This window comes from Eubalaena glacialis, chromosome 2, assembly GCF_028564815.1.
Source record: "Eubalaena glacialis isolate mEubGla1 chromosome 2, mEubGla1.1.hap2.+ XY, whole genome shotgun sequence".
Lineage (NCBI taxonomy): Eukaryota > Metazoa > Chordata > Mammalia > Artiodactyla > Balaenidae > Eubalaena > Eubalaena glacialis.
The window spans coordinates 154,674,669-154,818,847 of record NC_083717.1 but is presented as its reverse complement, the minus strand read 5'-3'; the positions used below and the strand labels follow the sequence as shown (position 1 = coordinate 154,818,847).

At 38.0% G+C, this 144,179-nt stretch overlaps 2 protein-coding genes across 2 annotated transcripts; one reads left to right on the top strand and one right to left on the bottom strand.

Moving 5' to 3' along the window:
- Positions 1-65,033: 65,033 nt before the first annotated feature.
- Positions 65,034-66,928, bottom strand: SIX6 (SIX homeobox 6). Its single transcript, XM_061182642.1, has 2 exons — positions 66,279-66,928; positions 65,034-65,202 (listed from the first exon to the last, which is right to left on the bottom strand). The coding sequence occupies exons 1-2, from the start codon at positions 66,848-66,850 to the stop codon at positions 65,034-65,036; spliced, it is 741 nt and encodes a 246-aa protein (XP_061038625.1). The 5' UTR covers positions 66,851-66,928.
- A 23,945-nt stretch (positions 66,929-90,873) lies between these two features.
- Positions 90,874-140,694, top strand: C2H14orf39 (chromosome 2 C14orf39 homolog). Its single transcript, XM_061182641.1, has 18 exons — positions 90,874-90,922; positions 91,020-91,076; positions 92,084-92,210; positions 95,936-96,025; positions 113,301-113,488; positions 113,584-113,626; positions 115,329-115,449; positions 116,395-116,486; positions 117,925-118,058; positions 118,839-118,915; positions 122,635-122,720; positions 122,811-122,869; positions 125,583-125,644; positions 126,700-126,872; positions 128,269-128,274; positions 128,566-128,704; positions 132,564-132,621; positions 140,495-140,694. Exons 1-18 carry the CDS (start codon positions 90,874-90,876, stop codon positions 140,692-140,694), a joined length of 1,761 nt encoding a protein of 586 aa, XP_061038624.1.
- Positions 140,695-144,179: the final 3,485 nt, after the last annotated feature.

Sequence of the window (144,179 nt, the reverse complement as noted above, 5' to 3'; positions counted from 1 at the left end):
AGATATTGGTAAAAGAACAACAGAATATATCCAACACAAATAGAAGGAAAATACAATAAAAATAAAATAGACAACAAAGATTCAATATAGATCAATAAAGCCAAAATTGATTTCTTTTTTTTTAAAGATTTATTTATTATTTATTTATTTTATTTATTTATTTTTGGCTGTGTCGGGTCTTAGTTGCGGCACATGGGATCTTCATTGAGACATGAGGGATCTTTTGTTGCGGCATGTGGGTTTTCTCTTCTCTAGTTGTGGTGTGCAGGCTCCAGGGAGTGTGGGCTCTGTAGTTGTGGCGTGCGGGTTCCAGAGCACGTGTGCTCTGTAGTTTGCGGCATACAGGCTCTCTAGATGAGGTGTGTGAGCTCAGTAGTTGTGGCATGTGGACTTAGTTGCCCCGTGGCATGTGGGATCTTAGTTCCCTGACCAGGGGTCGAACCCACGTCCCTTGCATTGTAAGGTGGATTCTTTACCACTGGACCACCAGGGAAGTCCACAAAATTGATTTTTCAAAACAACTAACAATATAAACAAGGCACTGACAGAATTTATCTAAAACAGAAGGAAGAAGACACAATTCTGTGAATGAAAAGGGGAACATAACTAAGAGAGATTAAAAAATAAGAGAACACTGCCAACAATTTTGCAAATTTAGGTAAGAAGGACAAAACTCTAGGGGAAAAATTTACTAGAAGAAATAAAAGCCTTGAACAGTGTTATACTATTACAGTAATTGAAAAAATAGTTAAGATCTTCCAACGGAGAAAACATTGATAGTTTTATAAGAAAATTCTGAAATTTTTGAAGAACAGAAAAAATATGCAGATTATTTGGGATGATAGAAAAAGAGAAAATACTACCCAATTTGTTTTTCAAGGCCATATAGCCTTCAAAATAAAACCGAACACATTATGAGAAAGAAAAATTGCAGGCCCATTTCTCTAATGAATATAAATGCAATAATCCTAAGTAAAATATTAGCAAATTGAAAAAACTGTATAAAAAAGATAATGCACCATAATCAAGTTGGATTTATCCCATATATGCAAGGATGGTTTAATAAAAGTGGGAACATTCACCATGCTTATGCCTTAAAAGAAAAAAATCTATATGATCATCTCAAAGTTGCAGGAAAAGCATTTACCATTAAACACAAATACTTAGTAAACAGGAAAGGAAGGGAGCTTCTTTATCCTGATAAAAATATTTATTAAATACCTAGTCCTAATGCAAACATCATCCTAAATAGGGAAACATTAGAAGTAGTTCCTTTAAAAATCAGAAATGAGATATCATTTCTCATCATTAGCTGAGACTCCAGATGTGTGAGTGAAGATTCCACTTTGGACATTCCAGCCCCAGCAGACGTCAGCCAGAGAAGAGATAGCTGTCTCTGTTGTTGCCCATCCAAGTACTGACCCATAGTCTCCTGAGAAGGAGAAAACGTTTATTGTTTTAAGCTACTAAGTTATGAGGTAGTTATGTAGCAATCAATATTGGAGTTACCAGGAGTCTAACTTTGTACACTGTTCTCTTCAGCTCCATGATATACGTGATGTGTGTGGTACGTATATGAGGGAGAAATGCCTGAGGCCTTTTATCTGAACTCTTGCTGTAGAAAAGTTTTCATTTGGTTGGCAATTTGTATGATATGATATGGATTGTGTGGCACCTAGATGCCAAGGTGACCCCCAGTGATCCCTGCCTCCTGGTGTTCGTGCCTTTGTGTAACCCCCTTGAGTGTTGGCAGGACTTGTGACTTGCTTCTATATATATCATGGAATGTCACTTGCTTTTAACGTATATATGTTGGGAGATAGATATAGATATAGATATAGATATAGACATAGATATAGATGTATATGATGGGATGTCGCTCCTATGATTATGTTACATTATATGACTCCATCTTAGCAGACTGGAGCCAGAGATTCTCCTTGTTGGATGAATAAACAGCCATACTGAGAAAGCGCATGTGTCAAAGAACTATTGGTAGCCTCCAGGACCTGAGGGAGGCCTCCAGTTAACTGCCAGCAAAAAGCCAGGGCTCTGAGTCATACATAATCACAAGGAAATGAGGTCAGCCAACAACCCAAAGATCTTGACAGTGGATTCTTGCCCAGTCGAGCCTCTAGATGAGAATGCAGCCTAGCCAATGCCTTGATTGCAGCCTCGTGAGAATTTGAGCAGAGAATTCAGTCAAGCTAAGCCTGGATTTCTGATCCATGGAAAATGTGAGGTAATAAATGTATCATGTTTTAAGGCACTAACTTAATGGTAGTTTGTCACGTAGCAATAGAACACAACAGGAAAGTTTGTGTTGGAGTGAGTATTGATGGAGTAACCCTATGTGTCCAGCAAAGAAGACCATTGCTAGACAAGTAAAAGATTATAATAAATTCCACACTTTACTTCATTCACAGGATGTAGCTAGTGGTCATCAGTATGCCTCCTGATTTTGATTTGGAATTGAAGAAAATAAATGATTCATTGCAGCAGGTTTGCAATTTTGGAATCGAGTTGTGGTGAGAGATAGTATAATTTTTAAAAATTAATTAATTAATTTTTGGCTATGTTGGGTCTTCATTGCTGCGCACAGGCTTTCTCTAGTTGCGGCAAGCAGGGACTACTCTTCGTTGCGGTGTGCGGGCTTCTCATTGCGGTGGCTTCTCTTGTTGCGGAGCATGGGCTCTAGGCGTGCAGGCTTCAGTAGTTGCGGTACACGGGCTCAGTAGTTGTGGCTCGCGGGCTCAGTAGTTGTGGCTCGCTGGTTCTAGAGCATAGGCTCAGTAGTTGTGGCGCACAGGCTTAGTTGCTCCATGGCATGTGGGATCTTCCCGGACGAGGGATCGAACCCATGTCCCCTGCATTGGCAGGCGGATTCTTAACCACTGCACCACCAGGGAAGTCCCGAGATGGTATAATGTTAATGTAAGGTTTTGCTTGTTTATTTGTTTGGTATTTTTGGTGCTTGGTGTGTGTGGTTGAGTAAGGCTCTGCCATGGACTGTTCCTAGAATTTCTGATAGCTTACTTCTTTCTGATTTTCCCCATCTTCATGTTCCCCAGACCAAGAAGGCTTTTAATATTCCAGCTTACAACATATTGGGTGCAGAATTTCATACATTCCTGGTATCCATATGAAAGCCAGTGACATCAAATGTTTTGTGATATTTTGGAAAACTGAGAGGGGTAGTACCCTTTTAATGAAGGTTTGGAGAGATTCAAAGTGGGGAGTCATAATGGGCAGTGCCCTGTGTAATATCATCTTGATGGGTCTTCCCCACTTTTCCTCTCAGTCTCTTCTTGTCTGCTTTGGGAGCATTTAAGTATCTCCTCTCCTCTTCTCATGCAGGGCAGCTCTACCCTTTTTCAGGTCCCCTCAACGTCTTAGCTTCTATCTGAATTGACTAATCAAGAGATTTCTTCCAAATAAATATTTTGTATGTGACAGGTTCTGCCACTTGCCTACCCAATATCCAATATCCATTTTTCTTACCAACAGAACCCAGAAACAGTGTTAATTTTCCCAGGCTTTTCCTAGAGCCGGTGAGAGGTATGTTGCCTTTATGGTGCTTTAGGGAGAACTATGCTTTCCTGATATAAAGGGACAGACTCAGCTGGCAGGATCCTCTTGCCCTTTCCCCTTCTTCCTGCCTCAGCAGATGCAGTGATTCACAGAACTGCAGCCGTCTTGTAATCTTGGGGGTGATGGCAGAGCAGGAAAATAGCAGGACTACCTTGAGACTTCACTGAGCTGCTTTACTTGCCCTGGATATCAACCTCTGGATCTATTGTCATGGGAGAGAGAAGAATCTCATTTGAATTACATCACTTTTTATTGGGTTTCTGTTATGTCATCCTGGTCAATACAGTGCTCTTCCTGAAAACAGTTCTGGTGAATAGTTTGTTTCCTTTCCTACTTGTAGTTTTGTCTTTTCTGAAGGGCTTATTTTGAACAAATCAAGTAAAATTGGACCTGTTTGCTCCCTCCTTAAGGGCTCCCTCCGCATGGTGATTTATCTCAAAGAAACACAAATCTGACTTCAAGAAGCAGTGCTGGTATTCACTGGAGCCTCCTGAGCACAGGGGGAATTGCCATTTATAGCTCATAGCAAAACTTCCTCAAATTCTTTTTGTGCAGCTTTCTCTCTAAAGTCACTAACTAAGCTACATCCCCCCATCTCTCTTTGCTAACTCTTCCTCAAAATTCTGTCCACCTCTCTTTCATCCTGTTCCTCTGCCTTTGAGCCACTGCTGTGGTAAATCAATCTGCCACCCTGTTTTTTCCTTAATTTTGCAGCTTTACCTGTTAGCCCTGGCAACACATCAAGGAATCATGTGCAGTCACAGACTTGTCCTCAGAAAGCAGCTAAGGGAGAGAGATGTGAACAGGGACACTTGGATAATTTTCCTCGTGTATTAGTCGGGGTTCTCCAGAGAAACAGAATCAATGGGATTTATTTATGCATTTATTTTATTTATTATAAGAAATTGGCTCATGCAATTATGGAGGCTGAGAAGTCCCAAGATCTACAGTCGGCAAGCTGGAGAGCCAAGATGGCTGATGGTGTAGTTCCCGTCTGAGTCCGTGGGGCTGAGACCCAGGGGAGCTGGAGGTGTTGTTCCAATCTGAAAGCTGGTGGCTTGAGACCCAAGAAGAGCCAATGTTTCAGTTCAAGTCTGAAGGCAGAAAAAATCTGATGTTCCATCTCTCAGGCAGCCAGGCAGTAGGAATTCCACCTTACTGGAGAGAGGGTCAGCCTTTTTGTTTTGTTATTTGGGCCTTCAACTGATTGGGTGAGGCCCACCCACATTAAGGAGAGCAATCTGCTTTATCCAGAATACCAATTCAAATGCCAATCTCATCCAGGAATACCCTTACAGACACACTCAAAATAATGTTTGACCAAATGTCTGGGCAACCTATGGCCTGGTCAAGTTGACACATAAAGTTAACCATCATGCCCCATTACACTTGTATCTCTCATACAACTCTCCAACAGCATGGGCCAACTCTCTGGGCTCATTTCTCATCACTTCCCTTCCCTCCTCCCTTGCTCCTTTTACACCAGGCTGTTGGTTCCATGTCCTGCAGTAGTCTCTTTCCTCCATACCCGTCTCCCTGTCGAACCTCAGTTCATCCTTTAAGAATTAGCTCATACATCACTTCCTGTATACAGTGTTCCTTGATTTCCCCCAGAAAGACATAATTGCTCCTTTTCTGCATGCCCAGCACTTTGTGTGACTCTCAGCCATGTACTTATCCCAAATGACTTGTGTTCTGTTCATATCTGTTTCTGACATGTCTGCATCCTGGAAGTGCTCCCCAGAGAACTGAGGGTGTGGTTGAAGTGGTGGAAAAGGTTTGGTGATGTCATATTTGCATAGATATGGTAGCAATAATTATAATTTGGCATGCGAGTAACTATATTCACTCTGTTAAAAAACAGATTTGTTGGAAGTGCTATTTTTTTTTTAATTTTTTAATTTAATTTTATTTTTTTACACAGCAGGTTCTTATTAGTCATCAATTTTATACACATCAGTGTATACATGTCAACCCCAATCGCCCAATTCATCACACCACCCTGCGGCTTTCCCCCCTTGGTGTCCATACGTTTGTTCTCTACATCTGTGTCTCAACTTCTGCCCTGCAAACTGGTTCATCTGTACCATTTTTCTAGGTTCCACATACATGCGTTAATATACAATATTTGTTTTTCTCTTTCTGACTTACTTCACTCTGTATGACAGTCTCTAGATCCATCCACGTCTCAACAAATGACCCAATTTCATTCCTTTTTATGGCTGAGTAATATTCCATTGTATATATGTACCACATCTTCTTTATCCATTCGTCTGTCGATGGGCATTTAGGTTGCTTCCATGACCTGGTTATTGTAAATAGTGCTGCAATGAACATTGGGGTGCATGTGTCTTTTTGAATTATGGTTTTCTCTGGGTATATGCCCAGTAGTGGGATTGCTGGATCATATGGTAATTCTATTTTTAGTTTTTTAAGGAACCTCCATACTGTTCTCCATAGTGGCTGTATCAATTTACATTCCCACCAACAGTGCAAGAGGGTTCCCTTTCCTCCACACCCTCTCCAGGATTTGTTTGTAGATTTTCTGATGATGCCCATTCTAACTGGTGTGAGGTGATACCTCATTGTAGTTTTGACTTGCATTTCTCTAATAATTAGTGATTTTGAGCAGCTTTTCACGTGCTTCTTGGCCATCTGTATGTCTTCTTTGGAGAAATGTCTATTTCGGTCTTCTGCCCATTTTTGGATTGGGTTGTTTGTTTCTTTAATATTGAGCTGCATGAGCTGTTTATATATTTTGGATATTAATCCTTTGTCCGTTGATTCATTTGCAAATATTTTCTCCCATTCTGAGGGTTGTCTTTTCGTCTTGTTTATAGTTTCCTTTGCTGTGCAAAAGCTTTTAAGTTTCATTAGGTCCCATTTGTTTATTTCTGTTTTTATTTCCATTACTCTAGGCCATGGATCAAAAAAGATCTTGCTGTGATTTATGTCAAAGAGTGTTCCTCCTATGTTTTCCTCTAAGAGTTTTATAGTGTCCGGTCTTACATTTAGGTCTCGAATCCATTTTGAGTTTATTTTTGTGTATGGTGTTAGGGAGTGTTCTAATTTCAATCTTTTACATGTAGCTGTCCAGTTTTCCCAGCACCACTTATTGAAGAGACTGTCTTTTCTCCATTGTATATCCTTGCCTCCTTTGTCATAGATTAGTCGACCATAGGTGCATGGGTTTATCTCTGGGCTTTCTATCTTGTTCCATTGATCTATGTTTCTGTTTTTGTGCCAGTACCATATTGTCTTGATTACTGTAGCTTTGTAGTATAGTCTGAAGTCAGGGAGTCTGATTCCTCCTGCTCCATTTTTTTCCCTCAAGACTGCTTTGGCTATTCAGGGTCTTTTGTGTCTCCATACAAATTTTAAGATTTTTTGTTCTAGTTCTGTAAAAAATGCCATGGGTAATTTGATAGGGATTGCATTGAATCTGTAGATTGCTTTGGGTAGTATAGTCATTTTCACAATATTGATTCTTCCAATCCAAGAACATGGTATATTTCTCCATCTGTTGGTATCATCTTTAATTTCTTTCATCAGTATCTTATAGTTTTCTGCATACAGGTCTTTTGTCTCCCTAGGTAGGTTTATTCCTAGGTATTTTATTCTTTTTGTTGCAATGGTAAATGGGAGTGTTTCCTTAATTTCTCTTTCAGATTTTTCATCATTAGTGTACAGGAATGCAAGAGATTTCTGTGCATTAATTTTGTATCCTGCAACTTTACCAAATTCATTGATTAGCTCTAGTAGTTTTCTGGTGGCATTTTTAGGATTCTCAATGTATAGTATCATGTCATCTGCAAACAGTGACAGTTTTACTTCTTCTTTTCCAATTTGTATTCCTTTTATTTCTTTTTCTTCTCTGATTGCTGTGGCTAGGACTTCCAAAACTATGTTGAATAATAGTGGTGAGAGTGGACATCCTTGTCTCGTTCCTGATCTTAGAGGAAATGGTTTCAGTTTTTCACCATTGAGAATGATGTTGTCTGTGGGTTTGTCGTATGTGGCCTTTATTATGTTGACATAGGTTCCCTCTATGCCCACTTCCTGGAGAGTTTTTATCATAAATGGGTGTTGAATTTTGTCAAAAGCTTTTTCTGCATCTATTGAGATGATCATATGGTTTTTATTCTTCAATTTGTTAATATGGTGTATCCCATTGATTGATTTGCGTATATTGAAGAATCCTTGCATCCCTGGGATAAATCCCACTTGGTCGTGGTGTATGATCCTTTTAATGTGTTGTTGGATCTGTTTGCTAGTATTTTGTTGAGGATTTTTGCATCTATATTCATCAGTGATATTGGTCTGTAATTTTCTTTTTTTTGTAGTATCTTTGTCTGGTTTTGGTATCAGGGTGATGGTGGCCTCATAGAATGAGTTTGGGAGTGTTCCTTCCTCTGCAATTTTTTGGAAGAGTTTGAGAAGGATGGGTGTTAGCTCTTCTCTAAATGTCTGATAGAATTCACCTGTGAAGCCATGTGGTCCTGGACTTTTGTTTTGTTGGAAGATTTTTCATCACAGTTTCAATTTCATTACTTGTGATTGGTCTGTTCATATTTTCTGTTTCTTCCTGGTTCAGTCTTGGAAGGTTATACCTTTCTAAGAATTTGTCCATTTCTTCCAGGTTGTCCATTTTATTGGCATAGAGTTGCTTGTAGTAGTCTCTTAGGATGCTTTGTATTTCTGCAGTGTCTGTTGTAACTTCTTTTTCATTTCAAATTTTATTGATTTGAATCCTCTCCCTCTTTTTCTTGATGAGTCTGGCTAATGGTTTATCAATTTTGTTAATCTTCTCAAAGAACCAGCTTTTAGTTTTATTGATCTTTGCTATTGTTTTCTTTGTTTCTATTTCATTTATTTCTGCTCTGATCTTTTTGATTTCTTTCCTTGTGCTAACTTTGGGTTTTGTTGTTCTTCTTTCTCTAGTTCCTTTAGGTGTAAGGTTAGATTGTTTCTTTGAGATTTTTCTTGTTTCTTGAGGTAGGCTTGTATAGCTATAAACTTCCCTCTTAGAACTGCTTTTGCTGCATCCCATAGGTTTTGGATCATTGTGTTTTTGTTGTCGTTTGTCTCTAGGTATTTTTTGATTTCCTCTTTGATTTCTTCAGTGATCTCTTGCTTATTTAGTAATGTATTGTTTAGCCTCCATGTGTTTGTGTTTTTTACATTTTTTCCCCTGTAATTCATTTCTAATCTCATAGCATTGTGGTCAGAAAAGATGCTTGATATGACTTCAATTTTCTTAAGTTTACTGAGGCTTGATTTGTGACCCAAGATGTGATCTATCCTGGAGAATGTTCTATGCGCACTTGAGAAGAAAGTGTAATCTGCTGTTTTTGGATGGAATGTCCTATAAATATCAATTAAATCTATCTGGTCTATTGTGTCATTTAAAGCTTCTGTTTCCTTATTTATTTTCATTTTGGATGATATGTCCATTGGTGTAAGTGAGGTGTTAAAGTCTCCCACTATTATTGTGTTATTGTCGATTTTCTCTTTTATAGCTGTTAGCAGTTGCCTTATGTATTGAGGTGCTACTATGTTGGGTGCATATATACTTATAATTGTTATATCTTCTTCTTGGTTTGATCCCTTGAACATTATGTAGTGTCCTTCCTTGTCTCTTGTAACATTCTTTATTTTAAAGTTGATTTTATCTGATATGAGTATTGCTACTCCAGCTTTCTTTTGATTTCCATTTGCATTGAATATCTTTTTCCATCCCCTCACTTTCAGTCTGTATGTGTCCTTAGGTCTGAAGTGGGTCTCTTGTAGACAGCATATATATGGGTCTTGTTTTCGTATCCATTCAGCGAGCCTGTGTCTTTTGGTTGGAGCATTTAATCCATTCACATTTAAGGTAATTATCGACATGTATGTTCCTATGACCATTTCCTTAATTGTTTTGGGTTTGTTTTTGTAGGTCCTTTTCTTCTCTTGTGTTTCCCACTTAGAGAAGTTCCTTTAGCATTTGTTGTAGAGCTGGTTTGGTGGTGCTGAATTCTCTTAGCTTTTGCTTGTCTGTAAAGCTTTTGATTTCTCCATCAAATCTGAATGAGATCCTTGCCGGGTAGAGTAATCTTGGTTGTAGGTTCTTCCCTTTCATCCCTTTAAGTATATCATGCCACTCCCTTCTGGCTTGTAGAGTTTCTGCTGAGAAATCAGCTGTTAACCTTATGGGAGTTCCCTTGTATGTTATTTGTCGTTTTTCCCTTGCTGCTTTCAATAATTTGTCTTTGTCTTTAATTTTTGCCAATTTGATTACTATGTGTCTCGGCGTGTTTCTCCTTGGATTTATCCTGTATGGGACTCACTGTGCTTCCTGGACTTGGGTGGCTATTTCCTTTCCCATGTTAGGGAAGTTTTCGAGTATAATCTCTTCAAATATTTTCTCTGGTCCTTTCTCTCTCTCTTCTCCTTCTGGGACCACTATAATGCGGATGTTGTTGCATTTAATGTTGTCCCAGAGGTCTCTTAGGCTGTCTTCATTTCTTTTCATTCTTTTTTCTTTATTCTGTTCCGCAGCAGTGAATTCCACCATTCTGTCTTCCAGGTCACTTATCCATTCTTCTGCCTCAGTTATTCTGCTATTGATTCCTTCTAGTGTAGTTTTCATTTCAGTTATTGTATTGTTCATCTCTGTTTGTTTGTTCTTTAATTCTTCTAGGTCTTTGTTAAACATTTCTTGCATCTTCTTTTTTTTTTTTTTAATTAATTAATTTTATTTTTGGCTGCATTGGGTCCTTGTTGCTGCGCATGGGCTTTTTCCAGTTGCGGTGCATGGGCCTCTCACTGGGGTGGCTTCTCGCTGGGGTGGCTTCTCCTGTTGCGGACCATGGGCTCCAGGCCCACAGGGGGCTTCAGTAGTTGTGGTGCACAGGCCCAGCTGCTCCGCGGCATGTGGGATCCTCCCAGACCAGGGATTGAACCCGTGTCCCCCGCATTGGCAGGCAGACTCCCAACCACTGTGCCACCAGGGAAGCCCCTCTTACATCTTCTTGATCTTTGCCTCCATTCTTTTTCTGAGGTCCTGGATCATCTTCACTATCATTATTCTGAATTTTCTGGAAGGTTGCCTATCTCCACTACATTTAGTTGTTTTTCTGGGGTTTTATCTTGTTCCTTCATCTGGTACATAGCCCTCTGACTTTTCATCTTGTGTATCTTCCTGTGAATGTGGTTTTTGTTCCACAGGCTGCAGGATTGTAGTTCTTGCTTCTGCTGTCTGCCCTCTGGTGGATGAGGCTATCTAAGAGGCTTGTGTAAGTTTCCTGATGGGAGGGACTGGTGGTGGGTAGAGCTGACTGTTGCTCTGGTGGCCAGAGCTCAGTAAAACTTTAATCTGCTTGACTGCTGATGGGTGGGGCTGGGTTCCCTCCCTGTTGGTTGTTTGGCCTGAGGCAACCCAACACTGGAGCCTAGCTGTGCTCTTTGGTGGGGCTAATGACAGACTCTGGGAGGGCTCACACCAAGGAGTACTTCCCAGAACTTCTGCTGCCAGTGTCCTTGTCCCCACGGTGAGCCACAGCCACCCCCCGCCTCTGCAGGAGACCCTCCAACACTAGCAGGTAGGTCTGGTTCAGTCTCCCCTGGGGTCACTGCTCCTTCCCCTGGGTCCCGATGCACACACTACTTTTTGTGTGCCCTCCAAGAGTGGAGTCTCTGTTTCCCCCAGTCCTGTCGAAGTCCTGCAATCAAATCCCACTAGCCTTCAAAGTCTGATTCTCTAGGAATTCCTCCTCCCGTTGCCGGACCCCCAGGTTGGGAAGCCTGACGTGGGGCTCAGAACCTTCACTCCAGTGGGTGGACTTCTGTGGTATCAGTGTTCTCCAGTCTGTGAGTCACCCACCCAGCCATTATGGGATTTGATTTTACTGTGATTGCGCCCCTCCTACCGTCTCATTGTGGCTTTTCCTTTGTCTTTGGATGTGGGGTATCTTTTTGGGTGAGTTCCAGTGTCTTCCTGTCGATGATTGTACAGCAGCTAACTGTGATTCTGGTGTTCTCACAAGAGAGAGTGAGAGCACGTCCTTCTACTCCGCCATCTTGGTTCCTCCCCCTTGTTGGAAGTTTTAAAATAGAAATGTTGATGGTAATAATACAGAATATCTATAAAAGCCCTTATTGTGTCCTGGGCAGTACTCTAAATGCTTTACATAAATCACTTTATTTAATCATCACATCAAAACTATGATCTAAGTCTTAATAGCCCTATTTTCCAAATGAGGAGGGAGATAGAGACGGGAAAAGTAACTTAGCAGGGTCACAAAGCTAGTAGGTATGGAGCTGGAGTTTGAACCCAAGTATAAATGTGTAGTATCCACCTACTCAGAGGGGCAGGGCAGAGGTGTGTGAAGTCCCAGAAGGAAAGCTGAACACTTATGTAATCTATCACGCACGGTCTTGGTTCCCCCACCCACACACCGGATAGCATTCTTGTATTCTTGCCCAACAGCAAAGGTGTTTTTTGGTTCCTTTTTCCCTCTGTTTTCACTCCTTAAAAAGTACCATTAATCATTATAATAAAAACCTTTCTGTAAAAGTAACACCAGGTACCACATGCATTCCAAGCCTGGTTTTTGTTAACAAATTTGTTTTCCACATATGACTCTCACCATGAGCGTGAAGTTAATGGTGCCCTTCTTGTGACATGATGTAGTTGGCTCTGCTTTGTGGTTGGTGCTGCCAACCTCTGAATTAAATAATAAAGAGCCAGTTGTATATTTTCAGGGCCATTATACCATTTAATGAGAATTTTCAAAAAATTGTATAGAGTAATGGAATCTGTAAATGTATTTATAATTAATGCTATTTCCATTTCTCTAAAGTAAAAACACATTATATGGATTATCAAGGGAGGAATATTCTAATTTTTCTTCTCTAGAAATTTCCATCTAGCGTCTTCTTCCTGAATACCAAAAAATGTACGTTATTATAATTTCCTATTGGAAAAAATAGGGTTGGTCAATTCTAATATATTTTTATATTAAAAACTAAATTAAATCATAGGATGTTGCCCACATTACCATACAGAAATCAGTGTAGTGCCTTTTATTTAATTTTCATGCACTGTAATATATTAAAAGTTACTGAAATGAGGTAAATATTCTTACAATTTAATTCTCTCCTCAGGAATTTTCTTGCAGGAATCTTGTAAATGTGCTAGTGTAGGGATGGACCTTTACCTTGGAGGAAAATGAATCATCAGCATCTAAGCAGCCACTGTATAAATCACGGTGTTTTCAGAGCAGAGTCACAGTTCTTTCACAATTTTTTCAGTAAGTAAATGAGATTAAAGAAAATAGCTATTTCTCAAAAGCTTGTTTTGATGAAAGAGCACATAAATTGGGCCTTTAAATGTAACAATGTAGAATTTTTCAAGATGACTCCTTAGTACTAGACCTGTCCATGTGCTGTGGTCTTTGGTGTCAAGAAGCTGAACTTATGAGAGTTTGCTTTGAGGGAGGAGAATGGCTTTAGTAGCAAGCCACCTATTATGAAACAGCTTGGGGAAGGCTTCCAAGGAAAATAGGAGAAATCTGCTATGTATTTAGAAATGCTCTTTCCCAGATATGGAAGGGACATTACTTGCAAAACTAAAATATTTTGGAAGAGAACTCATTGGCCCGTATTCACTTAATTAGGACATTCCAGGAGTCCTTACCCTGGTTGGCATACAAAATAACTTCTATTTCAGAAAAGTCTAATGGTCCAACCAGAAAAAAAGCTATCCTTTCTGCCTTTTAAATTCTGTTTGGTGACTTGATTCATCAATTCAGACTATTTTGAGGGAGAAGAATTAGAGCTATAGAATTGGAATAAAAGTTTCTGGGGCCAAATTTGTATTGACCTTGGGCAAGTCATTTACCACTTTCTATCCTGATATTCCCCCCCTCCCCACTGCATTGAAGTAAGCTGGAGTGGATCCCAGATTTGCTGGTCTGGTGGAAGAGGAGAATGTGTCCTTGGCTGGAGAAGTAGGAGATGATGTGGTAATTTTTTGTGTGTTATTTTTAGCTGTTAAAGACTTGCTTTCTTAATGAGAAAGTTAGGATGGTGACATGTATTTGTCAAGAACTTGGTCAATGAACAAGAAACAATGATAGACATGCAAATTATTGCTTCCATGTGGCTTTCTTCTCTCAAGGATCATGGAGACAAACCTGCCTCTAATTATACATCACTTAGATATGGCACTTTTCATTAAAGGATGTCAGAGTGTTTTGCAAACATTAAGACTTGCATCCTCCCTGTGAAGTGAATATAATTGTTTTGCTGGTGCACAGAGCAGTGAACTGAGACACAGAACACTTTAGAAGTTGCCCAAGATTACCCTGCTGAACAGTGCCATCAAGAACCAAAGGGATGGTGGGAGGGAGACACAAGAGGGAGGAGATATGGGGATATACGTATATGTATAGCTGATTCACTTTTTTATACAGCAGAAACTAACACAACATTGTAAAGCAATTATATTCCAATAAAGATGTTAAAAAAATAAAAATAAAAATAAAAAATAAAATACATGGGACTTCCCTGGTGGTGCAGTGGTTAGGAATCTGCCTGCCAGTGCAGCGGATACTGGTTCGATCCCTGGCCTGGGAAGATCTCACATGCCGTGGAGCAACTAAGCCCGTGCACCACAGCTACTGAGCCTGCGCTTTAGAGCCTGTGAGCCATAACTACTGAGCCTGCACACCACAACTACTGAAGCCTGCGTGCTGCAACTACTGAGGCCACACGCCGCAACTACTGAAGCCCGTGCACCTAGAGCCCGTGCTCCGCAACAAGAGAAGCCACCACAATGAGAAGCTGGTGCACCGCAATGAAGAGTAGACCCCATTTGCCACAACTAGAGAAAGCCCACACGCAGCAACGAAGACCCAATGCAGCCAAAAAAAAAAAAAAAAAAAAAAAAGAACCAAAGGCACTGTTTATATAAGCTACTTGTTCTAACCTGCAACACAGTAACAATATAATTATTTGGTGGAGGTCGAGTAATTAAGAAACTTTTGAAAGAAGGCCAGTCAGCCTTGGTGCCACCAGCTGAAGTTCTCAGATACTTTGGAATGGTTGTGTTCTACACAGAAGTGGAGACAACCCTAACTAAGTGAGGGAGGGAAAGTCACCATGGGAAGGACTAGGTCTGTCTTCTCTTCAGAAGTTGCAGGCTTCATTACCACCTGGTGTGTGGGTAGATCCATGGCATTAGGTGGAGTTTGTAAAAACAGGGTTTCTGAGGAATCGGAATACTCCCCAAGTGTGGGTAGCACTGGGGGTTTCAGGGTCTAAGCGGAGCAGGCTAAGGGTTGGATAAATGGTTCCTCTGCTGCCTCATCTCATTTTTCACAGAAGCACAAAAAAATCTGAATCACCCCAGAGACTGCTGGAATAATCCCTGAATGCCTTAATAGGATTATTGAACCCTATTTTTACAGGTTCTTAACATGGGAAGTTTTGCTTTTATGAGTGTACACTTTGTGGCTGTGTGGAGAAGTGGCTGACAGAAAAAAAAAATAGTAGTTAGGTGGAACTTATTTTTTTCCTTCCTCTTGAATCATTGCCTTACTCCTGTACCATTGCCTCCTCATTATTTTTGTAATATTTACTTGGCCCTTCTTCAGTCTATCCTGTGCACACCTGCCAGATTAGTTCAAAGCTTTCATGGTACATCACTTCTAAAAATCTCCCACAGTTCTTTTTTTTTTTTTTAAACTAGCCAAGGTTTTTTTTTTTTTAATTTATTTTTATTTTTTTTATTTTTGGCTGTGTTGGGTCTTCGTTTCTGTGCGAGGGCTTTCTCCAGTTGCGGCAAGCGGGGGCCACTCTTCGTCGCAGAGCACGGGCCTCTCACTATCGTGGCCTCTCTTGTTGCGGAGCACAGGCTCCAGACGCGCAGGCTCAGTAGTTGTGGCTCACGGGCCTAGTTGCTCCGCGGCATGTGGGATCCTCCCAGACCAGGGCTCGAACCCGTGTCCCCTGCATTAGCAGGCAGACTCTCAACCACTGCGCCACCAGGGAAGCCCTCCCACAGTTCTTTATTGCACGTTGACATCAATAATAACAGCAACAAATATAAGCCACATCCTTACTTATGAGTAGACATTGTGCTAAGGGCTTTACATACCTTATTTTTATTTAATTTCATATATTTCATGTATAATTTTGAAAACCTATCCAAAATTGGATCCTACCCTCCTTTTCCAGTTGTGTTTTCTCCTATTCTAACATGAACTCTCTGCTCTGGTGAGATGATGTCTCATTTCTGGGCCCACCACACCCTTCTTCCCCAGATGCCATTCTTACTACCCTTAGCTCTTTCTGTTTCCCACTCACTAAATGGGCCCAATTTCTTCTGTCCATTCAATTCATCTTCCAAGGAGCAGCTTGAATCCCCCTTCAGGGCTTCTATCAACAATTTTACGTTCCTTCTTTATACTTTTCTTCACTGTAGTTACATTATATAATTAGCTCCCAATTACCTGCCAATATATTTTCTGATAGACTCTCAGGATGTACTGAGTACTTATGTGCAAGATGTTCCTTGATCCCTCCATTTTCTCTTGGATTACCATCTCCTTCTAGACTTGACTTCTATATCAGACAAGATAGGCTAAGTTAGGCTGCAGTAATAAACAAGCCTCAAATCTTAATGGTTTATAACAACAAAGCTTTATTTGTTACCTGTATTACACATCTATTGTGAGTTGGCTGGATGCTCTGATCCATGTCTCCTTATTCTGAAATTTGGGCTGATGGAGGAGCAACATCTGGAACACTGCCTAAAGCAGTGACAGGGAAAAAAAGGTGGCGAATAGTGTACCAACTCTTGAAGCCAGATTCATGTCTTTTCTGCTCACTTTTCATTGTTCAAAACAAGTTACATGGCCATGCCTAACTTCAAGGAGTACAAGGAAGTACAACTCTATCATGTACCAGATAGAAAGGAAACCAAAATATTTTCCAGAAACTGTGATGACTAATATAACTTCCTTTTTCTGTATAGCCTAGACCAGCAGTTTTCAAACTTTCTGACTATATTCCATTATGAAAACTACCTTTTATATCACAACTCAGTATACAGTACATACATGGATATACTTAACTGAAACAAAAGTTACTAAAAGTGAAATTTACTCTGTTACTTTTTGTTCCATTCCATTTAACTGCAATCTTTTAAAGTGCTGGACATCACCCACTAAATTGATTTTATGATCCACTGATAAATTGTGACCCAAGCTTTGAAAAACCTAGAAGATGTGGGCCCAACACACTCAATCCTTTCTCACTGCAGATCCCTGGTTTTTTCTCACTGAAAATGCCAATCCATACATCTGTCTGCCTTCTCTGTATCTATACCCTTGCTGCTAAGTACTGCTGACGAAAAATCATACTGATGAAGACTCAGTGGAGGTTGGAGATACATTTGTAGAGGTTTGATCCCCGTAATTGCATGATTTCATCCAGCAGCTCTTTGTGTGTCCTATTCCATCACCCTCTCCTCTCTGCAAATGCATCAACACGCCCCCGCATAATTGAGGCCATTGAGGGGCATGCTCCTTCAACTTCTCACCTCGTGTATATAACTCATCAATATCTGCCTTCTCTCTCACTTCCCTTCGTCTGGTCTCAGAGGAGGAGGTGCTGCATTATGACATCTTAAGTGCCCTTATTATTTATTCAGGTGTTCCTTTGCTTTCTCTGGAGCAGTTCCATGTCATTGGGCTTGCATTCTAATCATACTACCTGTTCCACCTCTTCCTGGCTGCTAGACTGCCTTAGGTAAGGTATTATTTTTCTTTTGGGCTCATTTGGGGCTCAAGCCTGGTTGCTGGTATATTCTTAAATGGTAGGGATCCTTCAGGACGTGCAAGGCAAATGGATTTTTGACCCAGTCACCAGCCCCTCCCGAGACACTTGGAGGAGGCCTTCTGCTCTCTGCCTTCCTAACTTGGCGGTCAGGGGAGATTAGCCTTACCGTTGGCTCTCTCCTGGCTTTTGGGGATCAGGAAGACCAGCATACTCACGTGTGGCGTCAAGATAGACTATACCAGGAGCCATGGTTTGATGAATGCCAAGATCTTCCCAGTATCCATTGCCTCTGTTCCTCACCCCTGAGTACAGTTCACAGGGAAGAAAGCCCCGCACCAGACTACTCCACTGGGAGCCTGCATGGCTACGGCCCCACCTATACCCAGTTGCCTGAAGGTCCTAGTAGCCCCATGAATCAGGAGAGGCAGATAGCTTGTGGGAATAGACAGGAAGGAGCTACCTTCAGGATGCCCGTATCTGGGATCCAGACAGCTAATTGTCTCTCTACTTACCTATCGATCTCTTCCACTATTGCCAACCTTCTCAAAGTAAACTATACCTGTTTTTTCCCTTTCCTATTTCACATTGCTTTCAAATCCAGTGCAATGAAACATTAGTCACAGTGCCACTTCCCTGAAACTGCTTTGGCAAATGCAACCATTGACTTCCTAATTGCTTCATGCCTCAGAATCTTCATGGTTCTCAGGCCTCGCTTGACCTCTCAGCTGCATTTACTCTTTTTTTAAAATTAATTTTTATTGGAGTATAGTTGCTTTACAATGTTGTGTTAGTTTCTGCTGTGCAGCAAAGTGAATCAGTTATATGTATACATATATCCACTCTTTTTTAGATTTCCTTCCCATTTAGGTCACCACAGGGCACTGAGTAGAGTTCCCTGTGCTATACAGTAGGTTCTCATTAGTTATCTATTTTATACATAGTAGTGTATATATGTCAATCCCATTCTTCCAATTCATCCCATCCCCTCTTCCTCCCTTGGTAACTGTAAGTTTGTCCTCTACACCTGTGACTCTATTCCTGCTTTGCAAATAAGTTCATCTATACCATTTTTCTAGATTCCACATATAAGCAATATTATACGATATTTGTTTTTCTCTTTTTGACTTTCTTCACTCTGTATGACAATCTGAAGGTCCATCCATGTCTCTGCAAATGACACTATTTCATTCCTTTTTATGGCTGAGTAATATTCCATTGTATGTACCACATCTTCTTTATCCGTTCATCTGTTGATGGACATTTAGGTTGCTTCCATGTCCTGGCTATTGTAAATAGTGCTACAGTGAACATCGGGGTGCAGGCGTCCTTTCGAATTCTGGTTTTCTCCAGATATATGCCTAGGAGTGGAATTGCTGGGTCATATGGTAGCTCTATTTTTTGTTTTTCAAGGAACCTCCATACTGTTCTCCATAGTGGCTGTACCAATTTGTATTCCCACAAACAGTAGAGGAGGGTGCCTTTACTCTTGCTGATCACTCCCACTCCCCTTTTGACTTTGGCTTCCATGACAGTACTCTCTTCTAGTCCTTCTCTTATTTCTCTTGTTCTTCTTAGTCTCTTTTTCTGGCTTTTCCATTTCTCCTATGCTCTTAGTTTTGGTATCACCCATAGTTCAGTTCTCCTCTTTTCTCACTCTACTTGCTGTCCTCTGGGGAATCTCATCTAATCCTTAAAATTTTATATTTAGCCGCCTGTATGTGAATGATTCCCAAATTCACATCTCTAGCCCAGTTCTGTCTTCAGAACTCTAGATCCATTTATGCCACTGCCAACAGGACATTTCCTGGACATTCCATAGGCACTCTGAACACAGCATTCCAAAGTGGAAAGGAATCTTTCTCAGAAGTAGTCCTCTATAGCTCAGGGCTTGGCAAACTGAGGTCCATAGGCCAAATCTGGGCTATTGCCTGTTTTTTGTATGACCTGAGAACTAAAAATGATCTTTAAATTTTAAGTAGTTGGAAAAAATCAAAAGAATAGTATTTCATAACACATGAAAATTATATGAAGTTCAAATTTCAGTGTTTATACGGAAAGTTTTATTGTAACACAGCCTCATCCACTTTTTTTGTTATTGCTCATGTTCGGCTGTAGCTTTCCCCTACAATGGCAGAGATGAGTAGTTGCAACAGAGATCAAATGGTCCACAAAGCCTTCAGTATTTACTACCTGGCCCTTTATAGGAAGTTTGCTGACACCTGGTGTAGCTAAATGGACCAGCTCTACCACTTGATTCTCAGCTCTACCACTTATTCTCCATATAACCTGGGCAAATTACTTTTCTTCTTTCAATCATAGTTTCCTCAGCTATAAAATGAGAATAATTGTGTTTATTGCTCCAGGTTTTTGTAGATTAAATGAGATAAAGCATGTAAGACACTTGGCAAAATGCTTGATATATATTACCTTATAAATGTTAACTGTTGTTATTTCTCCCCAAACTCACCCTTCATCTTGTTTTTTTCTATCTTTGTGACAGCTGCATAGTCTACCAGTAACCCAAGCCAGAAACTTGGGAGTCATTCTAGGCCTTACATCCTATTTGTTGCTGATTTTGCTTCCACAAAATCTAAGATGTCCACCTTTTTTTCTTCATATCCACTGCTATTGCTTTAGTACACACCCTGATCTCCTCTTGCCTAGACTGTCTCTCTGACTCAGATCTTGTCCACATTTCTCTGTTTTTTTGTGCTGCAACTTGAGTATTTTAAAGTGAAAATCTTATTGTGTTACTCTCCATCTTAAAACCATGTAAGGACTCCCCATTGTCTGCATGATAAAACCTAAGCTCCTTTCACCATCCTCCATGGTCAGTTCTCTGCTCAGAGTTAGTTCTCACCATGCCTACCTTAGACACCATGCACCAGCCTTATAATGGCTTCAATTTCCAAGGTAACCTGGAATGCCCTTCACCACCCTGTCAATCTAGGCAGCGTGTAGTACTTCACTGTTAACATTCAACATTCAAGCATCACTGTGGCCATGAAGTAAGCTTTTCTTTCATTCTAACCTCTCCTCGTTTTTATGCAGAATTGAGCACTTCCTTCTTTTGGTTCTTATGGATTCTATGTTCTTTAGTCACAGTAGGTAATTGTGATTCTAGGTTATAAGTTCCTGAGAGCAGGATACATATTCAAATCCCAGAGTCTAGTACAGTGTTTGACACACTGTGGAAACGTACGAGTATTTATCAAAAGATAGAAAGAAGAAATTCCTACAAAAATTAGACACATATGGAGATACCCAAATGACTGTTTGTCTACCTCTCTTTTTTTCTCTGTGATTTTTTCTTTTAATTGAAGTATAGTTGATATCCTCTGTGATTTTTCAAAAGAGCAAAGTGATTCTCAAAGTGTGGTCTCCCTGGAACCATACCATCTGGCCATTTGTTAGAAATGCACATTCTTAGGCCCCATCCCACACTTCCTGAATCAGAAACTCTGAAGGTTCATTCAGCACAAATGAACCTGTATACAAATAGAAACAGACTCACAGATATAGAGATCAGAATTGTGGATACCAAGGGGGAGAGGGAGAGGGAAAGGGATGAACTGGGAGTTTGGGGTTGGTAGATGCAAACTATTACATTTAGAATGGATAAACAACAAGGTTCTATATATAGCACAGGGAACTATATCCAATCTCCTGGGATAAACCATAATAGAAAAGAACATTTAAAAAAAGAATATATATACGTGTATAACTGAGTCACTGCTGCACAGCAGAGATGGCCACAACACTGTGAATCTACTAGACTTAAATAAAAATAAAAATGAATGTGGGGCCCAGTAAGCTGTTGCCATAAGCTCTCCAGGCGATTTGGATGTGTGCTAAAGTTGGAGAACCATTGCCCTAGACTAGTTTTTCTTAAGTTGTGACTGTGGACCAGCTCTATTAGAATCACCTGGGCTGATTGTTGAAGCTAAAGATGCCAGGCCTCATCCCAGACTCTCAGGGGCATGAAATAGCTATGCTTTCAACCCTGACTGCATATTGGCAGTACCTGGGCAAGACTTTTTAAAAAAATAACTAGTGCTCAACGCTGTTTCAGTCTCTTGTCTGTTTTGAGGATTAAATGAGGTAATACGTGTGATGTATTAAACACAGGGTCTGTCCCACAGCAATCTCTTAATAGATGTTAATTAGATTTTCATTAATGAATATAAGCCCCTATGGTTCTTCATGTACACTAACATTTAGGAACCATGGAGCCAGAGAATCTCCTATTCCCTGATACTGATTGAGTGCTGGTGGAATTACTTTGCTCTTCCTATAGTTTGATCAGGAACCATGTAAATCCCTCAACTTCCCAGTGTGCTGTTTCATCCAGATAAACAGTCCAGTCCTATCTTGATGGTGATGACAAAGTGCAGGTGAATCTGCAGAGACATGCAGCATTGGAAATACTTTAAAAGTGTATTATCATGATCTCTGGCTCAGAAGTGTTTCATAGGTATATCTTTTCCTCCTAATTAGACTCTAATTCTTGCAGGCAGGGATTGAATCTTGTATTTTGTTTTCATATCATGGTGCCTAGCAGAGAGCTAGATATACAAGAGACCTTCAACTTGACTGGAACAAAGACTCCTCACATGCCAGTCTCAGTTCTGCCTAATGCAATCCTGATTAGGTTTTCTGGATTCCTTGTGTTAAGGAAGGGAGTTAGTTATTTCAATTCACTTCCTAGGGCTGCTATAAAAAAAAGTCCACATAGCACCTCAGCATTTCTAGTGTGCCTTCGATTTGCAAAAATTCAAATAAAACAGACACAAAGTTTCCCCACAGCTGGTGGGGAATACTTGTTGGAGCTCTAAGTATTTATTTTAGGTTGACATTACTGGCATCACCAAGTAACTTAGTACAGTCTTCCCTCACTGTGGTATCTCATTGTGAATGGTCATCTTACTGTGAATTATATAAAAATATCCAATTACAAAAAGAATTAAGTTTTCAGGCACAACTGCTTTTTAAAAAATTTTTACTGAAGTATAGTTGATTTACAATGTTGTGTTAATTTCTGCTGTACAGCAAAGTGATTCAATTATACATATGTATTCTTTTTCATATTCTTTCCATTATGGTTTATCACAGGATACTGAATATAGTTCCCTGTGCTATACAGTAGGAATTTGTTGTTTATCCATCCTATATATAATCATTTGCATCTGCTAATCCCAAGTTCCCAATCCTTCCCTCCCATACCTCCCTCCCCCTTGGCAACCACAAGTCTGTTCTCTATGTCTGTGAGTCTGTTTCTATTTTGTAGATAAGTTCATTTGTGTCATATTTTAGATACCACATATAAGTGATATCATATGGCATTTGTCTTCCTCTTTCTGACTTACTTTGCTTAGTACGATAATTAGGTCCATCCATATTGCTGCAAATGGTATTATTTCATTCTTATTTATGGCTGAGTAATATTCCATTGTGTATATACCCCATCTTCTTTATCCAGTCATCTGTTGATGGACATTTAGGTTCCCTGTCTTGGCTATTGTAAATAGTGCTGCTATGAACACAGGGGTACGTGCACCTTTTCGAATTATATTTTTGTGTGGGTATATGCCCAGGAGTGGGATTGCTGGATCATATGGCAACTCTATTTGTAGTTTTTTGAGGAACTTCCATACTGTTTTCCATAGTGGCTGCACCAATACATTCCCATCAACAGTGTAGGAGGGTTCCCCTTTTTTCTACACTCTCTCTAGCATTTATTATTTGTAGACTTTTTAATGATAGCCATTCTGACTGGTGTGAGGTGGCACCTCACTGTAGTTTTTTTTTTTTTTTTTCTCACTGTAGTTTTGATTTGCATTTCTCTAATAGTTAGTGATGATGAGCATCTTTTCATATAGGCACAGCTGCTTTTTAAGCCTCGCTATTGCCCTTTTATTTTCCTTCTCCTAAAGTCCTAAAAGGCATCTATTCTCTAAGATTTAATTGACACCTTTAATAAGGAAAATAATAATTAATTATAGAAGCACAGAAGGCCACTATGTATCTCATATACTTTATGGATGAAGAGTATGTTAAACAGATGGCTATTCTGATTTTTATCTGTGATGAAATGCATAAATCTTGTTTCCAGGACATTGATGTGGTTATTTCAGTAATCAGGGCTTTGTAACAATGCCATCTATGTGATTTTTATCATTGAGTCCCATTAGGAATGATTGTCACTGTTGAAGGTTTTGGGTCAGAAATCAGTACATCAGAGAGTAGTTCCTTCGAACTGTTGTTAAAGCAGAACTTTGAAAGTCAGAAGCAGGCTGGAGTTATTCTCAAACTCACCTCTTCTCGCTACAATTATGTTCTGTACCTTTCTCTATCTTTCCTTAAATCACAGAGCATTGTTCTTAAATTTTTATATATGGTTACTATAGTGCTTTAGGCAGCTGGTTTTTATTTTAGTTAGAATTAGTTACACTGTTCTCTTTGCCTTGGAATTTGTAAGAGTTTTGGATGGAGAGACTGTTCTTGGAAGCTGAGGCCTGTGTAATTTTGTTAAAGTTTTTTTGGCTTGCTGAATTCATTGTTATGGTTCTCCACAGATAAAGGGTGTATGTGAATGGCTGTAATTTCTTTGTTGTATCAGGCAAAACTCTCCACTGAGTGACTCCTTTTTTTTTTTTTTTAAACATCTTTATTGGAGTATAATTGCTTTACAATGTTGTGTTAGTTTCTGCTTTATAACAAAGTGAATCAGCTATACATATACATATATCCCCATATCCCCTCCCTCTTGCGTCTCCCTTCCATCCTCCCTATCCCACCCCTCTAGGTGGTCGCAAAGCACTGAGCTGATCTCCCTGTGCTATGCAGCTGCTTCCCACTAGCTATCTATTTTACATTTGGTTCCACTGAGTGACTCTAATAAATCAGATTTATTTACTTTCTGAATGTTAGAGCATTACATAGGACTCCTAGAAAGAAGTTGGGTAGTTATGAGTACCCCTAGATTGTCTTATCACTATAAGATTCTCCAAAATACCTCTAATTGTGTAATGATATACTATAGGAGGTGTAATTTAGGTTTGTGAGCATTTGTAGGGTGATTCTGGTGTCTTTGTTTGAGTGTTAGGGCTTGGATGATCTATTTAAGACCTTCTCATTTATATCATAATTTATCCTTCAGATAATCCAATTAGGAATTACTTGATTTTCCACCATTGAAATTTCCAGTCACATCAGTGTACCTTTGTGTTTCAAAGTTGGTTTAATTTCTTATATTTGATCAAATTCTAATGGTGAAATTTTGCAATTCACCCTGCAGAGCTAATTGGTAGAAAACATTTAGTATTGATGTTACGGCTAATTTGTTTTCCGATCTAAAAATTCCACTGAGTTCTTTCATTTGTCAGACATTTTTTGAGTCTCTGCTATGTGCCAAAGGCTGGGATACCCTGGGAATGCAGAGATGGACGACAGCCTCTTCCCTCAGGAGCTCACAGTCAAGAGGGTGTCAGGTGGATAGTAAAAAAAATAGTCCAATACAACACGCTAAGGGCTGTGCTGGAGACCCTGTTTACAGTGCATTCCTGCTATTTCCTTCTTCTTGCCAGGGGAAGTCAGGGATGGTCTTTCTGTACCTCAGTCTCTTCTGAAAACTAGTGAAGACTCCATGATTCACAGCACAGAGGCATATATGCCTCCAGTTGGTTCTTGAGGAAACAGAACAAAACAAAGAGCTTTTGCACACGAGGTGGTGCTACAGCGCTGCAGCAAGAGCTAGCCATCGCTCTCAGAGGCGGGTGGGAGTCTCCTAGTATCTTTTGGCTTGTGCTGAAAGGCTGAATTCTTAGACTCTATCCTCCTCGGCCTTCTAGAGCTTTTAATTCCTAGGTACATTTACTTTCAGAATGAAAAGACCTACTTCATCTCTGAAGTGCTATTCATCTCTCATCTTACAAGGGAATGCTTTTGCTTTCACTAAAAGTTATCGAGGCTTTCCTGGGAGTGTTCTTGAGAAATATGGTATTTACTACCTAAATGCCCTGGGGTTTTTTGTTTTGTTTTGTGATTTTGGTTGGCTTGATGAACTTTTGGAATGGTCTTAGCTGTTGAAGGACTTTTTTGAAAGGGTGGAATGGAGGCTGGAGAGGGAGGTCCCAAGGCGCTGAATTGCATTTGAGTTTTTACAATGGCTACAGTATTTCTGGTAAGAAAAGTTATTAGGTGTTTATGGATGCTTCAAAAGGCCAAGGGAAAAAAAGCAGATTCCATGTTAAAATATCCACTTGGGGACCCTTAACACTCAGAACAGAACCTAAGCTGGGAATGCTAAGGGGTGTGATCAGCGTAAAGCAGCAGTCGTTTCTAGTGGGGGAGGGGTGTTAGCTGGATGCAGTCCAAGAGGAAAGGGGTTGCCAGAGCATTCGCAGGGGAGGATGGGTTGGCCTGGCCAGGTGGATCAGGAATACAGGTTTTCTTCCTACTGAGTCACACCCAGCTTCCTCCCACACAGGGAAAGCCCAGTTCGGTTAATGGAAGGCTCCCTCCTTGTCTGCCTCCTCTGGGAGCTGTGGTGGAAGCAGGCTTATGGGAAGAGATTTAAAAAATCAGAATTCCGCAAGGGACACAAAGAGGAAGTATTTTTGGCTAATAATTCTGGGTTGCTGTTTTAGAATAAAATGATTTGTCCTCTTGTTGGAGATGAGGTTGCTTTGAATTGGTCTTTGCAGGGCAGATGAGGAAGTGACCTTGACCTGGTCCACTTGGAAACCACAAACCACATTTGCTGTTCAGAATCTAGCATTTGACCATGGGTTCCTTTAGAATTCAAGTTTTGGAATATTCTGGGAAAAATCTGTAAGATATGTTTAAAAGGTTATAAAAATTATGTCAGATATTCTTTTCAAAATATTGTTTTGAATAAATGGTATGAATAATGGGACCCAATGTTTATATCCTTCTAATCTCTTTAGTGCTAAGGTGGTAAAAACAGAGTGTACTGCCACATAACATCTCATGGTAGTGTTTGTACCCAAACTGATTTAACATATATGCATTACACTATATTATATAAAGTACCTGTAATATATGCATATTATATAAGATGATTATATAAAACATTGTGCATTGGGATGTATGCAACATTTATAGAGGTATACAATGCATGTTTTAGTTATACGTTAATGTATGTGGCTGCTTTTTATTGTATATTGTGGGATACGGCAGCAATAAAAAAACTACTACTTAGTAAGATTTAGGGCTAGATAAACAGTATTTATACATTCTAAAGTTCAAATCAAATTAAATATTAATTTGGCACCTACTCTCTGTAAAACTCTTTCCTAATCACTATTTGACATACCTATAAGTTCAGTACACAGTTATGAAAAATTAACTGAATTAGGCAAAACCCAACTTATAAATGGGTTGTATTCCAAAAATTTCTTTTACATCTTTGTAAATCAGGACACATTCCTATGAAAAGGGTCATATATGAGGATTAGTTTTTCTGGGTAGGCAGCAAAAGCTCGATTAAACCATAATGACATTTATAATAACTCCAGCCTGATTTCTGGGGCTTGGAAGCAAGGAGTCATGAGTATAGAGATGAGAGGGAAGTAGAGTTTTTCTGCTTTTCTGAGGCAGAGCCAACCCTCGGCAAAATATTTTAAACAAGAAAAATTTATATTTCGCTAGTGCCAACTTCCCTTTCTATACCCTTCTCCTGAGGATCCAGGACTCTCATACTATCCTAAATGTTTCCCACCTTGTGGCTCCCCACTCAAGTCTAACATCCTCCTAATGTGCTCCATGTTCTAGAATTACCCATCCCACCCATTATGCCAGTGATTTGGGAAATATGGTCTTTGCACCACCTGCATCAGAATCACCTGGGTTGCTTGTTAAAAACATTTCTGGATCCCACCCTAGACCCACTGAATCAGAACATCCAAGGATGGGTTCTGGGAATCTATCTGGATTTATGGCAAGCTCCTTGAATCACATTTACTTTGGGCACCTCAGAAATGAAATTCATTTCACCAGAAGAGCCAATAGTGTAGAATATTATTCAGCCTTAAAAAAGAAGGAGATTCTGCCATTTGTGGCAACACAAATGAATCTGGGGCTGGGAGATGGGGGAAATGGGGAGATGTTGGTTAAAGGGTACAAAATTGCAGCTATGTAGGATGAATAAATCTAGAGATCTAATGTACAGCATGATGAATGTAGTTAATATTCAATAATACTGTATTGGAACTGGAAATTTGCTCAGAGTAAATCTCAGGTACTCTCACCATATGCACACAAAAATGGTAACTATATGAGGAGATGGATATGTTAATTAACTTGACTGTAGTAAGCATTTCACTCTATATATGTATTTCATAATATCATGCTATATACCTTAAATATATACCATTTTTATTAAAAAATAAAAATATATAAAAATCATGAGAAAATTAAATAAGAAAGAAGAGCCTATAGTGCAAACGAGTGTTTCTTGAACTTCGGCATACATCAGAATCCTCTGGTTGGCTTGTGAAAACACAGACTACTGGACCCTCACCCCCAGTTTCTGATTTAGTGTGTCTGGGGTGGGCCCCTGAATTTTCATTTCTAAGAAGTCCCCAAGTAATCTTCATGCTGCTGGTTTGAGGACCACAGTTTGAGAACCATTGATCTATTTATTATGTAGACTCAGTGGAATCCAGAGATATTTGCATTTTAAAAAGAAGATGCTTACTAACCCAAATGGATCTCAAGCAGTGGAAAACTGCAAAAATGAAAATGGGAAGGACATAGAGGGTTAGGACTGTTGGGTAGAGGCTGAGGTGTGTGTGTGTGTGTGTGTGTGTGTGTGCGTGGAGGAGGTTAGGGTGAGGCGAGTGAGCATCTTGAGAACTAATTAGGAATCTGACTGGAATCCTCTGCCCCCCCAGATCAGGCCTTGTTTTTCACAGCTGCTTCTCTCTAATATAATCCCACATCTTCCCCTAGTAGTTCCAATAGCAATAAGAGGATAAGTTGGGTGAGGAGAGGTATGGAAGATATGCCTCTTTTGGAATTGTTCATTTCGGGAAATTTTCTAGTGTGCTCCATTTCTTTAAATTTGCTGATGTTAGAATTTTACTTTGGCCACCAGAGGGCTCTCCTAACATTGTATAAAGGATAGTGTGGCCTTGAAAGAGAGAAATGGAAGTGATCCTTTAATCTAAAAGACTGGAGTGTTTGACTAAATTTGCAATTAGGGAGTTTCTACACTGTTTTGATTACTACGTTTGCCCAGAAATTATAATAAGACTTAAAAATCACTAATTGATAAATAGAAAAGGACAATAATATATAAGAACGATAAGTAAACAGAGGCTTGGAAGTTTGAGTCTTTACTGTAGGTGTTGGTTAATAAAAGTTGTGTGATAATTGCCAGGTGTGTGGGGGAAGGATGTGAGAATTAGTCTTTTAAAAGAGACTAACAATTCCAGACTCAGAGGGTTTTTGTTTGTTTGTTTGTTTGGTTTTGTTTTGCTTTGCTTTCTAGACCAAGAAGCCTGCATTCACAGTTCATATTTCGTAGGTAAGATGTTTTTCCTATTGTGGATGGGATATGAAGTGTAAGTCCCAAGTGTCTCTACGTATCGATTCTGTGGTTCAGCCTTTTATTAGTCTTGACAAAGTGAGGGAGCTTTCAAGGCAAATCGAGTTGTTTAAATAGACAATAATATTGTGCAGAGTTCAGTTATTTGTGGGATCTTAGAGACAAAATGAATACCACATTGAGAAAGATGACATATTTCCTAGCCATTCCAAAGAGACTTGTTCCTAGAAAATAAAGTAAAATAAAAGAATGGAAGCAAGGCTTGTTTCACAGGTTTGTGTCCTGTGCAGTCACATAGGGCCCTAAGCTTAGAAGAACCCCATGCTTGGTTTAATGTTCTTCTTGTGTTCTTAATAATTTTTGAATAAATGGCCTCACATTTTCATTTTGCACTGGCCCGTGAAAATTCTGCATGTAGCTGGTTCTGAAGGCAGTAGATTGTTTTCCATCCTTCTGTTTTTTTGTTTGTTTTTTTTTTAACATCTTTATTGGAGTATAATTGCTTTACAGTGGTGTGTTAGTTTCTGCCTTAAAACAAAGTGAATCAGCTATACATATACATATATCCCCATATTTCCTCCCTGTTGCATCTCCCTCCCACCCTCCCTATCCCACCCCTCTCGGTGGTCACAAAGCACTGAGCTGATCTCCCTGTGCTATGCGGCTGCTTCCCACTAGCTATCAGTTTTATATTTGGTAGTGTATATATGTCCATGCCACTCTCTCGCTTCGTCCCAGCTTACCCTTCCCCCTCCCTGTGTCCTCAAGTCCATTTGTTTTTGAAAAGCAGTTCTTGTCTTTGGTTGCACTTTAGAATCACCTGGGGAGTTTTTGAAAATCCCAATTCCCAGGCTGTCCTCAGACCCATTACACCACAATCTTCATAGGTGGGTTCCAGGCATTGGTACTTAAAAAAATTCCTCAGATGATTACAGTGTGCAGCCCAGGCTGAGAACCAGTGTAAGTCTGGAGCCTTATTTCCAGAACCTTACTTCCATACCAATCTCCCTTGCTTGGATTGCTCTTGCAGTTTAATGGGCTTATAAGGTTTAATTTATTTATTTATTTATTTATTTATAATTGAGGTATAGTTGATTTCCAATATTATGTAAGTTTCAGGTGGTAAGTTTCAGGTGTACAACATAGTGATTCACAATTTTTAAAAGTTATACTCCATTTATAGTTATTATAAAATATTGGCTATATTGCCTGTGTTGTACGATATATCCTTGTAGCTTATTTATTTTATACACAATAGTTTGTACCTCATAATCCCCTACCCATATCTTGCCCCTACCCCCTTCCCTCTCCCTACTGGTAACCACTAGTTTATTCTCTATATCTGTGAGTCTGTTTATTTTTTGTTGTATTTACTAGTTTGTTTTATTTTTCAGAAACCACATGTAAGTCGTATCATATGCTTGGAAGATTTTAGATGCTTTACACAGGTTTTGTGTGTTAGAGGAACAAAAGTCTATGAAATCTGAGTTCTTTATATGATTTTTTTTTTTATTACTCTTAAAGATTGTGGAGTTAAAAAGAAAACCATCTTTCCTAAATATAGGTCTAATCACTCTTGTATTCCCTTTAAAGTAGCAAATTAATGTACTTTGAAAGAAAAACCTCAGATATTTAGTGAGATTAAAACTGAAGAGAGAAATACATAGACTTTCCTCTTTTTTGCTAATGACTGAATATTCACTAAGCACCTTGCCTGGGCTGGGCTTGTATCAGGTTTCATTAAATGCCTCTTTTCTATCTATCTGAAGGTGATTTTTTTTTTTTTTTTTTGGATACTAATTGTTTTTTCCTTACGAGTCACCTGTGGGCTTTGGCAATAATCTAGAAGCGTCTGGTCTCAATCCTTCTGGATTACAGGAATTGAAGTTCCCAATTAGAGACCTGGGGTCCTGCAAGGGCAAATCCTTTTAACCTTAATTCACTGGGGGCCTCCTCCGAACAGAGCTGTTTTGCGCCTCCAACCTTCTTTGTTCCCTAACAAAACGGCACACAAGGAATTGTTTTCTCCTTAGTGTGTCTCCCTAAAGTTATGTCTATTTTCAGATAATTTAGGGATTAATTCCAACCCTAGATATTTTACTGTAAGAGTTATATTAAATCTTTCCACTTGTTTAGCTTTGAATTGAGCATGGAACAGAGAATCACTTAATGGCAAAGTAATTAAATGTTTAATGAAAATATTAGTAAGCTGAAACCCAAAGGGAGATGAAAAACAGAATAATCCTTTGGCTCTCAGAGCTCAGAAATTCAGACCCACAGGGAGGCAGCGTTTTACTGCTAAGACTTAACGGCCAAATTAGAAATCAGAGATGATGGTGAAGCTAAAGTTTGGAATAAGTTATTTTGATATTAAACAGTTTTTCTTTAGCAAATCTAAGAGTAATCTAAATAATTTATGTATATAACTTCAAATTTTGGAAAGTCAGTTTGTTTTTTGCATATATCATCCTCTGAATTGGGATGTGTATTTTTTTTCAGGTTCATAAACATACCATTTAATGAGCACTCATGCAATATCAGATATGTTGCCAGGTGCTTTACATATATTATCTCTAAACCTCAGGACAACCATGCAAGGTAGAGATTATTGTCCATTTTAGAGATGAGAAAACTGAGTCTTAGGCTAAATGACTTTCCCCAGGTCACACAGCCTGTAAATGTCAGAACTGGAACTGCAACTACGTTTTATCTCCAAACTCTGCCTCTTTCCAATTAAAATAAATTGTGATAAAATATACATAACATAAAATTTACCACTTGAACCATTTTAAGTGTACAATTCAGTGGCATTAAGTATACTCACATTTTTGTGCAACCATCACCATTATCCATCTTAAACTGATAATCTTAAACTGATAATGTTTATCTTAAACTGATAATGTTTATCAGTACTGATAATGTTTATCTTAAACTGATAATGTTTCTAAGGTTCATCCATATTGTAGCATGTATCAGGATTTGATCCCTTTTTGAGGCTGCGTAGTATTACACTGTAACTGTATACCAGTTATCTTTATCTTAAACTGATAATGTTTCCAAGGTTCATCCATATTGTAGCATGTATCAGGATTTGATCCCTTTTTGAGGCTGCGTAGTATTACACTGTAACTGTATACCACATTTTATTTATCTGTTTATCCATTGGTGGAGACTTGGATTGTTTCTACCTTTTGGCTATTGTGAATAATGTTGCTTTGAACATTGGTGTTCAATTATCTGTTCAAGATCCTACTTTCAATTCTTTTGGCTGTATACCCAGAAGTGGAATTTCTGGGTCATATGGTAATTCCATGCTTAATTTTTCTGTGGAATCACATACTGTCTTGAAGGCATAGATTTACATTGGGGCATTTGATTTAAAAAATAAAACCTCTACATGGAAGGCTGAGATGACATTCAACTACTGAATGGACCAATAAGACCAGGTCTGTCTCCTTGGTTTGTGGGCTCTGATCCAAACATAGAGTTAAGGAGACATGAAAGTCATTGAACCGGGATATGATGAGAAAGAGATCCTCCTCCCCTCACTGTGGGCTCTTTACCAACAAGTGGCCAAGCATATTTGTCTGGCTCTTGCCCCGGGTATTCCAGCAAGAAGGAAGTTCTCTTGAAAGTATGCACTTGTAGGGTAGGGTTATCTTTCTCAATACAACTAAACCCAAGCATCTCTCTTTTGGGACTCTGGAGGGAGCAAGGTCTAATCTCTGATCATTTTATTGCTCAAAATGCAGACACACAGAACCACCTTGTAACTGCAGATATTGAATAATCCCATTTATGAACCACTTGTCATGTTTTCATAATAATAATGCTGATGATACTGGGCTTCTTTTTCTGTGGGGTCAGGCCAAGTAAGAACCACTGGAGAAAAAATAAAAATAGTTTGGCAGGGTGGATGTCAGTCAACTAATGATGACTTAATAATAGGTTTCAGCTACACCTCTAATGCCTTGTGTATTAATGGATATTTAATGGGATTCTATGGATTTGCTTTGGCAATAATCATTGTATGTCCATGTTCAATTCAGCAAACATTTATTGCATGTCTGCTCTGTCCTGCTATTAGGAGTAGAGGAACAAATAACTAAAGGGCTCACCAATGATTACCCATATACTCCATTCCAGACTTTCGTCCTCATTTATACAACTATAGAGCTGGAACTTATAGAATTCATAGAATTTAGCCCAATCTCTCTCTCTCTTGATTCTACTTCCTCAACATATTTTGGATGAGGAAACTGAGGCCCACAAGCACAGAGTTCTGAGTCTGAATCCCTACTTGTGTGTGTATATCTTTCAGTGGCTTACTTAAGCTTTCTTAATCTCAGTTTCTTCATCTGTAAAGGTGAGCTTCAGGCCCTCCCTTTGTTCTGAAATATTGTCTCCACACAGCTTGTGTGACACTATACCTTTCAGATTTTCTTTTTCTCTGGTTGTTTATTCTCTTCTTTCAAAGTCCCTCCTCCTTTACTTGTCTCTTAAATATTGGAATTCTTAGAACTCTGCCTTGGGCCTTCTTCTCTTCTTCCTCTATACTGTTTCCTTGAGCAATCTCATCTATCCCCATCTATGGAAACCTCTAAATACGTATCCCCTGCCCTGATATTTCTCCTGAGCTCCACACCAATATACCCATTTATGTGCTTGATCTCTCTGCAGGGGTGCCTCAGGCAGTTCAACTCCACATGACCAAAATGGGGCTCAGGATTTCCCCCATGCCTGCTCCTCCTCCTATATTTTCTATCTTAAGAAAAGGCACCACAGTTCCCTGAGGTTTCCAAGTCAGAAACTGAGGGAACTTTTATATCCAATCGAATTGCCAAGTTGTTTCTACCTACTGACTATGTCCATCTTGTATCCATCTCCATCTCCATCTGTACCAGCACTTTATTGCCACGATCCTTATTCAGATTCCCATCATTTCTAGACAACTACCACTGTCTCCTAAATGATCTTTCTGCTTCAAATCTCACTCCCCTCCAATCCATTCTCCACACTATACTCAGGGTGATCTGTCACTCAAACACATCTGGTCTATCACTCAAACACATTAAATAGAGAAGAACCTCTATTTAAAACCATCCAATGGGCTCCAGTTGCCCTTAGACAAAACCCAAACCTCTAAACCTATGTAGCATAGTAGAACATTTATTATCCTAACAACAGGAACTAGAATTTTTCTTATTAGGGAGAAAATGGTCTTTGTTAAGAAAAATACTTTAATGTGTTACTGGGGATGGGCTGAGAAAAGTTCTAATGACATGAGATGCCAAAAACTAAGGTAACAAAATAATTGTCAGTCAAAATAAATAGAAATATGAAGTTGGTGAAAGTCCTGATGGTGAAGAGGCTAAGGACTTGGGAGAACCAGAATTCTAGTATTCACTTTAATTTCTATGTTGCAATGTTATAACCCTCTCATACACTCTGTAAAATCTGCTACTTACACAAATTACCTGGGTGTGTTGGTGATAGTGTGTGTGCATATGTGGGTGAGTGAGTGTTTGTGTGTAAAAGAGAAGAAAGGGCTGGTTCCATGTCCTGGTCAACATTGTATAGGGATAGGACTAGTCCTCATTCATGACAGTGATAATCCTTTAACTGAATTAAGCAGTAATTCACAGTCAGTAATATAAACCTATTAGAAATTTGATGGAAGGCTTTGGACCTTCTGAATTCCTGTGGAATGAGGTTTTAGATCTGGCTTATCTAGGTCTTTATGTAGCTGACAGTGTGTTGCACTTGATTACGTTATCTTGCATTATTTCTCCATTGCCTTTCTTTTCAGATTCATCTCTCATTTCTCTTCCTCCTGGACTTTATACTCCAGGCATGCTCAACTTCTTCCATTTACTCAAACTTGACATAAATCATCTCTAACCTCCTTGCCTTTGCAAATGAAGCACTGCTCTTCCCATTTTTAACTGGCCTACCTCTATTTTTCTTTCACATTGCAGCTTACGTGTCATTTTGTCAGGAAACTTTGCCTCATCTTTATCTAACTCTGTTTATAAGGTAGGCTGCAGATTGATTTAGTACATAACCTGAATGGGAAAGGTAAAACTATAAAGTTAATAGAAATAATGTTAAAAAAATGTCTTTAATGACCTAGGTTGGGGAAGCAAAAATCATAAGGAGAAACACTGATGACCTTGATTCTATCAAGATTGTTTCATTCAACGAATGAAAATATGGAAAAAGGAAACAGATGTGATAAATTTGGAGAAAATACTTAAAAGGACCTAATATAAGGTATTCCTACAAACCAACAAGGAAAGAGCAGAAACTACAACAGAAAAATGGGCAAAGGTCATGAATAACTAATCCACAGAAAAAAAAATCAAAATGTTAACAAGCATGTGACAAGAGCTCAAACATTAGTTAATTAGAAAAGTGGGCATGAAAATAACAAGGAGAGAGCACTTTACATGCATCGAAAAGGCAACAATTAGCCAGTTAGTTGAGGTCAAGTGCTGTCAGAGAGTGAGGATAGAGGAAGCTTCATGCCCTGCTTAGCACCTTTTTTAGAGAGCAGTTTGGTGCTCTACGGTCAAATTAAGTGCATCTATTCCCTATGAGCCACCAGGTCCTTCCTAAGTATGTAACAGGGAAGAGCCAAATCTGACTACATGTTGGATCTGTTTCTTTTACTTTAACCTTTGCTTCCCGTTGCTTTTGTTCACTAAAAGGATACTGTCTATACATACTGGCCTGCCCTGGGGAACCCTGCTCCTCTGCCTGAATGTTAAACCAAAGTGCCTTTGTTCAGGGAAGCATCCAGACCCTGTCCACCTGTGGATGGCTGCAAGAAAGAAGAAATTAACACATCCCCTCCCCCAGGCTGGCCATTCCAAGAGATATTTTGCAAAACTTATGGCCTTTTCACTTTACTTCCTCATCTCCTCCCCTTCTCTGTGCTATAAAAGAAACTGGCATCCAAACCCTGATAAGATGGTTTTTTGGAGACACTAGTCCGCCATCTTCTCGGTATGCCAGCTTTCCGAATAAAGTCGTATTCCTTGCCTCAACACCTTGTCTCCAATTCATTGGCCTGTTGTGTGGCGAGCAGGGTGAGCTTGGACTCGGTAACAGGTACATATTCCAGGGAAATTCCTCCACAGGTCCATAAGGAAACATATTTGCAGATGTTAATTCTTGAGTTGTTTGTGTACTAGGAAACTGAGGGCAAATTAGGTGTCCCTTACTGGGAGAGTAGAGATGAAAGAAGTGTGGTAGATACACACTGTGGAATACCGTACTAAGGTGGTTAAGAAGTGATGAACTAGATGTTCACCCAGCAACATGGAAAGTTGTTATAAATATGATGCTGAATGAAAAAGTAAGAAATAGGATGAAGTCTAGCACAGGATGACTTAAGAAAATAAAAATATAAACTAAACACCACATGCTTTATAAAAACACATATGAAAGGACTTCTGGTTTCCAGCCCTACATATAGATAAAGAGCTTGGAGATTGTCACTCCCATCCTCACAATAAGAAAAAAGCTGAACAAACTGAAAATCAACAACTCTTAGATTCGTCAGAGAATTGAGGCCACAGGGTAGACTGCTGCCCCCAAACCACAGAGACAGATGGGTGGACAAAGGGAATCACAGCTTAACAGGGGCAGAAGCCCGAAGCTGAAGCTAGTATCAGTAGGAGCACTTTAAGTTTTATGTGACCAATTGCTGAGGTTTCGATGTAGACTAACTTGAGAGTTAAAAACTCTGAGGGGTCCCAGTCTTAGGAGGCTACACTTTCACGAGTTTTACTTCCAGAAGCCCCCACCAGGTTCTCAAAGTATAGACTGGAGAAAAAAATCCCCTAGTGCTTCTGGCAGGGGGAGGGGAAGAGTAACCATTTTGAAATATGGTTACTCTCAGAGCTCTCTGTTCTTCTTAACAAGGGCTGCCCTAAAGGGAAACTATTTTACCAGAACCTAACCAACTGGCACTTTACCGAAGCCTAACCAATCAGGGAAAGGGAAATACCCAACTCCAGCCTACACTAGCCTTTGACTTAGAAGAAGAAAAATACCCAGCTCAAGTTCACTAAAAGACTGAGGCCTAATCACAGGACTGTAGAACACTTCCCTTCCTCGACACCTCAACAGGGCTTCTGTGTAACAGGGGATTACAACTAAAAGAACTGAAAGCCTCAGACCCTATTTAAGGAGTCCTTAGGGAAACTCAAAGACAACAGAGGAGACAAAAACAAGGATACTGGAGGAAATTTTAACCCCTGAAACAATAGCCACAGCCAAGAGTAATTATAACCTAACTCTTAGTGAGATAGGCTAGGGGATACAAAATGGTACAGCCCCTTTGGAAGACAGCTTGGTGATTTCTCACAAAGTCAGGCATAGTCTTACCATACACTCCAGCAATTGTACTGCTAGATATTTACCCAAGTGAGTTAAAAATGTACACCCACATAAAAACCTGCACACAGATATTTAGAGCAGCTTTATTCAAAATTATTAAAACTCGGAAGCATCCAAGATGTCCTTCAATAGGTAAATGGATAAACAAACTATAGTATATACATGCTGTAGAATATTATTCAGTAATAAAAAGAAATAAGCTATCAAATCGTGAAAAGACATAGAAGAAACATATTACCAAGTGAAAGAAGCCAGTCTGAAAAACTGCATACTGTATAACTCCAAGTATATGACATTCTGAAAAAAGTCAAATGTATGGAGGCAGTAAAAAGATCAGTGGTTGCCAGAGGTTTGGGGTCAAGGAGGAATGAATAGGTGGAGAGCACAGAGAATTTTTAGGGCAGTGAAACTATTCTGAATGATACTGTAATGGTGGATATATGTCATAGTGCATTTGTTAAAACTCAATATACAACACAGTGTCATGTAAAATATGGACTTTAATTAATAACGTATCACTATAGGTTCATCAGTTGTAACAGTTGTACCATGCCAATGTAAGATGTTAATAATAGAAGAAACTGAAACTGACGGTGGTAGTGGGGGCAGAGAGAATATATAGAATATACGGGAACTCTGTACTTTTTATTCACTTTTTCTGCAAACCTAAAACAGCTCTAAGAAATGAAATATATTAATTTTTTAAATGTCTTTTTTTTAAAAAAGCATGTGCAAGACCCAGCGCAGGGAAATAGAAAAACCAATATGCTTAGGAGCTTTTATTTTAAGCTCTTTCCACTTGGAGGTCCCGAGGTTGATCGTGATAACATAGAAGATACTAAAGAGGCAGGTGGTGCCAAAAGACACTTCCTTGCCCACTCTGGGTAGATAAGTAACAATTTTGTATCCAAAATCTCTGGGGGAAGTGTTCCAAACCAAAAGCTGCCAGTGTCTGGGAGATTCCCAAGGGAGGGCCAAGTAGGTGGCTGAAGTCAGGTGGCTGGATGAGAATCAAATCTGTGGATTTGAACCTGAATCCACTGAAGTATATGAAGATATAATGATAAAAAAGAAAGTTCCCAAGATTCCAACTGTAGTCTGTGATAAGGAGACGATGAGATGATAAGAGATGTTTAAATCCCTGGAGGCCATTCTGCCCCTTCCCAGTTATTGATACTCATCTTCAGAGCCAGAGGATTCTGCAAAGGAGCATGAGGTTTGTGGCAACTAAAATCCACTCTTCTCCTCTTAGAATTTGTTCTCATTTTGAAATACTTTTAAAATATGTTTTGCTGGACTTCCTGGTGGTCCAGTGGTTAAGACTCTGCGCTCCCAAGGCAGGGGGCATGGGTTCGATCCCTGGTTGGGGTAGATCCCCAATGCCGTGTGGTTCGGCCAAAAGAAATGGTTTTGCTTTAATAATTGATTTTATGAGTTTGCAATATATATTATCCTTCATGTGGCACCTAGAGAAAAATTGTTTTTAATGCTTTATTAATAATAACTGATAAAATCTTCAACTAAAAAAACTTCCCACCCACCTGTGATTATAACATATCAACACATTAAAATGATTACCTATTGGCAGAGAGGGGAATGGAAGTAAGGAATGGGAATAAAAGGTCTAAATAAATAAAACTAGAGATGACCTTACACAGACCAATAACAGTGGTGTGTCCTGAACAGAGGATGATTCCGTTAACCCTCTACAATGGCTTTTAAAAATTATCAGTAATTCTCATTTGGGGTGGAGAGTGGCATATCAAAATCTCTCAGGTATGTTAGAGTGGATCAAAGGCTAAAAAGAAATGAGTTAGATGGTCTTTCCAAGCTTGTTGAAAGTGGTTTGATGTAGTGAAAAGAATGCTAGATAAGGAGTCAGAAATGAGTTCTGCTTAGGCTACTTCAATGGCACAGGCAAGAGATGAAAGCCTGGATTACACAGGCAATATCAGAGGTGGGTCAAAGATGGTTTGGAGGTCAAGCCATTAAAATAGGAGGTATTTTGGGGTGTGAGGATGAAGAAGAGGAAGAAATCAAGGATGATTATATAACTTCTGCTTTGGATGACTAGGAAGGTAGGGAACACAGGTGGAAAGGGAGGTTTGGCAGCTGGGTAAGATGAATTCAGTTTGGATGTATTGAGGTTGAAGTGTGCAGAGGTGAGGAAAATGCACCTTGCAGAAGCGGCTGACTAGGGGTAGCGTGTTTGATTAAGGGCCCCAGGTGCTGCTGTGTACTGACACCAGTTATACCAATCAGGCCAGGCCAAGCCTCCAATGGGCAGCTCCCAGCCAGTGACTGGGTATGGCAGGAATACTGAACAGGTCCTCCAGGTAGATTTAGAATTTCTTTCTTTAATCAGCAATATTGGCTGAGGGCTCTCCATCAGCCTTGCTGAAATTTCTTAGAACTGTTACCGACCAGAGTTCTTGGGCTTTCCCAAGCAATAGAAATTGACTAGAGGCCAGACCAGAAATTCAGGCAAGGCTTTATTGGGGCCCCTGCTGTGGCAGGGGGGACCAAGAGCAAACAACGGGTTCCCTTGCTTGCTTGCTCACCCTGTGGGGGGTGGGTGCGAGCTGGTTCCTCATATAGGGTGAGGGTAGGAGCGTGTCCAGGGGTTGGGCCAGAGGGGTGGCTTAGGTGGTTTGCGCATCCCTTAGGTGATGTTGTGTGCAGGGGGCATGCTCAGTACCCTGCTTTTGCTCCTGATACCCCGTTTTTGCTCCAGGCTCTTCAAAAGTGGCAGTTGGGTTTTTTGGTCTCTTTGTATCTTTTGAGTCCAGAATTTGCCCCAACTGCAGCATGCACACAGTTATTTTTAGTCCCATATAGTTTCTTTGTATTTTGTTGCTGGAGGAGAGGTGTGTCCAGGTGCAAGCATTGCAGCAAAGGGTCCCAGGTCCCAGCCTGTCTCAGAACTGCATAGCAGAGTAAGGCTCTTCCACTCAACCCCCCTTCCTTCTTTCCTTCCTTCTACCCTCACAAAGGGGCAGACAAGTCTGCCAGCTTTCACAGCCTCATGGACATCCTCCCCATTTTTCCCTTGCCAGTATTGCCCCCAATTCATCTCTTCCATGTCTAGTCCCATTTTGACACCTGCTTCTCAGACAACCCATGCTAACACAAGTTGTTATTGGGACATCCATTTAGAGATGCCTAGCTGACAGTAACAAATATAGGTCAAGAGCTTTAGAGGGGTTATATCAATTAGAGTGCAAGTAATAGAAAACCCAGCTCAAACTGGCTTAAATGATAAGAAAATTCATAATCTTGTAATCTCACTCGAAAGGGAGTCCATAGGGAGGGTAATTTCTAGGAATGGTATGGACAGGGTTCTCCATTTCTCCCAGACTCTTTTGGTTCTTCTCAATTTTGCATATGGACTTTGTCCTCAGGTGATGGTATTAATCAAAAGATGGCTCTTCTTCCAGCCTCAGCTCAAATGTCTCATATTCTGTGGAGGCTTACTCAGTCAAGCTGGTTGGACGCCATTTCTCTTCCTTTCAGACTTCAGTGTCTTGGTTCAGGCTGATATGACAAAAATACTGTAGACTGAGTGGTTTAAGCAACAAACATTTATTTCTCACAATTCTGAAGACTGGGAAGTCCAAGATCAAGGCACTGGAAGATCCACTGTCTGATGAGAGCTTGCTTCCTGGCTTACATACAGCCACCTTCTCACTATACCCTCACTTGGCCTAGAGAGAGATCAACTCTCTCGTGTCCATTCTTATAAGGTCACTAATCCCATTCATGAGGGCTCCACCCTGATGACCTAATTGCCTCCCAAAGACCCCAAATACAATCACATAGGGGTGATTCAACATATGAATTTTGGGAGACACAAATATTCAGTCCAACACTTGAATCTATTTGGTACTATTTCAAGGTTAATTGTTTCCATGGCTGCCTCCTTCTAGACTGGAAGGGAAAGTAGAGATCATATTATGTTTAACTTTTATCCCTATTTAATGCTTTGCCCTATAGTTGGTATTTAGCAAATATTTATCCTACTAAATTTACTGTTGTTTCTTTGGATAGAGAAATGGAATTTGTGCTTGAATTCATTTAACATTTCAAAATAATCTAGAAAAGGAGGTACGTGAGAAAGCTTGACTTTCATTCATTGCATTTAGTCTCATTAGATAGTTGAACAATGTGCTGATGTGGATAAACTGCAAGAAGCTCGAATGAGGATGTGGACAGATGGGTGAAATATAAGAGTTGAAATTTGGGAATGATGCATATGACTAATGAGTTCCAAGCTATGATTTCCAACATAGGGAAAGGATTTAGGAGTCCATCTGGATTATTTCTTGAAGGTTTTGACCCAATGCCTCAGCCAAAAAAACCAAACAAACAAAAGTAGAAAGAGAAATACAATCATAAATATATAGAGATGAAAGGTAAGAACAAATCCTCATACTCAAAATCAGAAATAAAATAGAAAACATTATCCTACCAGTGAACAAACTCCTGTTTGAATTTTGAATGATGAATCTCAAATAAAGGACTAGAAAAGACTGTAAATGCTGCTGTGAGATAATCAAGAGAATAAAAGAATTGCTTAGTGAAGATAGATTGACAACCCAGATCTTGGGTGCAGAAAAACAGTCTGAGAGAAAATATAATCAAACAAGAGGCACAGCTTAAGATAAAAACAGGGGACTTCCCTGGTGGCGCAGTGGTTAAGACTCTGCCTACCAATGCAGGGGACACAGGTTCGAGCCCCTGGTCCAGGGAGATCCCACATGCCACGGAGCTACTAAGCCCGTGCGCCTAGAGCCTGTGCTCTGCAACAAGAGAAGCCACTGCAAAGAGAAGCCTGCACACTGCAATGAAGAGTAGCCGCTGCTCGCGGCAACTAGAGAAAGCCCGTGTGCAGCAATGAAGACCCAACGCAGCCAAAAATAAATAAATAAAATAAATAAGTTTATATATATTTTTTAAAAAGATGAAAACAGAGTCTTTCTATCAAATTCCAAAATTCAAAAATTTGGGGGCACACTTTAGTATTGACAAAGCAATTTTAAAAGAAGAAGAAACAACTTTTTTTAACAGGCAGTTTTTAAATTCAATACTCCCAAGAGGTGATATGAATTAAGAGTTGTATTAAATTCAGTGCTATTCAGTTCATACCAAGTTATAAAAATTGGGCTGGTTTAAAAACACGCAGAAGTATTTTGAGGTTGATGTTGGGGGGAAATCATCATGCCCTTCTGCTAACTACCTTTAATGCCATGGATGGACCTGTTGCTTAAAATGAGAATTTTTCAGTGATCAGTAGCCACCTGCTCTTCTTGTTGGACTGTGAATGGATCCAAAATTATGAGTCCACTGGCTTTCAGTTTTACATGTGTCTAAGAAACTATTTACACATAACCCACTATTATAAATGAATTGTTTCCCCACCCCCAAATTCATATGTTAAAACCCTAACCCCCAATGTGACTGCATTTGAAGATAGGGCCTTTAAGGGGATAATTAAGGTTAAATGAGGTCATAAGGATATGGCCCTAATCGGATAGCACTGGTGTTCTTATAAGAAGAGGGAGAGACACCAGACTACCATGTGAGGACACATCAAGAAAGCACTGTCTGCAAGCTGAGGAGAGAGACCTCACCAGGCACCAACCCTGCTGGAACCTTGATCTTGGACTTCCAGCCTCCAGAACTGTGAGAAAATAAAGTTCTGTTGTTTAAGGCACCCAATCTGTGGTATTTTGTTATGGCAGCCTGAACAGACTGATATACCCACTAAGTGAGACACTAAAATTAAGTGAAATAATAAAATTTGGAGTCCAAAACCAAAAAGTAGTATATTATCCAGGATATATATATGTAGTCTATATATATATATATACAGACTTAGTATGCTCTAGGCACTGTTCTATGTACTTTACATATAAACACCCTTTTAATCTTTACAATTACATAAGGCTGGTGCTATTATTAACTCCATTTTACAGATGATGAGATTGAGACCGCCCCCCCTGCAATTAGTAATTTGCCTAATGACACAGACTGGGTTTCAGACTGACTCCAGACTATGCTCCTAATCACTGAATATAGTATAGAACAGTGCTGTTCAATAGAAATATGATGTGAACCATGTATGTAATTAAAATTTTTGTAGGAGCCACATTCTAAAAAGTAATGAGAAACAGGTAAAATTAATTTTAATGATATCTTTCATTTAACACAATATATCCAAAATATCATTTCAATGTGTATTTAATATAAATAATTATTAATGATATATTTTAATTCTTTCTTTAGTACTTAAGTCTTCAAAATCCAATGTGTATTTTAAACTTACAGCACATCTCAAAATTTATATTATATTTTAAGTACTCAATAGCCACTGTATTGGACAGCACATGAAAAAAGGTATTATAGCTTAGAAAGAACCCCGAACAAGGTCCTTGAAAGCTCCTACTTTATATATGCACACATATTTGGAATTCTTCCAGTTTTTTGGAAGGAAGTTTTCTTATCACAGTATACCATTAGTGTTGTCTTGAGTTGGTTGTGGTTTTAAATTGCTCCTATTGGAGTATGAATGAAAATATAGAATTGCTGTTATTTTTTCTTGTAAATTTATGTGTGGTTGAAATTTTGTTATTATCAAGTTCTTTTTTCCCTAGAAAGTGGGAACTGTAGAGTAGGACTTCCTGGCCTTTTTCCCTACCTAAATAGGTTATATAGTTAGAAAAAAAGAAAAAGAAAACTACTGGGGTAGATGGATTATTGGCCTGACCTGGACCAGCACTGTTTTCTTTTCTTTTCTTTTCTTTTCTTTTTTTATAACAAGTAAGACACAATTGTGAGATATGGTTAAAGGAGCTTCTATGACGGTGAAATAGAGTGATGCTAACCAGTTTACATAAATCCTTTATGTCGAACGCAGTAGAACTGTAGGCCTTCTAGTTACCTTACCATACAGGTATGGTTTAGAAGTGTTTCTGAAGGGGTCTTTTCTCTAACATTAGCCTAACTCCAGTGTTATAGAGAAGTGGTTATTTTTAAACCAAGTAAAAAAAGAGCTTCACCATGTTATAACGGCCACATCCCTTCAAGACTTTTAAAAAAATGATTTTAGATTATCTCCTTCTGTTTCCCTATATACACATTTATTGTCTCTAGATTCCAAGGATAAGTGGATAAATGTGATGGTTCACATTTGCCCTGTAACTAGTTAGAATTGGTTCTCTAAGGCAAATATTTCTCCTCCTTTGCTTTAGCTTTACCAAATGATCTGAGCTGAAGCAATCTTTTAAAATGGCCACGATGCACTCAGTGTTTTCAAAAGCAAAGCACTGTAACCATTTAGATCTATCGTCATTATTACAATGCATCCAGTGGCTCTTCTTGTAGAATTAATGCATGGAGCTTCCATTAAGTGTTCTCAGAATCTGCTCGTAAATAGGCCAATCTATTGTCCTCTTGACTTAGTATTCATATATGAGTTGAAAAATATTCAGAGACATCGCCAAGCAGGGAGGAAAAAAACCACAAATGTCAGTTTTGATAAGAAAGAGTTTCTCTCTAAAGGGTTCTTAGGAGGTTCAGGGGGGTTCCCAAGGGACGGTAGAATAAATAAGCTATCAGGAAAACAGCTAGGAGTCTGGAGATCTGATGGTAGCCCTCAAAAACCCCCAAATGGTTGTCAACTTAGAAAATCCATGGAGAAAAAAAGATTAAGAAAAATAAGCTGATTAGACTAATAAAAAATAACGGGAAATATTATAGCAATCTTCAAATATATGAGCTGTGCCTTAGTCAAGAAGCCTGGGTGCAAGTGAAAGAAGCCTAATTCAAACTAGTTTAAGTGAAAAAGAGGTTTTTAATCTGTTTACATAACTGAGGAATATCTGAGGAACATCTGCCTGTGGGTATACCTGGATCTGGGGTCTCAAACAATGCTTTCTTGATTCTGTTTCCTTAACTGTCTCTCTTTTCTGCTCCTTTCTGCTTAGTTTCTTGCTTTTCCATTGTATGTGGCATTCCCCCCAAGGCAGAAAGATGGCCCCTGGCAATGCAGGTGTCATTGCTCTACAGCTTGGGCTCCAAAGGGAGAGAGAAAACTGTCCCTTGGCCTCCAATTTGGAAAATTTCATGAATATTGATTGCTCTGGGTTGATTACTTGCCAGACTGGCCGCCTGGACAAATCACTGTTTCCAGGGGGCTGTAGTCCTGCGATCAGCTCAGCCTGGCTTATAGGCCTGCGCCTCCGTGGTGTGATGGGGAGGAAAGACACTGATTAGCAGCTCCACCAAATCCACTTGGAGATTTTATTAAAGTAGCTTCCAATTCAGTAGCTTTGAGTTGGGGGACTGAGATTCTGTACTTCTAGCAAGCTTCAGGGGCCACCCTTGAGTAGCACTATTCTAGAAGACATTTGTCAACTGGGTATAATTCTATAGCATCTGGTCAGAAGAAAACTGGAGAAGGTTATGTGTGTGAGATTGAGTTTTGAACGTTTTAGATTTAATTATTTGAATTATTCCTTAATGGGAGCACTATTATCCAAATTTTGATGTCATAGAGTTTCGTTATTTGCTAAATGCTCTTGATTCGTAGGAGAGCAATGACTAGAGCACTTACTTTGAACGTAGTTTTGAGAAATACAGAAGTAAGATACATATGGAATATGTTGTTCTCCTTAAGACATGAAATAATTGGAGAAAGAGAAGGCTATGGGGCTAGGGCTGGGACTGTGGTGTACAGTTGGGATGACACACTCACAGGGCAAGTCTGGAGCTAAGAGGATACTTTGCTGTGGGCAGTGTGAAGAAGTCCAGGTAGGCAAAGAATGGCTTATAGGTACTTAGCATCAGAGAGAATTGGTGACCAGTAACAGCGCTCCATCTCCAGGACTGGGGTTCAAGGGACAGTATTCAAATAATGTGGGTGGGGATGGGGAATGAGAATAAAGGCTGCCATGGGGAGGTAAAGATCAAGGTAAAGTATAGAAACTGGGAGATTGGGCAAATTATCGAGATAAGCATTTAAGATACTAGAAAGGGAAAGGCAAGGGCTTAATTTTAGAAGCACAATCAAACTCCAGGTACCAAATCTGAGCTATGAGATGGAAAACAGGCTGGCTTGATGTCTATTCCATTAGTGCTGAACTAGAGCTCTTTAGAGCCTATGGTGGAGAGAGTAAAAGTCTTGGAGCTGAAGGGAGTGGAGGCAATAGGGCCATGAGTCCCGATAAAACTTTCAGGTGTGAAGTCCCACAGGTATCAGGAGTCGCAGGTGTGAAGGAGGGATGTATGGATAGGAAATCACACAAGTTATCACAACTGGAAAGTGTTCTATGGCTTATATGGATAGCTCTTTATCGTGATTTTATAGTTATTGAGTCTAGTCATTGTTGATTACTTCACTAGTTGAGAAAGAACTGTGTCTGTTCACTGGAGTGGTAGTGACAGTAGGTAGATAAACAGATTTGTAACCCAAAGCCTGTATAATTGCCCAGAGGTCCTGAAAAGAGGAGGAGTCAGTTCCATCAGACAGTCTTTTGAATCTGAGATACTTTAAAGTGTAATATTTCCTCTTGGCCCTTTGGTTAGCTGCGAAGGAAACTACCTAAGTTACTTTACCTAGTTTACCTAAGTAAAGCCTTACTACTTTTTACTTCTTTGGATTTATTTCTTAAAAGAATAAGGTGTTGGATCAAAAGGAGAAATCTGGTTGGTTATCTACCCAAAGTATGATGCACATAACCAGAGATGAAATATATTTGTCTTCAAAATTCAGAAATTTCTATACCAAAAATATACAGAGCAAGGAAATTCTCCAACAATATAAAGGAAAGTGTGAGGAATTTAGACTCCATAGGGATACTTGTTTTCTTCTCTAATTCCACCTTCAAAAGGTCTGCCATTGCTTTCACTCTGCACATATTCACCCCTTCTCTCTAGTCATACTATGTGTAGAAGTGAGCTCCCTTGGGAAGCCTTTGGAACTTGCTTGGAGATGGGGAGGGTCCCCAGAACTTCCCTCAAAGTCTGACTCTACATAATGAGGGGAAAAAAAAATCAAGAATAGTCTTTATTGCTCTATTTTACTCTCCATATAAAATAGTCATGGGTCTTTGATTTCCTTAGGATAACTGCTAAACACCTTTTGTAGAAGGAAGAGAACAAAAGAATCTTTGCAGAAGACGATAGCAGTCATGCAAGTTTTAGAAGTATTTCAGAGATTCAAAGGCAACAATATGTTATGTTTTGTGGCAGAGATTCAAGAGTAAGAAACGGATTTTTTAAAACGTTGATTAGGGAATGTCACGTTAATGAGTAGATGCAAATTAAAAACAGTAAGCCCGTGGTGATTCATGGTGAGTCAGCTAAGATAATTTGGTAATCCTAACACAGGATGTTCTTTGATGTCTCTTTCAGTTTGGGGTTTTTCGTTTGTTTGTTTTGACTTCTTCTTTTTCTTTTTTTTCATCAGGGGAGGAGGAGGGAGAGAGGAAATTCATTTAGGTAAGTTAAAATTATGCAAAATCACTTTTCTTGGCTTTTGCAGTTTGATTTAACAAATAAATAAGCACATGTCTATTTGACACCCTTACCTGGAAGCACAAATGTGCTGGAGCCTCTCTATCATGAAGAATGTACTGACTCCAGAAAAGGTGATGATATTTTTTTACTTTTTATTTTGTAGTAATTTTAGACATAGAAAATTTGAAAAAATAGTACAAAGACGTAGCATATATGCTTCACTGAGCTTCCCCTAATGTTAATTATTTACATAACTATTAATTAACAGTTAAATATGATGTTAACTATTTCCATCATATGATGGAAGAACCAGGAAATTTCTGTTATCTAACTTATGGACCTTATTGAAAGTTTACCAGTTTTCCCCCAATGCCCTAATTTTCTGTTTCAGTATCCAGTCTAGGATCCCACATTGCATTTGGTCTCTGACAATCTGTGGCATTCTTTAGTCTTTCATAACCTTGGCACTTTTTTTTTTTTTAATTTATTTTTGGCTGTGTTGGGTCTTCGTTGCTGCGCAAGGGCTTTCTCTAGCTGTGGCGCATGGGCTTCTCATTGTGGTGGTTTCTCTTGTTGTGGAGCATGGGCTCTAGGCGCACGGGCTTCAGTAGTTGTGGCACGTGGGCTCAGTAGTTGTGGCTCACGGGCCCTAGAGCGCAGGTTCACTGGTTTTGGTGCACGGGCTTAGTTGCTCCGCGACATGTGGTATCTTCCCGGACCAGGGCTCGAACCTGTGTCTCCTGCATTGGCAGGCAGATTCTTAACCACTCCGTCACCAGGGAAGCCCAACCTTCGCACTTTTGAAGAATACTGTTTAGTTTGTAGAGTATCTCTCAATTCGGGTTTGTCTAGTGTTTTCTCATGATGGGGTTATGCATTTTTGGCAAGGATAATATACAAGTCATCTTATGTCCTTCTCAGGGCATCATGACAGAGGTGCATGATGTTGATTTGTCTCATTATTGGTGACGTTAACTTTGATCACTTGGTTAAGTTGGTCATGTTGGGTTTCTTCACTGAAAAGTTCCCATTTTCCCTTTTGTAATTGATAACTATCTTGGTTATTTTGAGAGTAGGCTAATACCCTGTTTCTCCTCAAAGTTTTGCCCACTGATATTTGCCTCCATAGGTGGATCTTGTCTGCAATAAATATGCAGTATAAATAATAAATACTGGGGACTTCCCTGGTGGTGCAGTGGTTAAGAATCCTCCTGCCAATGCAGGGGACACGGTTCGATCCCTGGTCCGGGAGGATCCCACATGCCCTGGAGCAACTAAGCCTGTGCGCCACAACTACTGAGCCTGCGCACTAGAGCCTGCGAGCCACAACTACTGAAGCCCACGTGCTGCAACTACTGAAGCTCGCGCACCTAGACCCCATGCTCCACAACAAGAGAAGCCACCACAATGAGAAGCCCGCGCACCACAACGAAGAGTAGCCCCCCTCACCACAACTAGAGAAAGCCCGCGCGCAGCAACGAAGACCCAACGCAGCCAAAAAATAATAAAATAATAATAATAATAATAAATACTGCAGTATTTGCCTAATAAGGACTTTGTATCTCTTATTATCTCTACATTTGTTAATTAGAATTCTTCTATAAGGAAGAGCTGCCCTCTCTTCTCCATTTATTTATTTACTCAGTTATTTATATTGGTATGGACTCATGGATATTTATTTTATGGTTTATAATCTAATACTATCATTATTTTATTTAGTTGCTCAAATTGTTCCACATTTGGCCATTGTAGGGTGCCTTTGGGTTGGCTCCTGCATCCTTTGACTTGCCCCATCCTTTTTTGAAAACTTCCTTGTTTTCGGGTACCACAAGATTACCCAGGTTCATCCTGCCCCAGCCCTGGAATCAACCACTTCGCTAGGGAGTCCTGATTCCTTCTATTGGCTTTGTCCTGAGGTCTTGCACTGCTCTGCCTGGGTGGGTAGCCTTTTGGATATGATGTTCTCCTATACTCAGTTTCTTTCTCTGACTTTGGACTTGGAAGACCAATCCCTAGACATAAACTGTCCTGAGAAAGAGCTAATGAACCTCTTCTGGTGCTTTCATTGTGCCTCTATGTTCCCCTCTGAACTATGGATTTTTTTTCTCCTTTGGCTCTCAGTGTCTCCTAGAGACCTTTTGCTACTGTTTTATCTAGCCTGGGACCCATGGATCCCAATATTGGAGCTTACTCTTTTATTTACTGTACTGACTGACCCTGACACCTCCCAAACCACATCTCACTAGGTGGCATAGTTGAATGCTATGGAGGACTAAACTCATCAGCTACCTTTAACTGTGCTGATTAGACTGAGAGGTGGGGTAGGGTAAACTTGTTCCTCTCTCTGGGCTTTTTGGGGAGAGTGTAGCTTGAATTCTTAGGGGTAGAGATGTCAACGAACTCCCAGTGAATGGATGGTCCCAGCAGGTAGAGCCAGGCCAGGAGCCCTACAAAAACCCTAAGCAATGGCCCAGTCCATGGGCTCTGATAATAGTCACTTCTAATAGCAACGGTATTTCCTTCTTCATACTTCCTTTCTGTTATTCTCTAGCCCTTAAGTACAATTTTATTCAGAAGTTGTGGCTTCACATTAGCTGTGCTTCAGGGATTTTAGTGGCGTGTCTATCCTACATAGATGGAGATGCAAAAGGGAGAACAATACCCTCTTCCTTGAAGCCAGAGAGGAAGTTACAGTGGGGGGATCATAACTGGGAACAGCTGTGCCGGTGGAGCGGCAGTTTCACGTGGTAGTAGGAGGTGGTCATAGCAGAAAAACAACAGCACACCTGTAACACAATCTGGAGAACTTGCCAGTAGTTTCCTTCAATTGAGTCAGCAGGGTCCATTGTAACTTCCAGATTTAGTGGGAGTATGAGCTGTGACCTTATTTTGTAGTTATAGGTTGTTAAAGCCTGGAAATTTGGGATAGACCTATTAAAGTTTATCTTGATAGCTTTTCCCCCAATGATCCAGTAAGATCATCTTGAATTTTGTTTTTATCATCCATCATATTAATTATTGTTTTTGGTTATAATTCTGTTCATTTCAAAAACATGACTTTTTTTTTTAACCTTCATTCAAGTGCAGAATAAAAATGTTGACTTAGGATGGTGACTTGTGGCAGGCACTATGGTCCTCCCTGCAGTTAGAGAACTACGGCTCAATCTATGGTTTCTAAAATCTACCCTTTTTCCTCTTTCTGAGATAAGGAGATTATCTTCCCATTCTAGGATTCTGGCACCTCTCCCATTGTCCACTGATTCTCTAAGATTTCTTGATTCAGAGACCACCTCAGCAAGTTCCTTCTGGGTCCATGAATGTAATTCATTAAGATGTAGAAATTTGAAGTCATTTAATGTGGCTAAGTGCTCCTTTCTGATCTCTACCTATTGGTCATTTACTGATAATTAGTTAAACTGTTAAAAGATGGAGAGATTTTTAGTGTGGGTAGAAACCTTAAAGTGCCTTGCACCACACTATATGCCCAATCCATGTTGAATGATTGGATGGATGATTATAGGATGACTGAATGAGTGAATGAATTTCTGACCAGTTTGCATGTCTATAATAGTGTTAGTGATACCACTGGGTGTTAACAGGGAAAGTACTTCCTCACTAGAGGAATGGGATTTCTGATTTATACAAGTTAAGATATTATAAGTTTAGTAGTTAAGATATGATAAATCAAATACCACACCGCTTCCTTTAGCTAATAGGAATGTTATTTAGCTAATTTTAAATTAGTATCTAGGTATATTGTGTGTCAAAAGATCTGACTTTTAAACTAGCAGAATATGATTAAGACCTTTTTTTTGTCCATAAACCTACTTAACTTTATTGCTTATTAGCATTATCCATCACAGTGGTTTATACGATTTCATTTAGGTCACAAAATCTTTCAAGATATGGGGATCCATGATTAAAAGCAAAATAGAAGGAGTCCTTGGATAAAGATTGGGGATGACTAGACAAAACCTCTAAGATCCCTTTCAATCTAACATTTTATGTTTTACGTTTTTAAAATCAGCTTTATTGATGTATAATTTACATACAACCAAATTCACCTATCTGAAAGTGTAAATTTTAATAGGTTTTAAGAACTTTTTTTTACTGGGAAGAAAAACACTAATTGGTAGATGGAGAATTTTGTGTTCTCCGTTATCTTTTATTTTTTGTGTGAAACAATTTTATGTGAACATTTTGTGTTTAGCTTCAACATTGGTGTCATTATCATCACCAGGGCTGTTTACTCCATTTATTGAGACCTCTAACAGAATTGTCCAGAGCACATCATCTTCATTTCTATATAAATTATTTGATCTGTTGCACTTTTTCAATCAGAGCATGGTGCTAGCACTTCATGCATATTACATTAGGAAAGAAGGTTCTTCCTTTCATGTTGTAGGTGAATGATCGCTATAACAAAACCACTTTATTTAGAGTTTATTTTATTCATTTAGTTTGAATTATCCTTGAATAAACAATGAATCACCTGGTTGAAAAATTAAAGTATACAGTAAAAAGTCTCCCTCTTATCTGTGAGCCTCAGTTGCTCCCCCAAATTTGAAATCACTTTACAGTTTCTTGTGTATCATCCAAGAGTTTATTTATTCATATATGAATAAATATAAATTTAGGTCTCACCCATCTTTTAAAAAACACTGGCACCCTTTAACATTCACCATTTTTCCCTAGAAATCAGTGAGCCATTTTTTCTTTTATTTTTCTTTTGGAAAAAAGTACTTTTTATTATTTTTAGAACTTATTATTCAGACTGAAATTTCCTGAAATGAAACATAGAGATTCCATATATCCCTTAGTTATGTTCATTCATCTGTTTAATTCATCCCTTCAACAAAAATCTACTGATTTTCTGCTGTGTCAAAAGATCCTGTACTCAGTTCTCAGGATTCAAAGATTATGGATCTTGCCTTTGAAGAACATATAGTATAGTAGGAGATATAAGACATAAAGCTAAATAACCATGAGAGACATATGAAATGCCACAGCAGTTCAGAAAAGGAAGAGATTAGTCAAATCCTATGGATCAAGGAAGGCTCTGGGAAGAAAATGGCCTTTGAGCTGAGCCATGAAATTTTGAGTCTATGTACCTGTGGAGATGGGGTGAGAGAAAAGGAAGAACAAAAAGAACGAAATTGCGTCATGTGTAGAGATGTGGATGGACCTAGAGTCTCTCATACAGAGTGAAGTTAGTCAGAAAGAGAAAAACAAATATCATATATTAATGCATATATGTGGAACCTAGAAAAATGGTACGGATGAACCTATTTGCAAGGCAGGAATAAAGACACAGGTGTAGAGAACGGACGTGTGGAAACAGGGCGGGGGGAAGGGGGGATGAATTGGGAGATTGTGATTGACATATATACACCACCATGTGTAAAACAGATAGCTAGTGGGAACCTGCTGTATAGTGCAGGGAGCTCAGCTCAGTGCTCTGTGGTGACCTAGATGGGTGGGATGGAGGGGGTTGGGAGGGAGGTCCAAGAGGGAGGGGATATATGTATACATATAGCTGATTCACTTTGTTGTACAGCAGAAACTAACACACCATTGTAAAGCAACTATACCCCAATAAAAAGAAAAAAAGAAAGTGACAGGAACTTAAAGAAAGAAAAAGTAGGAAGGTAACATATTAGCTTCTGTAAACAAAACTAGAAAAGACAAGGCTGGAGCTAGCATCAGTGTCAACAGCATACAAAGACATTATTAAGTTAGCCTTTTCTGTCTCTCCTCCCTCCATAGTGCTTCTTCTCCTCGAGGCTCCTTCTTGTAACAGGTGGTATGGTTGCCAATAACTTTGGCACCATATCCTTACTGCTCTCAATCCAAGAGTAAAGAGACAGTTGCCCTTTGCTTCCAATTCAGAAAATTTGGGAAAGAACTGGTCCAACTTGGCGATTATACCCCACTGTGAGTTGGGGAGGGAGGTCTTGTGTTTGGCAGCCCCACTAGAAACACATTGAATTGGGGAGCAGTGCTCTAAGAGTGCTGCTACCAGAGGGAGGTAGGAAGTGTGCAGGGCAGGTACAAAGCATGGAGGTTCATTTACCTCTCTAGCATGAGCAAAGGCATGAAGGCAGAAAAATTACAGGGTGTGCTTTGAGTATGGTGAGAAGCTCAGTTAATGTTTCAGAAGCAGGACTGAGACTAGTATGAGGGAAGTGAGGCATCTCTGGTGCAAAATTTAAGGAGGTACTAGCTCTCAGATGCCAATCCCGAACTTGTAAAACTCTGAGAGAGTGCCTTCTTAAATTTTGTACTTTAGGCATGTTGCTTTCCTCAATCTAATCCTGGCCCTGTTTAGAAGGAAGGGATGCTCAACAGTGTTGAAAATCAACAGGCTGAGTTGTTTGAGGACAAAGTAGAGTGACCTTTGAGGGAACAGTTTTGATGGAATGGTGCAAGTAAAAGCCAGACTGCAGGAGATTGAGGTATAATTTTAAAAATGGAGGCAAAGAATGTAGGCTACTCTCTCATGAAGTTTGGTGGTGAAGGGAATGATAAGGAAGGAAGTGCAACTTGAGGGGAAAGCTGGGGAACCACCAAGTTTATTTTCATTTTATTTTTGATAATTGGCAGTATCTGACCCCAAAATCAGTCATCTGCTTCCATGGAATGACTTGAAGGGTTCCTGGCTCTCTTCCAACCAAAACTAATTTTCTACTGGCCTATGAGTGATGTCTGAATTGCTACCATTAGTGATTTGGGGTTATTAAATTAAAGGATTATCTCCTAGCAGTTAGTAAGTACCCTCCCAGGCCCCCATCTGTAAGTAATTCATTAAGCTTTTAGCAGCTATTTGTGTGTTGATGTGAATTGGTTTATCTGATTTTTTGGTGACAACTGAAAATAGATTTTGATAAAGGGAGAGTGAAGAACCCTGAAGAGTTTTTGACAGTTTGGGATGTAGCACCTGTAAAAAGGCAAGGTGAAGACACCCCCAAAAGGAAAGGTAACCAGATTCTAAGGGGTAACCTGTCTACCTCAATTCTACCCAAGGTCAGCTTTCCATTTGCAATCTTAAGCTCTCCCTTCCTCCATCAATGGATCATTTTTAAAGACAGCTTTTGAGTAGAACCTTGTCAAAACTTTCTTGGAAAATACAATATTGTCCCAGATAATAGAAAAGAGTACTGAACTTGGAGTCAGAAAACCTCTTTTTGTCAGACTCTCACTGGGCATGTGCAGAGGCAGAATTACCTTGAAGCAAATGATGCTTGGGTTTCAAGATACCTCACCTGCACATGCCCCTTTCAATACCCTGGGAGGGATTCTAGCAATCTGTTCCCATGATCATGCATTTTTAAAAAATTAGCAAAATAAGATGATGTAACTACAATAGACCACAGTCTCTTTCCACTCTTATTTTCTCTTTGTCACATTTCCCCTAAGTGCTGGGTGGCACCTGAGTAATTACAGTCATCTTTGTGATCCAGTAGCTAAAGGGAAGTTGCGTTGGAGATGCGGGTAGTTTGGATTTAGTAGTATAAATTGTTATGGTTTGCTGTCACTTCTGTGTATTGCTAGGTTATTGCTAGATGCTTCAGTGCAAGAATGTCTTGCAGGAATATTCCTACTGCCCACTGTGCTGCTTTATGTGTCACAACATGAATGTTTAAGGCCTTTGATCACAAACTGGTTAATGAGTGTTACCAATGCAAAGATTATTTAAGGTGGGTCACTGTTAAGGAAACTTGAAATATCATGAAACTTTACTGCTCATATATGACAGAAAATTTATAGAGGCCTTCCCAAATTTAATACCAAATTGTATATGGCATTACCAATCATGAGCTATGAAGCTGAAAGAAACCTTTCTAAACCATAAATAATAAAAAAACATTTAAATCAACCCATACTACTGGAAAGACTGAATTATCTTTCTATTTGAGATTGTACTATAAAATTGTTGTCATATAAAGAGGGAAACAGGGACTTCCCTGGTGGTGCAGTGGTTAAGAATCTGCCTGCTAATGCAGGAGACACGGGTTCGAGCTGTGGTCTGGGAAGATCCCACATGCCACGGAGCAACTAAGCCCGTGCACAACTACTGAGCCTGTGCTCTAGAGCCCGCGAGCCACAACTTCTGAGCCTCCATCCCCCAACTATTGAAGCCTGTGCGCCTAGAGCCCGTGCTCCGCAACAAGAGAAGCCACCGCAATGAGAAGCCTGCACACCGCAACAAAGAGTAGCCCCCGCTCACTGCAACTAGAGAAAGCCTGCACACAGCAACAAAGACCCAATGCAGCCAAAAATAACTAACTAAATAAATTTTTAAAAAATCATTAAAAAAAAAAAGAGAAGTAATCAAAGAACATAACAGAGGAAAAAAAGTAGGGAAAAACTATTCTGGAGGTTTATACAACAGTTAATTAATAAAATGATTTTGTTAGTGTTTGAATTTTGTGATGTTTGTTGTATTTGCCAGGTTTTAAAATTTTGTAATTGTTGTCACTTTCTTTTTCTTTTTTTTTTTTTAATTTATTTAATTTATTTATTTATTTTTGGCTGTGTTGGGTCTTTGTTGCTGCGCGCAGACTTTCTCTAGTTGCGGCGAACGGGGGCTACTCTTCGTTGCGGTGCGTGGGCTTCTCATTGCAGTGGCTTCTCTCATTCTGGAGCATGGGCTCTAGGCGCGTGGCCTTCAGTAGTTGTGGCACATGGGCTCAGTAGTTGTGGCTCACGGGCTCTAGAGCACAGGCTCAGTAGTTGTGGCACACGAGCTTAGTTGCTCTGCGGCATGTGGGATCATCCCGGACCAGGGATTGAACCCGTGTCCCCTGCACTGGCAGGCGGATTCTCAACCACTGCGCCACCGGGGAAGCCCACTTCTTTTCTTATATCCATTTTTTTACTCACAATCTGGTATCCTTTATCTTAAAGAGTATCCTCCTCTCCAAACTGTGTTAATTTCAAGTCCTACAAAATCTGGATTCTTCCCCCATCCTGTGACTTTGAGCAAGTAATGTGAGCCCCAGTTTTCTTATCTGGAAGGTGGGAATCACCATATCTGCTGACTTACCATACAGGATTCTTGTGAGGAAGTGAGATGATGCAGGTGAAAGGACTTTATTATTAGCTCTAAGAGCCATACAAATGTAAATAAAGTGGGATCTCTGCTTCCTCCTCAAAGAAATGCACCTTGCCTTTTCTCCAAGAGGTTATGTTATCTTTTCAGGATCAAATGTTACATTTGGGGTTATCCTGACTTGCAGGATGGGGCAGGATCTTTTGGAGAGTTTCACATAGATGACAAGCAGCCCCAAGCAGAGTAAAAAGCCTAGGAAAGAATGATGGTGTGTTAGCCTAAGCCCATTCATTACCACTGTTGGAAAACCAACATGCTAGGTTCTCCCTGCTGAGTGTGGTGAGCAGAGCCGCTTCTGATACTAAGGACAGCATTTAGCATTTAAATTCAACAATATTCCAAATATGTAGATGACATCTATTTAAAAAACAAATTTAAGGGGAGTTGTACAGCCTATTTCTTTGCCCTGGCATTTAACCAGGAAAAATGGGCAAGGGGAAGTTCCATTCACTCAACACCTATTATATGTGTGGTTCTGTGCTAGGTGCTTTAAATACATTATCCCAGACACCTAGCACAGAACCATACATATAATAGGTGTTCAGTGAATTTATAGACAATATCTCCGGATATTGTCAACCACTTTTTGCAAAAGTAAAAACCAAGGCTTAAAGAATTGAGTGACTTGCCCACATTCACAGCGATTTGGTATTTTAAGCAAGGTGTGTTTTATTCCACCCTCCTCAGGTACCAGCTCATTGCTACATCCTGCTTACAGTCTAGTTTTCCTTTTCCTATTTGCTTGTCTGTTTTAAATTGATGAATCCAGCTCAGTCACAATTGCCTGCAAAAATAATTTTATAGATCAGATGTCTAGTATATACACATAGGTCTTTTGTTGAAATATATACTTTATCATGAATTTATGGAAAATCAAGAATATATCCAATGCAATAGAATATGCTTTATATATATTTTTTGATGTGGACCATTTTTAAAGTCTTTATTGAATTTGTTATGATATTGCTTCTGTTTTACATTTTGGTCTTTTGGCCATGAGGCATGTGGGATCTTAGCTCCCTGACCAGGGATCGAACCCGCACACCCTGCATTGGAAGGCGAAGTCTTAACCACTGGACCTCCAGGGAAGTCCCCTAGAATATGCTTTAAATGGTGCTTAATTTAAACATAAAATATGATTTAAATGGACAAATCTTTATTAGGAATTTTAAATATCTGAAAATGTTTGAGATGCACAATAAACTAGTTTACCACCAACCGCGCTTTTCATATATCAATTTAATATGCACCACCTCACAACACTGTAAAGCAATTATACTCCAATAAAGATGTTAAATACAGAAAAAAAAATGCACCACCTGAACTCAGATATTTGATTTCATGCTAGAAAATTCAAGATTAATCTCTTCATCCAGGGAAAAAAAAAAAAAAGGAAACCAACATTCTCAGGTTGCAGATTGACAGTACCAGACTAAAATGACTTTCCTCTTGGCAGCTTTATATATATTTTATCAGAATTCAAAATTACACACGGTTCACTTGCTTCTTTCCATTAAATTTTAAAATTGAGATGAGTTTGGTAGCCAGTAGTTATTCACAGGGCTTTTGTGATTTACGATTTTAATGAAAACTCTGCCCCCTACCTCATCCCCCAGGTTAGCCTAAGCGTGGGGTGGAATGCCAACACACTTTCAAAATTGGACACCTCGTCTGATTTGTGATTTTTTGTGTGTATTTACTTTTTAATTTGTAGGTCAAAACTAAAATTGGGGAGGGAATGAGAGAGAAAGAAGAAGGGAGGTGTTATTTTGGAAGGGGAAACTTCTATCATCTTATCATAGACAAAAACTATTAGGAATTATATTTTACAGGGTTCAGAGAGTGTAACAGCTAGAGTTTTCAAAACCTAAGGGAATGACTTGTACCTTTCTATTTGGGAAAATATGTTTGTGAGAAGATAATGTTCATGTTATGAACCCCAAACCACAGGATTCTGAAAAACTGTATGTCTAAAGGGAGAATCATCCCAGAGAACCTGAGAAGTAGGTACGAGCCATTAACCTGAGCTAGGAGGATTCAAGTGAACTTTGGGTCCCGTCAACATAAGTCATCTTTGCTGTTCAAATGAGCACAGAGCTGCCAAAACTCCTCCATTAATTCAGAACACAGAGGGCTTCAAGGAAGATCCATTAATTCATTCAATTTGAAAATATTTATTGAGGGCTTCCCTGGTGGCGCAGTGGTTAAGAATGCGCCTGCCAATGCGGGGGACACGGCCCAGCTCTGGTCGGGGAAGATCCCGCATGCCACGGAGCAACTAAGCCCGCGTGCCACAACTACTGAAGCCCGGGCACCTAGAGCCGGTGCTCTGCAACAGTAGAAGCCACTGCAATGAGAAGCCAGCACACCGCAAGGAAGAGTAGCCTACCACTCGCTGCAGCAAGAGAAAGCCCGCATAGCAACGAAGAGCCAACACAGCCAAAAAAAAAAAAGACACCTGTTTCACCTTTATTGCTCTGAAACCGTTTCTGGAACCAAGGACAGAAACCAAATATTATATATATATATATATATATATATATATATATATACACACACATACACACATATATATATGTATATATATGTGTATATATATGTATGTATGTATGTATTTATTGAGCACCTACTACTTAGGCGAGGCGCTGGGAATATACAGATGAGTAAGATTCAGTCCTTGCCCTTAAGGAGCTTACACTCTGGTGGCGGGGGGATGGGTGAGTCAAACATACAGATAAATAAATGCACAAATGTATTACGAACTTTAAAACAGACGTTTAGATAAGGTACGGCGGCAGCATTAAAAAGGAAGTGGAAAAGTCTCTGTGGGGAGCCCAGTGATTCAAGAAAGACTCCTTCGAGGAGGGGCAGGACTGATGGATTGACAGGTTAGCCATCGAGGTAGGGGGCGACGTTCTGGGCAGAGGAAACTACTGGGCAAGCGGAAACAGCTAGAAGAGAGGCACTGAGGCGTGAAACAGCTTGTTCTGCCCTGGGATCGCCCTTACACCCTTTTGTCTCCAGACAAGGAGTTCGATCCCTCACGGTAGGGTACGTCTAAAGAAGTTTGGGACTATAAATCCTAGCAAGTAGGGCTGCGAGGCAGGATCTAGCCTGAGGAGATTTCTAAGAGCTGAAACGAAAGCGGCCAAGTTTGCAAAAGAAGGGGGCTCCGGTGGCGGCTTGCCAAAGTTTAATTGTGCGGTCGCGGACATTTGGTTCTCAGGGAGCCCTGCTCTGGGTCCCCGCCCCGACGGCTGACCCTGTGGATCTGCCGGGTGCGCAAATCCCGCTTCCTGAGCCTGGAGCCCCCCTGCTCTCCCGTCCCTGCTCGGAGACTAGCTCGGAGCCGCCGAGAGACGGCGGTGGCAAATTCTACTCTCCTCCCCGGCCACGCCAAGCTGCTCTGGGCTGCGTGTCCAGACCCGACGCTCGCGGCTCGCCTGCGCAGGCCCCTTGCGCACGGGCCCTACGCACGCGGCAGCAACTTGCGCAGGCCCAGACCCGCGCGACAGTCCTGCGGCGCTCGCCGCCTCCTCCCGCTCTAGGCTCACGAGCCGCCGCGCTGTCAGAGGCTCGAGGGCGGGCGAGCGCCTCAGCTGCTGCCAGAGTGCACCTGTGGGTGTTTATCCCCTCACCTTGGTTTTTATTTAATTCTTCCCCACCCACCCCACCCCCCGATTTTGAGAGGTTTCTTTCTTCGATCTGTATGTCAGGCAGTCTAACAATAGGAGTGGCTCGAGGCCTACACGTCTGAGAGCTCCCAGGGCGCCGGACGGAAAAGGTGGGTGTGTGGAGTTGTCACCTCACAGAGTCGCGATCCGGAGCCTGGAGGAAGGACCCACCTTCCCGGGTACTGCGGGCCCACTCTAGGCTTCTCCTGGGGAGCAAAGTTCGGGCTCCACTTCCTCGCTCCAGGCTGCCTCCCCTAGAAGACCCACGCGCCCACCGCTCCGGCCGCCATTTCCCAGCAGGCCTCCAGGGGGCCTCCCCGCCGCGGCCTTCCCGTCAGCTGCTCCGGGCATGGGGGCGGCCGCGCGGCAGCGGGACGCGCCTCGGCGCCCGGGCCAGTGCGCGGACAATGACTCCTTCTCCCCTCGCCGCCTCCTCCTCCCGACACCGCCCCCCTCGCAGCCCCCAGGCAAACCTATTAGCCATTCAGACCGACAAAACCCCGCGGCCCCGCGCATTGTCCCGCGGAGCGCCCGGCCACCTTCATTAGCCCTGATTACGCTGAGCCGCCTGACAGCCCCGCGGGCCGCTCGGCGGACCACCCCCCCATTCACCACCGACCCCCGGCCCCGCCTCACAATAGGAGCGGAAATCGTCGGTGCTCCCGCGTCCCGGCTGAATAGAGCGAAAAGCTGCTTCTCTTCTCCTCCCGCCCCATTCACTCTGTCGTTGGATACAATATTTTTTTTCCTTTTTGTTAAAATTGGGGAGAAGCAACGAGGTCAAGGAAGATTTTGCTTGAGCTCTTTGCCTGTCATTTGTTTAATGTAAACAAAGAGCAAGTCCTCCCCCACCCCCAGCCTCTCATCCCCTCCCTCCCAGATTTTTATAAACAAACTGGTGTTGGGAAAGGCGGCGCGGGGAGTGGGGGTGGGATGGGGTACGAGGGCGGCCGTGGAAGCCGAGTGGGTCATTAAAGTGGAGGACAGAGGAACTGCGGCATTTGGGGCGCAGGAGCTGTCGCGCTTTTGGTTTAACTGGCGGGTGGTTGAAATATTTATTACCCGTAAAGGAGCCCGAGCTGGGGCTGAGGGTTAAATCCTCACACTGGTCAGATCTGTTGAAATGTAAAAATGCAGCTTCTTTCTACTCTGCTGCAGTAACTGCTTTTGGGGAAATTGTTATAGGAAATGAATTTTAAGAAAAGAATGAAAAGAAACCCATCATCATAAGTATTTCTCCAGATTCAGAAACCTTCAGCACTGCTGCTGACTGGAATTAAAAACAAAAACAACAACAATAACAACAAAAAACCCTTTCTAGACCAGGATAAAGCTGATAAGGAAAAAATATCTTAAAAAGAAAACGAAAAACTTTACAATACCTGTCCATGGGAAGATTTGGACCAATTAAAATAAAGCAAATCTGCGTGGAGATTTGGACAATTTCCAACAAGTAATCATCAATGAATTGATTATTCACAAAGAATGATTATTCACAGTTAAGTGCCACCAGGTTTCAGATAAACATTAAAAAAAATCTTTTAAATAATGTGTCACCTCTTAAGATGCTAAAGTGAAATTATATAAATAAATCAACAAATTGGTGAAACAGAATAGTTACTTTATAATGTAACCCTTAGGCAGCATGTTACTTTAAGCAAATTAGATGTACTTTAAAGGCTTTCACCAAAGCAGGAAGAAAAATCCTCCATCACTGTTTGGCCTTCTCTTTTTTGCCACACAATTAAGCATTATTTAAAAATTATTTGTAAAAAGAAAGTTTAGTTCTTGCTAAGAACTATGTTTATGTTATGTTACACCCCCCCCTTTTTTTTCCCCTTGAGAATGCAGAATGGACACTTCCTTCTGCTTTTAGGCATCATTTGAACTGCCGAGTGGCATGGGATTTTTAGAATCTTAAATTCCTTCACATCGTTCCACTAATTAGTCCTTTTCCTTCCCTCTTAGACCTGGAAGCATCAGCTTAAGAGATAAAATTTGCCAGCTATTTTCTCCAAATGCTGGTCTAGACAGCTGTGTAGTTAGGATGGAGTCTGACTGGGGAACAAGACTGGAAATCTATTGATTTTTCGTTGAAGTGCAATACTCCTTAGCAGATTCAGGACTAGGGTGAGGCAAGGGAGGCACCTAGAGTGCAAAATTTAAGGAGGTACTCACTCCCAGATGCTGTGCACTTGCTTGACCTTGAGAGTGAATGCCTCTTTAAATTTTGTAGTCTAGATGCCTCCCTTCTCTTTGGAGTCCTGGTCCTGCTTCTTGGCATTCTAGGAAGTACCAGGGGCTCTAGGAAATAAAATAGAGCCGTGAGGAAGCTCTACCATCCTAGCCTTTCAGGACCCACAGAAGGGCATTTGGTTGCTTTCCGGAAGAACACCAGCTTGATCACAAAGACTTCCCCACTCCTTCCATGCAGAGCTCTTGTGCAAGAGAGTTTTGATTGTCAACAGTTCTCTGGATAAGGGCCCCGGTATACAAAGACAACCATTTATAAAGCCCAAACGAGGCCAAATCTGTTTAAGTGATTTAGAAACTAAAAATCAACCCTTATTCATGTCCTGGGCTTTCCCCGTATATCTTGCCATTTGACTGCTTTTTGTCTTCCATGACTTCACTTATTTTTGTTTGGTTTGCACATTGGCAGTTCTACCCAAATAAGTTAGCAGGCTTCTGAACCAAAGAGCATCTGCTAAGGACAGAGAGGCAAATTGAAAGAAGTCCGACGGTGGAAGTGAGGGTGGGTGCTCCAGGAGGAAGTTCAGCTCAAGTGATTTAAAGATCAATGTCAAATTTTATAATATGCAATCCATTTCACTAGGAAAAAGCTTAGAGACTCTTCCAGGTAGCATTTACTTTTTTAGTGCTAGGACAGTAGGTGGTTTGTTTTGTTTTGTTTTTGGTATGTGTGTGTCTATGTGCCTGTGTGCACCTGCACACTTTGGGAGGACAAATTTAATCCTGAGAATATTTGATATTTTTAATAGAGGCCATTACAGGACAACGAGGCTCTAGATAACTTGTTTCATGTTCAATACAACGATCAGATTTTTAAAATGCCAGTCCTTTCTCTGCAGCCTTCTATTTGACCTCACTATGTGACATGATTACATCCTTTCCCCCATCTCAGTATCCGTTCTGTTGAAAACAATGCATTTGATTAAAACCTGCTTCTGCGTTGAGAAGATCCTAGTCTAGTTATTACAACCTGTCCTATCTTCTTTTGTCTTATTTTAGTACAAGTTCAATACTAAATGCAGTATGTGCTCACTTGCATGATTATGGGTACCTACTGCTTTTCTATGGGTGGGGAGCCTCAAAGGAGATGGAAAACCTTTCTCATTGCAGAGCCTCTGTTGGAATAGTCTTGTACTTTTATAAAATAGAACTCACTATTGAGTTCCAGAGTTTGGCTTCCAAAATTGTTCCTGAAAGCCGAGTGAGTATCAAGTGGACAAGCCATAGTTAGGTATCTGTGCTGGGGATGCGGGGAGTTGCCTTATAGGGGATGACCATGTTGCCAATTTCTAGGTTTAAATATATCACACATGCACGCATATGTATGTACATACATACACACATGCATACAATTTGACAAGGAAGTGGTTATGGACCTACCTTGGGCTGTTTTAAAAATATACCAGGAGACATCAGAAAAGGCAAAAGATACAGAGAAGACTCTCCTGAGACCATTTGCACAAGGACCCCTACCTGGGGTCCCAAGAGAAAGATCTCTCTGTTTTCATTTTAGGAATCTGAGAGCAGCTCTTTTAATTAAGAAAGGTTGCTCACCAGGTTTTTATTGTTTGGCTTCTTCACACAGAACCCATCAGCTTCACCCTGCACCTTTAGAAACAGCAAGTTCTCTCGATACAGAGAAACCTACCATGCAGTCTCTTAAATAAGTAAATAAACAACATATATATGTTTTGTTAAAAAAAAAACTTTAAAGCAAAAGTTATACATATGTAACAGCGTCCTTTCGACGTGAAATACCCACGGGAGATTCAGGGCAGGCTCTCAGCGTGCAGTTCGGGTTCCGGAGGCATCTTTGCAGCAAAATCCTTGGGAAAAAGCAAAGCAAGGAGAACGTGGAGTTGGGTCTGGCCTCACCGCGGGCCCCTGTGGTAGCAGCTGGAGGGCGCCAGTGGAGCGGGTCAGGCCGCGGGGCGGACACGGCAACCCGAGCCCGCGGGTCCCTGGCCACCTGGATTCGCAAGCGCTGGGTTGCTTGGTCTCTCATCCTTTCTCTCTCCTTCATTTTGTTTGTCTCGTTTTTTACACCGAATTCTGTTTCTGAGCGTGCTGGGTGGGCGGCTCAGATGTCGCACTCGCTGTCGCTGGACGTGATGGAGATGGCCGAAGTGGCTGCCTTGCTGGATAGGCTGGCGGCCGGGCTGGCGGCGGTGCCCAGCACCTCGGGCGTGCCCTCTTCCTCGGCCCTTAGCGCCCGGCCGGAGCCCTGCGACAGGACCTGCTGCTGAAGCCTACGGGGACGGAAAGGAAACGAGTCACTGTGTGTAACATAGCCGCCGGTACCGCCGTCCCCCGGTCCACATCCCTTAAGCCCAGCAGTCAGCGACTCTCCCTCAGACCCGGGCATTTAAAGCGGGTAAGACGAGGCAACAGAGGCCGGGCAGGAGGCGTGCGGCGGCTGTTCTGTGGAGCCCTGAGGTTGCCCCATCCTCCTCCTTAGTCCTTTCTTGGCTCCCTATCTCCCCAATCTTTGGGATGCTGTGCTCGCAAGGTCGTTCCTGGTGTTGGTCACCTTTGGGAGATTTACAATGCTCTCAGGATAAATGAGGTGTGGGTGACAAGGAGAGATCAGGCTCTGGGACAGGAGACCCCTTTCCCAGCCTGCGTCTGCCTAGGGCATACTCCTGTGTGAGTGCCCCCGAGGCCGGCAAAAAGGGCGGCCTGACGGTTGCACAGAGGCTTTGGACCTGGGAGAAAAGGCTGGGTTCTTGGTCAAAATATTTGGCTGATTGAGAGCCACATGCTGGGGAATGAAAAACCTCTGCCAACTAGTTTGCTGTTTTGAGACAGGGCTGCCCACACGTGGGAAGAGTAGAACTCCACTTTCCACTTCTTACAGACATAAGTTAGAAATTTCAAAGCATTAGAGAAGGATGCATCTGGGCTTTAAAAATGACAACACTAAACTGCCACACTGCTAATAAGCCAGGTTTCACTTAATAACAGGAGCCTGGGCCCAGGCTGACAAGAATTAGCTTTGGGCCTTGGGGTCTGTAATTGTTTATGGGATTTTAATTTTTCTTTCTTTCTCCCTCTCAATGTAGCCTTGGTTCGGTGACTGGAACCAGCTGCTGGAGCGACCCCCCAGGCGCCGAGAACCAAAAAGAAAGGGTGGGGAATCAAAAGCCCGGAAGGAAACCCCGACCCAGGATCCCAGAACGCAGTGGGCTCAAAACCGAAGACCTCAATCCCATCCCAATTCCTGCGAAATCCAAGTCTCCAGGCCTTGGGTAAGGGCGCCGGGGGTGCGGTCACCCACTCCCTCCCTGGTGAGTTTAAGGCTCGGAGAAGGCCTTTAGGTACCGACCTGTTCTTGGCAGCAGCCGCCCGGTCCCTTTGTCGGCGGTTTTTGAACCAGTTGCCCACCTGCGTAGGGGTCAGTCCGGTTGCCTGGGCGAGCTCACGCTTTTTGCTGGGGTTGGGGTATGGGTCCTGCAGGTACCATTCCCGAAGCAGGTGCCGCGTGCGCTCCTTGAAGCAGTGTGTCTTCTGTTCGCCATCCCAGATGGTGCGCGGCAGCGGGAACTTCTTCCTCACGCGGTACTTGTCCACTGGCCCCAAGGGCCGTCCTCGCAGCTTCTCAGCCTCCTGGTAATGCGCTTCCAGCCACAGCGCCTGCAGTTTGGCGTGCGACTCCTTGGTGAACTTGTGGTTTTCCAGGATATGGTAGAGCTCGCGGTAGTTGCCACCGTGGAAGGCCACGATGGCTCTCGCGCGCAGCACGGATTCATTCTTGTTGAGCGCCTCGCAGGCCGCAGGGGCCACAGGCAGCGACCAGAGGAAGCGACCCAGGCGCTCCACGTCGCCGCTCTCCTCTAGAGTCTCACATACCCCGGCCACTTGCTGGGGACTGAAATTCAAGATAGGCAGCTGGAACATCGAGGCAGTGCCGGCGGCAGCGGAGGCGCCGAGTCCGCAGCGGGACACGCACCAGATGCCCGCGGGCGCTGCCGGGTGCGCCAGACTCTCCTTGGTGGAGCGGCTCGGGGCCACCAGGACGCACGGCCGGGGCAGCGGCGGCGGCGGCGCAACCGCGGGGAGCGAGAGAGCGGAAGGGATTGGAAGAGGTGCCGGCTCCGCAGCTCGGGTTCGGCTCGGCTCCGTTAGGACACGCAGGCCAGCTAGCGGGCGCCGCTACTGGGGTGGGCGGATTGGCGGCGCGGGCGCCATGGAGACCCCCTGTCAGTCACTGGCCGGCTCTGCCAATCAAGACTGCGACCGGAGCGCCCCGGCCATTTCAGCACCTCCCCGCCCTCGACAGCGCCCGCCGTTCTCCTGTAGATTTAGTATTTTGCAGAACTTGGAGGAGGAAAAGACGTGCCAGTGAATGGGAGAAAAAGACGGGCGAGAGCCGCAGCGTTTCACTACCACCCCCAGCCTTGTTCCTCTCTCTTCCCCCGCAACCCTGCCCCAGCGCCCCCCCCGCCCCCCCCCCCAAGAGGCAGTGATGCTACAGAAATCCACTTTGGGGCGAGGCGCTGCCTGGGTCAAGAGGCCTCCAGAGGACAAAGAGGACTGGGCCAAATCGAAATCCTCCAAGAGAACTCACCAAGTTTAGTTGTAACGAAACAGAAAACCTTGAGGGAGAGCACAAATGGGGAGGGAGGGGAAGTGGATCACCTCTCTTCTTGCCAGCACCCATCCCTGCATGCCTTGCCGGCTGCCAAAGCAGCCGAGTGGGAATCGAATGTGAAGCAGAAGGAACAGGACCCGGGATCTGTAGAAGAGGTCAGTTTGGACTCTACCCCCATCACCTTCAAAAGTCTCCTGATATCACTTAAAATACGAGCTAGGACACTCTCATTCCTGATAACACAGGTGCTGACCATGAAGTAAAACACTCGCAACAAAAGCGGCGCCGCAAACCCCAAATTTATACTTTTCAGTTTTTTCTCCCCAGTTTAATGGACTTCAACAAATGTGCAGCATAGCCACATCTAGAGTGAGAAGTCACTGGTAGGTCAGGACAGCAACTTAAAAGCTTGTTTCAAAGACCTTTTTAAAGAAGTATCGATTTGCTCTTCTTGCAGGCTAATTTTGCCATACCCTGTGTTAGAATATTTAACTCTTGAGCTGGGGATAGAAACTCTAACCTTGGCCTTTGGACCCAAAAGTAATTCAATAAAAGTAAAATAGAGAAGGGGGGACCACACCAATAGAGAAGGGGGTGTAGAAAGCACTTCTTAAACCCCTGAGCCCTGACCCTCCTGAAGAGAGAAAGGGCCTTCTTGGCGGCTCTGCCTTGGGGCCAGCAGTTGAATTGGCAACTTTATTGATTCTCAGTTGGCATTCTCATCATACCGTTTTCTGAGACCTAGGTCAAAAGTAACTACGATATCACCTGGGCTTTTGATAGGGGTTTATTTAAGTTGAAGAAAATAATTGGAAGAGGGGAGTCCAACAAAAACGCCAGGAAAAATATCTTTGGAGGTCTTATCCCCAGAAAGGAATAAGATGAGAATGTTCGCCCCCGAACTGGACTGGGCCGGGCTGTCTTTTCTTTAGTATCAAGTACAATTTGTATGTGGCTTGTACAGCGCTGGTAAATCAGAAGGCAGATAGATAGCACAGATGGTTGGAGGTGTCGGGTCAGATCATGCTACGCCTGAATGCAGGGCAAAGCTCATTCTGATGGAAAACCCTGATATTATTTTCACAGATCTTCACAGTTCACTCAAAAAAAAAAAATAGCAGAGAGGAAGAAAAAAGCCCTGCAACCATTTACATCATTTCTGTGAGTTTGCTGCCGCCTCAACGGAGAGACTTTCTTTACTAAGAGCTTATTTTCATGAAATGCGACAGGCAGAGGCAAAATGGAGAGGGTGATGAGGATAATGTCGAAGCACAAACCCTCTCTAGCTTGAGGAGACTTCCGAATCCGCCTAAAGGACAACTTTTAGTGAGAAACATCGCAAACGAGGGCCAACAATGCACGGTGTAGAAAACCCGGCAGGCGGGAAGGGGTGAAGAGGGACCCCAGGAGGGTTGCGTTCCCGGCACCCCTGGCCAAGGAAGGAAAGCACCCCCTTGCTCCAGTTTGCAGAGGTTTCCGAATTTTCCCTCTCGGGGTGTCTCCCCTATGGGCTCTCCCTAGCCCAATAGCTTCTTGATTGCCCTCCGCGAGCAGAAGCAGCCGCGGGTCCGCGGGACCTTACAGCCCTCGAGCGCAGAGGGGACCCCCAACCTCGGCTCCTAGCCGCCGGAGGTGAGAAGTTGTCGGTGCCCCAGGGGACCGCGCCTCCGCACGCCTTTTTGCTGCACAATTTGAAAGTGGTCAATTCCGGCTTCTTACCCTAAGCAAGTCGTGTAATTTTCCGAGTCTAGGTGCCCTATGCAAGAAATGGGAATGTTTATTTCCAGATGTCCCCTTTGGCTTCTGCGTGTCTGGGACTCTCCGGTGACTGAGACCAAAAGCCTAGGTTGGCCTTGGTGGAATCGCGGGAAAAGGGCGCTGGCTGCTGTCGCCGCCGAGTCCGAACACCGCCGGACGCTGTGTCTGGGCGCCGGGGCGGGCGGGTTCTGAGAGTTGTCTAGAGGCCCGGGTCTACTGTCAGGATATCCTGTCTTCACCCTCGCAGGGGGCTTGGCTTAATTTTATCAACTCAAGGGAAATAAACTTCTCCAAGGCACACTGAGGTAGCACATTCGTTCATCAGCTTCACTCTGGGAAGGGACAAAGGGAAGAAATTTGTGAGCCCCCGTCCCTGAGAATGAGGAGCTTCGAGGATTTCCTTAGAGATAATTCCACTGTGAAGAAGATGGCCCCCCACCGTACGGCTGAAGCGCACTTTTCCGGGTTTGCCAGGCGAAGGCTGGAGCTTTTCTTAATTTTACGGAGGGATAGATTTTTACCAATTTTGGAACGTTGCGCCAACCTTGCAGACAACTCGCTACACCCGACTTCATTTTTCTTATGTGTTTGACCAGGTAACCTGGAAAGCGCAGCGGCAGCCTTTGGCCTCGGCCCATCTGGGCAGGTTTGCAACTTTCTGTGGTTGGTTTGCAGCTACTAGTAGACTTGGGAGGCCTTGGATTCTCACTGGGAATACCTAGATGGCTATTCTTTCTGCAAACTCAAGACTTTTATTTTATGGAGAAAAAGCGGGTAGAAGACAATGCCCTCCCAGGAAAAATTGTGTCTAATTGTTCATTGCAGAGGCACCAGGGCAAAGTGCCTCCAGGGAGTTGTGAGGTTCATACCAGAAATCTTGAGTTCAGTCTAGGACTTCTTGCACATATCAATCTCTCCCCTCGTTTTGCCCCTTCTGATTTTGCTCTCTAGAGTAGAGGGACACTTGGAGCCCAGGTTACACTCTGCTGAAAGATTTGCTAGTGGAGAGCACTTTGTAGAGGTCAATACATTCTTATGTCTAGTTTCCAGTCTCTTGTCTTGTTTTGTCTTTCTTTTCTTTGACTTCTCCTAAGTCAAGCCGTAAAATAAATGATGTGTCTTTGTTTTCTTTCCTATACAATTCACATAGTCAGGGATTTTAAAGATATCGTAATTGAATGCATCTGAATTCCTTGATAAAGACGTTTGTGCTGCATGTGAGAGTCACAGACTGGAAGACAATGAGGTCCCAGCCTTTTGTGTATGTCCATTTTGACTTTGGGGGGAGAGATCTTTGTTTGCCTTTCCTGGGCCTCAAAGCCATGTGTTACGAATAGGTGAGACTAATGTAAAAAAAAAAAAAAAAAAAAAAAATCCAAGATTAGAAAGGCGTTTTACTGCCTTTGAAATTACAGTATTAAAATTTCACACTCTCATTTATTCATGAATTTAGAATTCTAATTTTTAGATGATACTGTATAAATATAGATATATATTTGTTTATGAATTTGGTGGTCCAGCTCTTCAGATTATGAAATTAATTCAATATCCTAGTTTTAAAGTACCAACTATCCTAATAAGTTCCCAAGATAGATTGCTGTCTTTCATGCATTCTTCCCCTGACTGTATGTATGCACCTTGTAACAAAGAACAGAGATGCCTCTTTGAGAAATGTTTTGTAGATTTCTTGGTGCTGTAAAGTTAACTGGCAAAAAAGTATTACAATCAAAATATTGATCTAATTTTAATAGATTAGATATTTTTGTTATTATTTGCAAAATTATTTACCATCTATTTTTTAAATGATGCGAAATTGCTTGTGTTGTTAATTGGAGGAAATGTTTATAAGTTTAAATGAGGAAATGTACCATTTGAAAGTATTGGTTAATTAGCAGTAATGGTTTTTAAAATGTTAGACTGACTATGTAACTTTGTTTTGACCTCCAGTTTGTGGCTGCTTCTAGGCATTTGGATGATAATTTGTATTTAAGCCAAAGACTATATTGCAAATTATACCCCTTATTTAAACTATGGTTTTAAATTCACTTTTCTCTCTCTCTTCTGCTTCTGTGAGGGTAAGTCTAAATCTTCAGAGGGCTAACCAAACCACAGCATAGCTTGCTTAGGGCTATGTATCAATGGGTTCTTATGTGAAGGATTAACCGTTAAAAATGTAACCAGCATGTCATTTATAAACACTTTATTATCAGTAATGAAACATTAGTTGAATGACTGAAAGAATAATTAATTCATAATTCTCTACTAGAACCTTGTGTTTTTCCACTAGCAAGTTATTTTTGACCATTTTCAAATCTAAGATCAAAGTATCTTTCTAAAATACACCTAGACACCTTATAATTCAATGAAGTGAAAGAGTGTAAATTTGTTTATGTCTTCTGGCATGAGTCAAACATTATTCACATTCGATTTTATGTATTGTATGTCATATATATGCATTAATTACATGTATTATATGTGTAATAAATGATCATTTCCTTCCAAGTGGTGTAAAATCAAATAGAAACATTAGCCTCCAATAGATACCTTAAATTCTGCATTAATCCAGTTCATTAACAGAAAATGCTTTTAAAGAATTACATTAAAAAATATAATTTTCATGGCATCCTACCCTTCAAAATAGCAAATCTCAGGAGGGCAGTTATACCCCCTCCTTCCAGGGGACATTTGGCAATGTCTGAAGACATTGTTGGTTGTCACAACTGGCACTGAATGCATGGAGGCAGAGATGCCGCTAAACTTCTTACAGCGAATCACCACAGCGGCCCCCACCCCCAACCAAAAATGTCAGTAGCATCACTGTTAAGAAACCCTGCTTCAGAGGAACTCAAAATAATCAACAAGACACAGACATACAAAACCTGCTAAAATTCTGTTTATTTTGGAGTTGAAGCACTTTTAAAGGAATCAGTGCCCTTTTAATTTCATCTTAGGTCTAGGCCACACCAATAAAATCTCTTCCTAAGGACCCACTGTAATTTTGTTTCTTGTAAAACTTTATTGTAATTGATACTTATGGTGACTGAATACTTATAAATTTAGAAATATCTCTGGGGAAAGTGGAGTTTTGTTTCTGTCTATGTTCTTTGAGTAACTGGTGGGACAGACAACAATGGTTGAAAGTTATTGCTCAGACCCTCTCCATTTTACAAGTGAATAAAATACGAAGACCAAGAGGTTAAATGATTACTCATATTATACAACTAGTTAGTGGCAGAGATACGTTTAAAACACAGATGCAATCCTCTATTTATCACATACTTTGCTTTCCCTACCCAAGGAAGATGGTATAATTCCCATTGAGTTTGAGGGTGAGGATCTGAATCACACATGAATATTTATTGGTGGCTGCCATGTATAAGGTCCTATGCTATTTCCTGGTGCTGTGACTTTCATAGTTTGATGCACGCTAGTTCATGGATCTCAGAGAGGTTGAAACTATTCTGGGTCTTGTCAAATGGTGTACCCTTGCAAACCCTAAAAAGTCCTTGAATCTCAAACGTGATTCTCGGACTTCAATTATCTTCTTTGCGCGGTGGGAATGTTGGAGTCTGGGTTTATTGAAGACCTTTCTCTGAGTCATCACACTGTATGCTGGCAGGAAAATGGAACTGAATTCAGGCTCATTGGGGAGGAGAGATTGGACTTGAGGTGCTGTAAGGCTTGGTTTAAGTAAAAAAACCTCCGAACTCTTTTGTCAGGTCTTTCAAAAGAATAACAGTGATGCTCACTAGCATTTCTATAATTAACAAGCTGTCAACATTTCTATTACAACCACAGAAGTCTATTACAGACAGAGAATTGTGATAAATGTTTCTTTAGGTCTGAAATGTTAGCCTTCATCTTCTTTTCAGCCTAAGGCAATTTTTGAAACCAATTTTGTTTCAATCATTTTGGATCAGTTGTGTGGTAATTTTGGAAGTGCAGATGCTCTAGGCCCACCTATTGAAATAAAGACTTTTAAATGGAAACACAGAGAGGAGTCTGCTTAAGCCCCAGTGGGGACCAGCTGCAAAGCTCTGGCACGGAATTATATAGGCAGACAGTGACAGTAGGTTTAGAAAAAATTAAGAGGCAGAGAAATGTGTGCATGTTTCCTTTAACAGTAGATTTTTTTCCCCCTCAGATCCTTCACACTGTGGAATTTTAATCCTCTCTTTTTTCTGTTTTGTATTTTATCTGTTACTTTCCCTATTATCCTAGGTTTTCGTGAAATTAATGTACGAGAATTTGTCTTTACAGTGATTAAAATTTGGGGCTGAACTGAGTTTTTTGGAATTTTAATATCTAATTTTAACCTTCATTTAGTTAAATTTTCTTTCTACCCCTCTCATCTCCTTTCTGCTTGACCATCTTTTTATCCTTGTCCTTGAAATAATAATTTAGAAGTTCTGCAGTATTTTCTAGTCCATCAATGGTTATCTTTCCTTTCCTTGCTCTCTTAATTGTTACATATGACTCTATTATTGTCTATAAAAAGGACACTTAATATCTTCCCCATCAAGATGCACTGTTTTTCCTACCATGGCATTACTTTCCCCATTGTTCTCGCCATCCAAATAGGATTAGACTTTTACAGTATTTTCACTTCCCCACCTTCCTCCTCCTCTGTTACCCCGATCCCAAAGTTTTCTGAAATGATGTAGTACCTAGAGTTTTCCTTGTAGTGTATCCCTTCTGTTTTAAAAATACTTATTTAACAATTATGTCACACACTTCTAGACAGTCTGTTCTTATTACACACACGTACAGACACATATTCCTCTCCATTCTTTCCCTCTGCTATGGTTCATTTGTTGATATTTAGATTTTTTTTTTCATGTATTTTCCTCATCTGGAGTGTTATTTTTTCCCCTACTGGAAATACCTTTTGTGTTTTTCTCTGTATAAAAGCAACACATGCTCACTGCAATAAATATCCATATACTTATGGAGTCAAAAGTGAAAGTTTTTTGTAATGTCATTATTCCATAGATAAATCACTATTAGTGCTCAGTGCATATCCTTATATACTTTTTTTTTTCTACACACAGAGATACAGATTTTTTTTTCTTTTGACAGAAATGCTGTCATATTATCCATACTGTTTATAGCCTTTTTTTATGATAACAATTTATGACATGTTATCATTTTGAATGGCTGCACTGTATTCCACAGCATACATACCATAACTTATTTTTTTATTTATTTTATTTTTATTTTTTTATAAACAAGAGAAATTTATTTCTCACAGTTCTGGAGGCTGGGAAGTCCAAGATCAAGGCACTAGCAGATTCACTATTTGATGAGGGGCCACTTCCTGGTTCACAGACTCATGTGTCTTCATGTTCAAAAATGTTGCATCACCATAGGATAAATGCTTGTGAGATACTAAGTTGTTTTTTTTTTTTTTTAAACATCTTTATTGAAGTATAATTGCTTTACAATGGTGTGTTAGTTTCTGCTTTATAACAAAGTGAATCAGTTATACATATACATATGTTCCCATATCTCTTCCCTCTTGCATCTCCCTCCCTCCCACCCTCCCTATCCCACCCCTCTAGGTGGTCACAAAGCACCGAGCTGATCTCCCTGTGCTATGTGGCTGCTTCCCACTAGCTATCTATTTTACATTTGGTAGTGTATGTATGTCCATGACACTCTCTCACCCACCATAACTTATTTAACCAGTCCCTATTGATGATTGTTTAAATTGGTTCCAAATTTTCACCATTATAAACAATGAAACAATGAGCATCTTTATGTATTGCCCAATTTTTCCTTCAAATTCTTGGAAGTAAGATGAATGGGTTAAAGGGTTTACATATTTAAAAAGTGGTATGTATTTCCAAATTGTCATCCAAAAGGATTTTTACCAATTTTTACTTATACCCACACCGTGTGAGTGTCATTTCCCCCCACACCCTGGCCATTATTCTTCTTTTAAATCTTTGCCAGATTGATAGATGAAAAATGGTTTCTTTGGGACTTCCCTGGTGGTCCGGTGGTTAAGAATCCGCCTTCCAATGCAGGGGACTCGGATTCGATCCCTGGTCGGGGAACTAAGATCCCACAGGCCTCAGGGCAACTAAGCCCGTGCGCTGCAATTACTAAGCCCGCGTGCAGCAACTACAGAGCCCATGCTCTCTGGAGCCTGCGCGCGACAACTAGAGAAAAGCCTGTGCGACACAACGAAGAGCCCGCGCACCACAACGGAAAGATCCCATGTGTCGCAACTAAGACTCTACGCAGCCAAAAATAAAAATAAATAAATAAACAAATATTTGAAAAATGGTTTCTCATGTTTTCTAAATAGCCATTTCTTTGGTTATTAATAAGGTTATGCAGTTTTACATATTTACTGGTCATTTGTATTTCTTCTTTTGAGAATTTCCCAATTATATCCCTTGATTTGGGATGTTTATCCTTTTTATTCATTTGTAGTATTTCTTACAACATTAAGGATACATTTTTTTCCTGTCATATATTGCAAATATTTCTTCCTGCTTTTTCACTTTATGGTGTTGTTTGTCCTATAGTTTTTATAATTTTCACATAGTCAGATCTATCAAGTCTGTTTCTGTCTCGGGTGTTATACTTAGTACAGTGTCCCTTCCATGTTATAGATAACCTGTATTTTCTTTTCTGCTCTTTCTAGATTAAAAAAAATTTAATCCATCTGGATTTATTTTGAGGTCTCATGGAAATATGGACTCTAACAGGGTTTTTTCCCCCTTCAAATCATTTTCTAATTCTTCTTTCTCCCTCCCTCCCTCCCTCTCACCCTCCCCCCGCTTCCTTCCTTTCTTCCTTCCTTCCTTCCCTGGACCAAAAAAACTAGAAATGCATCCCCTTTCATCCCTGGCCCCATTTCCTTTCTAGGCCCCTTCCTCCTTCAATCAAAAGAGTGTAAACTTTTCTTTGCGACTTTTCTTCCCCCTTCTGCTTCTCAGCTAATTCACCCCAGGCCTCAGAATGTCCTGGAAACCTCCTTCCATTCCAAACCTGGGTTTGTCTTCTGACATCCTGGGTTCTCTTCTTTCTCTGGCAGTCTTGCTTGGCCTGGGTGTGTCTAGACTGTGCTTGTTCTCGGAATGTTAAGAGGGTGGAAGCAGGTGGGGTTGCCTAAGGTGCCAAGAAGACTTGCGCGGCTGGAAGAAGTCAGGAGCGAGTGTGTCACCATGCAGGAGAGGGAAGCTCTTGACCTGGGCCTTAAGGACTTGTTGGGATGAGCAGAGATTCAGGTTGGAGATAATGAAGTGGTCTGGAGACAGTCTGGAGATTAAAACCAGCACTCTAAGAGATTTTTTAGACCAAAAAGTGCCTCTGTTGTATATTTCCCAGAGTTTAGTTTTACCACCTCTGAATCCTGCCATTATTTATTGATTGATAATTCTTTTCCCACAGATATGAAACTCCACTTTTATCACATACTAAATTTCTATGTATACATAGGTATTCTTTTGGACTTTCTGTTCTCTTTCACTGATATGTCTATTTATTCCTATGGTTCCACTACTGTCGTTCAAATACATTTTAATATTTGATAGGGCAAGTTCTTCTTCAGTATTTTTAAAGAAAAATTCTTTGGCTGTTTTGTGAATATTTTCTTCCAGATCAACTTTAAGGTAAGTTTTGTCAAGTCTTTTTCACAACCCCAGATTCCAGTGGAGTTTTCATGGAATTGTGCTGTTTTGCAAACTGGCCCCATCCATGGAGGCAGGGAGAGACTGAAGAAAGAGGCAGACCACTCCAGATTGGTAGGTGGCAGGTTTAACAACCAAGGGAACTTATTTATGAGACTTGTCTTGGTTGACTGCAAGACAAGTAGATCTCTGCATCTGCCTGCCAAATCTTACAGTTTATATAGAGGCCTTACCTGGGTTCAGTCATGTATTTAGTCCAGATGGCCTCAAAAGAACCTTACTCTTTTAAGGCTACATCCATGAAAATGGCTCGCACGTGGGAATGGTGGGCAGAACATTCGTTCCAAGGATGGGGAGGAGGTGAGGAGCCTCTGATTGCCTGGGTCTAGCGCATGGGTCAGCTGGTTGTCATGTCCTCTTGATGACTTCCTCCAATACTCCACCCCTTGTGACTGGCTCTTATGGTCTTACATAGCCACTCTTTCCCAGTGTGCCCTGAGCGGCCAGCAAGGGGTTTCACTAGCATGGCGGTGGCTTGTTTGGCAGCTATCTGGCCATCCGGGTGAGGTGTACCATTGCAAATTATAGTAGATGACACCTTTCCCAGGCATGATAGGGCCTTTGGTGTTCTCAGCAGCATAGCAGATTGATCCATGGTGAGAGTCAGGCAATGTCTGTTTCCTACAACTTCCATACCTTTACGATATTGAGTGTCTCGTCAGGGGTCCCTAGTCTGTCATATGGGGCAACAGGCCCTACTGGTTGATCGTTCAAATGTATTAAAGCCAAGGCAGTTTTACCTGTTAGTATTTTAATCTGCTGCTTTGATATCCTATTTTTCCTTTCTATCAACCTTGCTGCTTGCCAATTATAGGGGCGATGAAACTTCCAGTCAATGTCATGTTCTTTTGCCCAGTCCTGCATATCATAACCTTTGAAATGTGACCTCCAATTACTATCTATTTGATGAAGGTATCTGTACGTGGTACTCAGCTTCTCTAATCCCCTAATGGTGGCAGCCTGGTTTGAGCCGTGGCAGGGGAAAGATTGGGTTAGGCCAGATGCAGTGTTCATGAAAACCAAGGCATATTTAGAAGCCTTACTTGGAGGGAGGGGACCAATATAATCAATTGCCAATACCTCACTGTTTGGGAACTCCAGTATATGGCCCCAGACTCCTTTGGTAATTGCCTTAGGTGTTGTTTAGAACACAAAGGACATGTCGTTACTGCATTAACCAAGTCACTGTATTTCAAGGGCAATCCAGCATCCTTGACAATATGCCATCCCACCCATATGCTATTATGGGTGGTCACTCTTTCTATGCAACCAATCTGCCATATATAGTGAAGGGTCAGTTGCTAGGGCTTGTACCTGAGCTAGGGCATCAGATTCTTGATTGCCAGGGTGTGTCAGTGCCTTGTGAACCAGCATGTGGAAGACAGTAAGGACAGCCTGAAGCTCTTCCAGGCAAACCTAAAAGTCTTTCCACACATCCTGACCCTACAGAGGCTTTTTCATGATCATCCACTCCTTAGCTTCCCATTGTCCAAGTCATAGGGTTCATCCCTTTATAATAGCCCAACTGTCATTGCAAAGGGTTAATGACCAGGGTTCATGAGTGATCACCAGCCAAACTGCTCTGAGTTCAGCCCACTGGCTGCTGTGGTTTGTTCCTGTTTCCAGGCATCTGTTTATCAGATATCAGCAGGAATTTCCTCCACTCCCTCTCTATAGGCTGCAGGGGCTGCCACAGGAATAGGGGTGGAGGCATTCAGAGCATCTTCATATTCTACAGGACTTAGTAGCACCTGTATTTCTAGAGACAGTGGGCTGGCAGACAGGGTGCTCTTCTGCTGCATATAGGCATGTCACTTAGTCAAAGTGGGAATTTGAGCCATGACAGAAGTGGGTTGATGGAACATATTCTCCATCCCCCCTTTGATAGGAAGGGAAGTTCTGACCACGACATGCTGTTCTTTCGTGAGAGACTGTACCCTGAGGAGCACTGTATACACTGTCAGGAGCTGTTGCTGTATGTGTGTGTTGGCGGTGGGGTGGGTATATTGGGTTTCTGCCCCCTTCCAGGACTGGGACCAAAATCCTAGGGATACTTTCTCATTCTGTTGCCCCTGCCACAGCACCCAACCCAAAGCTTCCAGAGTCACAGATACATCTAACTCAAATGGTAGCCCTGCATGAGAGATGCCCAGAGATTTAATCTGCTTCACTAATATTTTTGTCTTTTCAGAGGTAGCTTGTTGCTCTCATTCCCAGTCCCACACGTGCCCTTTCTTCACCAGGCAGTATAAAGGATGGAGGCACTGTGCTAGGTAGGGAATAAAACCCAAACCCCCAAATTCCTACAAAAGCTTGCACCTCTTTCATGTTCTTAGGGGTTGGATAGGCTTGCACCTTTTCAATCACAGCTACTAGGATAATACACATCTTACCCAACCAAATAACTCCCCCAAACTTTATGGCCGCTCCTGGGCCTTGAATTTTCTATGGGTTCACCACCCATCCTCTCCCTCACAGATGTTCCAGCGAAGTCTGCAGAGTGTCCTGCAGCAGAGGCAAGTCTTCACATGTTAACATAATATCATCAATGTAATGGGCCCATTTTACTGGAGTGGGGAAGGAGAACAGGGACAGATCTTGGGCTACCATCCCATAAGATATTGTGGGGCTGTGCAGGTAGCCTTAAGGAGATATTTGAAAGGTTTATTGTTGTCCCTCCCACATGAAGGCAAATTGATCTTAATTATCAGAAACCTGTACTTGTCAGAGTCTTTTCCTTAAAACACCTTGAAGATGAAGCATTTTTGCAGGAACATTTATATTAATAACATATATTTATACAAAATAACCTAAAGAAAGTTTAGCATCACTTCTTATTTGACAGTGCTTCCCATGTAATTTAATATATCAAATAAGCCTAATTAATTTAATTCTCTTTTGTAAGGAGAGATTACATATCTCTGAGATGTTCCAGGGGCCCTCTAGAAAATCCCAGTTAGTTCAAGGTCAACAGGACTTTGTTAAGAATTTGATTTGGGGTAAGTTTGTCAAAAATATCAAAAGGTTTAAAACACTTGATTGAATAGGACCATAGGTCACCGTGAAACAGTACTTAGTTATCCAGTTAACCAAAGTGATAATTAGAGACTTCAAAGGCAAATACATAAAGTTACGTAGTTGTAAAAACAAAACAAAAACACAACTTACCTCTTTTAATACAGAAGACTCAGTTTTCTTAAGTAATCAAAGCCTGATAAAGACAACATGAAGCACAGAAAATTATTTTGATAAAACACAGAATCTCTGTTTTCTAGGCAGATTACTTAAAAGGTGAAGAAAAACCTTTCACAGTCCCACTAAAAACAGACCAACAGTCCAAAACAACTTTGTCCTTTTAGCGGACGAAAAAAATTGTTTCTTTTTTTTTTTTTTTTAATTTTTATTTGTTTATTTATTTATTTATTTATGGCTGTGTTGGGTCTTCGTTTCTGAGCGAGGGCTTTCTCTAGTTGTGGCAAGTGGGGACCACTCTTCATCGCGGTGCGCGGGCCTCTCACTGTCGCGGCCTCTCTTGTTGCGGAGCACAGGCTCCAGACGCGCAGGCTCAGTAATTGTGGCTCACGGGCCCAGCTGCTCCGCGGCATGTGGGATCTTCCCAGACCAGGGCTCGAACCCGTGTGCCCTGCATTGGCAGACAGATTCTCAACCACTGCGCAACCAGGGAAGCCTAATTGTTTCATTTTTACATAAGTACGCTATTGATATTAAAGCTTATTTTTCTTTAAGCCAATTAAATAGAGCTCATTTACAGATTAATTTTGGCAACACCCTCCAGAGGTAGAAAAATGTCACATATATGTAACATATATTCATAGACATACATCAACATACAGACAGACACAGAGACCCCATAGCTTTCATTCTAAAACTTTAGCCAAGAATCAGGTACAACAATATAAAACTCACTAATTTATAAGCCAGTTGAATCCAAATGTGTTTCTGGTAGATGGAACAAGTTAAGTTTACCCACTCACATGGCTAAAGCTTTTTACTAATATTTGTGGAGAAGACTTTTAAAATTTGTATTTGCCCTTTACTGGTAATCTTATGGAGGCTGTGGACTAGATTTTGAGCAAGGGAGCTTCTGTAGTCATCTGTATTTTAAATTGTCTCTTTCCTTCCTTTTTTCTATTCAGTCTCAGCAATCATGGGCTGTTTTAGTTATCTCCTGAGGTATTTACATTTCAGATAAAATTTATAACTTGAAGGGACAGAAAATGAATGCAAGTTTTCTCCTGGGAGTTTTGGGGTGTATTTCTCTATTATCAAAGTCTAGGGTAATTACTTTTTAAAATTTTTCTTTGTATTAAAGGTCGGATGGCATGGGTCTACTCTGCCCATTTCATTGTCAATCACTACAATATCCTCCTCTTTGCTCTCCTCACTTTCCCAAAGATTCTGCCTCTTACTGTCCTAATCAGGCTTTATCACAAGCACATGGACTTTAATCAATGGCAGCTTGTGATCTCCTAGCTTTCCAAAATAGCATTCTAAGGTCTCCAACTTATTATTCTGGTCTTCCAAAATTGTCTGCCACTCCTGAAACTTGCAGAGTGGTGGATAACTGCACGTCCTTTTCTAACTTCAGCTCTTCTTCCAACTGTCAAACTCAAGTTAGTCTCTAGTTGGGCATCGATGGTCAGCCGAACTGCCCACAGTACAGGCCAGCCCACTGTGGCAGCCATTTGTTTCCCTTCTTTACTTAAGTTCTCTCTTAAGTGTAGTTTCTCAAACAAGCTCATTAAAACAGCCACGTTTTTAGGGTGTCCTCATACTCCTGGGGTGGTCCACATGCATCTGACATATGGGCCACCTCTCCTCACATAGAGGTCAATGGCCAACTCAGGATTTCCCCCACAGATGACTCTTTCTCAAGGCCCAGTTATTCCATCTCCTGGCTGGCTCACCAGTTGTTGGTTTGCAAACTGGCCCCCTGAACACAGAGAGCAAGGAGAGAACAAAGAAAGAGGCAGACTACTCCAGATTGATAGCTGGCAGGTTTAATAAGCAGGGGAACTTGCTTACAAGACTTGTCTTCAGTGACTGGAAGTTGAGTAGGTCTCTGAACCAACCCACCAAATCTTAAAAGTTTATAATAGAGGCCTTAGCTGGGTTCAGTAACATATACAGTCTAGATGGTCTCAACAACACCTCACTCTCTTAAGGCTTCATCCTTGAAAATGACTCCCACTGTTGGAATGGTAAGCAAAGTGTACATTCCACGGACAGAGGAGGGGGTGAGGAGCTTCCAGTTGCCTGGGTCCAGCTCTTGGGTCAACTGGCGGTCACGTCCTCTTGATGACCTCCTGCAACAAGTTTCATTACATAGATTAATTTGGGATAAATTGCATCTTTACAGTGTTGAATGCTCCCATTCAGGTACATAGACTGGCTCTCATTTATTCAAACGCTCTTTTATGTCCTTCAATAAAATTTTATACTTTCCTCATGTAGGAAAAACAGACATGAGAATTGAAAAAGCATCATGGCTTGAGGTTATTATTATAAAGGTCTTAAGTCCTATACAACTCTGTGGATTTTGAAGGCATCATTGTATTACAGCATGGTACAATAATTAACATTTACTATTGTTTAAAATGAATGAGGAAGTTTTTCCGTTGAGTCCCCCTGAGTTGGCAGATATAGATAATTGGAACAGGAAGAGGAGCAGAAAATGAGGTTAGAGCTTGAGGAGTTGTCTAGGGCAGGGTCTTGATAATTGGCCTTTCCTATCTGCCCCCTACTCCTGTGAAAGCACCCAGACTGAAGCCTAAGAAATAGTCTTTAATGAAATTGAGTGGTTAACCTGGGAAGGTATAGGTCTTTCAAAGTGGAGAATTTATGCTTACTCAGGGCTTAGAAATTATGCTAGTGCATTCAAAAATCAGTAAGGAGCCTGAGGGATTTAGTGATATGGTAAAGAAGACATATGGTTCTTCTGTATACAGGGGGAAAAAGTACACTTAGAAACTCTGGGGAAAACAAAATCTGTATAAGAAATCATGGATCAAATGTGAAACAAATGAAAATATGGCATGATTATAATCAATTGGTGGAGACTAAACAAAGAAAATTTAATTGATTTTGATGCTTGGAAATTTTTTTCTTTTAGATTTTTTTTGATGTGGACCATTTTTTTAAAACAAATTTTGTGACACTTTGGTTTTATTTTTTAATATTTAGTTATTTATTATTTATTTGGTTGCACTGGGTCTTAGCTGCGGCACACAAACTCTTAGTTGTGGCATGCATGTGGGATCTAGTTCCCTGACCAGGAATTGAACCCGCACCCCCTGCAATGGAAGGTGAAGTCTTAACCACTGGACCACCAGGGAAGTCCCAATGCTTGGAAATTTGATGCAAGTAAATTTCAAATGGCATGTGTAGTGACATGAAATATCATCATCTCTACTTTTCTGCTTTCTTTAAAAAGACTCTATAGGTACAGGCAATATAAACCCAACTTAGGCTATCTTGAATGAAAAGAGAATCTCTTGACTTACAGAACTGACTAGCTGACTCTTCTATATCTTGCTTATGCGTTCATCTGTGTTGCCTTCATTATAGGGGAGGTTTTTCCATATGGTGAGAAAGATAGTTATCACCTGCTCCATCTTTACAAGGTTTTTGGAGTTCACCAGCTCAGAGAGACAATTTTCTTCTATTATTCTACATGTACCAGTTAAGGAAAGACTGGCCTCAGAGGTGGAGTGCTGTGATTGGCCAGGCCATTCCCTACCTAGTCACATGTCCATTTCTGAGATCAGAGCCCTGTGGGAGATAGATAGTAGTGTTACTGATTACTGTTATGAAAGAGGAGTTCTGTTGTCTGAGAAGGGAGTCTTGGATGTCCTGAGACTTTAGCTCTTTATAACTGATCGAATCTTTCTTGCGAGCTTCTACCCTGTTGAATACCAGGGGCAGTCAAGGGGACAACTTTAAACTTCTGATAGATACTGCCAGTTTAAAAGTTTCTTTTAGATAACTCAGTCTGCTTCAGAGGTATGCTAAATCTTTTAGGTTTCCTTTGCCTTCCACTCTAAAATGGCATTTTAATGTATGGGGAATGGAGTAAAAGTGACTTCATTGTGGGGTAGATGGGGCTTCAGATACATTTGGTTTTCTTTGGATCCTTTCTGGTCTCTGCTTTGGAATGGATGGTTTTACAGTATGGATTGGCCCCATACAGCTTTTTGGAGTGTTGAGCAGCCACCTGTTGCTAGAATCTGGGTTTCTAGACCTTTACCTCTATGAGTGAAACACCATACACCTTGTCCTCTGCCTGTACATTTATAAGTAGTCTCTTCAGTAAAGTCTTATCACTTGTGTCATCTGGGGTGATTTTTGTTTCCTGCTGGAACCCTGACTGGTACAGAGTTGCTGACTGACTTTGAATTAAAGGTCACTGAAGTCATTGATTTAATATCCCCAAACTATCATCCAATCACATATGTGTATCTCTATGATAGTAGTCATAACTATCAATATCTGTCTTCACTGTCAAATGGTGAGGTTTTTGAGAGCAAGGACTTTCTTCATCTTTATAAAACCAGTGTTTGTTAAGTAGTACACACAGTGCCATATACTTCAGAGAAAAGGAATATCTATAATAGTCAGAGAAGGCTTTCTTGGGAATTGAACTCTGAAGAATGGGTATATCTTGATTGGATCAAGGAGAGAAACTTTCCAGTTGGGAGGAACATTGAACACAAAGCCATGGAGGCTTAAATAAACATAGTGTCTTCATGGATCAGTGAGGGAATGGCTTAAAATAGAGAGATTTTGTTGAGAAATAAAGTTGAGGTCAAATTATAGAAGTTCTTAAAATAGTGCAGAGGCATTCCAATTTGAAGCAGAGGAAAATATAATCATTAATTTCTTTGAATTATATGAGAATCATGATGAAATGCATGTAAGAAAAATCAGTATTGTTATAGGATGGAATAGGAAGAATATAGAATAGATCAAAGGGGAAGGGTCGTCCCCAGCCTGTTACAGTAATCCAGATGTGAAATGATGTAACCACTTTTTGAGCATTTACCATTCATTCATTTATTCCTTAAGGTATCTGTTGAGTTTCTATCATGTATTAGGCACTCTGCTAGGTGCTGGGGATAAAATGGTGAGCAAAAAAAGAATAAAATTAAAGAATTATGTGACATAAAGGATAGTATAATGAAGAGTAAATTAAAATTTAAAATCCCACTTAATAGGATTTTAGAAGTAAGTAGACATATTTGAGGGAAATAGTCTTGCACCAAGAATAAAATCAAAGGTACATGAACAGTAAAGCAATGAATGAGTCAGATTAATGTTAAATGGCATCTACAAGAACAAAAAAGGCTGTTTTTTAAAAATTTGCCTAATATGGTTTGCACACACTTGGAAACCTACTAGTGTTAGAATTACTGTCAAGAAAGGTCAGCAGAGTTGTCAGACAACTACCTATATTTTATTGACTTGGTAATTCAAGGAGGTGATGAAGGTATAGACCTAATTTGACTGGGAAAGTCAACTAATTTCAACACAGGGGATCAACTGAGAAAACAAAGGAGAGGTTTTTGTTTTAATATTAAAATGTAAATTTAATCATACATATTTGAAAATCCTGGCACACTTTAATCCTGTTGTTTTTCCCACCGACCTGATTTCTATTCATGTAAATAAGTTTGTGTTAGAAGATTCACATTTCTTCACTTCCTATTTTATGACTATTTTCCCTATAAGGACTGTTCTTAGAATGAAGTGGCATTTATTCCCTTGGAATTGCTTGTGAATTGAATTAGGACTATAGCCATTATAACAAAACACTGCTGTAACCTATTCTTTGTGGCTGCCAAGATATTTGTGTGTGTTGGGGGAGGGGAAAAAGGGGGGCCTCTTTTCATGGAGCCTACAGTATGGTAGATGAGATAAATATTTATACAATAACTGCACAAATAATTTAGAATTATAACCATGTGAAAGGCTATGAAGGATAAGTACAGGAACTTTGAGAGTTGATAATGGGCATTGCTGAGGCTGTGATACTTTAGTTGAGATTTGAAAAATGAGCAGGAGGTTATTAAATGAGGAAGGATAGAGCATTCCAGCCTGAGGAGCCAGCAAGTGCGTTGTCCCTGTGATGGAAAGACGCATGTTAATGCTGGATTTCAGGAGGAAGATAAAGTTGGTATAATATGAAGAAGCAGAGATAGATGGGGACAGGATCATAAATGGCCTTGTAAGCCATGATAAAAATTTTGTCCCCTATTCTTAGAAGAATAGGAAGCCATTGATGTGTCTTAAGGTGTGTGTGTATGTGTGTGTGTGTGTGTGTGAGAGAGAGAGAGAGAAAGAGAGACAGAGACAGAGAGAGAGTCAGAGAGAGTATAAAATTTGCAATTAAGAATTGCTCTGTTGAAGGATGGATGATTAATGGACAAGAGGGCCAGAGTAGATATGCAGTAAAACCATTTTGGAAGCTATTACAATAATCTAAATGAGAGAATGATGGTAACTTGGCCTAAGATGGTGGCAATTGAGATGGAGAGAAATGGATGGATTTGAAAGATATTTAAAAGGTAAATTTGGTAGGATTTGTGATGGATTAGATATGGGGGATGATAGGAGAGGAAGGCTGTCAAGGATGATGCTCTGGTATGTACAGCTGGATACTGATCCCATTCATGAAAAGAGAGATGATAAAAAAGGTCCAGGGTTAGTGGGGGGAACACACGAGTTGTGTTTTGACTTATCATGTAGGCAGTTAGATATGTGGGGTTAGAATTCAGAGGTTAAATACCATGGAAAGTCGCTATTATTTTTGACTTCCCCGCATTTAAATCTGCTTCTTATGTTTGGAGAAGTTCATACCTTAACAGTCTGAAAGGACAAAGAAGTGGAGTATGGGCCTAGGCTTCTCTAATCAAATGTACCCATCCAAAATTTTGGATTGGGAATAAGTGACACAAAGAAGTATGCCCTAGGAAGAGCCCCCTCTGGCAATGGTGGCAGTTGAAATAAGGTCAAGTTTTTAGGGCGGTTGTGGTACTGAAGCATCTTGTGCTGGTAGTAGTGGTGTGAGCTGCAGCCTGTAGCACTTGGTTGTGATTGGGTATCTTGACCACCAGTTCTGTAGGGTGAGTTTGGGCACTGCTCCTTGCTATGCTTCCTTGCTAGAGCTTGGATCTCAAGCTATTCTGGGGATTTTGTGTTACACAATATCCTCTTTAACAAATTTGGTTTTTGCTTAAATCAGCCAGAATCAACTTCTGTTATTTGCCACTAAGGACTTGAATTGATACTAGAGGTCTGTGCTAGAGATACACATTTGTGAGTCATATGTATAGCAGTAAGCTATAGACAGGGATGAGATTACTTAAACATAGAGAACAGAATGAGAGAAAAGGGCTAGGATTGAGCCTATGAAATTTATGACAGCTAATGATTGAGTAGAAGAGGATGAATCTGAAAGAGGAGATAGAAAAATTATTAGAGATAGAAGAAAAATCAAGTAAATACTGTGTCTTAGAAGCCAAGATGTAGAATTATTAATTCTCACTTTACATTTGAGGAAACTGAAGTTTAGGTTAGAAACTTGCCCAAAGTTTTGCCTTAACAAATAACAGAACCAGAAGTTGAATCCATATCTAACTACAAAGACTATTTACAGAGTTGACTGGATGTATACAAGGGATATATCAAAGAAAAAAATCAACAAGATTTTGTGAATAATTATTTATAAGAGGGAGTAATGAGTCATGTAAGATACCAACTCTTCATGTATTGATTTTGTGGAGAATTACTCTGCCACTGAGACAGGTATGTCAGAGGGAGAGGAAGAGACGACTTTGGATTTGGATCAGATTGAACCCAGATTGATGGAAAAGCATGTAAATGTAAATATTGGATAACTCTCAGATAATAGGATACAACTGGGAATATAGATTTCGGAGTTTTAAGCACATTTTGAATGAATAAGCCAAGGAACATATAGGAGGGGGTAGAGTTAAAGAAAAAGCTTAGATAAGAGTCTATAGTTGGGTAGTGATGGTGAGAGGGAGAGAAGTAGAAGCCAAAATCAGAAGGGCAGGCAAGAGAAGTGGGAGAACTAAGAAAGTAGTGTCTTGGAAACCAGGGTTAGGGTTGCAGAGAATTTTAATGGGACCAAGTATGGAAGAGAGTTAGGAAAAAAAGAGGGAAGGAGAAGACTGAGAAAAGACTATTATATTTGGAATAAAAATATTTTATTGATTATCTGAGAAAGCAGTTAAATGTGATGGGGTACAGTGGTTGAGTTGAAAAAGTCAATGAAGAAAGGAGTGGAAAGGAACTGTGGGTAGCAGACGTGCTTTCTATTGATAAATATAGCGGTAAAAGTAACAGTAATACAGTGCAATTAGAATGGGCAGCAGTTTTAAACTAAGAATATCTTTAGATTCTGATTTACATGTGTGGAGCAAGAGGGGAAGTTGCTAATAATAGGTAGGGAGAGATTTTAATGAGTTGTTAGGATAAATGCTTACCTGAGTCAACATTCTATAATTTTTCAAACAGAACATTATATTTCATTGAGGGGATTTAGATGAGAGAATAAAATTTATTATTTAAAACTCTCCAGTAGATGGAACATCTTCATCTTTATTGCTTTTCCAGAAGGAATTTTCACAATGGAATAAGGGGTAGTGGAGTTGGTAGAACTCAGGTATATTTTTATGAGAGTAATTAGGATATGCATAAATGTGAATGTAAATGCAAATAAATTGATTTTCAGGTCTCAGTAAGGTGGTGTTTCTAGGTTTCCACAATTTTACATAAGAGAATCTACTATCAAGTTGAAGTGGATCAGCTCTTTTGACCTGTCACATTTTCTTGACAGTCATAGCAAAGCAGTGGTAGCAAGACTAATGATAATTTAGCCTTCATATCCATTCTCTCATACCTTCCTAAAAAGGGATAGCTAATAAATATAAACAAGTATAAGAATAAAGCTTCTAAATCTCTCATATCATCAAATTTACATTAAATTAGCCTTGATGACTCACTATCATTAATACTAATGAGCAGCATTACATCACATTATAATAAAATTGGTTATGCATATATGATCTGAAGTACTTAAGCAAAAAAATCTGAAAGTATCTTTTTCATTTTAATAATCTGTGAAACAACTTAGGTTGTTGGGAATTGAGGCAACTATTTACATCATTTAGTATTAAAAACATTTTCACCAGAAATATACCAATAATGAAGGCAGTTTGGGGGACTATTTGTTTAATTATTGTGAACAAGTTATAAACCATAAATAATTTATAAATAAAGTGAACTCTTTATTTCACCTTGTATATGCAAAGTCTAAGAGCATAAATTATCCAAAGACAGCATTTTGGACAGAAAATATTAATGTGCATTTTATTTGAAACTAAATAAATGAGTCACTCTCAAAACATTTTGTTGAATGAAAACGTATTTGAATTCTTATACTTGCTTTTCAAGAAGTTTTGAATGCTGAATGCGAAATTGAATTTTGACGATTCGAGTGGTTTTTGTTGTCATGTTAAAAGTTAATATCAATTTTAGTGCTGTTCTCCACAATATATTTTAAACTGTTATTTCACAAGCGGAATGGATAGCCTTAAAAAAATAAAAATAAAAAACCAGCCTCTGACAGGTTCCCTAGCCTGGTTCTAGGGCTTCTGACCCCAGCACACCCTTCTGGGGCGGTGGGATGCTGGGTTCTCGCTTCGCCGCGGGAGGGAGGAGGGAGCGCCGCCGCGCAGGTCTCGCGGGGAGTTGCGTGTTTCTCTTCAGCGCGATCTGCAGCTCCCGCCCTGGGCTTCGCCGGGCCGGGTGGAACCGAGCGGGGCCGAGCGGGGTCGAGCGGGGTCGAGGTGGGGCTCTGGTCGTTCTGTGTCGCGACCTGCTGTAGTGTCCTCGGCGCTCGCGACCCTGACTAGAGTCTGGGATCGGGGAAGGAAGGGTGGGCGTTCGGGTCCCAGAGGGGCCGCTGAGGTGGGTGGGAAAGAACTGCGTGTGGCGGTTATTCCTTAGGCAGGCGGCCCTGAGGGGTTTGGGGGGCTGGCGGGCCCTGTCCGCGAAGTACGACCGGAGGTCGCGTTCTGGGGGCTTCCCAGCGCGTGGCCTCGCCCTCGGCCACACTGCCGCCCGAGGCTTCGGGGGCCGCCGTGTGGCTGGAGTGTCGGGGACGGACTCGGGTGAGGAGAAGCGAGTAGGCCGTGAAGGTAGTCGGCGAGCGAACTCCCCGCTTCAAAACGCGCGGGAAGAGTAGCTCCTCGACTCTGCGGGTAACGGGTGATCCAAACCCCGCCATACGCGTATTTTTTTTTTTTAATGCGGCTTGGTAGTCCAGTGAATACCTCCACTTTTGGATTCTCGGTGGTAAATTCTCAAGTGTCATATTGCACGGTTCCTGTAGGTTTTACTTCGCTGTTGGTGACTGACTTTCTCTAAGAATTTTTCTGCGTGTAGTAGTACACACGCCGAGAAAGGACATATTCAGAGATATTATTTATTTTAAAGGCATATCCTTTTAAGAAATCTGGATGTCCGTGGACTCCAGAATATCCAATGACTTATGGCACGACCATGTATAAACAATTATGAAGTTTCAGTCATGCAACGACATTCAATTTATTTTATTATAGATAACTGTATACATTTATTTTAACATATATAACGACATTCATTTATTAAATACCTGCTAGGGCTCTGCCCAGTACCGGGATGAAGGTGTCTCTTCCCTCCCCACTTCTTGCTCCACCCACATTTTTCTGTAATAATGCTATGTCAAAAGGTTGTTTTTAGAAAACCCTTCCTTATTATTCTTTTTTAGCAAAGTATCCAAGATGAGTGACAGCCTATTTGTCAGTTTGGACAGACTTTTGCTAGAATTTGGTAGGTATAAAATGGAAATAAAAAGTAGATAACTATTTGTATTATCATTGGACATTTTAACAATGAAATGAAGTCACAAAAGAGTAATTTATTTTAGTTTTCCAGTATGAGCAAGATATAAGTACTAAAGAAGATATGATTCAACGAATTAATAGTAAGTAGTTTTGCATGACAAAGATGTTTTAATTTTTTTATGGAATATAAGATATTATGCTGTTGCCTTGTTTAGGGTAATTTATAGTTGGCATTAGAACTTTTCCCCTGCTTCTATCTAGTGACTAATAATGAGCTATTTACCCTAACTATTTTTTCAATAATTTTCTGTATTCAGCGTTTAATTATTTTGTGTTTAAGAATTTTGTTCTAAGTAGAAATCACCCTTAATTAAATACAATTGAAAATGTTATTTTTCTCAAATAACACAGGTTATTTTAAACATTTGAGTGAACATTTTAAAATATTTTTAGAAATCATCAAAAGTCAGTGGCCAGGATTAATGGAAGCCACATTTTCAGGAATGCTAATTATGAACATTAATATTATGAGTGGAATGACAAAGCAAATTATGTAAATATAGTATTTTAAGATCCTGCATAAAAACTATCAAAAGAAACTACACTCATTAATTTCTTAATAGTTCTGAAAGGTATTATAGAGTTTGGTTATCTTTTCTGCGGCAAAAAAGAATATTGGATATTAAGAATTTATTTTAATCTTTTTAAGAAATTACATTTTATTTTTAGCTTGTGTTTACTCACTATAACAAAGAAATAAGTGAGTTGAAGGTGCATTAAATAATGACATGGAATTGATGAATAGAAACTCCACATTTGTCAAAAACAAAACTCTTATGTTAGTATCATATGAGTAAATGTTTACATGAACTCATAGCATCATAAGATGCCATTGATCTTAGATATTACTTAATCCAGCCCTCTTACATTAAAGATGTGGGACGGGGACGTTTATTTCTCTTCAATCTAAAACACAAATTCTTAGCTTCTGGGTCTAGGAGCAAGCCTGACTCTGGTCCTGTGCTTTTTAGTATAGGGCCCTTCCCATCTCAAGCCTCACTTCCTCTCCATTCTCTGGTTCTCCTTTTCTAGGTCAGTTGCCATACCTTTTTTCCTACTGTATTTATTTTGAATTTATGATTTCCAGAATGCTTTGAAGATATTAAAGAAAACAAAGCGACTATTTGTAAGATACATGAAACTATAAATACAACAGATGAGGAAATCGGTCATTACTGTAAACATAGTAAGGAGATCAAAGACAACTGTAGTAAGTGAGTATTTTAAAGAAACTTTCAGTAGTTGTCATTAGATTCTCTTATTCAAGGTTTTTGAGTTTATAGTTGAAGACACTGTTGCTTTAAAGTAGTATTTTATATTAGGAAAATGATGAATCAAGTCTTGCATTTCCTTGTTACATGCCACTGTAAAAGGGATCACAGAAGTTTCAAAAGAAAAATAGAAGAGCTGTAAGAGCTCTCTAATTCAGATCCACTTAGTCTAAATACAGTATGTTGAATAATCTAGGCTCAGTATAGAAAATTCCTATTAGATAAATAAATTTGAAATAATTTCCATCTTTGAATTTTCAAGATCTTATTTTTGTCTAAGGGAACCTAGCCTAAAATTAGTAGCTTTTCAAAATAAAACTATTTAGTAAGTTAAGAATTCTTTCAGTATAGCTTCAGGTTCCGGATTCTAGTAGTTACATCTATTATAAGACAAACATTTTGAAACAAAGACTTGTTAATGGAACTTAATTGTATGGACAGGTACTTACAAAAATAAAATGTTTCATTTTCTGTATTTAATTTTATGTGGATCTCTGTCTTTGTATTAAGTACTATATTAAGAATCATATTTGTTTTAAAATATTTTGTTATTTAAAAATTTCATAAACTTTTTGGTTTTCCCTCATTACTTTTTTTATATTGGTTTTAAAATTTTATAAAAGTAACACATGCCTAGTATAAAAATTCAAAGACTATACAAATGTATGGAGTAAAAAGTTTTTCCCTGCTTGTAGTCCCCATCCCCACCCTGTCCTCTTCCTTACAGGTGATCACTCTTAACAGTGAGTACCCTTCCAGACCTTTTAAAATATATATTCAACATCACTATTATATATGCTTATATATACATCTACCTGTATATCTGTCTTTCCTTTTTTAAAAAATGCGATCATACCATACTTATTTTTCAACTTGTTTTTTAAATTTAACAATATGTAATGTAAATGGTACTATACATGTAATGATTATGTATGGATTGCATTCTTATTTTTTAACAGCTCCATAGTATTTTATAGTATTGATGTATCCTAAGTTATTTAACCATTCTCCTATTAATAGACATCTAGGTTATTTCCTATTATAAACAACATGTACAGGTATCCTTCCATATTTCTAGACCAGTTGCTATAGAATGACCTCGTGGAAGTGAAATTGCCAGGTTGAAGAGTATGCATGTTTAAATATTTGATAAGTAATGCCAAACTGCTCTCCCAAAAAAATTATACTAATTTATACTTTCACCAACAATATATGAGAGTTTCTGTTCCTCACACCATTGCTAACACTGAAATTATCAATGTTTAAATTTTTTGGCAATCTGATCAACGAAAAAACTACGTATTGTTGAACTTCTTCTTTTAGTTGATTTAGGTTTATGGTAGTTAAGTTTTACCAGTGGTTTCCCTCAAGTAGCTGCAAAGGGTGCTGGAAAAGTACTGGTATCTTCCCCGCAGAACCTACTGTGTCCAAGATGTACTTTACTTTATACAAGATTATTCTCTGCTGGGTTCTGAGGGCAGTTAGTAGGATCTGTTGATTTTAGGATCTGTTGATTTTAATGCACGAATACCTCTAGTTCATGATTTCAGCATGCTGGTTAAGAGGTTTAAATGTGAAATATGAATTCATGAAAGTATTAGAAGAAAATATAGGTGACTATAATCTTTGAGAGAGGAAGGCCTTTCTAAGTATGTCATCAAAGGTAGAAACCACATAGGAAACAATGGATAAATATGACACATGCAAATTAAAAAGAAAAACACCTCAAAATGATACAAAAAGCAAAAGCATAAGGTAGGAAAATGTCAAAGAAGGGTTAATTTTTAAAATATAAAGTGCTTGTAGAAATTAATAAGAAAGAGCCAAAGTCCCATTAGAAAAATAAGCAAAGAAGGTAAACAGGTAAATACCAAAATGAAGAAATGTATGTCTAATAAACGTGAACAAATGCTCAATCTTACTAATAATCAAAGACATCCAAATTAAAGCAATAATAAAATACTATATATTCTTTTGCCTTTAAGTTTTGCAGAAATTTAAAGAAGGATAATACCCAATGTTGGCCAGGAAATAAGAAAATCACCTCTTTCATACACTGTAGGAATGTACACTGGTATATACCTTTTGGATGACATATAAGTATACTTCAAAGGCTTTAAAAATAAGCATGACTTTTGATTAAACGGTTCTATTTCTGATAATTTTTCGTAAGGAAACAATTAGGCATTTTCTCAAAGATGTAATTTTACAACAACGTATTTATTTCAAATTTCTTATGATAGGAAAACATTGGAAGCAACTCAAATGTTCAACATTAGGTGATTGTTTAAATGAATTTTGGTATATGCATATGAATGAACAGTAGGCAGCCCATTAGTTTATGATATAAGTGAATATTGACATGGAAAGGTGTTAACAGTATATTACAAATTGAACAAAACATTAAAACAACATTCATAGAATAAACTCAATTTAGTAATTGTGTATTTATGTATAATTTAAAAAGTCTAGAAATATGTACATCAAAATGGTTACAGTGAATATCTTTTCAGTGAGCGTGTATTTCTTATGGAATTTAAAAAATATTCAGAATGTATGTATATATAACCTTTGACCTTATAATTCCATTTTGGGGAATATTGCCTAAGGAAATGATTGTAAACTCAGACAAGTGTTTAAGTACAAGTTCTTAAGAGAAACTTAGACTAACCAAAATGGCCAACAATATTGGAATGGTTAGATAAATTGTGTAATATGTTGTATTTATTAAAACCTTTACAGTGAATTCTTAGTGACAAAGAAAATGTATATATTGATAGTTTAAAAGTAAGTGATAAAGGGTGGTATGTTGTATATGTGAATATGAACTCAAAGATGTTAAACTATATACTTATAGTAAAATCTGGAAATAATTTATTAAAATAATATCAATATTAGTAGTTATTATTCAGTGTTGAGAATATAGATGATAATTATTTTCTTATGTATACTTTTCTGTTCTTCCAAAATGGGTATGCATACTTTTTGAATCTGAAAAAATAAAAAAGATTAGAAAAAAGAGCTAGAGGAAATATTTGAACAATACTTAGAATGTAAGCTGCCATGGTGTATACTTAATTTTAGATTTTTCACACTGGCAACATTTTTCGAGTCATGTAATACAACAAATGTATAAGTTGAATATTCATTTTATTCTTACTATCTGATTTTATAATTCATTATGGTCTAGTTTCTTTCTTTCAAGTTCAGGAGGGTATAAAACCTGACTTTCTAAATTTCAAAGGAGAAAAAAGCCTCTCGTTTTCCCTTATACTAACTCTTTAAATGTTTACTCCAAAAGAATTTCTTAGCTAAGATCTTAGAAGTATGATGAGAAACAAAGCCTGATGTTGGAGTGTTGCAGAGTATATTCCAGAAATGCCATAGTAATACACAGTCCATCCATGTCACATTTGTTCCTTCCCTAGTCATGGTTCCAAAGCAGGCTTTATGTAAAAATTAATCGATATTGATATTTGAGCATATGTATGATTGCATGAATGGTCATAGTGGTGGTGATCAGAGATGGGAATGTTTTTCTTGATGTAAGCTTGTTTCTTCCAGGAAAGGAAAGAGTTGTTTGTCTTTAAATGGTTACATTCATTTTTATTATTTCTTAAATTTGTTTATCATTCTGAGATGCTAATTACAGTATTTTTTTTCCATAGCTGGAGGCCAACATGTGATGTATTTCATAAACATGAAAACTATATGCAGGACCAGTTTACTATTTATCAAGAAACTGTTGAAAAAGACAAGTACAGTACATATATTAATTTCAGCTTATCAATTCTATAGCTTAGTGTTAAGATATTCTTTGCAAAAATATTAATTGAAAAATACACAAATTTTTTTTTGTTTATTTATAAAGTAAATTCAGTGTTTTGGACTCTGGTTGTCTCTGTTGGCCTACCTATTTGTTATAAAGCTCTATCCAACCTTGGATATGTTTAAATATGTCCTTAGGTAGAAACTATTTATCAGTAGCAGTTATAAGGCAGAGTGCTTCAATTAATATTTTTTATGACTGAATTGCTATAGTCAAACATCTGGGGGAGTAGTTAGCTGTATAATTAGCTTATGAAAAATTTGGAGTATTGACTTTTGAAGGGTATTTTTATATTGAACTTGTTTTTCAGAGTGCTGATTTAGTGGGGTGTTATATTCTGACAGAGAAATACTATTGGGTTGGCCAAAAATTAAGATGTTATGGAGAAATCCGAATGAACTTTTTGGCCAACCCAATAATATTTGTGTGGGCTTATTTTATTATGTGTTAAATCACCTGGTTTGGGGGACTAAATGTAATTAATGAATATAATGAAACAAGGTGAGGAACTTTGAACACGTTATATAGCATTATAATTTCGCTTAATTTAAAAAATTGAAATGTTTTTATTTTTAACATAACTGGACAAGAACAGTGTTGATTTAATTTTTAATTTTTATTTATTTATCTTACTACTTTTCCCCCAGCTTTATTGAGGTATAATTGACATATAGCAGTAAGTCTGAGGTGTAAAACATGATTTAATACATGTGTGTATTGTGAAATGATTACCACAATAAGGTTAACACATCTATCACTCTATTATATTTTTTGTAGTGAGAATATTTAAGATTTACTCTTTTAACAACTTTCAAGTATATAATACAGTATTATTATATTCACCATGCTTTATATTAGATCCCCAGAACTTATTCAGCTTTTAACTGGAAGCTTGTACTCTCTGACCAACATCTTTTCATTTCCTCTACCCGTCAGCCCCTGGAAACCACCATTATACTCTCTGCTTCTATGAATTCAGCTTTTTTAAAAGATTTTACATATAAGTGAGATCATAACAGTATTTGTCTTTGTCTGACTTATTCAGTTAGCATAACACTCTCAAGGTCCATCTGTGTTGTCACAAATGGCAGGATTTCCTTCTTTTTTAGTGGCTAAGTAACATTCCATTTTTATATATATCACATTCAAAAAATCTATTCATCTGTCAGTGGACACTTAGGTTGTTTCCATGTCTTGGCCATTGTGAATAATGCTTTAATGAACATGGTGCAGATATCTCTTTGGGATAGTGATTTTCTTTCCTTTGAATATATAACTAGAAGTGGGATTACTGGATCATATGGCTTTTCTAGTTTTAATTTTTTGAGGTGCCTCCATACTGTTTTCCATGGTGGCTGTATCAATTTACATTCCCACCACCAGTATACAAGGGTTCCCTTTTCTCTACATCCTTGCCAACACCTATCTTTTGTCTTTTCGGTAATAGCCATTCTACACATATGAGGTACTATCTCATTGTGGTTTTGATTGGCATTTCTCTGATAATTGGTGGTGTTGAGCATCTTTTCATGTACCTGTTGACTATTTGTATGTCTTCTTTGGAAAAATGTCTCTCAGCCCTTTGCCCATTTTTAACTTGGATTATTAGTCTTGCTATTCAGTTGTGTGAGTTCCTTATGTATTTTGGATATTAACCCCTTATTGGATATATGGTTTGCAAACATTTTCTCCCATTCTATAGTCTGCCTCTTCATTTTGTTGATTGATTCTTTTGCTGTGCAGAAGCTTTTATAGTTTGATGTAGTCCCACTTGTTTATTTTTGCTTTTGTTGCTTGTGCTTTTGGTATCATATCCCCAAAAATCATTGCCAAAGCCAACATCAAGGAGATTTTTCCCCTAGGAGTTTTATGATTTCAGGTCTTAACATTTAATTTAAGTCTTTAATCCATTTTGAGTTCATCTTTATGAGTGGTATAAGATAGGGGTCCAATTCCATTCTTTTGCATGTGGCTATCCAGTTTTCCCAGCACTGTTTATTGCAGACTATCCTTCCCCCACTGAGTATTCTTGGCTTCCTTTCCAAATATTGGTTGACTGTATATTCATGGATTTATTTCTGGACTCTTGATTCTGTTCCATTGGTTTATCTGTCTGTTTTTATGCCAGTACCATACTGTTTTGATTACTATATCTTTGTAGCATAGTTTGAAATGAGGAAGTGTGATGCTTCCACCTTGTTCTTTTTTGAGATTTCCAGAAATTGACTATTTGGGGTCTCTTATGGTTCCATACAAATTTTGGGATTTTTTTTCTATTTCTGTGAAAAATGCCATTGTAATTTTGATGGGATTGCATTGAATTTATAGATAGCTTTGGGTAGTATGGATATTATAACAGTATTAATTCTTATGATCTGTGAGCACAGAATATCTTTCCATATTTATGTCTTCTTCAGTTTCTTTCATAGTGTCTTATAGTTTTCAGTGTACAAATCTTTCACCTTCTTGGTTAAATTTATTCCTAAGTTTTTAAATGTGTTTGATGCTACTGTAAATGGGATTATTTTCTTTATTTTTTTTCCAGGTAGTTCGTTGTTTGTGTATAGAAGTGCAACTGATTTTTGTATGTTGATTTTGTATCCTGAAACTTTATTGAATTTATTGATTAGTTCTAATAGGTTTTTGGTGGAGTCTTAGAATTTTCTATATATTGATATAAGGATATACTGTTTACAAACAGACCATTTTACTTTTTCCTTTCCTATTTGGATGCCTTTTATTTCTTTTTGTTGCCTAATTGCTTTAGCTAGCTCTTCCAGTATTATATTGAATAAGAGTGGTGAGAATGGCACCATTGTCTTGTTTCTGATTTTGGAGGAAAAGCTTTTAGCTATTACCACTGAGTATGATATTAGTTATGGACTTGTCATATATAGCCTTTATTATGTTGAGGTATACCCAATTTATTGAAAGTTTTTATCATGAAAGGGTGTCAGATTTTGCCAAATACTTTTTCTGCATCTATTGAGATCATATAATTTTTATCCTTCATTTTATTAATGTGGTATTTCATGTTTAATGATTTGTGTAAATTGAACCATCCTTGCATCCAAGGATAAATCCCACTTTGTATTCGTGTATGATTCTTTTAAAGTGCTGTTGAATTTGTTTGCTAGTATTTTTTTTTGAGAATCTTTTCATCCATATTCATCAGGAATATTGGCTTGTAGTTTTCTTTTCTTGTAGTGTCCTTATTTGGCTTTTTATCAGGCTAATGCTGGCCTCATAAAATGAATTGGAGAGTGTTTTCTCCTCTTCCATTTTTTGGGAAGAATTTGAGAAGGATTGATGTTAGTTCTTCTTTAAATGTTTAGTACAGCTTACCAGTGAAACCATCTGGTCCAGGGCTTTTCTTTATTGGGAGGGATTTGATTACTGCTTCTATCTCCTTACTAGGAATTGACCTGTTCAGATTTTTAATTTTTTCATAATTCAGTCTTGGTAGGTTGTATGTTTCTAGAAATTTATCCGTTTCTTTTAGGTTATCTAATTTGTTGTCCTATAATTGTTAATAGTAGCCTCTTAAGAGCTTTTGTATTTCTTTGGTGTCAGGTATAGTATCTCCTCTTTCATTTATAACTTTGTTTGAGTCCTCTCTCTTTCCCTTGGTTAGTCTAGCTAAAGGTTTGTAAATTTTGTTTATCTTTTCAAAAAAGCAACTTTTTGTTTCATTGATGTTTTTCTGTTGTCTTTCATGTCTCTAGTCCATTTATTTCTGCTCTAACCTTTGTTATTTCCTTCTTTCTGCTATCTTTATGGTTAGATAGTTCTTCTTTTTCTAATTCCTTGGGAAGTGACCTTCTTTGTCTCTTGTGACTGATTTTGACTGAAAGTCTATCTTATCTGATATAAGTATAAGCACTTCTGATCTCTTTTGGTTACATTTGTATGGAATATCTTTTTCCATCCCTTCACTTTCAGCTCATGTGTTTCATTAAAACTAAAGTGAGTTTCTTGCAGGCAGCATATTGTTGGGTCTTGTTTTTTTTAATGCACTCAGCCACTCTTTGTCTTTTGAATTTAGTCTATTTACATTTAAAGTAATTATTGATAGGTATGGACTTACTATTGCCATTTAATTAATCATTTTCTGAGTGTATTTTTAGTCCCTTTGTTCCTTTTTCCTCTCTTGCTGTCTTCCTTTGTGATTTATTTTTTGTAGTGGTATGCTTTAATTCCTTTCTCTTTCTCTTTTGTGTATCTACTATAAATTTTTTCTCTGTGGTTACCATGACGCTTACATAAAACATCTTATAGATATACCAGACGTATTGATAACAAGTAACCTTCAATTGCGTACAAAAACTGCACTTTTACTTCTCCCCCCCCCCACATTTAATGCTATCGATGTCATACTTTATATCTTTTTATATTGTGCATCCATTAACAAATTATTGTAGCTATAATTTTAATAATATTTTAAACTTTCATACTAGAGATTAAAGTGATTTGCATACTATCATTACAGTATTATGGTGTTCTGAATTTGAGTATATATTCACCTTTACCATTAAGTTTTATTCTTTTATATGTTTTCATGTTGTTACTTAGCATCCTTTTATTTCAGCTTGAAAAACACCCCTTATTATTTTCTAAAAGGCAGTAGTAATGAACTCCTTTAGTGGTAATGAACTCCCTTAGCTTTTGTCTGTCTGGGAATGTCCTTATTTCTCCTTCATTTCTAAAGGACAGTTTTGCTGGATGTAGTATTTTTGGTTGGCAGTTTTTTCTTTCAGTACTTTGGATATGTGATCCCATTCTCTTCTGGCCTGGAAGATTTGTGCAGAGAAATCTCCTGATGATATTACAGGGGTTCCCTTGTGATGAGTTATTTTTCTCTTGATGCTTTCAAAATTCTTTTTGTCTTTGCATTTTAACATTTTGATTATAATGTGTCTTGGAGCAATCTTCTTTGGGTTGATCTTGGTTGGGGTGGGCTTCCTGTACCCAGATGTCTATCTCTTTCCTAATATTTGGGAAGTATTCAGCTATTATTTCTTTTCTTTTTAAAAACTTTTTGTTGGGGTATAATCAGTTTACAATGTTGTGTTAGTTTCAGGTGTACAGCAAAGTGAATCTGTTATACAAATACATATATCCACACTTTTTTAGATTCTTTTCCCATATAGGCCATTACAGAGTATTGAGTAGAGTTCCTTGTGCTATACAGTAGGTCCTTATTAGTTATCTGGTTTTTTTTTAATAAATTTATTTATATGTTTATCTTTGGCTGCATTGGGTCTTCGTTGCTTTGCATAGGCTTTCTCTAGTTGCAACGAGCAGGGGCTACTCTTCGTTGTGGTGTGCGGGCTTCTTATTTTGGTGGCTTCTCTTGTTGTGGAGCATAGACTCTAGGTGCGTGGGCTTCAGTAATTGTGGCACATGGGCTCAGTAGTTGTGGCTTGCGGGCTCTAGAGTGCGCGCTCAGTAGTTGTGGTGCACGGGCTTAGTTGCTCCGTGGCATGTGGGATCTTCCTGGACCAGGGCTCGAACCCGTGTCCCCATGCAGGTGGATTCTTAACCACTGTGTCCCCAGGGAAGCCCTAGTTATCTGTTTTATATATAGTAGTGTGTATGTGTCAATTCCAATCTTCCACTTTATCCCTCCTCCCCCAACCCCTGGTAACCATAAGTTTATTTTCTACATCCGTAACTCTATTTCTGTTTTGTAGATAAGTTCATTTCTAGCCTTTTTTAGGATTCCACATATAAGTGATATCATATGATATTTGTCTTTCTCTGTATGACTTACTTGACTCAGTATGAGAATCTCGAGGTCCATCCATGTTGCTGCAAATGGCATTATTTTGTTCTTTTTTATAGCTGAGTAATAAGCTATTATTTCTTTAAATAAGCTTTCTGCCTTTTTCTCTCTCTCTTTTCTCCTTCTGGGACTTCCGTGATGCAAATATTTGTTCGCTTTGCAGTGTTCCATAATTTATGTAGATTTTCTTCACTCTTTTTCATTCTTTTTCTTTTTGTTCCTCTAAGTAGCTAATTTCAAATGAATAGTCTGAGTTTGCCGATTCTTTCTTTTATATGATCAAGTCTGTTATTGATGCTCTCTATTGAATACTTCAGTCCTGCTGTTGTGTTCTTTAGCTCCACAGTTTCTGTTTGGTTCTATTTTATGGTTTCTGTTTCTTTATTAAACTTCTCATTTTGTACATGCATTGTTTTCCTGATTTCGTTTAGTTGTCTGTGTTCTCTTGCATTTTATTGAGTTTCTTTAAGATGATTACTTTGAATTCTTTGCAAGGCAAACTGTAGCTCTCCATTTCTTTGGGGTCAGTTACTGAAGACTTATTACTTTTCTTTTGATGGTGTCATGTTTGCCTAATTTTTGTGATATGCTTAGCCTTGCATTGGTGTCTGTGCACTTGAATGAACAAACACTTCTTCCAGTCTTTACAGTCTGGTTTTGGGAGGTAAAGACCTTCTCTTGTTGGTTTCCTGGGCTGATGGGATTACCTATAGAACTGCAGTTGTGCTGGGTTGGAGCTGATTTTGAAGCTGTCATTGAGTTTGTAGTGGGATCCATGGTTGGTGTGCTTGTTACCAGGGGCTCAGGCAGGTATGGATCCTGTCTGGTCCCTGGGTGGGTGAGACTTCCTCCAGTACTTTGTTCAGTAGGATAGTACTGGGACAAAGGTCTGATTCAGGTTCCACAGTTGGGTCCTTAGTCAGCAGGCATATTACCAAGTGTGTAGACAAGTTTGTCTCCCAGCAAGTCCCTGGGAGAGTTCATGCCTAGTCACTGAATGGATTCATGAGTGGTCAGGACTGGCCCTGGACTGTGGCTGAGAGGGGCTAGAACTGAGTCTCAGGGCTGTTTCAGATTCTACAAATAAAATTGAGGTCTACAGTCCTGGTTCTCAAGGCACAGATAGGCATGTCTCCAACCAGGTCCCTCCGTGGGCTGGACTGCTCCCTGATTGTGGCTAGAGGGGCTGGAGCCAAGTATAGGGCCCTTTCAAGATCTCCAGGGGAGCATATAGCAGTATGTCTTTGGGTCCCTGGGCCAGAAGTTCTGTTAGTGCTAGACTGCTTGAGATCTAGAACCAAGTATGGGTCCTTACAGGATCTATGGGGTGCAGACAGGAGTGTCTCTTGCTTGAACCCTGGACCCTCAGTACTGTGGACAAACTGTGCTGTTGGAGGGCTGGAACCAACTATAGGGTGCTTTAGGATCTTTAGGGGCATAGACAGGAGTGTCTCCTGCTGGGTCTGTGCCAGCAGGATTCTTCAGTGACTGTGGCTGGGACAGGTTGGAATCCAGTTACAGGGCCCTTTCAGAATCTACAGTCTCACTGAGTTTGGCAGGTTTATCTCCTGGTATTCCCAGACCATGGCCATGAAGGGCTGGAACTGGTTCACCTGCCACTTCTGAGACCACAGCCAGGACCAGGGTCTGTATGCCTATTGCCTGACACACAGGTGGGTGTGACTTCTCCCAGGTCCCTTGGTTTATGGGGCTGGTTACAGACCCAAAGCTAGATAGGCCTGTAGCTGAGTTCTCAGGGGTACAGAGATATTTTCTGGGTCTGTAGCCAGGACCACAGTCAGCAAGTTAAACCACCAAGATGTGAGTCCGTCTTCTCAAAATGGCTCTCCTCAGTCTTGGACTGCACCAGGATTTCACAGTCTCCTACCTGGATTCCAAAGCTTCCACAAAGGCACTTTTGTCCATGGTTGGATGGCAAACTTTTATTGCTGAGGGGGTGATATGCGCAAGGGACATTTTATTCTGCCATCTTGCCAATGTCACTCCTATTCTAATATTCTAATTAAAAACACCCACACAAAATCTAGAATGCAATACATTTCATATTAATAAATGGGTCTTAAGGTAGGGACTGAGGTATAGATTTGGACTTCATTGGCATTTGAAATCATAAGAATAGATGAGATTGCCCAGGGAAAGTATAAAGCAAAAAGAAGAGAAAGCTAGAGTACATGATCATCCAAGAAATAGGCAGAGGGTAGAATTAACAAAGGAGACTTATTTTGTTATTTATAGGCCCCACTTCAATTCAAAAAGAATTTGAAATGATTTATATAAATAATACCATAGTGTTAAAATAAAGTTAGACATACAAATTGAGGCTATAGGGAAGTAAGGGTAATGTAGGAAGATGAAACCTTTGATCTGGATAGAAATTCATACTATATGGTCTTACACATTTGTTAGATATAGGCAAAATTAAGCTTTGAAATTCCTAATGGTAGTCAAAGCATTGTGGAAGTGTGATCAATTTGGAATTCAGAATATTCGTTTAAAAAACAGTTCAGTTGCTTAGGATAAGCAGAGGTTTTTTCCCTAGTACTCAGACTTGAGAGAAATTTGTTCCCTGGATTCTCATAAAGGGGAAATTGTGCAATATGGTAGTCAGTATCTTCAGTGGCCTCCCCCAAATAAACACAATATGTATTACTGCTTCTTATAACATCTCTCAGTGTAAGCTATAGCTATAAAATATTATTTAAAATGATTCTATGAGGGACTAAAACAAACCAGTCCAATAAGTACCTCTCTGATAGTGTTTGTTGTGGATGACTTCTCTTAGCTAGCCAGAGGTATGGAGGTGAAAACAGCTATCTCTTTCTTTCTTAAACCAGCCACATAGGTTGATTGACTTGATGACTCAATACTATGTATTTATAAGAGGAAAAGAGTCCATTTGTTGGTATCATAGGTAATGAAGGAAGTAGAGGCACCAGCTACTTATTTCTCCTAATCTCCCATCCCTGTCCCAGGCATTCACGAAGACTAGCATTGCTGGCAAGAGATGAGATAGTAATGGCTCTTCTTGAATCATGGCTTGGGCTAGCAAGGTTCTTGTATGGAGTATATTAGAAGAGTTACCATGAATATGCAGTCTGAACAGGATAGATGGGGTATGCTAATCTCATCTGAAACTGGTGGCCCAGACTCAGTTTTCTTATAGGTATTTCCCTCCTTTTGGACTATTTTCCCAAGAAGTGAAGGCTTAATTAGCAAATATGCATTTAGAAGAATAGGAAGAAACTTGTTTTGGGCTAAACTACTTTATCTTGCCTAAGGGGGCAGAGTTTAGTAATATTAAGAAATTAAAACATTCTTAAGATTCAGACCTGCTGACCAGTAGAAGAAGGCTGTTATCCTTACTTTTCTTCTTACTATACAAGCAGTTTATGAATACTTCTTTTCTCATCTGCTAAGGCGAGATAATCATTGAAGTATCTTTTAAGAAATTCCCCCATATAGTATGGGTTGATTTAGAAAATTTATAAAATTTTGAGGAATATAAGGACTATATATTTTTAGAAAATTTTCTATGAATGTTATTTTTTGAAAGTATGTATTTGTTAATAACTGGGTAAAAAAAGGATCCAAGAATATATTTTCTTTTTTTAAATTGAAGTATAGTTGATTTACAATATTTACAATATTGTGTTAGTTTCAGTGTACAGCAAAGTGATCAGTTATATATATATATATAAATACATATATTTATATATACATATACACATTTTCCGATTGTTTTCCATTATAGGTTATTATAAGATATTGAATACAGTTCCCTGTGCTATACAGTAAAGCCTTGTTGTTTATCTGTTTTATATATGGTAGTGCATATCTGTTTGCTTTCTATGTCTATGAGTCTGTTTCTGTTTTGTAAATAAGTTCATTTGTACTATTTTTTTTTTTAGATTCCACATATAAGTGATATCATATGGTATTTGTCTTTCTCTGTCTGACTTACTTCACTTAGCATGATAATGTCTAGGTCCATCCCTATTGCTGCAAAAGGCATTATTTCATTCTTTTTTATGTCTGAGTAATATTCTATGATATATATATGCCACGTCTTCTTTATCCATTCATCTGTTGATGGACACTTAGGTTGCTTCCATATCTTGCCTATTGTAAACAGTGATGCTATGATCATTGGGGTGCATGTATCTTTTCAAATTAGAGTTTTCATCTTTTACAGGTATACACCCAGTAGTGGTAACTCTATTTTTAGTTTTTTAAGGAACCTCCATATTGTTTTCCATAGCGGCTGCACCAATTTACATTCCCACCAACAGTGTAGGAGGGTACCCTTTTCTCCACACCCTATCCAGTGTTTATTATTTGTAGACTGTGAGGTGATACCTCATTGTAGTTTTGCTTTGCATTTCTCTAATAATTAGCAATGTTGAGCATCTTTTCATGTGTCTGTTGGCCATCTGTATGTCTTCTTTCGAGAAATGTCTATTTAGTCTTCTGCCCGTTTTTTGATTGGGTTGTTTGTTTCTCTGATATTGAGTTGTATGGGCTCTTTGTATGTTTTGGAAATTAAGCCCCTGTCAGCTGCATTCTTTGCAAATATTTTCTCCCAGTCCGTAGGTTGTCTCTTTGTTTTGTTTATGGTTTCCTTTACTGTGTGAAAGCTGTTAAGTTTGATTAGGTCCCATTTGTTTATTTTTGCTTTTATTTATTTTGCCTTGAGAGACTGACCCAAGAAAACATTGGTGCGATTTATGTCAGAGAATGTTTTGCCTATGTTCTCTTCTAGGAGTTTTATGGTGTCATGTTTTATATTTAAGTCTTTAAGCCATTTTGAATTTATTTTTGTGTGTGGTATGAGGGAGTGTTCTGACTTCATTGATTTACATGAGTCTGTCCAGCTTTCCCAACACCACTTGCTGAAGAGACTGTCTTTTCTCCATTGTATATTCTTGCCTCCTTGGTCGAAGGTTAATTGGCCATAGGTGTGGGGGTTTATTTCTGGGCCCTCTATTCTGTTCCATCTCTATATGTCTGTTTTTGTGCCAATACCACCCTGTTTTGATTACTGTAGCTTTGTAATATTGCCTGAAGTCTAGAATGGTTATGCCCCCAGCTTTGTTCTTTTCCCTCAGGATTACTTTGGCAATTCTGGGTCTTTCGTGGTTCCATATAAATTTTAGAATTATTTGTTCTAGTTCCATGAAAAATGTCATGGGTAATTTGATAGGGATTGCATTAAATCTGTAGATTCGTTTGGGTAGTATGGCAATTTTAACTATATTAATTCTTCCAACCCAAGACCATGGGATATCTTTTCATTTCTTTGAATCATCTTCAGTTTCCTTTATCAGTGTTTTATAGTTCTCAGCATATAAATATTTCACCTCCTTGGTTAGGTTTATTCCTAGGTTTTCTTTTTTTGATGCAATATGATTTTAAACAGGATTGCTTTTTTACTTTCTCTTTCTGATACTTCATTGTTAGTGTAAAGAAGTGCAACAGATTTCTGTATATTAATCTTGTATCCTGATACCTTGCTGAATTCGTTTATCAGTTCTGGTAGTTTTTGTGTGGAGTCTTAAGGGTTTTCTGTATAGAGTATCATGTTATCTGCATATAATGACAATTTTACCTCTTCCCTTCTAATTTGGATGCCTTTTATTTCTTTTTCTTGCCTGATTGCTGTGGCTAGGACTTCCAATAATATGTTGAATAAAAGTAGTGAGAGTGGGCATCCTTGTCTTATTCCAGCACTTAGCAGGAAGGCTTTCAGCTTTTCACCATTTAGTATCATGTAAGCTGTGGGTTTGTCATAAATGGCTTTTATTATGTTATGTTCCCTTTATACCCACTTTGGTGAGAGTTTTTATCATGAATGGATGTTGAATTTTATCAAATGCTTTTTCTGCATCTATTGAGATGATCATGTGGTTTTTGTATTTTCTTTTGTTGTTGTGGTGTATCACATTGATTGATTTGTGTTTGTTGAACCATCCTTGTGACTCTGGGATGAATCCAATTTGATTATCGTGTATGGCCCTTTTTATGTGTTGTTGGACTTGGTTTGCTAATATTTTGTTGAGGATTTTTGCGTCTACATTCATCAAAGATATTGGCCTGTAATTTTGTCTTTTGGTAGTGTCTTTTTCTGGTTTTGGTATCAGGGTGATGGTGACTTCATAGAATGACTTTGGGAGTGTTCCCTCCTCTTCAGTCTTTTGGAAGAGTTTGAGAAGGATAGATATAAGTTCTTCTTTGTATGTTTGGTAGAATAACCCAGTGAAGCCATCCAGTCCTGGACTTTTGTTTGTAGGGAGCCTTTTTTATTACAGATTCTATTTCACTTCTAGTGATCAGTCTGTTCAAATTATCTGTTTCTTCTTGATGCAGTTTTGGCAGGCTGTATGTTTCTGGCAACTTGTCCATTTCTTCTAGGTTGTCAAATTTGTTGGCATATAACTGTTCATAATATTTTCTTAGTAATTTTTTGTATTTCTATGGTTTTGTTACCGAGTCCAAGCTCACTCTGCTTGCCACATGGCAGGCCAATAAATCGGGAGAAGAGGTGTCGAGGCAAGGAATAGTGACTTTATTCTGAAAGCCAGCAGACCAAGAAGATGGCAGACTAGTGTCTTAGAAGAACCATCTTATTGGGCTCTGGATGCCAGTTTCTTCTATAGAACAGAGAGGGAGCAGAGGTGAGGAAGTAAAGTAAAAAGGCCATAAGTCTTGCAAATATCTCCTGGAATAGCCAGCCTTGGGAAGGGGATGTGTTAATTTCTTCTTTCTTGCAGCCATTCACAGGTGGACAGGGTCAGGATGTTTCCCTGAACAAAGGCACTTTGGTTTAACATTCAGGCAGAGGGGCAGGTTCCCTGAAGCAGACCATTATGTATAGACAGTAACCTTTTAGTGAACAAAAGCAGCAGGAAGCAAAGGTTAAAGTAAGAGAAACAGATCCAACATGTTGTCAGATTTGTTCTTCCCTGTAACAATATCGGTTGTTATTTCTCCTCTTCCATTTCTTATTTCATTTATTTGTATCCTGTCTCTTTTCTTCTTGGTGAGCTTGGCTAGAGGCTTGTCAATTTCATTTATCCTTTCAACTATCTCTTGGTTTTATTGATTTTTTTTCTATTTTTTAAATCTCCATTTATTTATTTCCTCTCTGATCTTTATTATCTCCTTCCTTCTGCTGAATTTAGGTTTTGTTTGTTTTTCTTTTTCTAATTCTTTTAGGTGGTAGGTTAGGTTGTTTATTTAAGATTTTTCTTGTTTTTGGAAGAAGGCCTGTATTGCTATGAACTTCTCTCTTCGAACTGCTTTTTCTGCATCCCATAGATTTTGTATGGTTGTGTTTTCATTGTCGTTTGTTTCGAGGTATTTTTAAATTTCCTCTTTGATTTCATCACTGACCCATTGGTTTTTTAGTGGCATGTTGTTTAGTCTCCATGTAATCATTTTTTTTCTCATTTCTCTTTCTGTGGTTGATACCTAGTTTCATACTGTTGCACTCAGAAAAGTTGCTTGAAATAATTTCTGTCCTCTTAAATTTGTTGAGGCTTGTTTTGTGTCCTAGTCTGTGGTCTATCCTAGGGAATGTTCCATGTGCTCTTGAAAAGAATGTGTATTCTGGTTTTTTTGGATGTAGTGTCCTGTAGATATCAATTAAGTCTAACTGTTCTATTGTGTCATTTAGGATCTCTGTTGCCTTATTGATTTTCTGTCTGGAAGATCTGTCCATTGATGTCAGTACGGTGTTAAACTCTCCTACTATTGTTGTATTCCCATCAATTTCTCCCTTTTTGTCTCTTGGTATTTGTTTTATGTATTTTGGTCCTCCTATATTGGGTGCATATGTGTTAATGAGTGTGATATCCTCTTGTATTGATCATCTTATTATATGTTGACCTTCATTGTCTTTCTTTGTGGCCTTCGTTTTAAAGTCTGTTTTGTCTGATGTGAGTATTGCTACCCCCACTTTCTTGTCATTTCCTTTTGCATGAAATATCTTTTTCCATCTGCTCACTTTCAATCTATATGTGTCTTTCACCCTGAAGTGGGTCTCTTTTAGGCAGCATATTGTAGATTCTTGTTTTATTATCTAACCTGCCACTCTATGTATTTGATTGGTGCATTTAGTCCATTTATATATAAAGTAATTATTGATAATATGTATTTATTGCCATTTTAAACCTTGTTTTCCGGTTGATTTTGCACATCTTTGTTCCTTTCTCCTCCTTTTTGTTTTTCCGTTTGTGGTTTGTATTATGCTTGAGTTCCTTTCTTTTTGGTTTTTGTGAATCTATTTTATGTTTTTGATTTGTGATTACCCTGATTTTCAAGTATGTTATCTCATAACTGTATCTGCTTCCTTTAGATTCATAGTCATATAAGCTCAAACACATTCTAAAAGATCTGCATTTTCTTACTCCCCTCCCCCACATTTTGTGATTTTGATGTCCTAGTTTACACCTTCATGTTTATCTTTTTGCTGTTCATTGTATTTATAATTGCTTTCACAGAATTTTTTTGATTGTTTTTTAATCCATGTACTGGCTTATTTAAGTGATATTCAATCCTTTTATATATTTGCCTTTCCTATTGTGAGTGTACCTTTTTTATTGATTCCTGCTGCTTTTCTATTTAGAGAAGATCTCAATATTTCTTTTAGGATAGATTTAGTATTGCTGTCTTCTTTTAGTTTTTGCTTGTCTGATAAATTGTTTATCTCTCCTTCTATTCTAAATGACAGTCTGGCTGGGTAGAGTATCCTAGGTTGCAGGTTTTTGTTTTTCAGGACTTTGGATATATCTTGCCCCTCCTTTATGGCCTGCAAAGTTTCTTTAGAGAAATTAGCTGGTAGCCTTATGGGGGTTCCCTTGTAACTGACTCTTTGTTTTTTCTCTTGCTGCCTTTAGAATCCTCTCTTTATCTTTCACTTTTGCCATTTTAATTATGATATGTCTTGGATTTGGTCTGTTTGGGTTCATCTTGTTTGGGAACCTCTGTGCTTCCTGTACCAGGATTGCTGTTTCCTTCTTTAGGTTTGGGAAGTTTTCAGCCATAATTTCTTTGAAAACATTTTTGATCCCCCTTTCTCTTTCTTTTTTTCCTGGGATTCCTATTATGCGTAGATTGGCTTGCTTTTATTATCCCATACATCTCGTATGTTGCTTGCTTTCTTTTTTTCATTTGTCTTTCTGTCTGCTGTTCTGCTTGGGTGATTTCAGTTATTCTGTCTTCCGGATCACTTCTTATTCTGCATTATTTAGTTTACTATTTATGCCTTTTGCTCAGTTTTCATTTTGGCAATTGAGTTGTCTAATTTCGATTGGCTTCTTTTTATAGTTTCTAATTCCTTGTTACAGTGATCTGCATTTCTATTGATAGTCTTTCTTAGTTCCTTCAGCATTTTTATTACCTCTGTCTTGAACTCAGGGTCTGGTAGATTGGAGAGGTCTGTTTCATTGTGCTTTCAGGGAATTTCTCTGGTTCTTTTAATTCAGAGTAGTTCCTCTGCTTTTTTCGTTTTACTTATATTTCCCCAACTCTATGAATTTTGGAGAAACACTTATCTACTGTGGTCTTGAAGGTCTGTTTTTATGTGGGAGTGACCCTTGTGTAGACTGTGTGAGTGCAATATTTTCAGTGTGAGGGCTGTTTGTGGTATGGATGCTTGCCAAGACTTTCCTCAGGTAGTGCTGGCCCTTGTCCCCTTGATAGGGGATGTGTTTGGTGTTGTGGTTACCAGAGCCTGCACTGGATGTTGGGTGGGGCCTCCTCTTTGCTCTGGTGGTTGTCATAGCCCTGTCAGGGTCAGGGTCTGCTCCCCAGTTGTTGGAGTAGAAGCCCCCAGATCCGGTTCTAAGCTGTGATGTGAGGTAGGTGGGACTGGGAGCACTCCCTCTGAGAAAGGAGCCACTGCGTGTTCTTCCCCAGGAGCTGTCCACTGGGACATGCAACTCTGTGATGCCGCCTGCCACTTGGTGTGCACGCCCACAAAGAAATCTGTTGTTGGCGCTGCCCTCGAGGGGCTACATCCACTGCGGAAGTGCTCATAATGAGCTCAGAGGTCCTTTAGGCATGCATGTGTGCTCGCAAATCTGCCTGCACAAGAACCTGCCCAAGCCTCACCCCCATGCCAAGGGGAAGTGCAGGTAATTGGCTCAGATTTCAGCCCTTCTGCAGGAGCAGTGGTTACCTGGGAATTTTTCTTGTAGCTTTGGTTGTATGAGATCTTCTGCAAGCTTTCAGTAGGTATTCTGTGAGAATTGTTCCACTTGTAGATGTAGTTTTGATGTGTTTGTGGAGGAGGTGAGCTCCACGTCCCTCTACTCTGCCATCTTTTTCTCCTCCCAAGAATATGTTTTTTGCAATGAACCTGGATTGAACATGTTCAGTGTTGTAGATGAGGACTGACAAACTTTTTTTTGTAAAGGGCCATATAGTAAACGTTCCAGGCTTTGTGGGAATATACAGTCTTTGTCACAGCTACTCAAGTCTGATACTGTGGTACAAGAGCAAGTTTAGGCAGTACGTAAGTGATTGATTGTGTTCTAATAAAACTTTATTTATGGACATTACAGTTTGATTTTCATATAATTTTAATATGTCATGAAACATTATTATTCTTTTGATTTTTTTAATCATTTAAAAATGTAAAAATTGTTCTTAGCTCATAGGCTGTACAAAAACAGGTGGCAGATTAGATTTGGCCCATAGATCATAGTAACTGACCCCTATTGTAGATCAAGCGAAGTTCAAATGAGAAGGAAGAGTTAATATCCTTTTGCAAGAATTGACCATCTCATTCAAGACTGGTTTCAAAATAGATGACCATGCACCTCTACCTTAGTTGTACTTGAAGGAGTTCCTCCAAACAGTGCTGAAATTTTCTTATAAAATAGTTCTGGAGTATACAAGAATGATTGTGAACCCAAAGTTCTATCACCTAGAACATGATAACTTTAGCTTAGAAAACTGAAGGAGATTTAATAGCGTAGTTATAGAGGTAGCTGAACTGGGAAGAATAGAGATTCAGAACTCAGGGAGGATAGAGATTCAAGAAGTCATCAAAAGAACCAGGTTCTGCAGTGTCATTTAGGATGAAAAGTGAAAAGAGATCACTAAGGTGGACAAATTAGATCATTGATAACCTTGGGAAGGGTAGTTTCATTAAACTGGTGGAAGTGGAAGTTTAATTGAACATGATTGAGGAGTGAGTAACTCAGGCAGTGAAGAAAAAGAGTAGAGAATTGAAAAGTGTAATAGAGTTAAGAAAAGTTTGAAGGACAGAGAGTATTGAGGGAAGCAAGAATAAGTAGATTTTTAACTTGTCTGTTATGCTTAATTTAGTAGACTTTAACAAGTGATTTTAGATATACTTTTGTTATATTGATATCATTTCTTTTAATTTTAACAGAAAAATGTACCACGGTTATATATGTCAGTATAAAGATGTTTTAAAGCAATACCAACAAAAATACTCAGAAACACCTCTTTCACATGAATATTATGAGAAGAAAAGAGAACATGAAGAAATTCAAAACAGAGTGTTGGCATGTACTGAACAACTAAAAATGAATGAAACTATTTTTATGGAATTTTTAGGTATTAATGGTTTTGTTACATACTGTTTTAATAACATTATCTCTGTAATGAAAAAAATATAATAAATTAGTCTAAAATATGACTTTGTTTTTCAGTGCCTGCTCCCTTTCCATCACTTACCAGTTGGACATTACATATGTATCCACAGTAGTATTTCTACTTAGAATTTTTATTGGATAAGTATTTTCTGTATTTTAATTATTATTGCATTTCCCTGTGAGAATCACATTGATTTGGTATTTTGTTTAATTAAAAAATTTAGAGATTACTTTAAAGATCATCTGGGATTAGTTTTCATACATGTGCGTGTCATCAGAAGCAAGAAACTTTAATGCCAATAAGTGGTATATGTATCTGTCTTTAAGTGGCATATCTTATCAACCAAACCAATGAAAAAGTCATCTTGCTCTGTCTTACCAAAGAGTTCCAATTAAATCAATTGATTATTACTTGTTAAGATGGAAGATGGTAAGGAGGTGAGTCACAATTCATTGGGTACCTACTTTGTGCCAGGCAATACTCAAGAAGATACAGAGCTTTCTTATAAGGCACTCACAGTTTAGTAGAGGAAACAGACATGTAAAGAAGTAATACAGTGGCATTGTATTAGATGCTTAAGTAATTCTTAATTGGTCTAAGTCTCATCTGTTTGTCAAGGAGATCTTCCCTGATGATGAACTTGGAACTTTAATCCTCTTCCAACCTCCACAATCCTTCATATGCTTTCCTATCAGATTATAACTCCACTGTTTGTACTAAGTCTTCTTTATCCCTGCATTCTACCTTGCTTCATTCTACTTCATCCCAAATCATCCTTTTAACTCCTTTGCTGCTTGCTCTCTCCATGTTTGGGTTTTAGCTTATTCTGTACTTAGTTGTTCATTTGCTGCCCATCTGTGTTTTAACTTCTCAATAGGAAGAGGCAGAGGTTGGTAGATGCATAAGGCACAGCAGGGGTTTAAGGAGTTGGATGTAGAAACGGATGAGGCATAAGATTACATGACAAACATGAAGAGGTGATGGAGGTAGGGAGAATTGAAGATTAGGATTTAAATGTCTATATCTAAAATTTTAAATTGATACTTTTGATAACAGCATAGCATTATAAATAATGTTCATCTGAAATTTTATGTGCTAGCATATAAATCATAAGTTTTAGCAAAATAGGAAAGGTCTGATAAAGATTTTCTCTGGAATTCTTGTTCATTAACACTGTTTTATTCATTTTTAAATTCTCCTAAATGGATTGTAGAGTAACTTAGGAAATGGTAGTAGCTAATAACCATGCAGGGTGTCTGTTAACAGCTGAGAAATTCTCTACTTGAAATTGGGTATAAATCCAGTTCAAGCAGAAAGTTCAGATAGAAGATGCAGCTCTCTTTTGAGTTCTGCAGGGTGCACTGATGGACCTTAAAGAGCAAGAAAAGGAAAATTGAGTGGATTTTTAATGTTGACTTTGGAACAAATAAATTACAGAAACACAAGACGTTAAGTTTGGACCTGAATTGATTATGTTCATCATGCCAAATGACATGATAAAGTTGGGTAAAAACCAAAAGTAAGAAACCACCCTGTGAAAATATTTAACTGAAACAAAAAATCCTGACACATATTTTTGAAGAAATGTTATTTTTAAGCTAAATATATAACATAGGCGAACAATAAATTGTCTTTGTCAGTTTGCCAAATGTTTGTACTACTCTTACAGCTATTTTCAGATACTGTTATTAATATTGCTATATATACATGTACAAATAATGTTATATAATACTAATTATTTTTGATATAGTGTATGTAAGTGTGAAAGTTACTTGTATAACATAGTTCCTTAACATAAAAGGGTTAATCTGAGATGTAAAACACAAGATACTCTTAAACATGCCAACAAATTTTCCAAAAGATCATATGAATTGAAGAAAGAAGTAGATGATGTGGAAATAGAAATTAATTATTTAAACCAGGTATTAATTTTGTTATATGTTTCTAATATACATGTTAATGTATAAGCGTAATGGTGTGTTAGATGAACGTCTAAGAAGAGCTGTTTCTAAAGAGCCTCGATATGGAGAAAAACTTATAATAATTTATTTGCCTCAGATTACCATTGAAGCCAAAATGTGTTTTAGGTATTGAGTGTATTCAGATCTGAGTTTTGGGGAATAGTTTAACTTTCTTTGGGTTCTAAGGAAAGAAGATAGGAAGGAACGAGATGGAGCTTAATAATAAGTATTTAAAGGCATTAGCAGAGCTTACAACAGTGTTGTCAAAAAAGAGAACAAGGCAGTAAATAATTTAAAAGACTTAATCTAGAAAATTTATGACTATAATCTTTATAAAGCTAGTTTAGCCTTTAAGATTGATGGTGCATTATATTTTCATGAATACATTTTTAGTATTGTATTGAAATGTGGCTTTCATTGATGGGTATGAGAACCCATCAAAGTCACTTCCAAATTTTGAAAAAAAGTTGAATAGCTGATTTTCTAAATTTTCTGAAAACTGTGTAAAGATGGTATATTTATCATTCATAGGCATGAGGTTCCAAATAGTATTAATATCATTTTAGTAATGAGAAGAAAGTGGATGCCACTTTCTTTAAAATATATGGTAACTACATCTCTATGTAGGGAATCAATGTCTACTTTGCTTCTGACTGTCCTTTTTAAAAAAGAAGTTGAAAGTTCATTGAAATCTAATAGGTTTGCTAATGGAGTTATAAGGAAAAATAAAAGGAGTATGATTTATTGTTAATTTTGACTCTTTTCACTAAAAGATTGCTAATACTACCAAAAATATGTCTTGTGATTATGTAGAAAAAAATCATATTCATTAGTTAGGATAAACCATATGTTCCTTAATGCTTTGCAGGTAATTATTTTGTTTTGCTTTATCATTTTTCCTTTTAGCAGATTGCAAGACTTTATGAAATGAAGAATCTTTCAGAAACTCTGGAAGAAAAAAATAAAAATATAGAAAAGAGAAAGGAATCGAAAGAAAGGTATAAGTAAACTTTAAAATGGGATTTTATGTGAACAGATATTCTGCATTTAAAATTTGATTACATATTCTAGCCCAAGGCACTAATATTTACATAGTATCTATAAACATTTATTGTGCAGGCTGTTTTCTATTCATTTCTTATGAAAAATATTAATTTATACCTTTAAATATTATGGACTAATATTCAAATTTGCTTATTATTTAGTAAGGTAAAGGGTAATGTGTAGAGAGAAATAGGGTAGCAGCAGCCCATTTGCTGTTCTGTGACCTGTCAGTTGTACATTTCATCCAGTTTTCCATTATGGGTCACCAAAAGGAGTAAAACAAGAGGAAAAATGATGGGCAGCAATGTATTTGCCTTTTTATCATCCTGTCACCAGCTTGACCAGTTCTCCTTTGCCACAGAGAGTGAAGATGAATCAAAATGTTACTGAATCTGTGGCATCATATGTTTGCTTGTCTTTCATCCTAATGGTGATAAAATAGATATCAGTGGTGGAGGCACTTGAAAAGATTGATTTTGTCTGTTATTGTGTGACAGAAAAATAGATGTATTACTGTTGCTGTTTTTGATAAATTTTCTTTTTCTCTTTCTGCCTATACCCTTTTAAAATCTTAAATTCCTCTTCTCAGGCTATATTGCTCTTAATCTGATTTTCAACACACTCTTCTCCCAAGTTAATTTCCCTTATCCTATTTCCTTGGATCTGTTATTTTTATTGATTTCCCCACTCCCACGTCTCACATCCATGGTAATGTGTCTTTAATTTTATAATGACATTGATAAGAAAAATAAGTAAATGTACAGAATTTCACTTTATTGATAACTTTTTAATATAAAAATTCTCTGTTGAGAGAAACTTATATAACTATTTAGTTATTTTTACTTATATTTTGATAGTTATTATCAAATAATACCAGTATTTAAATTATTATTTAACTATCAATAATATAAATTATTTCTCTAATTTAGGAAAAATTCAATGAAATTATTCTTCCAGTAAAATACTTAAAAGATCCATTTATGATTGTAATATTGCTTTAATGATGTCTGTGTTCATGCTAGTTGATTTTTTTCTGAATAAATCTTTTTAAAGTTTGAAGTAGTACTTCAAAATCTAAAGCATGCTATTTGCAAATACAGTTTTGGTTTAAAATGTTTTTCACAGGTTTAGAAAGTCTGTTAAAATGATTATGTTTTAAAAATGAGAGTGTGGTACATTGAGAAGAGCCCTGGACTTAATCAGGAAAAGTGTGTTTTAGTTGTGACACTAGTAAGTAATTTAATAATATTGGGCAGATTTGTTAAATTCTCTGGAACTTCTTTTCATTATCTGCAAATTGAGGAGTTTTAACTATATAATATCTAAATATCTCTTCTAGCTTTAAAATATATTAATTTTTTACTTAGCTAATATTTATAATTCACTCTTCAGAATTTTTGAAAAAGATGAACAGCATGTACTTATGTTGAATAAAACCCCTCAAAACAGTCAATTATTTCTTCCATATGAATCTCAGAAATTAGTCAAACCAATAAAGATGCATCCTTCAGAACCAAGAGTTAAAGGTACGGTATCTGTTTATTATTCAAAAACTTAGTTTTCTTTGAAAACACATAAAAGAAGAAATAGAAAGGAGCAACTTTAGTTATCATTTGGTGTAAGCAAGAGCAAACAATACTGGATACCTATAGACTCAATAAAGTGCCACTTTGATTTTTTCTGAGAGCAAACAAGATGTGCCTTCTATACATAACATTTTTCTCTTTGAGAAAGAAATCACTCATACGATATTTTTTTAAAAAGTGTTTCAGTCTGGTTTCCAGCTGTCAGGGGAGGATGAATAATTATATATTTTTCATTTGAGAGGTTGTATTATCAGTATGTATGATTAAAGTGGGTGGCAGACTTGTGATAATGATATTTATGACTTAGTCACTGAGATATTTGAATGTTTCATTCAATGGATAGATTAACTACAATGTATTAGGTTAACTGCATTGGCTGTTTTAGTCCCCCAATCATTAATATCACCACTCTTTGTTCTTTGGTTCCCCATTATAAAGATGTAGTCCCATTATAAAGATGTAGTTTTGTCAACTGTTTTTTTAAATTTAATTTCATTAATTTATTTTTGTCAGCTGTTTTTCATTTTACATTCATGGTTATTGTAATAGCTATTATATATTGAGGAATTAAGAATATGTAGTGATTCATAATTATTTTAATTTAAATTAAATATTAATGTAACTTGATTTTTTAAAATTACAAGGTTAGGTTAAATATTGGGCATGCCATTTGATTCTATTTCTGGAATTGATTTGAAGTTGTACCATTTAATAACCTAGATAAAAAAGAAGAAAGTTCTGTGAAGCAGTCAAAACTTGCCAATATTGACTTCAGACAAAAAGAAAGTGATATTCAGGTAGGTATTTCTTTTTTAATAGTACAAATTAAATGCTTGCATTAAATGAGATAGTGAATGTATTGCATTTAGGACGTGTGTGTGTGTGTGTGTGTGTGTGTTATAAATATATTAAAGTAGCCATTAGTGCAATCTCAGGATCTAAAAGACTTAAAAGAGTTTCAATATGGCAGCCTGAGCATATACTGTAGCCTTCTCCCTTACTTCTAAAAATAAAAGATATTTGAAAATAGCAATCTCTATACCCAGTAGACCAAAAACGGTAAGACATTTCTAAAGGAATTGTATTGAAGAGGGAAATTGTGGCACCATCTCCACAATGTCATCATTTCTCAAGCTCCATTGGTGTTTTCTTTCCCTGCTATCCTTAATGCTAAGCTTTCACCTCAAGGTTATTTCATGGTTAGAAGCTAAATAACCATTACAACTTGCCATCATATCTTCCTTCTAGGCAGGAAAGAAGAAGGGGAGAAAGGCTAGTTGAGTCAGCCTCATTTTAGGGATCTTTTATGGAAGCTCCTTAAACAATTTATGTTAATGTTTCATTGGCCAGAAGTTTGTAACATGGCTACCTCCATCTGCAGAAAGGTTGAGAAATATGATGGGCTTTTTTGTTTGTTTGCTTTTTAAATCAGAACACAAAGGAAATGTAGATTTTGGATAGGATAGAAAACTGGCAGTTTCTGTCATAAGAACGAATCAAATAGATGAAAAATAAGTAAGGATGTAGAGGATCTGAGTAGCACAATTAGCAAACTTTGTACCCAACATACACAGAATTCAGTTAAATTTTGTTTGCAGTATTCACCAAAATTGACTATTTACTAGAACAAAAAGGATATCTCAATCAATTCTAAAAAGCTGCTATCTTCACTAACCACAGCATAAAAAAATACAAGTTAAACAAAAAGATAGCCCTCTCCTCAAAAAACTATTTGGCTGAGAAAAAAGAAATTCACATACTTTGAAATTACTCTTGGGTTATAGAAGAAATCAAAATAGAATTTAAAAACTATTTAAAAGAATACTATAAACCCAAACCTGTGAAATGTAGCCAAATTGGTCCTCAGAGAGACATTTATATTTGAAAACAAACATACTAGAAAATAAGAAAGATTAAAATTAGCTGAACTTTAAGTATAAAAAGTTGCACTCAAAGTATGAAAAGCTTAACTCAAAATAGAGAAATAAAATAATAAATGCAAAGAAAGTAGAAATTAATGAAATTTAAAAGTTGGGTTAATTAATATAGCCAAAGCTAATAAGTTTCAGTAAGTGTAGAGAAAAAAGAGAATACCCCCCCCCAACAAAAGAAAAGAATAAAAGGGGGGAAAAGTGCATATCTCTACACTTATGTAAGAAATCTTTTCTAAGTCCTAAAAGGATACTATAAAACTCTATACCCATAAATTTGAAAATTTAGGTAAGATGGACAGTTTTTTAGCACAATATAAATTGCTAAATAAACTGAAAAAGAGAAACATGAATAGATCAATAACCTAGAAGAAACAGATGTAAGTGAAACTGAAATGTATATAAATACCTATTTCCCTCTTTTCTCCCTTATTTCCCTCCCTTTTCCCTCCACCACACATGCCCTTCAGAACACGCCAGACTCAATTTTTCAGGTGAATTCTACCAAACCTTTAAGGATTAGATCAGAGTTTCTCAATAGTGGCACTGTTGACATTTTGGGTCAGATAACTCTTTGTTGTGGGGTCATCTTGTGACCCACTAGAGTCCAATAGCACCTCATCCCCAAATTATGACAATCAAAAATATCTCCATTGTCAAATGTCTCCTAAGAGGCAAAATTGCCCCCAGTTGAGAACCATTGGATTAAATAATCTTTTTATACAAACAATTCCAGAGTATAAAAAGAGTCGGAAACTATCCAACAAATTATAAATGAATAATCCATTAGATAGCAAGGACAAGGATAGTGAAAGAAAAGAAAATTATGGTACGTAAGTCTCAAGAATGAACATAGATGTAAAAATCCTAAATAAGTTATTAGCAAACCAAATTTTGCAATGTAACATTGAAAGAGTAATATATTATGACTAATCTTGGTTTTCCCAAAGAATACAATGATTGTTTAGCATTAAGAAAAATCTAACAATATGATTTCCTACATTAATAGATTAATAAATGATTTTAAATAAAGATTTTTAAAAGAATGTTAGGGAGACTCTTACTACCAGATATTAAAATGTTTATTTTTAAACTTTCGTTACTGAGCTATAATTCACATATAAAATTGATTGTTTTAAAGTGTACAATTTAGTGGTTTTTAGTATGTTCACAAGATAGTGTAACCATCATCACTGTCTAATTTCAGAACATTTTCATCATCCCCAAACATTTTTAAACATTATCAAAGTGCAGTTATTATAACAGTGTGGTACAATAAAAGACAAATTGATCAATGGAGTATATCAAAATAAAAAAGCTTTTGTATGGTGAAAGACACTAACAGAGTTAAAAGAGTGACAGAATTGTCACTTAGGGGATTGGTATCTGGAATGTATACTATACAAAGAAATACATAATAATTCTTAAAAATTAATTTAAAAAACTATAAAAATGGTCAAAAGATAAGTCAGCTTACATAAAAGGAAAGACTAAGGGTCACTAAATATAACAAGATGCCTGACCTCAGGAGAACAGGGAAATGCAAATTAAACCAATGAGATACCTGGTTTCACCTGTCAGATTTGCAGACATTAAAACATTTGATAATGTCTAGTGAAGTCAACAACAGTGGGAGTATAATTTGGGACAACTGCTTTAGGGGACTGGTTCACAGTACTCATTAAAAATAAAAACGCACATACTCAGCAATTTCACTTCTTGGCACCTACTCTAAACAATTACTTGAAATACTTGTACAAATACTTGTACCAGGAGGAATATACAAACATGTATATTGTTTAAAACATACATCAAAACTGTAACAACACTTGTTCTTTAAGGGCCAAGTGTTCTTTGAGGGACAAGGTCTTTTTCTTATGATCTAAAGGCACATAAGATGACAGAATTAAGACCAGTGGCTGTTATAACAAATATAAATGGATAAACTTTCCTATTAAAGGTATTTTAATTTCAGGTCAAATAAGAAAAATCAGTGACTCTTCAAAATGAGTGACTCAGGGAGAATGAAAGACTTGAAACAGACAATACAAACAGTAAAGTAGTGATTTAAATATTAGTATTTAATTAAAGTTAAAAATGAAATATTAGCTTTGTCATACATATCATACATATTTTAAAAAGAAAGTTTCAGGCTTTAATCTTTTAACCTACTGTTTTCCTTTCCTATAGTCAATTTGTGAGATTATAGGGGATGGAGAGACACAGACATCAGGTTATTAGTTGAGAAAATGGTAAGATTCACTTGATTAATCATGAATAAGGAAGAAAAATTTTGAAGTTTACCTTAAATGAAGAAATACTCTCAGGCATAGTTATTATACTTGTCTAAAACATCAAATTCCTTGAGAGTTAAACCTTTTTTGTTTCCCAGTGTTTGACTTAATGTTTTGTATGTAGTTGTTTCATTTAATTTAATGTTTTGTTTGTAGTTGTTGTTGATGTTGATAATAACAGTGAGGATGAGGAAGGTGACAGTGTTCTTGGAGAGCCCTGATTATCCATGGCAAGCAAAACATTTTATTGTTTTGTGTAGTCAATTCTAATGCTTAATTTCTTTTGTTCAGGTATTGAATGACTCTGCTGTGAATAACCGTTCAAAGTGTTCACATGTTATGGCTTTTAAAAGTTCACAAAATTTTATGCAGTTCAGGTAACCTTTAAAAATAAGAAAATGCTTTAATTTCTGAAATAATTTATCAGCTCAGTAAATAATATAAAAATTTTGTTTATTGTATTTTAGATTGTTAGCTCCACAGAAACAATCAAGTTGCAATCAATGGTTGGAAAAGGGAGATACAGGTATTTGCTGTTTATATTTTTCCTAAGAAATGGGAGTAACAAGTTATATCAGGTTTTTATACTAGTCAAATAAATTATTTGTATTGGTTGCATCTCTGGTTAACTGACCATGCATGCCTAGTTTTTAAATACATTTTTCTTAAATGTAAAACAAATACATTTTATTGTAGAAAATTTGGAAAATGGAGAAAAATATAAAAGAAACAAAAATACGACCACCCAGATAAAACTGACACTACATAATGCTGTTGTATATTCTTATATTTTTTCTATGCATATCTGTGTTTTGTTCTTTTAGTTTATTCCTCCAAATTTGAAGCATACTATGTATATTATTTTGTATCCTTTTCTTTCCACTTGATGTACTGTTGAGGATATTTTTCCATGCCATTAAATAGATTTTATTTGTGATGACTTATAATAGGTCTTTGCATCGGTATGCTGTAATTTATTTAGCCATTCTTTCACAGTGAATATTTTGTTATTTCCAGGTTTTTTGCTGTTATAAATAATGCTACTGTATTCTTTTATATAAATATTTTATTATCTTGGATTATTTTCTTTGAATAAAATCATGGAAAGGTCACAGAATATATATGTATGAGTTTATTATCCTAGAATCAACTAGCTATTGGAACTTTGATGCACCCTTGAGAGACAGAGACTCATTCTCTCTCTATGTATATATGTGTATGTATATGTATATATAAAATATATATCATAGAGACACATAGATATATATGTATATATATATATTTTTTTGGTAGCCCAATAACGAATAGTAATTATTCCATTCATTAGGCTATATAAAAGTCTTTACCTCTTCTTGTCTATAGCATGTGGATTACTGACTTATTTTGAAATTAAAAAAATGGCTCATTCTGGCAGTATAAAATTCTGCAAATATATGCACATTCAGAATGGTCATATAATATACTATGAGTCTATTCCTCTCACTCTCAATATAGGATTCAACCAAGACAATATGCTTATTTAATGCAGATGGATATTCTTCCTGCTTTCTTCTGGAAAAAAGAATTATATCTTATCTGCCCAGGTGATATATTTCACCTGTTTATAATCCTCTATATATGCTAAGCTGACAGAGTGTTAGACAAGGGAGGAACGGATAATCTCTAGGAGCAATATACCCCCTAATACAGATATATGGGGAAATGCATGTATCTGGCATAGTCCTAGCTGCCATTGAGCATGTATGGTGAGGCTTCACACCCAAGAAGGCATATAATTATCTTGGAAGAAGAAAAGACTCTCTTCAACAATCTCCAACCCTATCTTTTGAAGAAGTTAATATGTGGTGAAAATAGTAGTGTGACTGAACTCAAGAGACAAAACTATAAAGCATTCAGATGACCAAATAGGGAAACATTTATTCAAGATAGGAAAGAATTTCTTAAAAAGAATTAAAAAGCCCAATCGTAAAAGAAAAATTGATAAATTTGGCTATATTAAAATTAAGAATTTCTATTCATCAAAAGACACTATGAAAAGAATGGGAGGCAAGAGAATATATTTCCAATACATAAAACTGTCAAAGGACTAGTTTCCAAAAATGTATAAAAAACTTCTACAAACCAAGAATAAAAATACGGACAACCCAATTAGAAATATGTGCAAAATAAATGAATAGGCACTTCAAATAGAGAAACTTTTGTGGCAGATAAACATATGAAAAGATGTTCAACAAATCAGGAAACTGAAAAATAAACCCACGAGATATTATACACCCATCAGATGAGCAAAATTCGGAAAGTCTGACAATACTAGATGTTGATGAGAATGTAGGACAGTTAGAACTCTCATAACTATTGGTAGGGACTGTCATTTATAAATGAAATTTATTGTCATATAACTAAATTATACTTGGAACTAGTAATTTTGTCTGGTGAAATCTAATGATTTCCTAGGGTAGCTCAGGATGGCTAGCTGCCACAACAAAAATTGGTGAATAGTTTCAAAACTAAAGTTTGGAAAATAGTTTAACATCTGGTAAAATGAAAGATACACTACCCTATATTTTGTAATTCCACTCCTAGGTATATACCTAGAGAAATACAAGTACATATATACAAGTATATATGTAGAAGAATGTTAACAACATTGTTTGTAATAGCCTCAAAGCAGAAACACCCCAAATGTCCATTTGCAGTAGAATGGATAGATAGATATATTGTGTTGTGTTTGTACAATGGAATACTTTACATCCGTAAAAGGAAGCAAACTATGTCTATATACAACAATACATACGAATCTCATAAGTGTATACTAAACAAAAAAAAAGCACGACAAATGTATTATTATTTCATCATATTTTAAAACAGAAAAAAAACTATATTGCTTAGGTGATAAAACTGTATAAAGCAAATCAGGGTATTGATTATTACAGAAGTCAGGATAGTGTTTACCGATGAGAAGGAAGATATGTGGAATATGGGGCCTTATGGAGAACTCATAATGTTCTATTTCTTTACCTAGGTGGTGGTTACATGGGGTGTTTATAATTTTGTTCGTTAAACTGTTCATATAGGTTTTATTGTCTTATCTTTATGTATTGGGTTGAACTATCTAAAATTTCCATTTTTATAGACCCAGAATAGTTAAATATTGGCAATTTCATATGGTTTGGCTAATATGTTTTATTTACAATTAAATTACAAACCGAAAAAATATTTTGTTCTCATATAACAAACAGATGCTGAGTGTGGAGATAAAGGGACAGTAAAACAATTGAGAGAATCAAAATGTACTTCACAAGTAAGTCAAATGTTTAGTTTCTAATTTCTAAGCAAAATATTACAATTTAAAATATTCTGTTTCCATTTTAATTTCAATTTGATATAATGAAAATTATTTATGTGAGGTCTAGATCTTATTAGTTTGATAATCAAGTTGCTGTGATGTTACGGATTCTATCCCTTGGAGGAGTTATAGATTTAAAAACGAAGCCACAAAAAGTTTACATGAAAATTTACACAAAAAATTGTCATTAATAATTGACTATATATAATTGATACCACAACAACTAAATCATAACTGAAGAAAACAATTTTGTTTGGTAAGATTGAATTATTTGCCCAGGCTGCCACAAACGTATCTTCAAAATATTTTTTAATAGTGGAAAGCTTTAACGATGATAGGTGTAGGCAATGTACCGTAGCTACTAAGGGATAAGACAAGAGAAACAAGAGTAGTATTCTGCTGTAAAGAAATACAGGTAAAAAGCACATTTTCATTTTTTTGCTGGAGGGACCCAAACTGTTTCCGTAATGGGATTTGGTAACAAACATTTGAGAAATCATATTCCTAGCCCACAAAATGATATAAAGGAAAATTAGTATTCAAGTTCTCAATCTTTGCAGGGAAAGTAGTATAATGAATTTATTAGGGCAAAAAGTGCAAAGAACATAACCAGTGAGAGCAAGATTGCTCTTTTCTTTCAAGGGGTTATCATATACAAATCTTGACCCAGAGCATGATGTGGAAATTTTAAAAGAAAAATCATTCCTAACCATTTTTCTTCATCAATCTGAGTGTGTCCTGGTTATGAGTTACTTTTTCAGGTAGGGGTAGGTGAGATAGACCTGGGAAGAAAAGAAAAATTGGAAAATTAAAAATAGTTATTTTCCTGTTCTTTGAACAGATATATTTTGGTATCTCTTTCACCAATTATTCTTATTTTACTTATTTTGTCTATGAAATGATAACATCATATGTTAATATGATGTTTTTAACCTCATATTTTTACATATGTGAGTTTATTAATGCAATAACATTCATTTTTATAGTTTTCTGTTACTTTGAATTTGCAGGTTACATATGCCGAACATTTGGGGAAGCCAATAGAAAGTAATAGTGATGAAGTAGAAGAAAGGGCTGAGATTTTTCCACGAACTCCTGAAATTCCTTTATTTTTAAGGACTCCTGAAGCTGTGAGAACACCTGACTCTGTGGAGAAATTACCTAAAACCCCCTCATTTGAAATGTAAGATTTTAATTAGTAATTATAATGAAAGAGTCTACATATTGAGTTATGTAAGTAATTGATAGGAATAGTAAAATGCCTAATAACCTGTAACTTTTAAAAGTTTTTATTATGGAATATTTCAAATATACAAAGGAGAGAGAGAGTAGTATAATGAACTCTCATGTACCTATCACCCTGTTGGAACAGTCATAAACATTCTGCCATCTCGTTTCTTAGATCCTCTTCCCCATTTTCCCTGAAACATTTAGCTGAAGGTGGACTAGATCCTGAGTACTTATCAAGTTCAATAGTATAAGATTTAAGATTTTCAGAAGAATTAAAAATGTATGGAAAAATTTTAAATGTCAAGCTAAAAAGTTACTATCACATTTGGTAGGTTGTGGACACTGAATAATGTTCCAGCAGTCATTTTTCCTTAATGTTATAGTGTCTAAAACAAGAGTTACCATTCTTTTAAGTAACCTTGGTAGGCATAAATATCTCTAACGTCATTATTTAACTTTGGAAAATACAGATTTGTAGTTTACAGCCAAGAAAATAGTTCTGCATTCAAGCTCTCTGTTTAGTTCAATCTTTTCTTAAATCTGAACCCTGAGATTCTTCTAAAATATATGTCAAACAGATTTCACTTCATCAGGAGTCTCTCACCTGTGTTCTACTCTGTTTTTTAAATTGCTACTAAGATTTTTATATATGAATGTCATGCTGTTGACTCAAACACAGCATGTTCAAAGTGGAACTCATCATCAAATCTGAGAACTGTAAAAGGATGTGGCATTCGTATACTAAAACCTCTCTTTATGGGTGAGAAAACCAGTCTGTAAAGTGACTCATTAATGGTCATGGAGAGAGTTATAGAAGTATCTTCAGACTTCTATTATTTAACACGCACTTAATAGCACTATGTGTAAGCATTTAATAAATATTTCTCCTTTCATGTTCACAACGGCTTTATGAGATGTAAGTACATTATTATCCTTATTTTATAGAAGAGGAAACAGAATCACAGGTGATACAACTCATCAGTGACAGAGTAGAGATTTAAACCCAGGCAGTTCTGCCTCCAGAATTCATGCTTTTAACCACTGTGTTATATACTATCTTGTCTAATTATTTTTCCCAAATCATTTTATAACTTAACTTCCTTATGAAACAATCTGTCATGACTGGCTTCTCATTAAGACTAAAATTTTGTGACTGCTTTCAAGATCTTGGGGACAGTATAGCATCAGGCTTAAGAGCTTAGACTTTGAATCGTTGTTGCTACATTCAAATCCCAACTCTGGCACTTGCATTCTTTTGAGCAAATCATTTAATCTTCCTATGCTTCAAAATCCTCTTCTCTGAAATGGAGGTGATAATAATGGTAGCTATCTCATAGGGTTATTGTGAGGAATAAGTAAATTAATGATGATGAAAATACATAGAATAGAGCCTGACAGTATATTCTTAGTAGGAATTCTTTATTATCATTTCATAATTGATTATTCTACTTTAGTTAATATTATTCTCCACCCAAAACCATAGGTTTGTTTTTTTCTCCATAGGTTTGTCACTTCAATAACTACTTCCTCCCTTTTCCTGCTATGCTAATTCTTACCTCTATGCTATTGCCTATGGTGCTTACCAGTCTGCAATATTTAATAATATGTATTTAACATTTTGATGATTTCTTATTTCTCTGTATCAGAAATAGAAATACAGCTACTGAATGTCAAACACAAAAGGAATCCCCTGGATTTTCTTTTTTTATGAGTTATACTTCTAGATCTCCTGGATTGAATTTATTTGATTCTTCTGTATTTGATTCAGAAATCTCATCACATCAGGTAATATGAGAAGCTAAAGTTTTATTTCTAAAAAAATTGTACACTGAAACCTCAAAAAGTTTAATTCTTTAATACTAAACTTCCTTGGAACACAGTACAAAACAGAGGCAATTTATTTTATTTTTTAAAAAAATTTTATTGATGTATAGTTGATGCACAATGTTGTGTTCATTTCTGCTGTACAGCAAAGTGAGTCAGTTATATATATATATATATTCTTTTTCATATTCTTTTCCATTATGGTTTGCCACAGGATATTGAATATAGTTCCCTGTGCTGTACAGTCAGAACTTGTTGTTTATCCATCCTATATACAAAGTCTGCCTTTGCTAATCCTAGACTCCCAATCCTTCCCTCCCCTTACCCCTCCTTGGCAACCACAAGTCCATTCTCTATATCTGTGAGTCTGTTTTTGTTTTGTAGATATGTTGACCTGTGTCATATTTTAGATTCCACATGCAAGTGATACCATATGGTATTTGTATTTCTCTTTCTGACTTAGTTCGCTTAGTATGATAATTTCTAGGTTCATCCATGTTGCTGCAACATGGCATCATTTCATTCTTTTTAATGACTGAGTAATATTCCATTGTATATATATATATGCCACATCTTCTTTATCCATTCATCTGTCAATAGACATTTAGGTTGTTTCCACGTCTTGGCTATTATAAGTAGTGCTGCTGTGAACACAGGGGTGTATGTATTTTTTAGAATTATAATTTTGTCTGGATATATGTTCAGGACTGGGATTGCTGGATCGTATGACAACTCTATTTTTAGTTTTTTGAGGAACCTCCATACTGTTTTCCATTGTGGCTGCACCAATTTACATTCCTACCAACAGTGTAGGAGGGTTCCCTTTTCTCCACAGCCTCTCCAACATTTGTTATTTGTAAACTTTTTAATTATGGCCACTCTAACTGGTGTGAGGTGGTTTCTCATTGTACTTTTGATTTGCATTTCTCTAATAATTAGCGATATTAATCATCTTTTCGTGTGCCTATTGGCCATCTGTATGTCTTCTTTGGCGAAATGTCTGTTTAGTTCTTCTGCCCATTTTTTGATTGGGTTGTTTGTTTTGTTGTTGTTGTTGAGTTGTATGAGCTGTTTCTATGTTTTGGAAATTAAGCCCTGTTGGTCACATCATTTGCAAATATTTTCTCCCAGTCTGTAGGTTGTCTTTTCGTTTTGTTTAAGGTTTCTTTTGCTGTGCAAAAACTTGTAAGTTTGATTAGGTTCTATTTGTTTATTTTTGCTTTTACTTCTATTGCATTGGGAGACTGACCTAAGAAAACATTGGTATGATTTATGTCAGAGAATGTTTTGCCTATGTTCTCTTCTAGGAGTTTTATGGTGTTTTGTTTTATATTTAAGTCTTTAAGCCATTTTGAGTTTATTTTTGTGTATGGCATGAAGGTGTGTTCTAACTTCATTGATTTACATGTAGCTCTCCAACTTTCCCAATACCACTTGCAGAGGCAATTTTTTAAAAGATTCTGAGTATTGATAGCATAACAACATTCCCCCATTATCTTTATGTTTTCAACTTCAGGTGGCTCAAATTGACATCTGTTCATAAAACAGAATCTCAGGATAGCAATGATTTAAATTGCAGTTAAAGGCAGTTTAAAAATTAATTTGGCTTTGTAATTCTAAACAAACTTCATATATTCTCAGTGTGAAAAAATTTTCAGGTAGGTAGTTGGTCTTTTCAACTACATGTGTTTGTAGAAACAAAAATTGACAGGATTAAAGGGAGAAATAGACAAAAACACAAACTTAGTTGGAGATTTTTAACACCCCTTTCTCAGCAATTGATAGAATTAGGCAACACAATCAAGAAAGATCTTATATAAAATCTGAACAACCCCATCGACCCCCTTGACCTAACAGACATTTATAGAATACCACATCCAACAACTGCAGCATATTTATTCTTTTCAAGCGCTGATGGTACGTTCACCAAGATAGACCATATTCTGGGCCATTAAATGGCTCCTAATAAATTTAAAAGGATAGAAATTATATGGAGTATGTTATCTGATTATAATGGAATTAAATTAGAAATCAATAAGATATTAGGAAAGTCCTAAATATTTAGGCCATGGATCAAAGATGAAATTAGAAAAGATTTTGAAATGAATGGTTATGAAAATTCAGCATATCAAAAATTGTAGGTTGCTGCCAAAACCAGAGCAAAATAACTTTAAATAATTTAATTAACCATTTAAATAATTAAATTAATAGAAAAGAAGAAAGGTCTGTAATCAGTGACCTAAAGTTCCACCTTGAAAAGCTAAAAAAAGAAGAAAGTAAACCCAAAGTAAGTAGAGTGAAAAACTACGAAAAATAAGAAGTCAATGAAATAGAAAACAAACAATAGAGAAAATTAGCAAAGCCAGAGGTGGACAAAAAAATGGACAAAATTTATAAACTTACTAGATTGACAAAGAAAAAGATAAGATTTACCTATATTAGGAATGAAAGAGAGGATATTATTATGGCTCCTACTGATTTTAATAATAAGAGAAGATTATTAAATAGAAGACTGATAAGGGGGAACTTCACTTTCTACATAAACCTAGAGCAATCAAAATAGTGTGGTAAAGGTACAAGTATTGATTGATTGATCAATGGCATGGGAAATGTCTTGAAACAAAAGAATTTAGAATGCGATATAGATAGGACCACAAATTAGTGGGGATAAATTAGGCATTTGTCTTACACTGTACACCAATAGATATTATAGATGCATTAAATTTTAAAATGTTAACCATAAAATATTTCAGAAGAAATATAGGTGAATATTTACCAGATCTTAAGAGAAGGAAGTATTCTCTAAGCATAAAGACAGTGGAAGAAGAGCCAAAAGAAAATAAAGAGGGTTTTGGTTTGGTTACATACAAAATTCTATATGTTAAAAAAATTTAAAGGCAAAATGATAATGTGATATAAAATATTTGCAATAATATGACAAACAATTAAGATCTTTATTATATAAAGAGCTTATATGTACCAGCAAGAAAATTACTGCCTCAATAGAGACATGGACAGAGTCTATTTGGTGAATAGATAATTCACCGAAAAAGAAATTCAAGTGCCTTATAAAATCTCTGGGAAAAACAGCTTTCCTTATTAATTGTCAAAGAAGTATAAATCTGTGCATAATAGCATATATTCAAGTGTGATTTATATTAGAAAAAAATAGAAACAACCTAAATGTTTTAAACAAAAGAATGATTGAAACTATATTGTATGTCCATATTAGAGGAATATTAAAATGCCATAAAAAGAATAAGGTTTTGGAAGAATAGTTATGTGGAAAAATGCTCATAATGCAATGTTAAGAGGAAAAAAAAGAGGACAGAAAACTATGTTTCATGATCCCATTTTTTGAAAACCCTGTTTTACAGAGAAAACGGACTCTTTTGGCAGCAAAACTTTATTTGAACTGACATGAAGCTGTAATACTTTGTATTATTTTTATAGTCAAGAAAGCAGTAACAACAATCTGATTTGTAAAAGGCCTTCAGAATAAAACAAAGTTAATTAGAATTTTAGGTTATATTAATATTCCAAAGTAGGAAGTATCCTTGGTATAATATATATATATATTGCCTATTAATATTTTATCTATTGCCAGAGTCAAATCAATAAACCTTATTTTAATATAAGTCAATGATAGTTTTGAAGATAGATCTCTTTTTAATTACAATAATGTGCTATATAGAATGTTGCAATTTTGTCTACTCTAATTATGCTTATTAGAAGAACTAGGCTTTAGAGTCTAATATAAATGCTATACCTACTGTTCTACTGATTTCATGAGTAATATTTAATGGAAATTATTTTTCAGTATAATGAACATTATTCTGCAGGAAATTTAAATCTTCTCTCATCACAACAAGAAATTGGTAAGTGATTTGAAGTTTGCTATATATAAAACCATGTTAACTTTCACCGTTTGTGTTTAGTTTGTCTCTGATTTTCTTAGGCACTCAGTTTATTCTTTAAAAATAGCCGTTACTTGTGTACCATTCACTAATTATTATTATTATTTTTTAGCAATTTAGCTTCTTCTCTCTCTGCTCTACCAAAACTTGCTTTTTCCAATATTACTAATGACTTACTAATTATCAAACATTATGAGTATTTTATATTTATTATCATATTCAGTCACTTTGCAGCATTTGATATTGTTGACTATTCCCATCTCCCTTCTGGAGTTTTTGGATTTCTTCTTGTCTCGCTGGGCCTTACTTTTTATTGGATCTTCTTTTTTCATTTATCCGTTGATTAATTCATTTATTCAACATATAAAAATAAATATATGTATATATAGTATATTTTATATCAGGTACTGCTTCTGGCTCTGGTGATAGAATAGTGGACAAGAATGCAAAGTTCTCATAGGGTTTATGTTCTAGTGGGAGAAACTGAAAATAGACAATGATTATATGTAAGGTAATGCACTAAAAAACAGTTGATATGGATTTGAATTGGCAGTCAGACTCACTGTCACAATTTTTAGTCTTAGATTTACTTAGCTTTATAGAAAGATACAGGATAGGCTATAACAGCATGTACAGCATCTTTATCTTATTGAGAGGCCCACCGGTAACCCAAATAATAAGCTTTCTTTTGCTACCTCGTCTACATGGGACATGTAAAGCTGCTATGGACAAAAGGCATGGCGCAGGTAAATCACCTTGACACACAAAAGCTGCAGCCTTGGTTTCCCACCTGAGAGCTAGGAAGGACTATATACCAAGTCACAGGTCCTCTAATTCAGGTGTAGTCCCACCCAGTAGACTAGTCAAACACATCATTATACATTTACCTTAATTCTTATTTTCTAAGAAAACAGTGCTGTGAGGAGTCAGACTCCAAGGTCATTCTTCCAGGTGGGCCTGGATCAGCACAGGCCTGATGTTAACTCTACTCACTTGTGGGGATAAATATTATGAAGAAAACTAAAGCAGAGTAAGGGAAATAGGGAGTATTTGGATTGGGAAGATAGTTGCTGTGTTCCAAGGGAATCAGAGAAGGCATCACTAAAAGGCAGCATTTGAGCAGAGACCTGAAGGAGGTGCAGGTACAAGCTACTGGGATATCTGTTCTAGGCAGAGGGTTCAAAGGCCTTGAGATGGGAGTGTGCTCAGCATGTTCGTTGAACAGTTGAATTGATATAATTGGAATCAAATAAGGAAGGAAAAACTGTTAAGAAATTAAATCAGAGAAGTTGGAGGGAGAGCAAACCGTAGGGGACACTTAGACCATTTAAGGACTTTGGGGTGTTTTTTTTTCTGTTTGAGATGGGAAGCTATTGGAGAGTTTTCAGCAAGGACTGAAATGATCTGACAGGTTTTAAAAGAATTGTTTGGCTGCTATATGGAGAACAGACCATATGGAAACGTGGGGGAGATCAGGGAGATTGATTAGGGAGCTATTGAAGTAATACAGGTGACAACTGATAATGGTGCGGATGATGTCAGTGGAAGTGGTGAGAAGAGGTCAGATTTTGGTTATTAAGTTTTCTGAAGGTAGAGTTGTAAGGATCTGCTTATGGACTGGATGTAAGGATTAAGAGAAAGAAGGATGATGCCAAGATAATTTTAAGAATGGAATTAACATCTGTTGAAATATAGAAGGCTGTAGAAGTTAATTTGAGATTGACAAGAGTTTAATTTTAGAAGTGTTATCACTGAAAAGCCTATATTAGATATCTGAGTGAAAGTAAGTAGGAAATTTTATATATGAACCTGGAATTCATTGGGGTGAGGCATAAATTTTGGAATTGTCATAAATGGTTATTAAATGCCACAAGACCAGAACGAATCCAGCAATTGTAGACATTCTTTAAATGCAACTATCTAAAATATTAAATCTATTTATATTCTCCCCTTTGACACTCTCATTTGACACTCAGTCACTTCAGCATTTTCAAATATTATAATACATGTCTTCCCTCCCTGACTTCTCCTAATTCTCTTAAACTCCTGGACCTTACTTTTCTTAGCCTCCCCCCACGTTTTACTGAGATAAAATTGTCATACACCACTGTATAAATTTAAGGTGTGTTACATAATGGTTTGAAGTACTTATATTGTGAAATGATTCCTGCAGTAAGTTTAGTTAGCATCCATCATCAAATATAGAAACAATTAAAAAAATTTTTTTTCTTCTTTGTTATGAGAACTTTTAGGATTTAATCCCTTAACAATTTTCATATATATAACACAGTAATGTTAACTATGGCATCATGTTGTACGTTACATCCCTAGTACTTATTTATCTTATAACTGGAAGTTTGTACCTTTTGACCACCTTCTCCCAATTTCCCCTCTCCATACCCTCACCTCTGGTAACCACAAATCTGATCTCTTTTTCTGGGAGTTTGGTTTCTTTCTTTTCTAATTTTTTAGTTTCTACTTATAAGTGAGATCATACAGGTCTGACTTATTTCACTTAGCATAATGCCCTCAAGGTCCATCCATGTTGTTGTAAATGACAGGATTTTCTCCTTTTTTATGGCTGAATAATATTTGTATATGTATGTATACATATTTAGGTATCTCACAACTTCTTTATCCATTCATCCATCATTTCACACACAGGTTATTTCCATATCTTGGTTATTGTAAATAATGCTGCTATGAACATAGGGGTGCAGATATCTTTTTAAGTTAGTGTTTCATTTCTTTTGGATATATTCCCAGAAGTGGAATTGCTGGATCATATAGTGGTTATATTTTTAATTTTTTGAGGAATTTCCATACTGTTTCCATAGTGGCTTTAGCAGTCTATAATCCCACCAATAGTGCACAAGAGTTCCTTTTTCTGTACATCCTCTCCAACATTTGTTATTTCTTGTCTTTTTGATGATGGCCATTCTAACAGGTATGAGAAGATATCTCATTGTGTTTCTGTTGTTGTTTTTTTCTTTTTTTCTTTTTTTTTTTTTGGCTGCACTAGGTCTTCATTGATGCACGCAGGCTTTCTCTAGTTGTGGCAAGCGGGGGCTATTTGTTGTGGTGTGCGGGCTTCTCATTGCAGTGGCTTTTCTTGTTGTGGAACATGGGCTCTAGGTGTGCGGGCTTCAGTAGTTGTGGCCCATGGGCTCAGTAGTTGCGGTGCACAGGCGCTAGAATGCACGGGCTTCAGTAGTTGTGGTGCACGGGCTCTAGAGCATGAGCTCAGTAGTTGTGGTGCACGGGCTTAGTTGCCCCACAGCATGTGGGATCTTCCCGGACGAGGGATCGAACCCATGTCCCCTGCATTGACAGGCGGATTCTTAACCACTGGACCACCAGGGAAGTCCCTCATTGTGTTTTTAATTTGCATTTTCCTAGTGACTAGTGACGTTGAGCATCTTTTCATGTGCCTGTTGGCCATTTGTATATCTTCTTTGGAAAAATGCCCATTCAGATTGTTTGCCCATTTTTTAATTGAATTATTTGTTTGTTTGCTGTTGTGTTGTATAAGTTCTTTATATATTTTGGATGTTAACCCTTTATTGGATATATGGTTTACAACTATATTTTCCCATTTTGTAAGTTGTCTTTTCACATTGTTGATTGTTTCTTTTGTTGTGCAGAAGCTTCTTAGTTTGATGCAATCCCATTTATTTTTCATTCTGTTGCTTGTGCTTTAGGTGTCATATCCAATATTGTTGCCAAGACTCATATCAAGGATCTTTTTTCCTATATTTTCTTCTAGGAGTTTCATGGTGTCAGGTCTTACATTTAAGTCTTTACTCTGTTTTGAGTTAATTTTTGTGAGTGATGTAAGGTAGTGTGTCTAGTTTCATTCTTTTACATATGAATATCCTATTTTCCCAGCACCATTTATTGAAGAGACTATCTTTTCTCCATTGAGTATTCTTGGCTCCCCTGTCAAATATCAGTTAATTGTGTGTGCTTGGGTTTATTTCTGGGCTCTCAGTTCTGGTCCATTGACCTATTTGTCTGTTTTTTATCAGTACCATTCTGTTTTGATTACTATAGCTTGAAATCAGGAGTGTGATGCCTCCCTCCTTGTTCTTTCTCAGGATTGCTTTGGCTTTTCTTTTGTGGTTCCATATAAATTTTTGGATTTTTTTTTCTACTTCTGTAAAAAATGTCATTAGAATCTTGATAGAGATCATCCTGAATCTATAGATGGCTTTTGGTAGTATTGGCATTTTAGCAATATTAATTCTTCCAATCTGTGAACATGGGATACCTTTCCATTTATTTCTGTCTTCAATTTTTTTCACCAGTGTCTTGTAGTTTTCAGAGTAGAGGTTTTTTACCTCTTTGGTTAAGTTTATTCCTAAGTCTTTAATTGTTTTGGTGTAAATGGGATCATTTCCTTTATTCCTTTTTCAGATAATTTGTTAGTGTACAGAAATGCTACTGATTTTTGGATGTTTATTATGTATCTTGCAACTTTAGTGAATTTGTTGTTTAGATATAACAATTTTTTGGTGGAGTCTTTAGGATTTTCTATATATAAAATCATGCCATCTGCAAATAGAAATAATTTTACCTCTTACTTTCCAGTTTTGAGACTTTTTATTTCTTTTTCTTGCCTGAATGCTCTGACATGTACTCTCAATACTATGTTGAATGGGAGTGGACGCTCTTGTCTTGTTCCTGATCTTAGAGGAAAAGTTTTCAATCTTTTATTATTGTGTATGATGTTAGCTATGGGCTTATCGTATATAGCCTTTATTATGCTTATTATGTTGAGGTGAGTTTCTTCTATACCTAATTTTTTAAGAATTTTATCATGAATGAGTTGAATTTGTCAAATGCTGTCTCTGCAACTATTGAGATGATCATATGATTTTTTTCTTTCATTCTATTAATGTGATGTATCATGTTGATTGATTTGCATACATCAAACCATCCTTGCATCCCAGGTATAAGTCCCACTTGAGCATGATGAATGATCCTTTTAACATGCTGCTTAATTCAGTTTGCAAGTATTTTAGTGAGAATTTTTGCATCTATATTCATCAGAGATATTGGTCTGTAGTTTTTTTTCTGGTAGTGTCCTTTTCTGGCTTTGGTATGAAGATAATGCTGGCCTCATAAAATGAGTTTGGAAATGTTCCCTCTTTGATTTCTTTGAAGAGCTTGAGAAAGATTGACAATTAATTCTTCTTTAAATGTTTGGTAAAATTCACCAGTGAAGTCGTCTGGTAGGACTTTATTTATAATTGTATAATTGATATCTCTTTATATCTAAGGCATCTGTTGACATTAAAAACTCAGTATATCTGAAATAAAACTTGTTCGCTTTCTGATATCCCTAATGGTCTCTCCATTATTCTAGTTGCCAAGACTCAGAACATCAGTGTTAATTTTAACTTCCTTCTGTGCCTGTGACTACATTCAGCTAGTCATCAAGTTTTATCAGTTCTCTCTCTGAAATATTTATTTTCTTTTCTATTTTCATTATATGGAAATCATTATATTTCAAAGTCTTATTACCATTCACTTGGGCTATTGCAGTAACATTGTGGTTGGTCTTTTCATCCTTTTAGCTTACTTATAGATCATACCCCAATTACTCTCCTTATGCATAATGTTGGCCATCTCATTGCCCTGGTTAAATACCTTTAGTGGCTCCCCTGGAGTAGCAAATTATGCTGCCAGTTTTCTAACCTAGCTCCTAAACCTTTTCTCCTATAAAAATTATCTGTGCTTTGGCCATACTGAAGAACTCACTGCATCCCAAATCTGCCCACACTTTCTTACCCACTTTTTTCTTCCTGAAATCCTCAACTTCTATCACTTTCTAACCATCTTTTCAAGACCAAGTTCTCTTCCACAGAACCTTTTATTTTTCCCCTTTGACATTCCATTCCAAAAAGGTCTCTCCCTAAAAGGGCCTAGATGAAGACTATTCCCCAAGCTGTAAAACTTGGGGCTCTGGTTGCCTAACAGAAAGTAAAGAGGATATTATCTGAAGACTAAGTAACTGAGTCTATGAAAACTTCCCAGATCAACAACAGACGGACAGCAATTGGAATTGACTTTCCATTAGTCATTTTTAAAACATGGTAAAACTAAAGTAGCCATATTTAATTAGGTTATTTCTAGGTATACGACTTCTGCACATACTATTACAAATTATAAATTTTAAAGATTTTTTCTGAATTTTTAGTCATCGTTCACATAGAAATAAAATTTATTTTCTATTTTGAAAACTAAAGCTCTTTCCCTCACTTTTCTGAATGTCTTTTTTAAAATACTTTTTTGTATCTATACCATTATTATACTCTCATTATTTATGAATATATATAAAACCTTTTCTAATCATAGGTTCTTTGAGGGCAGGGACTCTTGTTTTGTTTACCTTTGAATTCTCCACTGCACCTGGACTACACAGTAATCTTGCACAGTAATCTATTATTTTATTTAAGGTGATCACAGGAGTTTTATGAAGACTTCATATGAACTTCTTCTGAAATTAAAATAATGTCAAATTCATTTTTCAAAAGGAGATTCAAGATTTTTAGTTCTTTCTGGATCTATAGCTATGTTATAGCTGTTTTCCTTTGTTTAAGTCTTATGGATATGTACTGAAGTGAGAAAGGGAGAGAGGAAGAACCCAAGGATCAGTCCATCCATCTGTCCATCCCTCCAGCCATCCATCTACCCACCCACCCTATTGCTGGTTGGCTCAGCTTTATTTAGGGTAAAATAACTGAGATATTTGAAAATACATGAAATTTCAAAGTGGCACAAAGTAAATTGTTTTGCTTAATGTATTAATTGAATTGGTTCTCTGTGGAAAAAATATAAATGCTTTAAAAGACTTATTTCAAGTAAGTCTTTGGATTACTGTACATTTAAAATTGTTTAATAGTAATTAAAAATTCTAATTAAGATGTTGAAAATATATTTTTATAATTATAGTCTTAAATAATATAGTGAATGAAAAACAATATTTTTCCTTAAAGGCAATTCTGGGAATCATTAACCAAGTAATTCTTTATGTAAAGTTGATTTCAAAAATTCCTTTTAAAACTATAAAATCCTTTTCACTGTTCTGTCAATTTCCTTGAACAGTGCCATAAACAGTATATTGTAGTTATGCAATAAGTAATAGTTGAATAAATTTGACTTATACAATATGTCTCAAATCTAACATTTCTTTCTCCATTCCCTTTTCTATGATTGTAGGTAATGCCAAGCTTTCATCATCTCTTTCCTGTTAGCCCCATTTCTAAACATTTTCCTGTTCCAGGCTTTCTACACATTCTCTCCTGAGTAATCCTTATAAAGCAGTTCAAATCTTGTCATATCTCTGCTTGTAAACTTTTAATGGGTTCATCTTATCTATCAAATAAAGTCCAGATTCTATAGCTGGAAATTCAGCAGTCTTTACAAGCTCATCTTTATTAATTCCATTTTAATAACTCTTTGTTATTTCTCAATGCTTCTGATAAGCTGAATTGACTTCTGTTACCCTTATATTTCCTATGCACACCTATTTCTGTTCCTCTGTGCTATTCTCTCCATTTGAGATTTATTACTCCTCTTTCTACCCTATATACTAGTTCTTTATATACTTGAATTCAAATTACATGAAAGTGGGGTTTAAGTTTGGACCTGTTTAACCTTCCACAGTACAAAGGACAATGCTTTACACATAAGAGGAAAACAGTTAAATATGTGATTCAATGTTAACCTATTTATTGTGTGCAGTATACTGTAATTTGGTAGATTATAACCAAATTAATCATATTATGTAACATGAATAGCATGATATTGTAATATTTATCTTCCTCAGGAAACTTATTTGGGAAACCAGAAGGAGAAGATACCTTTACTTTTTCTTTTCCATCGGACTCTTCAACTCATACATTTGGAGCTGGAAGAGATGATTTTAGTTTTCCATTTCCATTTGAACAGGATCAAAACTCAACACCTTCTTCTGTAAAAGAGTTTTCATCCTCCTCACAAAATACCACACAATTTACTTTTTTTTGAACTAGTTACTAATTTATTGAATTATTTTACTACTCTGTAATCATCTAGGGCAGAAATTTGCATTATTAAACTATGAAGACCACTTTCTTTTGTTGATTAAAGAAATAATGGGTTACCATAGTAACATTATTTGATTATATTTATTTAAATATTGAAGGAAATTAAGACTGTCATCTACTTTTGTTTTTATTTGCAGCATTAGCTATCATTATTTATTTTGGTTTTGATTTTGCAAGCTATATTCGTACAGAACCTATGCTTCACTGCTGCAGTAAAAGAGTGGTACTTTAATAATGATCTCAAAGAATTTATGTTATTGATAGTGAATAAAATGTGTTATTTTCTTCTAATACAACAAAAATTCAAATATTATCATTTATTCTAATAGCTTTAGTAGAAGGAAATTAAATGTGAAAGGCTAGAGTAATTTCTGAAAATTGGTTGGTTGCATTAATTGTGATAATGTTAATATTTATTTTTGCTTAAACTTTTTTGAAGAACATTTAAAATTTTGTTTCCTGTCTTCAACAAAAAATTCACCTTTATGTTTTATATGTAGTATTTGCTTGTCAATCAATTATATAGCTTAAATGAAGATAATTAAAATTTGATGAAATTATATAAACATAATTGCTCAATATCTTTGTATTTGTGCTTTTTAAAATTAGTTGTATTGAGTTATCAAGAAATAAAGAGTCTGATCCATATCTAGATGTGTGACTGCTGAAAGATTTTGAGCCTCACCCTGTTTTCTTCCCGTTCTGCCCCACATCTGGTCAAGCTGGTAAGAAAGCACAGGTGTTTCCTTCTTTGGCATCAGTGGGAAGTTCAAACCATGTATAGGAACTTTTGCCATGGCCCACCCCTAACCACCATAAAAACCAAAAGCCAGTCTCCCTTCTCTGCTCTATCAAGCCATTTTCAGACCAGCTTGTGAGGCCTGGTCTGCTCTCCCCAGAAAATGTTATTATATGAGTAATAACTTTTTCATACCCTATTGGAATGTGTGGTGTCATCAATCTCAATATCCAAACCAAATTTTGGGTGAGAATCAATCTTGCTTCTTCAGGGTGTCCATAACATATCACAATTGTATTAAAGTAAACCTTCCCAAACTTTTTAGAAGTCAAAAGGATGGTATAACTAGTGATAGAAAGAATTTAAGGAAACTTTGGATTGTGTTTTAAAAAACCTTCAACAGTTGGTTTAAAGATGAAAATTTCAGTTAAAAACCTGGAATTTTTCTTTTTATACCAACTATTAATTTTATTGTCCCTATGATTTAATTAATTGGTAGTTTTGATGTAATAAAGACATTTTCTATATATGAGAAAGGATAAAAATGTTGTAACTGGCTTATTATTTAGTAAGAGGTTCAAAACTGGTTTTAGCCTTGGGAAACCCACTGATTCCATGGTTTATTTTTACCTTAAATAGAGAAATGTCTAGCAAACCAGTATGGTTAGATTTATCATGTATCAATAAAAGAGGTAAATTAAGTGCTTTTAAAGTATCTATAGTGTGTATGACATTTTGAGGGCATATAAAAGAGCTAAAAGATATAGTCTTATACCCAAGGAACTTATAATTTAGTTGAGGAGACAAAACTTAGGAAACAAAAGCACATGCGAATAAAATAGTTGATAATCAAATTCTACAGCTTATAACTTGGTTTCTGCTAGAGAAGAGATTGAGTGCTTTAAGAATTAGAAAAGAAAGTCCATCATGGACCGGAAAGCCTAGGAAGGATTCATTGAAGAGGTAGGACTTGAATTAGGACTTTAAAGGTATGTAGATGATAAAATTCTTAAGTATAAGGTTGATGCCTTTTTATAGTTTACATTTTTTATTGCTTAACTTTAGTGGCTAGTGTTTAGTAGGATTTCATTAAATGCTTATTGAATTTATAGAGTTGAACTGAATTGGTAAAGGAGGCAGGGAGGACTTTCTACGTAAGGGAGACAATATGAGCAAAAGAAAAATGCAATCACAAATTTAATGTATGTGGAGGAAATTCAAGAATAGGCCTAATTGGAGTGCAGACTAATACGTAGTAGGAAATTGAGTTTAATAGATATGGTACTGATTTGTAGAGGATCTTCAAGTGTTTTGACTTGATTTCTGAGGCCAATAAGGAGCTTATATCTTAAATGCCAGAGTTGCAAGAAAAAAGAAATGGCTAAGAAAGATTAAACAGACAATACAGTTAGAGTTGGGAGAAATTAGAGTTAAACCAATTAGGAGGCTTATGCAGTGATAAGTTCCAGGTGATAATAACTGATTGTCTTGTTGTTTGATACTCCTAACACCTAAAATTGAAAAAGTATGCCTTAAGTACATTTGATTGAATACCATCTAGGTATAAGGTAAGAGGAGAAAGGAATCAGTTATTTGGTTGTGTATGAATGTCACAGGTCCTCCAACTGGTGAAGGCAAGTGCAGTGTTTCTAATACAGATCACAAAAATAACTTTGTATGATCAAATAGCCTTCTAAAGGTAATTTTTTAAAGAGCGGTATTCTCCTAAAGATAGATGAAATCTGCTGTAATCTTCAGAACAGCAATTTGTCTCTACTTCTACTCAACAAGATTTCAGAAATATGAGGTCCAGTTCCAGAACCCTCTCTCATTTAGTCTAACAACGAACACTGCATATCTTACCATGTTTAAGAAAAATGCTATTTTAATATGTTTAGAATAATTTTTTCTGTACAATTAGGAAAGGTATTCTCAGTAGATGAGAGGAATATTCCAAAATCAGTAAAGGCTCTGATTTATCCTCAAAGGAGCACACAATAATTACTGGGGTATCACTACTCCTCAGTGGACAAAACCAGGATCTCTCAGTAGACAGAGCTAGGAAACAGATGAATGTTTACTAATCTATCTGTACATACATGTGTCTATCTAACTAACTAAATGCTCAGAACAAAACAAAACAAAACATGAGCTTATACAAATAACTTCAGCAACATGAGGCTCGTTTTAGTATTCCCCTTTTGCTTATTTGTATAACTCCTTTCTCTGGCAGTGAGAAATCTGGCTTTTATTATCTACAACTTATTTACTTTCTGTTCAACCCTAGGATACATGTAGTTTCAGGATTGTGAACTCAGACCTTGTGAGAAATTTATTATAGGTCATATTAGTTTTCTATGGCTGCTGTAGCAAATTACCACAAACTTGGTGGATTTGAAACAACAGGAATTTATTCTCTGACAGTTGGAAGTCCAAAATCAGTTTTACTGGGCCACAATCAAGGCAAGACCATGCTTTCTCCTGAGACTACGGGAGAATCCATTCCTTGCATGTTTCAGCTTCTGGTGGCTGCTGGTGTTCCTTGGCTTGTGTCCACATCACTCCAATTTCCAAGGTCATCATGTTAGGTTTTCAGAGAAACAGAACCAATAGCACCATCCTTTTTCCTCCCTCCCCCTCTTCCTTCCTCCCTTCCTCCCTTTTCTCTCTCTCATCTATCATCTTGA

What these genes read in the sequence shown, in the direction of transcription:
- C2H14orf39 (XM_061182641.1), top strand. Translation starts at nt 90,874, where the DNA reads ATGAGTGACAGCCTATTTGTCAGTTTGGACAGACTTTTGCTAGAATTT. An exon ending in TTCAGAACCAAGAGTTAAAG is followed by an intron (nt 118,059 to 118,838) that starts GTACGGTATCTG and finishes TTAATAACCTAG; the next exon opens with ATAAAAAAGAAGAAAGTTCT. An exon ending in GTTGGAAAAGGGAGATACAG is followed by an intron (nt 122,870 to 125,582) that starts GTATTTGCTGTT and finishes TATAACAAACAG; the next exon opens with ATGCTGAGTGTGGAGATAAA.
- SIX6 (XM_061182642.1), bottom strand. Translation starts at nt 66,850, where the DNA reads ATGTTCCAGCTGCCTATCTTGAATTTCAGTCCCCAGCAAGTGGCCGGG. An exon ending in GCGGCTGCTGCCAAGAACAG is followed by an intron (nt 65,203 to 66,278) that starts GTCGGTACCTAA and finishes CCGTCCCCGTAG; the next exon opens with GCTTCAGCAGCAGGTCCTGT.